The sequence below is a fragment of the Phocoena sinus genome, chromosome 3 (assembly GCF_008692025.1).
Source record: "Phocoena sinus isolate mPhoSin1 chromosome 3, mPhoSin1.pri, whole genome shotgun sequence".
Lineage (NCBI taxonomy): Eukaryota > Metazoa > Chordata > Mammalia > Artiodactyla > Phocoenidae > Phocoena > Phocoena sinus.
In genome coordinates this window covers 10,199,227-10,343,405 of record NC_045765.1, presented here as the reverse complement: position 1 = coordinate 10,343,405, position 144,179 = coordinate 10,199,227, and the positions used below count along the sequence as shown (strand labels likewise).

Below are 144,179 nucleotides of genomic sequence, written 5' to 3'. Positions count from 1 at the left end.
CTTAAATGTCATGCCTGCCTAGGCCCCACCCTGCCTAAGCTTCGCCCCCCACAGCCAAGGTCTTTTCCAGCTTTTTTTTTTTAAGGTTGTGATTCTGTTTTACCTTGTTATTGTTGATTCATTTGTATTTTTATTTTTTCTAATAAATTTTTTATTTTTCTAATTTTATTTTATTCTTTATACTTTGTTATTGTTCTGCTCCTTTTGGCTTGTTCCTTTTTTTTTCTTCCTTCTGTTGTGGTTCTGTTTTACCTTGCTGTAGTTGTTCCATTTATATTTTTATTTTTCCTAATATATTATTTATTTTTTAAATTTAATTTTATTTTTTATTCTTTGCTATTGTACTGCTCCTTTTTTTCTCTCTTTTCTTTTGCCACGCCATGCAGCTTCTAGGATCTTGGTTCCCAGGCCGGGAGTTGGGCCTGAGCTCTTGTGGTGGGAGTTCCAACTCCAAACCACTGGACTAACAGAGAACCTCAGACCTCAAGGAATATTAATCGGAGTGAGGTCTCTCAGAGGTCCTCATCTCGGCACCAAGACCCGCTCTACCCAACTGCCTGCAAACTCCAGTGCTGGAAACCTCAGGCCAAACAACCAGGAAGAAAGGAATACAGCCCCTCCCATCACAAAAAAATGAGATGACAAAAAAATATGTTACAGACAAAGGAGCAAGGTAAAAACCTACAAGACCAAATAAATGAAAAGAAAATAAGCAACCTACCTAAAAAAAGAATTCAGAGTAATGATAGTAAAGATGATCCAAAATCTCGGAAAGAGAATGGAGGCATGGGTCAAGAAAATACGAGAAATGTTTGACAAAAACCTGGAAGAACTAAAGAACAAACGAAACAGTGATGAACAACACAATAACTAAAATGAAAAATACACTAGAAGGAGAACATCTGAGGCAGAACAACTCAGCAGAACAACTGAGGCAGAAGAGCGAATAAGTGAGCTGGAACATAGAATGGTGGAAACAACTTCCAAGGAGCAGAATAAAGAAGAAAGAATGAAAAGAATTGAGGACAGTCTCAGAGACCTCTGGGACAACATTAAATGCACCAATATTTGAATTATAGGGGTCCCAGAGGAAGAAGAGAAAGAGAAAAGGTCTGAGAAAATATTTGAAGATATTATAGTTGAAAACTTCCCTAATATGGGAAAGGAAATAGCCACCCAAGTCCAGAAAGCACAGAGTCCCATACAGGATAAACCCTAAGAGAAACATACCAAGACACATATTAATCAAAGTAACAAAAATTAAATTCAAAGAAAAAATATTAAAAGCAGCAAATAACATACAAGGGAATCCCCATAAGTTTATCAGCTGATTTTTCAGCAGAAACTCTGCAGGCCAGAATGGAGTGGCAGGATATATTTAAAGTGATGAAAGGGAAAAACCTACAACCAAGATTACTCTACCCAGAAAGGATCTCATTCAGATTTGACGGAGAAATCAAAAACTTTACAGACAAGTAAAACTAAGAGAATACAGCACCACCAAACCAGCTTTACAACGAATGCTAAAGGAACTTCTCTAGGCAGGAAACACACGAGAAGGAAAAGACCACAAAAACAAACCCAAATCAATAAGAAAATGGTAATAGGAACATAACATATCAATTATCATGTTGAACATAAATGAATTAAATGCTCCAACCAAAGACACAGATGGACCGAATGGATACAGAACCAAGACCCGAATACATGCTGTCTACAAGAGACCCAGTTCAGACCTAGGGACACATACAGACTGAAAGTGAGGGGATGGAAAAAGATATTCCATGAAAATGGAAATCACAAGAAAGCTGGAGTAGCAATACTCATATCTGATAAAATAGAGTTTAAAATAAAGACTGTTACAAGAGATAGGGAAGGACACTACATAACAATCAAGGGATCAATCCAAGAAGAAAACATAACAATTATAAATATTTATGCACCCAACATAGGAGCTCCTCAATACATAAGGCAAATGCTAACAGCCATAAAAGGGTAAATCGACAGTAACACAATAATAGTGGGAGTCTTGAACACCTTACTTACACCAATAGACAGATCATCCAGACAGAAAATAAATAAGGAAACACAAGCTTTAAAAGACACAATAGACCAGATAGACTTAATTAATATTTATAAGACATTCCATCTGACAGCAGAAGAATACACTTTCTTCTCAAGTGCACACAGAACGTTCTCCAGGATAGGTCACATCTTGGGTCACAAATCAAACCTTGAAAAATTTAAGGAAATTGAAATCGTGTCAAGTATCTTTTCTCACAACAAAGCTATGAGATTAGAAATCAATTACAGGAAAAAAACTGTAAAAAACACAAACACATGGAGGCTAAACAGTGTGCTGCTAAATAACCAAGAGATCACTGAAGAAATCAAAGAAGAAATGAAAAAAATACCGAGAAACAAATAACGAAAACATGACAATCCAAAACCTACGGGACGCAGCAAAAGCATTTCTAAGAGGGGAGTTTATAGCAATTCAAGCTCACCTCAAGAAACAAGAAAAATCTCAAATAAACAATGTAACCTTACACCTAAAGCAACTATAAAAAGAAGAACAAAGAAAATCCAAACTTAGTAGAAGGAAAGAAACCATAAAGATCAGAGCAGAAATAAATGAAATAGAAATGAAGAAAACAATAGCAAAGATCAATAAAACTAAAAGTTGGTTCTTTGAGAAGATAAACAAAATTGATAAACCTTTAGCCAGAATAATCAAGAAAAAAAGGGAGAGGACTCAAATCAATAAAATTAGAAATGAAAAGGAGAAATTACAACTGACACCGCAGAAATACAAAGGATCATAAGAGACTACTACAAGCAACTATATGCCAATAAATAGGACAACCTGGAAGAAATGGACAAATTCTTGGAAAGGTACAACTTTCCAAGACTGAACCAGGAACAGTTAGAAAATATAAACATATGAATCACACATAATGAAATTGAAACTGTAATTTAAAATCTTCCAACAAACAAAAGTCCAGGACCAGATGGCTTCACAGGCAAACTTTATCAAACATTTAGAGAAGAGTTAACACCTATCCTTCTCAAACTCTTCCAAAAAATTGCAGAGGGAGGAACACTCCAAACCTCATTCTACAAGGCCACCATCACCCTGATAACAAAACCAGGCAAAGATATCACAAAAAAAGAAAATTACAGACCAATATCACTGATGAACATAGATGCAAAAATCCTCAACAGAATACTAGCAAACAGAGTCCAACAACACATTAAAAAGATCATACACCATGATCAAGTGGGATTTACCCCAAGGATGCAAGGATTCTTCGATATACGCAAATCAATCAATGTGTTACACTGTATTAACAAACTAAAGAATAAAAACCATATGATCATCTCAATAGACACAGAAAAAGATTCAACACCCATTTATGATAAAAACTCTCCAGAAAGTGGGCAGAGAGGGAACATACCTATGTATGAACATACCGTACATAATAAAGGTCATATATGACAAACCCACAGCAAACATCATTCTCAAAGGTGAAAAACTGAAAGCATTTCCTCTAAGATCAGGAACAAGACAAGGATGTCCACTCTTGCCACTATTATTCAACACAGTATTGGAAGTCCTAGCCACAGCAATCAGAGAAGAAAAAGAAATAAAAGGAATACAAATTGGAAAAGAAGTAAAACTGTCACTGTTTGCAGATGACATGATACTATACATAGAAAATCCTAAAGATGCCACCAGAAAACCACTAGAACTCATCAATGAATTTGGTAAGGTTGCAGGATACAAAATTAATACACAGAAATCTCTTGCATTCTTATACACTAACAACGAAAGATCAGAAAAAGAAATTAAGGAAACAATCCCATTTACCATCGCAACAAAAAGAATAAAATACCTTGGAATAAACCTACCTAAGGAGGCAAAAGACCTGTATTCAGAAAACTATAAAACACTGATGAAAGAAATAAAAGATTACACAGATGGAGAGATACACCATGCTCCTGGATTCAAAGAATCAATATTGTGAAAATGACTATACTTCCCAAAGCAATCTACAGGTTCAATGCAATCCCTATCAAAGTACCAATGGCATTTTTCACAGAACTACAACAAAAAATTTTACAATTTGTATGGAAACACAAAAGACCCCTAATAGCCAAAGCAACCTTGAGAAAGAAAAACGGAGCTGGAGGAATCAGCCTCCCCAACTTCAGACTATACTACATAGGTACAGTAATCAAGACAGTATGGTATTGGCACAAAAACAGAAATACAGATCAGTGGTACAGGATAGAAAGCCCAGAGATAAACCTACTCACCTACGGTTACCTAATCTATGACAAAGGAGGCAAGAGTATACAATGGAGAAAAGACAGCCTCTTCAATAAATGGTGCTGGGAAAACTGGACAACTACATGCAAAAGAATGAAATTAGAACACTACCTAAAACCAGACACAAAAATAACCTCATAATGGATTAAAGACCTAAATGTAAGACTGGACACTATAAAACTCTTAAAGAGAAAACATAGGAAAAACACTCTGAAATAAATCACAGCAAGATCTTTTATGACACACCTCCTAGAGAAATGGAAATAAAGACAAAAATAAGCAAGTGGGACCTAAACTTAAAAGCTTTTTCACAGCAAAGGAAACCATAAACAAGATGAAAAGACAACTCATAGAATGGGAGAACATATTTGCAAATGAAGCAGCAGAGAAGGGATTAATCTCCAAAACATATAAACAGCTCATGCAGATCAATATCAAAAAAACAAACAACACAATCAAAAAATGGGCGGAAGACCTAAACAGACATTTCACCAAAGAAGACACACAGATGGCCAAGAGGCACATGAAAAGATGCTCAACATCACTAATTTTTAGAGAAATGCAACTCAAAACTACAATGAGAAAAAAAAAAACTACAATGTGGTATCACCTCACACCAGTCAAAACAATCATCATCAAAAAATCTACAATAAAAAAAAAAAAATCTACAATAAATGCTGGAAAGCGTGTGGAGAAAAGGGATCCCTCTTGCACTGTTGGTGGGAATGTAAATTGATACAGCCACTGTGGAGAACAGTATGGAGGTTCCTTAAAAAACTAAAAACAGAACTATCATATGACCCAGCAATCCCACTACTGGGCATATACCTTGAGAAAAACATAATCCAAAATGACACATGTACCCCAATGTTCATTGCAGCACTATTTCAATAGCCAGCCAGGACATGGAAACAACCTAAATATCCATCGATAGATGAATGGATAAAGAAGATGTGGTGTGTGTGTGCATGCACGCATGTGTATATATGCACACACACACACACACACACTATATATATATATATATATATATATATATATATATATATATATATATAAAATGGAATATTACTCAGCCATAAAAATAAATGAAATTGGGGCTTCCATGGTGGCACAGTGGTTAAGAATCTGCCTGCGAATGCTGGGGACACGGGTTAGGGCCCTGGTCTGGGAAGATTCCACATGCTGTGGAGCAACTAAGCCTGTGTGCCACAACTACTGAGCCTGTGCTCTAGAGCCCGCGAACCACAACTACTGAAGCCCGCGTGCCACAACTACTGAGCCTGCGAACCACAACTACTGAGCCTGCGTGCCACAACTACTGAAGCCTGCACACCTAGAGCCCATGCTCCACAACAAGAGAAGCCACTGCAATGAGAAGCTTGTGCACCACAATGAAGAGTAGCCCCCGCTCGCCACAACTAGAGAAAGCCCATGTGCAGCAACTAAGACCCAACGCAGCCAAAAATAAATAAATTAAAAGGATAAAGAAAATAAGCCTTAAAAAAAAAAAAGAAATGAAATTGGGTCATTTGTAGAGATGTAGATGGATGTAGAGTCTGTCACACAGAGTGAAATAAGTCAGAAGGAGAAAAACAAATATTGTATATTAACACATATATGTGGAATCTAGAAAAGTGGTACAGATGAACATATTTGCAGGCCAGGAATAGAAACGCAGAAGTAGAGAACAGACGTGTGGACACAGAGGGGGAAGGGGAGTGTGGGATGAATTGGGAGATTAGGTTTGACATAAATACAGTACCATGTATAAAATAGATAGCTAGTGGGAACATGCTGTAGAGCACAGGGAGCTCAGCTTGGTGCTCTGTATTAACCTAGATGGGTGGGATGGGTGGGGAGGGAGGTCCAAGAGGGTGGGGATATATGTATACATATAGCAGATTCACTTCACTGCACAGAAGAAACTAACACAACATTGTAAAGCAATTATACTCCAATAAAAAATAAAATTAGTTTCTAACATTACCCACAGGCTCAGATATTTGTCCCATCACAGGTCTCTCTTCTTAAAATCTATTCACCAAATAACAGTCATTGGAAGAACAACAAGCAAAGGCCCAAATATAAAAACAATTATTCACATGAAACTCCAAAAAAGGAGCTCTGTCATTAAGAAAGGTAGAATACATAAAACAGACTATAAAGATATCCAGGAACTGTCCAGTATCCAGATATCCAGTAGGAAAATCCCAACAAATACCACATTTTCCAATTGTCCCTTAACACAGAATAAAACTATAAAAAATTAAACCTGACTATGCACATATCAGAAATACAGTTTAATTCACCCATGGATCCAACAGACTTCAAAATGGGGAGAGAAAATATTAACTGATTCAAGGAAAAAGCACTGCCTTTTAATGTTATGTACTACTGTTGAAAGATGACTTGCAGAATTATATCACCCCAATATTCATTTTTGAAACTAGTAGAAACCCACACTCCAGTGATATACTTTAAGAAAGAGGCTTGATAAACAATATATTTACAACTTGTAAAAAACAATTCTTTTGTGTTGAAAGTTTTTTGGAACGTTATACATGGATTAATTTTCATCAAGCTTTCTCACGTTACTTACATTTATAATTTATTTCTGGTGGGAGTTTTAACATGTAACAATGAAGGCCAACTGAAGTCTTTCCCACGCTGTTTACATTCAAAAGGTTCTACCCTGTGAGTCTTTTTATGCCTTCGGAAGGAAGTGGGATGGCTGAAGGCCTTCCCACATTCTTTACATTCATAGGGTTTCTCTCCAGTGTGAGTTCTTTCATGTCTTCGAAAACTCTGATACCACCTGAAAGCTTTTCCACATTCCTTACATGCATAGGGTTTCTCTCCTGTGTGAGTCCTTTCATGTGTTTGCAAGGAACTGTAACCTCTGTAGGCTTTACCACATTGTTTACATTCATAGGGTTTTTCTCTAGTGTGAGTTCTTTCATGTGTTCTAAGATAACTTGGACACCTGAATGCTTTACTACATTTTTTACATTCATAGGGTTTTTCTCCAGTGTGATTTCTTTCATGTCTTCGAAAACTTTGATAACACCTGAAGGCCTTTCCACATTGTTTACATTCATAGGGTTTCTCTCCAGTATGAATTCTTATGTGTGTTTCTAAGGAAGTGTAATCTCTGCAGGCTTTTCCACACTGCTTACATTCATAGAGTTTCTCTCCAGTGTGTGTTCTTTCATGTAGTCGTAGCAAAGTTGAACAACTAAAGGCTCTTCCACACTCCTTACATTCATAGGGTTTCTCTCCAGTGTGAGTTCTTTCATGTTTTTGAAAGGAAGGGTAATACCTGAAGGTTTTACCACACTGTTTACATTCATAGGGTTTCTCTCCAGTGTGACTCCTTTGATGTATTCGAAATGAACTGGGAGAAATAAATGCTTTCTCACACTGCTTACATTTATAAGGTCCCACTCCAGTGTGAGTGATCATGTGCACTCGAAGGCTTGCAAGAGCTCTAAGGGCTTTCCCACATTCCTTGCATTCATAAGGTTTTTCCCCAGTATGAGTTCTTTCATGTTTTCGAAAAGAACTGGGACAACTGAAGGCTTTACTACATTTTTGGCATTCATAGGGTTTTTCTCCAGTGTGATTTCTTTCATGTATTTGGAAACCTATATTAGAACTGAAAGTTTTACCACATGGCTTACATTCATAGGGTTTCTCTCCAGTATGAACTCTTTCATGTGTTTGGAAGGAAGGGTAATACCTGAAGGTTTTACCACATTGTTTACATTCATAAGGTTTCTTTCCATTGTGAGTTCTTTCGTGTATTCTGAGGGAACTGGGACAACTGAATGCTTTACTACATTTTTTACATTCATAGGATTTCTCTCCTGTGTGAGTCCTCTCATGTATTTGTAAAGTTTGATGATATCTATAGGCTTTTCCACAATGTTTACATTTATAAGGTTTCTCTCCAGTGTGGGCTTTTTCATGTATCTGAAGTGAAGCTGAAGAACTAAAAGTTTTCCCACAATCCTTACACTTATAAGAGGCACCTCCAGTATGTGTTACCATGTGTCTCTGAAAAGTTTCGAGCTGCACGAAGGCTTTCCCACACTCCTTACATTTATAGGTTTTCCCTCCAGTGTGATTTCCTTTATGTTTTTCAAAACACTGCAGATAACTAAAGGCTTTCCCACATACATTACATTTATATGGCTTCTCTCCATTTTTCTGATAATCATATGGCTTGTGTCCAACGTGACTTCTGGTGTACCTATTATGGGATGAATGATGCATGAGGACTTTTCCACATACTTTGTGTTCCCATGGTTTTACTCTGATAAGAGTTTTCTTGTTCAGATTGAGATTTGGAATAAGGCTGAGGTTTTCTCTGCATGGACTATCCTCTTTCCCTTCACATATTCTCCCTACCTTACGACTCCTGCAAAAAACAAGGAGGAATTATTAATGATCTCTTTATTAATGATTTCATGCTTATTACAATATTTCAGCTACAATTTTATTATTTGTAGCAAAACTATAGGTATTTTTCTATTTCGGGTGAATTGTTCAAAACTGAATATACTGAATGCTCCGCGAGAGGACTCACCCTTGCTCACCAAAACGGTGATATTTATACATAGGGATTATTAATGCTATTTCCAAGTGAACTATTTTGCAAACACTGAACATTATGTCATATGTAAGAAAGTAATTTGGTGAAAATTTTCTGAAAAGCAATAAATTTGAAGCATGGATTGTCTTGTTTCTTTTTAAGATCTGGTACAATAATATAATTCTCATGTGAAACACTGCTTTCTGCTGGGAGTGCCACTCACCTTAGTTTTGTCCCCTGGTTTTTGCACTTATCTTCAATGTCATGATCTTTCCATGTTTCTCCTAAAATGCAGACACAGAAAAATGATTCCAAAGTATTAGAAGTTATAGAAAAATTATTAGATTCTAGTGCTACAGTGAGCTGTGACCATACCTAGTTTATTTACCAATGTCCTCCCTGTACACATTCCACCTCTTAGAATAATATTGTAGGGCAGAAAAACTTGACCTTTGACTGACAAGGTGAAGGTAAGTTGTCATCCTTACCTACTGAGGCCAGGTTCCTGAAGGTTTCCCCCATCACATCTCTGTAGAGTTTCTTCTGTGAAAAATCCAGTAAAGCCCACTCTTCCAGGGTGAAGTTCACAGCAACATCCTCAAAGACCACTGCGTCCTACAACATCCCATATATATGTATGGTAGGATGAGTAAGACTGACAGCACTGGACATCTATACTCCATTTATAAGGAAGGTTACATATGATTCTGCTATCTCCCAACATTTATTCTCTGACTTGATCATCAGAAACTAATTCTCTGTCCATACTTACTTCCTCATAAATTTAACAGCATCAGGAACACATGAACATTATTTACATAGTTTTACTGTGATCACATTACAAATCCTATTGCTGTCTAATGGCAGGGTCCAAAGCATGTTGGGAAATGTCAGAAATGCTATAAAAATGAAATAAATATTATCAATTTAAGACCATCCATTGGTGAGAAAAACTCTTTCCTCCCGTTTCTTATTATCCACCATTTACACACTCCATGACGCAGAGTGTGTAATATCCTGTAATAAACCATAATGGAAAAGAATATGAAAAAGAATATGTATATATATGCATAACTGAATCACTCTGCTGTATAGCAGAAACTAACACAACATTGTAAATCAACTATACTTCAATACAATAAATTTAAAAAGAGGGACTTTATCTTAATGACAAAGGTGTCAATTCTCCATGAAGGCATAACAATCATTCATGTGTACATGCATCACAACAGATTGGCAAAATATATGAGGCCAAAACTGATAGAATGCAAGAAAGTAAGTGAATCCACTACTAGTTGTAGACTTCAACACCTCCTTACCATGAATTATCAATTGCAGCAGGCAGAAAATTAGGAAGGACAGAACTGAAATCAATAGCACCATGGAACAACTGGATTTAATTGTAATCCATGGAAATCATTCTTCTCAAGTTCATAAGGAACATTCACCAAGACAGAACACATTCTGGGACATAAAACATACTTTAACAAATTTGAAAGGACAACAGTCATTCAAAATATGCTCTCACACCACACAGGCACTAGTCTAGAAATCAGTAACATGAAGATAGTTAGAAACTCCCCAAAATACGTGGAGATTCAACAATACACTTCTAAATAATACGTGGGATCAAAAAAGAAGTCCCAAGAGAAATGAAAAATTATTTTGAAGTAAATGAAAATACAACTAATCAAGGGTTGTGGGATGCAGCAAAACAATGCTTAGAGGGAAATTTATGCCACTGAACAAATACACTAGAAAAAAAAGAAAAATCTATAATCAACAATGTAAATATCTACCTTTGGAAGGAAAAGAACAATTTAAACCCAAAGTAAGCAGAATAAAAGAAATAATAAAAATTGGGGGGAAAAATCAGTGGAGTATATTAAAAGAAAAAAGCTGGTTCTTTGACAAGATCAATGAAACTGATAAACATCTTGTAATCATAACTAAGAAAAAGAGAGAAATTACAACACAAGACCATCAGGGGTGACCAGAAGGTATGGGAGGTGGGTGCTGAAGCCTCTTCACTATAGTGAAGGAGTCTCTGAGGACACTACCAGGTGTGCCTGTTGTATGGCAACAGTCTTGAGCCTTCTATGGTAGGGCTGTCCATTCAAGGTGGCCCAATTTCCAAGTAACCGCATAAATGGGCTCCGGTAAATTTATAAACAAGGGATATGTTGCCTCCCAAACATCACAAGAATCTAGACAATGTTGTGAGTGCTGAGATGGACTATTGGTATTTCTTCATGGTGCCAGGAAGGGGTGGGCTTCTGTTTATTAATTTTTTTTTAATGTATTCATTAAAGGTATCCGGGCCTCATATGTTTGGAGCAATGCCCATCCACTTTTTACAAGCCCACCTTTTTCAATACTGTATGTCCTGAATATCAAATGAACTTCCTCAGAAGAGATGTCATTAATGTCATATCTCTGCTCGTGGCACAAGGTGGATGCAGTTCAGATCCTGCCTGCAGAGACTGTGTGTGTTCACAGTGGTGTTGAGGTTCCCTGACGGTAACCAGTTAAAGGTGTATCATGTCCTTTCAGAGGTGAAGGCCAAGTGCAGCTGAGAGGCTGTTGAAACAGGAACTGAACAGAACAGACGTAGCCAAATCTGTGAGAGTAGAATGTTGAGCAGAATGTTTAGCAGTTGCTGAGTAGATGGAGTCAGTAATTTCCATAATGCTGGGGACTAGGAATAAGGGGTTTCTGTGATGGGACAACAGCCTCAAGGTAGTAGCATTCCACTGTGAGGTGTTTTTCACTCTTTCCAGGTTTAATAACAGGTCAAATTAGGCTGTTCAAGGCAGAAGCCCTGGGGATAATCACTTCTTCCCAAAATAACAGGTTTCTTAAAGTTTTCAATCCTCATAGGCCCTGTTTAACTTACACTGGATCATATAACTAATTTAACTAAGGGGTAAGGACCATGGAGTCTCATTTTGTGAAGCCAATTTGGAAGTGGCAAGAACTTAATTTAACTTAATTTTAATTTATGGTTTATCGGTTCAGAGCTTTCCTGCTCACTATGAGACATTTTGTGACAATGGGTGCTATGATCGTAAGGAGAGGCAAAGAGTTCTGATGGTTATGGTGAACTATACCAATCTGCCCTCTATATTATATTCCGTACTTCCTCTAAGATCATGCAGTACACCTTGCTTAAATCTACTGAGATTCTAGGTGTAACTAACTTGAGATCTCTCACTCAATAATTGTAGGAAGGTTTGTGAATTACGGCGTTACAGGAGACTGTAACATTAATTCAAAACCTATGTTCTGAAGAGGTTCCAAAAGCAAGGACTTTTTGCCGAAAGCTTTCTCTGCATCTCTTCAGATGATCATATGGTTTTTCTCCTTCTATTTGTTAACATGGTGTATCACGTTGATAGATTTGCGTATATTGAAGGATCCTTGCATTTCTGGAATAAACCCCAATTGACCATGGTGTATGATCCTTTTAATGTGCTGTCGGATTCTGTTTGCTGGTATTTTGTTGAGGACTTTTGCATCTATGTTCGTCAGTGATATTGGCCTGTAGTTTTCTTTCTTTGTGACATCTTTGTCTGATTTTGGTATCAAGGTGATGGTGGCCTCATAGAAAGAATTTGGGAGTGTTCTTCCCTCTGCTATATTTTGGAAGAGTTTGAGAAGGATAGGTGTTAGCTCTTCTCTAAATGTTTGATAGAATTCGCCTGTGAAGCCATCTGGTCCTGGGCTTTTGTTTGTTGGAAGATTTTTAATCACAGTTTCAATTTCAGTGCTTGGGATTGGTCTGTTCATACTTTCTATTTCTTCCTGATTCAGTCTTGGCAGGTTGTGCATTTCTAAGAATTTGTCCATTTCTTCGAGGTTGTCCATTTTATTGGCATAGAGCTGCTTGTAGTAATCTCTCATGATCTTTTGTATTTCTGCAGTGTCAGTTGTTACTTCTCCTTTTTCATTTCTAATTCTATTGATTTGAGTCTTCTCCCTTTTTTTCTTGATGAGTCTGGCTAATGGTTTATCAATTTTGTTTATCCTTTCAAAGAACCAGCTTTTAGTTTTATTGATCTTTGCTATTGTTTCCTTCATTTCTTTTCCATTTATTTCTGATCCGATTTTTACGATTTCTTTCCTTCTGCTAACTTTGGGGGTTTTTTGTTCTTCTTTCTCTAATTGCTTTAGGTGCAAGGTTAGGTTGTTTATTCGAGATGTTTCCTGTTTCTTAAGGTAGGATTGTATTGCTATAAACTTCCCTATTAGAACTGCTTTTGCTGTATCCCATAGGTTTTGGGTCGTCATCTCTCCATTGTCATTTGTTTCTAGGTATTTTTTAATTTCCTCTTTGATTTCTTCAGTAATCACTTCGTTATTACGTAGTGTATTGTTTAGCCTCCATGTGTTCGTATTTTTTACAGATCTTTTCCAGTAATTGATATCTAGTCTCATAGCATTGTGGTCGGAAAAGATGCTTGATACAAATTCAATTTTCTTAAATTTACCAAGGCTTGATTTGTGACCCAAGATATGATCTACCCTGGAGAATGTTCCATGAGCACTTGAGAAAAATGTGTATTCTGTTGTTTTTGGATGGAATGTCCTATAAACATCAATTAAGTCCATCTTGTTTAATATATCATTTAAAGCTTGTGTTTCCTTATTTATTTTCATTTTGGATGATCTGTCCATTGGTGAAAGTGGGGTGTTAAAGTCCCCTACTATGAATGTGTTACTGTCGATTTCCCCTTTTATGTCTGTTAGTATTTGCCTTATGTATTGAGGTGCTCCTATAGCTACAGTAATCAAGACAGTATGGTACTGGCACAAAAACAGAAAGATAGATCAATGGAACAGGATAGAAAGCCCAGAGATAAACCCACGCACATATGGTCACCTTATCTTTGATAAAGGAGGCAGGAATGTACAGTGGAGAAAGGACAGCCTCTTCAATAAGCTGTGCTGGGAAAACTGGACAGGTACATGTAAAAGTATGAGATTAGATCACTCCCTAACACCATACACAAAAATAAGCTCAAAATGGATTAAAGACCTAAACGTAAGGCTAGAAACTATCAAACTCTTAGAGGAAAACATAGGCAGAACACTCTATGACATAAATCACAGCAAGATCCTTTTTGACCCACCTCCTAGAGAAATGGAAATAAAAACAAAAATAAACAAATGGGACCTAATGAAACTTAAAAGCTTTTGCACAGCAATGAAACCATAAACAAGACCAAAAGACAACCCTCAGAATGGGAGAAAATGTTTGCAAATGACGCAACTGACAAAGGATTAATCTCCAAAATTTATAAGCAGTTCATGCAGCTCAATAACAAAAAAACAAACAACCCAATCCAAAAATGGGCAGAAGACCTAAATAGACATTTCTCCAAAGAAGATATACAGACTGCCAAACACATGAAAGAATGCTCAACATCATTAATCATTAGAGAAATGCAAATCAAAACTACAATGAGATATCATCTCACACCAGTCAGAATGGCCATCATCAAAAAATCTAGAAACAATAAATGCTGGAGAGGGTGTGGAGAAAAGGGAACCCTCTTGCACTGCTGGTGGGAATGTGAATTGGTACAGCCACTATGGAGAACAGTATGGAGGTTCCTTAAGAAACTACAAATAGAACTACCATATGACCCAGCAATCCCACTACTGGGCATATACCCTGAGAAAACCATAATTCAAAGAGTCATGTACCAAAATGTTCATTGCAGCTCTATTTACAATAGCCCGAGATGGAAACAACCTAAATGTCCATCATCGGATGAATGCATAAAGAAGATGTGGCACATATATACAATGGAATATTACTCAGCCATAAAAAGAAACAAAATTGAGCTATTTGTAATGAGGTGGATGGACCTAGAGTCTGTCATACAGAGTGAAGTAAATCAGAAACAGAAAGACAAATACCGTATGCTAACACATATATATGGAATTTAAGAAAAAAAAATGTCATGAAGAACCTAGGGGTAAAACAGGAGTAAAGACACAGACCTACTAGAGAATGGACTTGAGGATATGGGGAGGGGGAAGGGTAAGCTGTGACAAAGCGAGAGAGTGGCATGGACATATATACACTACCAAACGTAAGGTAGATAGCTAGTGGGAAGCAGCCACATAGCACAGGGAGATCAGCTCGGTGCTTTGTGACCACCTAGAGGGGTGGAATAGGGAGGGTGGGAGGGAGGGAGACGCAAGAGGGAAGAGATATGGGAACATATGTATATGTATAACTGATTCACTTTGTTATAAAGCAGAAACTAACACACCATTGTAAAGCAATTATACTCAAATAAAGATGTAAAATAAAATAAAATAAAATAAACTACACTTTCTCATAATTCAAAAAAAAAAGCAAGGACTGCCCGTTTTATCCTTTTGGTTATGTAAATTTTTTAGTATAATTTGGATTTCCAACTGGAAAGTTGTGAGCCTTTTTTCTATACATTTTTCCTTTTGTTCCTTCTTTCCGGTCCTTCCCTATATTATATATACTTTGGAAAAGAGGGTGTCCTCTCTACCCTGGGACTCGTAAAATTTTTCCCTCAGGGGTGCACACTAGTGCCATACGGATCAGAGGTCTCCTCCACGACTACCGGGTATTTTAGAGTTTTTAGTTTAAGTTTGAACTAATCCCTTTGCTGTACCACAGTGAGGCTATCGGTGTTGTCCCCCGTAACTCAGAGGGTCAGGATCTTCATTGCAGTAGAGGCAGGGGCAGCAGCAGCAGAGGTGAGCCCTCATATTAGGAGAGTGGACTCAGCTCACCACCTACTGGCTGCCTTTCCCAGTCTCCTTCTCTCTCTGAAATACCTGATCTTTAAGGAGTGGCCATCTCATGGGCTCACCTCATTCACAGGGTATATAATCAGCCCTTTACTCCCCAAAGACAAGGCAATCCCAGCCTCAGTTACACTTTTACTTAAAGACACTGATAGGTTTCAGCCAACACATCGACTGAGGACCACTTTAACAAAGGAGCCTTTCTCATACTCCTGCTCAGAGAGGACAACGAGTTACCAAAACTTCCAACTCGGTGTCCTCTGTATATAGAACCCAGGGTTGGTGGGGTCAGCAATGCCACACAGGGCAGCTCAGCGCAGAGGAGGAGCTCCTCAGCAAAGAGCAGCTCACAGGGCAGGAGCCTCCAGGCTTTCTTATCAGCCTGTCCAGGTAAGAACTAGGGGAAGAGGGAGGGGTGAGGCTTAACTTTCAGTGGTCAAACATCAAATATGTGAACCCCCGACAGCTCATTATAAGAACAAATCCAGAAAGCATTAGCACTGGTTTGTTCTTATACAAAGAAACACTAACAAAATGATCAAGAAGTAATCAAAACTGGTTATTTCAAGGTGGCTGGAATAAGAGCAGAGAAGTAGAACAGGACATGTAAGTTAGTTTCCTATCTTAGGAATTTTTAAGAAAATCAACCTTTCCATGCATTAGTTACTGAAAATAAGAAAAGAAATTTACATACACTGCCTTTTCCTATGATTAATCATTATTTTAAATCATTATTTTAAATTTTAATCATTATTTTAAATTCAACTTACAATTTTTCGACTTTCAACAGATACACTTACAACCATCCTGTGCCCATACAACCATTCTATTTTTCACATTCAGTACAGTACTCAATAAAGTACATCAGACAGTCAACACTTTATTATAAAATAGGCTTCATGTTAGATGATTCTATCCAAATGTAGGCTAATGTAAGTGTTCTGAGCATGTTTAAGGCAGACTAGGCTAAGCTATGATGTTCAGTAAGTAAGGTGTATTAAATGCATTTTCAACTATCAATATTTTAAATTTATGATGGGATTATTGGGATGTAAGCCCATCATAAATTGAGTAAGATCTGTAATAGTTCCTCCCTCCACTATATTTAACATAAAATATTTTATAGTATGAGTAGCATATTATAATACATTAGGGGTTTCAATTAAGCCCTGAAATGTACTAGAAATTTCAAAGATTTCCATAGGCTTTGAGGTGTTTTCCTCATATCAATGAAAAAGAAATTCAACTGCTTTTTCCTCGCATGTATTAAAATAGGAATTCATTTGCCTTAGGAATAGTATAGCCTCTTAAAAGTCAAAGTTCTCTAGAGACATGGACAGACACTGACCTAAAAAATGAAAGAAGCAGGGCTTCCCTGGTGGCACAGTGGTTGAGAGTCTGCCTGCCGATGCAGGGGACGCGGGTTCGTGCCCCGGTCCGGGAAGATCCCACATGCCGCGGAGCGGCTGGGCCCGTGAGCCATGGCCGCTGAGCCTGTGCGTCCGGAGCCTGTGCTCCGCGGCAGGAGAGGCCACTACAGTGAGAGGCCTGCGTACCCCGCAATGGGAGAGGCCACAACGGTGAGAGGCCCGCATACCGCAAAAAAAAAAAGAAAAAAGAAAGAAGCACCTGAGAACTTAAAAACACCCATATCTCACATCTTGAGGGTCTCCTGCCTAAATGGAACCAAAATTCTACCTGGTTCCACAATTTTCTTATCTTACACTGTATGTGTCAACCAACTTACATAGTATAACCCCGAATGCCAATGAGAACCAGAATCAACACAGATATGCAGCATGCTTCGCTACAATTCAGAAAACAAAAACACCACCACGTTCACAAAGTTGAACATAATCGCAACTTGGGTTCTAAACACTCCTGGTTGAGATGTAACCCCCTACAGTGTGTCAGCCTCTAGTGAAGGAGGGTAGGGACACCTGAGCAGCCACAAGAAAGAACACTGGGAGCTCCATACGTCCTCCCCCCTGTAAGCATGGATGCTCTCCCTCCTCCAGGCTTCTACTCTCACAAGTGAGGAAACTCTCAGCCTGATTCTGTTTAAGGGTCTGACCCAAATGAACTCCCAAATTCATCAACCCTTTGTCCATGAGACAGAACACCTGACCTTAAGACTTTCTCAATGTGCACCAATTACATTCTGAATGCAAAACGTCAGCATAAGGCCTAAAAATGTCTAGACCTAAGGAACCACAACTACAAACTCAGAAATACCATCACGACACACCTCCCACCCCCGTGTGCACATGCATCCCCAGTGTTCCAGGGGGTTGGTAGCTTTTCTCAGTATAAAGGACTCCCTCTGTGGTGGGTGTGACCAGGAAGAACACCAGCAGAAGGAGGTTCTCCAGGAAGAATCCAATAGGTCTTTAAGTATTTCCCTTTGCAGACAAAATGGGAGCCATAGCTTGGGCCAGGCCGCTGCTCCACTCTGCAGTTGCTCTGGAACAATGTTGATACTTTAAATGACACAAAGCCAGTGTGTGAACAATCCCAAAAGTCACTCAAACCCAGCATTTACATAGAAAGGAGGGAAGAAAACTGTAAGGCACTTTGACTAGTTCAAAGAGAAAACCCCAAGTATCTATTCAGGTGTCAGGTAATTACTATTTCCAGGGAAAGAAACTGGTTTGTAAACAACTGATCATACTGGAACACTTCTACTCTGCAATTCTAAGCCCTGGAAATTTACTTGAAGACACCCAAAAGTAAAGAATAGACCTCAGGAACTTCCTATACATGCTCAGGGGAATAAAGAGTGAAAGAATCCTATACAAATGGAACGTGTAATACTGGAACATATCATTTTCTTCTAAAATTCACCTCTTTCTTGCCTGTTTAGAACTATTTTATACTCTCTTTGAAGCTCTATTGATTAAATACATTTTACCTCTATTGAAAAACTCAGACTTAAATAAGTGAAAAAAATCTTTCTGAGGTGACAAACCCAGAGAGGGGCTGTTCTGACAAAACACCCAGGAAAATTTCCAAAGAAGAACCTCCACCCAAAGCACTTCCCATAGGATGTGTGTGTGCAGGACAGATTAGGGGGAGAGGCAAGAGGATTTGATGCAACCTAGTTCTAAGTGGTTATTCTTGGCTTTCCTCTCACGAAAACAGCCACAGGCAAATATAAATCTTTTAAAAACAGCATTCCATGGCTCTGGAGAAAAAAGATAAAATATTGGATCTGTGTGACATGCAGCCGGAAGACAAACAGTTAGCTGATTATAATGTGAATTAGAGGGGAAGTTGGCTCTGGGAAGGAGGTGAGGGATCTGAACATTTAGGGATTTATTATCAGTCCTAGGAAGAGCTACGGCGGGGGGACGGGAGCATGGATTTGAGACTCCGCTTCCCAAATATGTGGAAAACTCAGGAGAAAACAGGTGACCCCTGGGAGAAAGGGACCGGGAACACCGCGGACTACAGCTCCTCCCACGCACGAACCCCAGGGACCGAGGCCTGATTGTCACTAATGACCCTCCCCGTGGTTACCGCACAGTCTGGGGAGACGCGGGGACGTAGGCACAGCGCTGCCCAGCGAAGCTCTGGGGGCGGGCTGAGCTAAATAACGGGACAGGGCGCCCGGCGTCCGGCTGCCGTCCCAGCGTCCACGCTGCGGGCGGGAGGAGACTGAGGTCCGAGCCCCGCCACAGCCGGTTCCCACAAGACGCTCCGCCCCGACTCCACACTCAGGGGCAGCACACTCACCATTTCTAGGTTTCCTGGGTCTCCGTGAGTCCTTCCTACGGCTCCCACGACCAGTGCAGGTCACAGCGCAACACAGACCACGGCCCGCTCACCAGGAACCGTGAACCACAGGCTATACCCGATCTCCGGCGAGGCCGGCGCCGGTAGGGACGTCCACTCCGGTGCGGTACGTCGCCCCCACCCACCTGCTCCAGCGGCGCCCCTGATTGGATAGCTCGGAGGGCCACGCCCCTCAGCTTGAGCTACAACAGGAGGGAGGATGCGCTGCTCACCCGAACCACCTTCTGCCAGTGGGTGGGAACCTGACCCAGCCACGATCGTTTGTATGGAGAAAAAACTTTCTCCTGGCCTGGGGCTGCCTCTACAGTTTTTTTCTCCCAGCTCTTCGTGAACATGTGGTCACAATTTACAGGGAATTCTTGAGTTTTCGTGAAACAAGCACACAGCATGAGGGTGGGCCAGGCCACACTGGAACAAGAGGGTCTTCTGTCTCTAGGGATCAAGGGCTTGGCATAGGGCTGTCAGGCCACTCAGGGAACTGCAACCGTTGTTCAGAAACACAAGACACTAAATGTGACCTCACCACTGATAATAAAGAACCCGGCTGCATTTGATCTCACCACTGATAATAAAGAACCCGGCTGCATTTGATCTTTGATCCTTGCAAGGATTGAGCCTTCCACCCATCCCTTTCCCACACCCACTTATTTGGCACTTAAGTGAAAGAAACCCAGGACACTTGGATCTGTGGGAAGTTTGAACCCAACAGCCCCAGCCTGGGCACAAGGACTCAGTCTAACCACAGGGTGTGAGATGTACGCATTAAACTATTAGGTCATGAAATAAAAATTCATATTCTAAGGCAAGTCAAGGAAAATTTAAACATAAAAATTTTTCTCTGCCCTTTGGCCTCCTCCTTCCCCTCTACTGTGCATTGTGTATCAGCATTATGCATCAACCAAACCTCCCCACCGGCAGAAATACCTGCTCAACCATAAAGAGCAACATTCTCCCAGTATCAAGAAGATAACTCCTTAGGAGATAGCCTTCCTGCTTAATCTTGTAAGGGGCCACGAATACCCATGACCCACTATTCATACTTACTTTGTACATGTAGCCCTGGATTGTGTAAACTGTCAGTAATACATCATTTAATGTGCAGCCCTCTGCCTCAAAATCTTATATAAATGTGCTTCAACATCTAGTGGGCAGAATAGTTCTTGGAGCTTTCTGAGGGTATATTTCCAGGTTATAATCCTCAATTTGGCTCGAATAAAATTTTCCATTTCTTTCTTAGATCGACTAATTAATTTTTTTGTCAACACAGGTTTCATTAAATTCACATTTTACATTGGAAGGAAATTTATTTTAGATCAGATTTTGCCAGTGTTTCTCGAGAACTTCAAAATGTAACTGACTACAATGTCCCTAAGGCAACTGATTCCGATTTTCACTGATAGAAGAAAAATAGTAAGTCTTTATCTAAACAGGGAAGTATCTGGAAATCCGCACCCCGCTCCCACCAGCTTTACTGAGGTATGACTAATAAAACTGCCTGTATTTAAAGATTACAATGTGATGATTTAATATACGGTATCCCGGGGCTTCCCTGGTGGCGCAGTGGTTGGGAGTCCGCCTGCCAATGCGGGGGACACGGGTTCGTGCCCCGGTCTGGGAGGATCCCACATGCCGCGGAGTGGCTGGGCCCGTGAGCCATGGCCGCTGGGCCTGCGCGTCCGGAGCCTGTGCTCCGCGGCAGGAGAGGCCACTACAGTGAGAGGCCTGCGTACCGCAAAACAAACAAACAAACAAAACAAGAAAAATATACGGTATCCTACACTGTATACTTGAAATCAGCCAAGACAGTGGATTAAGTAATCTCACCACCCACACAAAAAGTAACCATGTGGGGTGATGGATGTGTTAATCAATCTGGAAACTCTTATATGCCTACAAGATTGAATTGCACAACTCTTAATGTATTTAATTTATATGAACACCTTTATTGAGACAATGTAGATACCATACAATGCATCACATTAAAGAGTACAATTCAAAGGTTTTCAGTATATTCCCAGATATATACAATCATTCCCACAGTTGATCTTTTTTTTTTTTTTTTAAATTAATTAATTTATTTATTTTTGGCTGTGTTGGGTCTTCGTTTCTGTGCGAGGGCTTTCCCTAGCTGCGGCCAGCGGGGGCCACTCCTCATTGCGGTGCGTGGGCCTCTCACTATTGCGGCCTCTCTTGTTGCGGAGCACAGGCTCCAGACGCGCAGGCTCAGCAGTTGTGGCACACGGGCTTAGTTGCTCCGCAGCATGTGGGATCCTCCCAGACCAGGGCTCAAACCCGTGTCCCCTGCATTGGCAGGCAGACTCTCAACCACTGCACCACCAGGGAAGCCCCCCACAGTTGATCTTTGAAGATATTCATCATCTCAAAAAGAAATTCCTCTTCACTTTTTCACTCCCAATATCCCATCTTCCTCCTCCAATATCCAGCCTTAGGAAACCTTAATCTACTATCTGTCTCTACAGATTTCCCTATTCAGGGCTCTCAAATGGATGGAATTATGTAATATATGGTTTCTGTGATTGACTTCATTCATTCGGGCATAGCTTTTTCAAGGTACACCCATGCTGTAGCATTGATCAATATTTCATTAATTTTTATGGCCAAATAATATTCCACTAGATGGATAAAATGTTTTGTTTACCCTTTCATCTGTTAATAGACATTCAGATTATTTCCACTTTTTGGCTACTATGAGTAACATTGCTATAAATTTCATGTACAAATTTTGTTTGACCGCATGTTTTCATTTTCCATAGGCATATAGCTGGGAAAGGAACTGGGGGGTCATATGATAATTATAGATTTAATTTTTGAGAAACTGCCTGACTGTTGATCAAGTGGCTGCACCATTTGTGAATAAAATATTTCAAGTGTTGATAGAAAAAAAGGATCTAACTAGAATTCATTGTTGAGCAAAATTATCCTTCAAAGGTAAAGGGGAAATAAAGACTTTGAGACAGGGTTTCCCTAGTGGCGCAGTGGTTGGCAATCCGCCTGCCAAAGCAGGGGCCCACCTACCAAAACAAGGGAGGAAGGTTCGAGACCTGGTCCGGGAGGATCCCACATGCCGTGGAGCAACTGAGCCTGTGAGCCACAAATGCTGAGCCTGTGCTATGGAGGCTGCGAGCCACAACTACTGAGGCCCGTGCGCCTGGAGCCCATGCTCTGCAACAAGAGAAGCCACCACAATGAGAAGCCCGTGCGTCGCAACGAGGAGTGGCGCCCGCTCACTGCAACTAGAGAAAGCCTGCGCGCAGCAACGAAGACCCAACGCAGCCTAAAATAAATAAATTTATTCAAAAAAAGAATTTATAAAGACTTTGAGACAAACATATTAGGGAATTTGTCACCAGTACACCTGCTTTGCAAGAGATGTTAAAGGAAATTCTTCAAAAGGAAGGAAAGTGATAAAGGGAGAGCTTTTGAGAAAAAAATAAATGAGGGGAAAATATCACTTTAAAAAGTTCTTAATTAATCTGATAGATAACAATTATTGAAAATAATACCAGAAACAATTTATTTGGTAATTATAGCTTATGGATAAGCAAAATGAATGACAGCAATGTTGAAAGGGACAGGAAGAGAGGAATTGGGAATATGAGGAATTTATACAACCAGTGAAGTGGTTTAGTGATACTTAAAGGTCGACTTGGGTTAACTGTAAATATATACTACAATTCAAGAGCCACCAGTAATAAAGTAAGTAAAGTATAATTGATATGCTAGGAGAAGAAAAAATAGAATCAAGTAAAATGCTCAAAGCCGAGAAGACAGAAAAAAGGCAGAAGACAAAAGGGGAAAAAAAACAACAAGGGCAACAACTGGAAACCACAAAAATTATTGTAGATATTAATGCAACTGTATCAATAATCACTTTAAAAGTCAGTGGTCTAAATACAACAATCGAAGGACAGATACTGTCAGAATGGATAAAAAAACAACACCCGGGCTTCCCTGGTGGCACAGTGGTTGAGAGTCCGCCTGCCGATGCAGGGGACACGGGTTCGTGTCCCGGTCCGGGAAGATCCCACATGCTGCGGAGCGGCTGGGCCCGTGAGCCATGGCCGCTGGGCCTGCGCATCCGGAGCCTGTGCTCCGCAATGGGAGAGGCCACAGCAGTGAGAGGCCCGCGTACGGCAAAAAAAAAAAAAAAAAAAACAACACCCAATTATGTATTGTCTGTAACAAACTGACATTAACATTAGAGACAGATGGAGTAAGACTAAGATATGTAAAGATGTATCATGTTAACAAAAGAAATAGTTGAGGGGACTTCCTTGGCAGTCCAGTGGTTAAGACTCTGATCCAGTGGTTAAGACTCCATGATTCCAATGTAGGGGGAGCAGGTTCAATCCCCGGTTGGGGAATTAAGATCCCACATGCTGTGCGGTATGGACAAAACATTAAAAAAAATTTTTTTAAATAGTTGAAATATCTAATTTCAGGTAAAGCACAGGGATAAAATGGGGCATTACATAATGATAAAGGGGTCAAGTCTCTAAGGAGACACAGCAATCCTTGTGCTTATGCACACAATAAAGTGGCAAAATACACCAGGGAAAAATGGATAGAACTGCAAGGAGAAATAGATGACTCCACTATTATTACTGGAGACTTCAACACTCCTCCATTAATAATTATGAGAACCAGCAGCAACTGGATTTAATTGAAAACTGTGAAATAACTCCATCAAGCAACAGCAGAATATATATTCTTCTCAAGTGCATATGGAAAATTCATGAAGATAAAACACATTGTATAACATAAAACACACCTTAACAAATCTGAAAGAAGAGAAATCATATAAAATATGCTTTCAGACCACAAAGGCATTAGTCTAGAAATCAATAACAGAAAGATATTGGGAACTCCTCAAATACTTGGAGATTAAACAACACACTTCTAAATAACTCATGGATCAAAGGAGACTCAAGAGCAATTAAAAATTATTTTGAATTAAACAAAAATGAAAGTACAATTGATTAAAATTGTGGGATCTAGCAAAAAGTGCTTAAAGGAAATTTATAGCATTGAAGGCATACACTTGAAAAAAGAGATCTGTGTAATAAGTGATCTAAACCTCAACCTTACACAACTAGAAAAAGATGAGCAAATTAAATGAAAATTAAGCACGAGAAGATAAATAATAAAAGTTGGAGAAGAAATCAATGAAATTATGGGAAGCCAATGGAGAAAACCCAACAAAACCAAAAGCTGGCTCTTTGAGAATATTAAGAAAATTAAGATACGTGTACACAAGCTGAGGAAAAAAAGAGGGAAAAAAGAAATTATTAGTATCAGGAACAAAAAGGGAGAAAATAAAACTGTAAAAGCATTTGACAAAATACATGACGGCGAACAACAAATAGAAGGGAAGTTCCTCTTCCTGAGAAAGACCATCTACAAGAAATCTGTGGTTAACATGATACTTATGGTGAGAAACCAGATGCTTTCCTGGTAAGATCAAGAAGGCAATGGACGGCCCCTCTCTCACCAGTCCTAGTCAACACTGTACCAGAAGTCTAAGCTAATCCAATGAAAGAAAATACAAGGAAAGGAAATAAAAGGTATACAGAATGGGAAGTAGGAAATAAAACTGTCTTTTGTCACATATGACATGATTATGGAGAAAAACTCAAAGAATCAACAATAACGAAGAAAACCTCTTGAACTAAAATAAGAGAGTAGATTAAGGTTGAAGGATAAATGGTTATACAAAAGTCAACGCCTTCCTATAGATCATAAATGGTTAATATACAAAAGTCAGTGCTTTCCTATCGTTCCAAACAAATATAGTCAATTGATCTTTGACGAAGACCCAAAAGCAATATAATGGAAAAAAAGTCTTTTCAACACATAGTGCCAGGGAAACTAGATAGCCACCTGCCAAAAACAAAAACAACATCAAAAAATCCCTACCACGTAATCAATCAATCAATGTACCTAGACACAAATCATAAACCTTCCATAGGAATTAACTGAAAATGGATTATAGATCTTATGTAAAATGCAAAACTACAAAACTCCTAGAAGATAACACAGGAGAAAACCTAGGTGATCTTGGCTTTGGTGATACATTTTTAGAAACAACACCAAAAGCAAGATCAATGAAAGAAAAAAATAGTAAGTCTGACTTCACTAAAATGAAAACTTGTTCTGTGAAATGCAGTGTTAAGAGATTAAAAACACAAGCTGAGGTCTGGGAGAAAATCTTTGTAAAACACTTCTCTTGTAAAGGACTGGTATTCAACATGTCCATTTATAAGAACTCTTATAAATCAATATATCAAACAATTAAAAATGGACAAAATATCTGAACACATACCTCACCAAAGAAGATATATGAATGGTAAATAAGCATAAGAAAAGAAGCTCAACATCATATGTCAACAGGAGTTGTAAATAAAAGAAGAATGAGATACTACTAGACACTATTATGGCTCAAATCAAAACATCAAGAACAAACACCAAATGATGGAGAAGATGTGCAGCAACATGAACCCTCACTCACTGCTGGTGGTAATGTGAAATGATATGCCTACTTTGGCAGTTTCTTGAAACGAAACCTATTCTTACCAGGTTCCTCCTAGCAAGCAGGTTCCTTCCTATTTCCCCCAATGAGTTGAAACTTTCGTTCATAAAAAAACCTACATACAAATTTTTATAAGAGCTTTATTCATGATTGCCAAGACGTACAGGTAACCAAGATATCCTCCAATAAATAACAGAAAAAATAACCATGGGACCATCCATTCGATGAAATATTATTAAATATTTTTAATATTAAGATATTAATATTTAATATTATTAAAGGATATGAGGTGGAACTTCGCTGGTGCTCCAGTGGTTAAGACTCTGTGCTTCCACTGAAAGAGGTGCGGGTTTGATCCCTGGTCCGGGATCCCACATGCCACGCGGTGCAGCAACAACAACAAAAAAAACAACCTCATGAAAGTGATAAGATATAAACTTAGTATTAAAAATAAAATAAAGATTATTTTTAAAAAAGGATATGAGGTATCAGGCCAAAAAGATATGGAGAAACCTTAAAATAAGACTGCTAAGTGATTGTATAGTTCTGGAAAGGCCAAAACTATGAGAAAGTGAAAGATCTTTGGTTGCCAGTGATTTTGGGGTGGGAGGGAGGAATAAAGAGGTGGAGCACAAGAGATTTTTAGAGCAGTGAAAGTACATGATACAGAAACGATAGACACATGTCATTTCACAATGTCAAAGCCCAGAGATTGTATAACACAGAATCAAAGCAATCTTACATGTAGATTTTAATGCATCAATATTGGTTCATCGAATGTAACAAATACACCACAGTAATACAAAATATTAAAAACAGGACAAACTACGTGGAGGCACAGGGGTTATGTGGGAACTCTTTACTTTCTGATCAAGCTTTCTGTAAACCAAAAACTGCTGTAAATAAAAGTCTGTTAGGAAAAAAAAAGATAAAGACAGATACATTAACATTCATCTCAGATGACTGATAACTGAAAAGGGCCATCTTTCATTCAACTGATTTGAATTTATTTCAATGAGTCATTATGATGCTCTTATGAGGCCTGGACCCTGAGACTTGGAAGAGAGGTTAAAACTACATTGAATGCTGTGTTCCACAGCCCAGCCCTGGATATTCTGAGAAGTGAAATGAGTACCTTGGTTACTATCAGTAGTGCCTGGGACTCTGACGTGGATAAGAGTGTCCTGGCGAGGCCTTAGTATATATACAGACAAGTGTTACCTTGATTTATATTGTGCCTGTTAGGCAAGAGATTCCCAGAATTCTTTTACCACAAACTCTTAGACAATCATCCAGGGGTCTGTAAACGCACGCTGTCCAAGCCAGTTGCTGATCAGGGCTCAGACGACAGCCTGATTTTTGGTCAGTTGTGCACCCTTGAGTCCCATCCTTCAACAGGATGTCCCAAATAAGGGATGAAAAGCAGCAACTCTGCCTGAGCTGGATCATGTATGAATGTGGAGATGTTGTCTCTAATGTCTGAAACTCCCATCGCTTTTCACTCAGGGAATCCTAAGGAGCTCACGGGGAGCCTAGGGGTCTGGGGAGGGGGTGACCTTCTTCAGCACCTGGCAAGGGACCAAGGAGAGGGGAGGCCACCGCTCCTGCAGGTAGGTTACGACAGGGGGCCCAGGTTTAGCTGTATCTTGCCTGAAGGGGGTCTCCATAGCTGAGCTGAGCTGAGCTCCTGGGGTGCTGTTCACAGGTCCCAAATCATAATGGGAATCTGGGTGAAGGGTCACATGCTCAGGGCTATCTGTGTTTAGCACAGCTCTGTCAGAAGGGATAACTGCAGCTCGAATGGCATATAGCGTGGAGTCTAGGGCAGTTACTGATGGCAACTCCAGGGGCAGGAGACGAGGTCACTGAAGCCTCTACTGTGAATCAGCGTCTGATGGCACTAAGGGAAGTGCCTGTCATCTGGCAGTTCGACCTGAGTCCAGAGCCTTTTTGTTTTTTTTTTGTAGGGGGAATATTCAAGGTGGGCCGATGTACAAGTAATAGTATAAATGGGCTCAAGTAAAATTCATAAACAAGGAATAACATGCCTCCAGAACACCAGAAGAATCTAGACAAGGTTGTGGGCACAGAGAGGGACAACAGTTATTTCTTCACTGTGTCAGGGAGAGCGGGCCCCAGGTTACCAAATAATTTTTTTTTTTTTTTTTTGGCGGTACGCGGGCCTCTCACTGCCGCGGCCTCCCCCGCCGCAGAGCCCAGGCTCCGGACGCGCAGGCCTAGCGGCCATGGCCCACGGGCGCAGCCGCTCTGCGACACGCGGGATCCTCCCGTACCGGGGCACGAACCCGCGTCCCCTGCATCGGCAGGCGGACTCCCAACCACTGCGCCACCAGAGAAGCCCTTTGTCAGTATTTTTATGTTCTGATGTCCTCAGAAAAGGATGTCATTGGTGTAATGTCACACCTGTGCTTCTGGAGCAAGGTGGCTACAGTTCAGATCCTGCCTGCCGAGACTGTGTGTGTTCACAGTGGTGTTGAGGTTCCCTGAGGGTAAATAGGTAAAGGTGTATCATATCCTTTCAGAGGTGAAGGCAACTGCACCAGGTGAAGGTGTATCATATCCTTTCAGAAGTGAAGGCAAACTGCAGCTGAGAGGCTGTTGAAATAGAGAACAGAACAGACTTAGCCAAATCTGGGAGAGCAGGATATTCACATTGCTGAATGGGTAGAGCCAGTACTTTCCATAATCCTGGGGACAGGGAGTAGGGGTTTTTTGTGTAACCACAGCCTCACAGTTACAGTAATCCAGTGTGAAGTGTCATTCATTCCTTCCAGATTTAAGAACAGGTTAAGGGAATTCCCTGGAAGTCCAGTGGTTAGAACTCAGCGTTTTTCCCCTGCCGGGGCCCAGGTTTGATCCCTGGTCAGGGAACTAAGATCCCACATGCTAAAAAAAAAAAAAGAACAGGGTAAATGAGGCTGTTAAAAGGAGAAGCAGAAGGAATAATCACTTCTTCATTTAAAGGTGTTACACAATGGTTTTCAATCCTTCAAGGCCCAAGATTAAGGTTTAATTTATAGTGGGACAGACTAAATAATTTAACTGGGAGGTAAGGCCTGTGGTGTTCCATTTTCCCTATATAATTTGAAAGTGTCAAAGACTAAATTAAAATTTCATTTATAACTCAATGGTTCAGACCTTCCTCTGCTCAGTGTGGGACATCTTAAGACAATGGGTGCTATGACCAAGAGGAATTTAGTCCTCATGGTCAAGGTGAAACATATCCATTTGTCTTCTCTATGATATTTAGTTAACTCCCCTAAAATTATCCAGGATACCCTGCTTAAATTTTGTGGGATTCCCAGGTATCCCACATTTGAGCCCTAGTATTGATTATTTGCATGAAGGTTTGTGAATGAGTGCATTACAGCAAAAGGTAAAATTAATTCAGAACCTGTGATGTAGAGGCCCCAAAGCAGAATAGTGTCCTTTCATATCTTTTTTCTTAATTTGTCTTTCCTTTCAACCTTTGTTGTGTAAATTCTTTTAGGATATTTTGAATTTCCAATTGGGTCAAAGTGTAGACATTTGTTTCCGTATTCTTTTTCCTTTGTTCTCTTCCTCCTATCTTTCCAGGGATTTTTTGGTCACTGGATATACTACCGGGGAGGTGGTATGCTCTCTACCCTGATATTTGTAAATTTTTTCATCTAGAGAGCCACAAAAAAGTGCCATCCCCCATGACAACTGTTACCTTGTAAATGTTAAAAACAAGATAACACACTCAAAATGAGATCACTTATACTAAGGAGCATGTCACCAAACCAAGTTAATTATAGTTTCAGCTGTCCCCAAAATGGAATCTTAAACCATCAATCAGGAATTGCCCGTTCAGCACTAGTTAAGTAATCTGCCACACAGACCGCTACTATCCCCTAAAGGAATAGTATTGATACCTTGCCAGACCAATCCACTTTTCCATAGTATTAAAGTTCTTTGTCCCCACTCCCTTCTGCCTACCTGAGCCTTCCATTTTGTGCAGCTCTTCGAAGTTCTTTTCTGCTAGATGAGATGCTGACTGATGCATGAATCACTGAATAAAGCCAATAAGATATTTTAAATTTATCAGTTGAATTTTGTTTAGTATAAAGCTTAAGGATTGCTTAAGCTTTGCTGTGCCACAGTGAGACCATGGTTGTTGTCCCCCATAAACCTGATGGTGGGGATCTTTGTTACCACAGAGGCAGCAGCAGCAGAGGTACTAAAGCGTCCTGGGAAGTCCTCTGGTATTAGGAGTGTGGATTCAGCCCACCATCTAAATGGCTGCCTTTCCCCCATGTTTTCTTTCTTTCTTTCTTTTTTTAAATAATTGTTCTTTCAGAGCAATTATCCAATGTGCTCATCTCTTGCACAGGGTATAGTTTCCCTCTCTCATCAATGATATGATGGGTTAGGGCCAACCTATTCTCTGTCACAGATTCACTCTAACACACCGATAATTCGGGCCAAGAAACTGATTTAGGATTAACTTAAGGATGACTAAATCCCATACTCCTGCTCCCAGATGCCTAGGAATTCTCGACTGTCAATTCTGGTCCACTTAACCTAGAACTGAGGCTTGGTATGGTCAATAATGCAACACAGGGCAGTACAGCTCACAACTTGAGCTCCCCAGCAAGAAGCAGCCCACAATACCCGCCCCCATCAAGCAGCAGGGCAGGTTAGAGAGTCGGAGCAGGAGAAGACAGACCCACGGGTGGTGGTCATGTCTGGACATGCTGCTGCTCACTGCACCAACTGTATGGTCACCTGCAGAGGGGTGGTTCGCATGTTGAGTGATGCCATTGTGGCATAAATACACACACACACACACACACACACACACACACGGAGGGTAGGAAAAGGCTTATGAATCACAGAATTGAAGTTTCAGGTGAGGGCAGGGCAGGCCTCTCAAGCAGCACAGGGTGGGGTTCGGGGAGGGGGCGGTTGGGGAATGAGGCTTAAGCTGAGAGCAGTCAAATATCAAAAAGTGTGGGCTCATTACAAGGACAAAGATGGGTAAGAAAAATATGCATTCGCAAATGCTTCTTTTTAGATAAAGAAACACAGGATACTCAGGAAATGATCACCACTAGTTTTTTCGGGGTGGCTGAAGCAACAAAACTGGAGGAAAACAAAATGTTCAGACACTGAGTCTAATTTACACCTTCTTATCTTACAGAATTTTGCTAACTGTTGCACGATTATTTAAAATAAGCGGAGTAATTTATATAAACCGTATTTGTCTATTCAATAGACTTTGTTTTTAATTAACTTGCTTTTGCTTTTTAAAACAATTTTTAATTCATTTAATTTTTACTTTTCTATAAGGACACCATTCTAAGATTTAATCCTTTAAACACTAACTCTTATAAAAGTTTTAACCATAAAAAAGAGAAAAATTTCAAATCTCTTTCTAACTAAGAAGCACTATAAACTACAAACTCTATAAACATTATAAACCATAAGAAGCTTTATAGTTTCTCCTTATATCTTACTCTGGGGGATTATTATTATGCATTATTATTATGAATAATATAATGTACTAAGGATTGAGACAGGCTGGAACCTGGGACCCTTTGCTGCAGTGCTTGCATCTGGACAAACCTCTAGCAACAAAATACAAACTGTAAGGGACAAGCAACAAAATACAAAGAAACTTAAGGGACTAACATAAATGCATGTATGTGAAGTTGGGGCAAATTCTGAACAATAAGATACAAAAAGACCAAAACCCACACAGTACCACCAAAGGGGAAGGCAGACCACCTAAGCCATCCATCCAGAATGACCCCATATAAGGTACCAGCTGCCCACTCCCCCAACCCCCAGGGAGCGAGCAAGGGAAGCTGTTACTTGTTTTCGCTCCCTCCTGCTACAGCAGAGGCCCCAATAAAGCTTTGCCTGAATTTTCTGTCTGGCCTCTTATCAATTTCTATTGGTTAAGGAGGCTAAGAACCCTGGTTGGTAACAGGATTTGGGACTAATCCATAAAATGTATTAGACCTCTCAAAGATTTATATAAGTTTTAAGTAGTTTTTCTCCTAGCAATTAAAATAAAAATAAAATTCTGTTTGGTTCCAGAATTTCTTGCCTTACCTCCATTGTATCTCTCAGTCAGCCTACATTTTCAAAGCCCAACAAAGAAAAATCTCATACATTCACAGGAAATAATATCACAAATTACCAAAGGAAAACAAAGTTAAGAGCTGCAATATTCAATATATAAAGGTATACAAGGAAAGAAATGCAAATGTTTGAATCAGGTGTTTCCCTATAGTTCAGAAGAAAACCCAGATTCCCAAGCTTGCAGTCCAGTCTCTGCCTGCTGGAATACAACCTCTAGAGTCAATCCCTGGTGATGGAGGATGGGGGGACACCTGACCAACCACAGGAACGAACTCTGGGAGCTCTGCACACCCTCTTCTCAGGGCATAATGAAAATACTCCCTCTCTAAGGCTTCAGTTCTCACAAGTGAGAAAACTCTTGGCCGGATTCAATTTAATGTTGTGATTCAAATGAACTCCCCACCTCATAAACCCTTTGTCTAGAAGACAGAACTCCTGACCTTCACAGACTTTCTCAATGTACTCAGATTACTAAGTGCACCTACACTGTGGATGCAAAGCTCAAGCCTACCTCTACAGCCACAGTTAGAACCTCAGAAAGGGCATCACCTCCCCATCCCCCTACCCACTATCCCATGCTCATCCCCAGCTTTCCAGGTCTCTGTAGCTTCTCTTGGTAGAAAAGTTCCTTCTGTGCTGAGTGTGAGCAGGTAGGACACGTGCAGAGGGGGGCTCCCCAGGAAGAAACTGGGCCTTGAAGTACTTCCCTTTGCAGGCTCAAGGGGGCCTTAGCTTAGAGAAACTGACCTTGAGCTTCTCTTCATACATAGTTGATCTGGACCACCACTGATACTTTAAATACAGAAACCCAGGGTTTGAACAATACAGAAAAATCATTCAATCCAGTGTTTATGTGTAAAGCATGGAAGGAAATTTTTAGGCAATTTTCTAGTTCAAAAACACCCCACAAATATCTATTCCTTTCAGAAAGTAAATGTCAGTTAATAGTTATTTCTATGCTAAGAAATTGTTTGGAAACATCATATGATTTCAATTATATGTGGGATGTAAAAAACAAAACAAACAAAACAGAAACAGATCCATGGATACAGAGAGCAAACTAGTGGTTGCCAGAGGGGAAGGGGGTGGGAAATGAGTGAAGTAGGTGAGGGAGATGAAGAGGTACAAACTTACAGTTATAAAATAAATAAGTCACGGGAATGTAATGTACAGCAGAGGGAATATAGTCGATAATGCTAGAATGATGACAGATGGTAATTAGACTTACCCTAATCATTTTGTAATGTATAAAAGTATCAAATCTCGGGGCTTCCCTGGTGGCGCAGTGGTTGAGAGTCCACCTGCCGATGCAGGGGACATGGGTTCGTGCCCCGGTCCAGGAAGATCCCACATGCCGCGGAGCGGCTAGGCCCGTGAGCCATGACTGCTGAGCCTGCGCGTCCGGAGCCTGTGCTCCGTAACGGGAGAGGCCACAACAGTGAGAGGCCCGCGTACCGCAAAAAAAAAAAAAAAGCATCAAATCTCTATGTTGTAAACCTGAAACCAATATAACATTGTAAGTCAATTATACTTCAATTAGAAAAAGAAAAAGGTGAAAAAAATTGTTCGGAAAACAATCACATTGAACACACTTCTAGGTGTTGCAAGTCTAAGCCCTGATACTGTAATTTGAAATCACCCAAAAGAAATGGGCAGAATTCAGAATGTTCCTACACTGCTAAAGGGGGAAAAAAAAAAGAAACAAAAGTGTAAACAAATGGAATGTAATAATAAAATATTTATTTTTTCTTATCTTCACGACTCTCTTCCTTCTTTGGAAACATTTTCTATCAAGATCTATGATTAAATATTTAAATGTTTACTTCAAAACAGAGTTTAAAAAGTGAATAAGGGGCAAACTCACGCAGGGGCAGTTCTGACCTGGAACTGTGAGGAAAGGACAGATCACCCAGGAAAGTCACCAAAGAGGAAACTCTACCCAAAGGATTCCCATAGAATGTCTGTGCCCAGGGAGATTCTGGGGACATAGACACTAGGCTTTTAAGCAACATAGTTCCAGGTGGTTAATCTCTGATTTCCTCTCATGTAAAAACATCCACAGGCAAAAAATATATCTTTAAAAAGAACCATCCACGGCTCTGTGGAGGAATGATAAACCATACTGCGTACTTCAAAATGCACCACGGAGGACAAATATTGGTAATGAAGCTATGAACTGGAGAGGGGAAGATGGCATTTGGGAACGTGGGGAAAGATCTGGAAATTTAGGCATTTACTGCCTGCTCTGGGAAGAGCTGGGGTGCAAGAACAGGGTCGTGGATTTGTGACCCTGTTCCTCAAACATTCGGAAAAGTGAGGGGAAGAAGAGTCCCCACCCCCGCCAAGGAGAAAGGAGGGACTGCGGACCCCACAGATCACAGCTCCACCTATGCATGAAGCCCTGACACCGAATCCCCGGTTGTCCAGTGATCACCCTCCCCGTGGACACCACACAATCTGGAGTAGACACGGTCGCAGCAGTGAGCGGAGAGGCCGCCCTGGGTCCCGACTGCCGGCCGCGCCCCGGGTGGACTCTGGTCTGCAGACTCCGGAGTTGACCGTGGGGAGGCCCGGGTCCCACCACGGCCAGTTCCAACTGGTCCTTCCGCCCCCGTCTTCCAACACCCGTCTTCCCAACTCACCATTTCCCATTTTCTCTGGTTCTGTGCTGTCCACCGCACGACTCTCATGGCAAGTGCAGGTCACAGCAACAGAGGCTGCCGCTGAGCCACTTGAGGACTTTAAGGGCAGAAATCACGCACCCAGGTCGAGGCCCGACTGAAGAGCAACAGAGCACGCAGACCACTCGCCCCACGTAGTCATTGGAGCGTTGCCCACATGTCTGTAACCAGTGACTCCCCTGATTGGACAGTTTGCAAGGCCCCGCCCTCCCGTGCCTGAGTGACAGCAAGCGGGAGGTCACGTCTCAGAGCGGAGCTGGTACTGGCCGTGGGCGGGAAATGTCCCCTCCACCGACACTGCATTGAACCATGAGGCCAAGAGGCCCTCACGGAACTGTGCCACTTCTTCACAAACACGGACACTTACAGGTGATCTCCCCATATGTAATAATGAGTCTGGCTCCATTTTGATCTTTGATCATTTCCTGTGGGACCTCAGGGGCACTTGGTTCTGGTGGGAGGATGAACCCCACAGTCTAGACCAGGCCCCTGGGCCTCTCAGATGCTAGGTAACATCATAGTGAATGGCGAAGAGACCTCTTCCAGAACTGTGGCATCTAGAAAGGGACTGAGGGGGAGGGTGCCCCCTCCTGCAGGTAGGCTATGCCAGAGGGCTCGGGTTGCACTCTGCTGTCATGTCTCAAATCTCAGTAGACATGCTGAGCTCATGGGGGGCTGTTTCCAGGACCCAAGCCACAATGAGCAGCTGCGTGGAGGGTCAGATGGTCACGTCCTAGGACAACTTATATTTCCAGGAGAGCCTAGTACCTGGTGGGAATTACAGCTTCAATGGCATAAAGTGTGGGCTAAGACGGGGCAGTTTCTTGAATAGAAACAAAATTGGTAAACAAGGAATATGTTGCCTTCAAACATCATAACAACCTAGGAGATGCTGTGGGTGCTGAGAAGGACGATCTTTCTTCATGGTGTCAGGGAGGGAATTTACCAAATAATTTTTAGAAACTTAACCATGGTGTCAGGGCCTCACAGTATGTGTGAGCTAATGGCCCATCCACTTTTCATGAGTTCCCTTTTTCAATATCTGTATGTCCCGAATGAATGTTCAATAAACTTCCTCAAAGAGATGTCATTAATGTAATGTTATACCTCTGCTCACGGAGCCTGGTGGATGCAGGTCAGACTATGCCTGCAGAGACTGTGTGGAGTGGCAATGGTACTGAGGTTACTGGAGGGTAACCAGTAAAGGTGTTCATGTCCCTTTAGAGGTGAAGGCTATCTGCAGCTGACAGGCTGTGGAAACAGGCACTGAACAGAAAAGACTTAGCCAACTCCATCCAATCCTATGACAGCAGGATATTTACCACTTGCTGATTGGATGGAGTTCGTACTTTCCATAATGTTGGAAACTAAAAAATAGGTGCGTATTTGATGTAACCACAGCCTCAAGTTTGCAGTAATCCATTGTGAGGTGTCATTCATTTTTCCAGGTTTAAGAATAGGTGAAGTTGGCTGTTAAAAGGAGAAGTACCTTTACTTCTCCTTTTAAGAGGGGATAATCACCTCTTCACTAAATAACTTTTGTATAATGTTTTCCAATCCTTCAAGTCTCTGTTTAATTAACCTTAGGCCATGTTACATAATTTACTTGGAGGATAAGGTCTGTGGGGTCCCATTCTGTGAAGCCAATTTGGAAGTGGCAAAGATTTAATTTTAATTTTTGAATCATTGGTTCAGAGTTTTCCTATACTTTAGGACAATGCTTGCTATGACCATGAGGAATTTAGGCAAGAACAGTACCCCTTTATCCTTTTTGTTGTATAAATTCTTTTAGTATATTTTGGATTTCCAATGGGTCAAATTGCAGGCCTTTCCTTTTTTTTTTTTTTTTTTGATTCCCTCTCTCTTGCTTGTTTTTTGTGTCACTGGGTATACCTTGGGGGAGGGGTGTCCTCTCTACCCTGGTATTTATATATTTTTCTCCTCTAGAGGGCCTCATATCAACACCACCGGGATTAGAAGCTTTCCCCATGACAACTGGTTGCTTTATAGAATTTAAGGACCCCAGGCTTAAGTCAGGTTTGAACTAATCCCTTTGCTGTTCCACAGGGGTGCCATGAGTGTTGTCCCCAATATAACTTGGACTGTCAGGATCTTAGCTGCAGTAGAGGCAGGGGCAGTAGCAACAGAAGAACTTGGTCCTGGTGAGAAGGGTCCTGGTGAGTCTCTGTATGAGTATGGACTTGGTCTGCCATCTAATGGCTGCCGTTCCCCTCCCTTCTCTTTCTCATTTATTTTTTTTAAATTTATTTATTTTATTTATTTTTGGCTGTGTTGGGTCTTCATTGCTGTGCACGGGCTTTCTCTAGCTGCGGCAAGTGGGGGCTACTCTTTGTTGCAGTGCGCAGGCTTCTCATTGCAGTGGTTTCTCTTGTTGTGGAGCATGGGCTCTAGGCGCTCGGGCTTCAGTAGTTGTGGCGCGCGGGCTCAGTAGTTGTGGCTCGCAGGCTTTAGAGCACAGGCTCAGTAGTTGTGGTGCACGGGCTTAGTTGCTCTGCGGCACGTGGGATCTTCCCAGACCAGAGCTCAAACCCGTGTCCCCTGCATTGGCAGGCAGATTCTTAACCACTGCACCACCAGGGAAGCCCCTCTTTCTCATTTTAAATGACAGCTGTTTCGGGAACAAGGACCTGATGGGCTCACCTCTTGCACAGGGTATAGTCCCTCTCTCCCACCACCTCCAGGGTATGCTGGGACTAACCCAGCCTCTGTCACAGTTTCTCTCTAACACACAGATATACACTGGCACAGACATCAACCCAGGATTCCTTCAAGAGCCCCAACCCCATATTCCTGCTCCCAAAGGCTTAGGAATTCTTGAAACTTTCAACACTGGTCAGCTGATCATAGAACTGAGTCCTGGTGGGGTTAACAATGGAACAGGGCAGCACAGCTCACAGCACAAGCTCCCTAGCACCCAGCAGCCCACAGTGCCGGCTGCCATCAGACAGCAGAGCAGGTGAGCGAGTCACAGCAAGAGAAGACAGACAGACCCATGAGTGGTGGTCATGTCTGAACATGCCGCTTACGGCACCAACTGTTATGGTTATCTGCAGAGGTGTGGTTCCCATGTTGAGACTGATGCTGGTATATCATACACATACACATACACACACACACACACACACACACACACACACAGGGTAGGATGAGGCTTATGACACAATTGGAGTCTCAGAAGAGAGCAGGAACCGCCTCTCAAGCAGCTCTGAAATGGCTTCAGCAAGCAAGGAAAGGATCCTGGCCTGGGTTTTTATCATGGCTAGGGGGTGTTAAAGAAAAAATATTCAATGACACTTGCCAAAGAGGGTAAAGCAAATTTTACCCAGAACCACTGTGACAGGTATAGAGACCACTGCAATGGGATTTCACAGGGGGTGAAAAATGAGTTTGGGCTCAACACTGAATACAGTATGGGCGAGTGGGAATTCATGGCCAGAGGTCAAGGTGAGGACGGAATATTAAAAGAAACAGTCAGGAGTTAGGGGGTTCTGACTAAACGGACCTAACAGGATTGTACTGAAGACACGCCAGGGTGATCACACATCACTTGAGGGGTGATGAAAGTGGGGAAATGCGATCAGATAGGGGGGGTAGGGGGATTCTGGTTCAACTGACAAAGCAGGGTTCTTACTAAAAATGGACTTACAAAGAACTACACAAATAGGCCTAGGAGGTTCAGGAGCCTGTTAATCAGGCTCAAACTTTAATAGTTTGAGCAAGGAAAAAATCTTTGAGGGGGGGCGAGGGCAGGGAAAGAGTTCTGCTTGTGCAGTTGGTATCTGAAGCCAGTGCCAGAGGAGGGAGCCCCAGGACTTTCTTAACAGCTTGTCCAGGTGGGGACACAAGGGGAAGAGGGAGAGACGGGTGGGGGGGGGGATTAGGGTGGTAAGCTGTCAGCGAACATCAACTCTGCAGATTCCAACTACTCATTACAAAGACAAAGGTGGGCAACAAATATATGCATTCCCAATTGCCTGTTCTTATATAAAAAAACACAGGAGGCTCAATAAATAATCAAAAGTGTATGTTGGAGGTGGCTGGAGTAACAGTGCTGAACAAAACCAGGGTATGTTGGTGGTGAGTTACAATTTAGAAATAGAATTTCCTATCTTACAGAGTTACTTTGAAATAAACAGAAAAATTTATATATACAATGATTTACTATTTACTAATATTTCTCACCCTTTTGTATATAAAAACCATTCTAGGATTTAATTCCTTTAAACACAATTACTAAAGTATAAACCATAAATTTTTCAGGAAAGGAAAAATTTCAAATCTCTGCTAACAAAAACAACAAGGTACATCCTGGCTTATCCTTCCACTCTTATCTTTCATGGGGGTTATTTTCAGGAATAAGTAGAATATTATAATGCAGTAGAGGCTTGGGTTTAGCTCCTTAAACGTAGCAGGATTTTCAAAGATTTACATAAGCTTTGAATAGTTTCCCTCACATCAATTAAAAAAGGAAATCAATTGCTTTAGCCTTTTAAATTTCAGTGTTCTCTAGGGACATGCATATACAAACATTGATCTGAAAATCAAACATGTACCTGAAAACTTAAACATTCATCTCACATCTTGAGGTTCTCTTGCCTAAAAGGAACAAAAATTCTATTTAGTTCCACAATTTTCTTGCCTTGCTGACATCATTTCTCTCAATCAACCTAGATTTTTAAGCCCCCCCAAACCAAAAATGTTATTTCTCACACTGGGAATTAATTATATAGTACTAAGGGAAACTAGAGCCAAATGGCTGCACTATTCAATGGATAAAAGAATCCAAAGAAGGAAACACAAATATTGGAATCAGTACAGATAAGTAACCAGCAACCCACAGGACAAAAGGAGCCACGTTCAGAAAGTTTAACACACACTAGGCTCTCCTGGTTGAGACAGAACCGCTGGACCAGGTCAGTCCCTGGTGGAGGAGGGTAGGGCCCAGCAGAGCAGCAACAGGAATAAACTCTCTCCCTCCTCTCTCTGGGTAATAATGGAACCACTCCCTTTCTCAGAATTCCATTCCCACAGTGAGAAAACTCAGCAGGACTCAGTTTAAGGCTTTGACTAAAATAAGCTCCCAAATGCATAAGCTCTAACCCAGGACACAGTACTTGGAGACACTGACCTCAGGCCTCTGCTCCCAGGCACACTGCTACTGACCACCAGTGATTTTTTTTTTAATTTATTATTATTATTATTTTTTTTTTTTTTGCGGTACGCGGGCCTCTCACTGTTGTGGCCTCTCCCGCTGCGGAGCACAGGCTCCAGGCGTGCAGGCTCAGCAGCCATGGCTCACGGGCCCAGCCGCTCCGCGGCATGTGGGATCTTCCCGGACCGGGGCATGAACCCGTGTCCCCTGCATCGGCAGGCGGACTCTCAACCACTGTGCCACCAGGGAAGCCCCTGTTTTGTTTTTTTAAACTAGATTCTTTACATTTATCTGAATAGAAGATAGCCAATCTAGAAGTAGAAATAATTTTACATCTTCCTAACCAATCTTTAGGTGTTTTATTGCCTTTTCTTGTATAACGGTTTTGGCTAAAATCTCCAGTACATTCTCAAGTAGAAGTGGCAAGACCAGATATCCTTGTTGTGTTCCTTATCTTCAGGTGAAAGCATCCAACCTTCCATCATTAAAAATATTAGCTTTAGGGCTTCCCTGGTGGCGCAGTGGTTGAGAGTCCGCCTGCCGATGCAGGGGACGCGGGTTCGTGCCCCGGTCTGGGAGGATCCCACGTGCCGCGGAGCCACTGGGCCCGTGAGCCGTGGCCGCTGAGCCTGTGTGTCCAGAGCCTGTGCTCCACAACGGGAGAGGCCACAGCAGTGAGAGGCCCACGTACCGCAAAAAAAAAAAAAAAATATTAGCTTTAGGGACTTGCCTGGTGGCGCAGTGGTTAAGAATCTTCCTGCCAATGCAGGGGACACGGGTTCGAGCCCTGGTCTGGGAAGATCCCACATGCTGCAGAGTAACTAAGCCCATGTGCCACAACTACTGAGCCTGTGCTCTAGAGCCCGCACGCCACAACTACTGAAGCCCACGCGCCTAGCAACAGGAGAAGCCACAGCAACAAGAAGTCCGCAACCAAGAGTAGTCCCCACTGGCTTTAACTAGAGAAAGCCCGCGCACATCAACGAAGACCCAATGCAGCCAAAAATAAATAAATTAAATAAATAAATTTAAAAAAAGAAAACATGCTCATTAGCACTATTGACAGAATAAGGTGTTTCCTATGCAATTAAGACTTATGTGAATATAAAGTAGAAGAGAATCGGAGAATATTCCCAAGCAGTAAAGTCTGAATAGTTTCCTGTTGGACACAAAAGGCCTTACAGAAAAATCTAAATCCCAATGGATTGTTCATATGGATCTTATAAAGACATCAGTGGAAAGCTACACCTCTATGAAAATGGAGTCAAATAAATCATTGGTGGGTTTGAGAATACTCTTTTTTTTTTTTGCGGTACGCGGGCCTCTCACTGCTGTGGCCTCTCCTGTTATGGAGCACAGGCTCCGGACACGCAGGCTCAGCGGCCATGGCTCACGGGCCCAGCTGCTCCGCGGCGTGTGGGATCTTCCCGGACCGGGGCACGAACCCGTGTTCCCTGCATCGGCAGGCAGACTCTCAACCACGCGCCACCAGGTAAGCCCCTGAGAATACTGTTAATTAGGAAAGCAAAGAATCTGAAAAATAAGCTGGAAGATGGTGTCCTTGACTCCGATGTATCTGTCTCTATCTGTATGATGGCTCAGAAATCTGACTAACGCCTTCTTCACATCAGCTTTCCAAATCTCATGCAAAAGAGGCTATTGGTGAATTCTACCATGGAACCATAAAGGGGATGAATTCTGGAATACCTAGTTCCTGATTTAACCTTCAGGGAGGATATCTCCAACTCTACATTTTATGGTCCTATCACATCCCTCTTCTTATATCAAAGTCTGCCTCAGTAAATGAAGATGTCACTACTGATCACTTGTATTTCCACCACATAATACACCTTAAACATTGTTTCAGGATCTGCTTTCTTGTGTAAGTAAATAGAGGGTAGCAATATAGAAAGTCCTGCTTTCCTTGATTATTAGTAAAGATTCACCATAAAGATAAAATATGGTTCATCTTTAGTTTTGTAACCATTACAAATTATATATATATATGATGTGGGCTTGAGTATTGACATTGTTAACTGAGATTGAGACTTCCAACTGATATGGCCTACAAATATTTGTGATGCTGTGTTTTTGTGTGTTTAATGTCATTTAAGAGGATATTCATTTTCTTAAATAAATTAAAGTCTTATATCTGGCTCCACCACGGGGGTGTCAGTGGCTGCCTCACTGTCCTTGAGTTCTCAATGTTAGGAGGTGGCCGGTGGAGAGAAGCATGATGTTTGAGGCAGAGACCCTGAGGCAGCCTCGCAAGTGGCCTCCTTCATTGCTGTTAACAATGCCATCACCCTGTGGCAGTTCCCCCTTCAGCTCCTAAAGGAGCCTCAGAACGATCACATGATCTGCTGGACTTCTAATGATGGGGAGTTCAAGCATTTGCAGGCAGAAGAGGTGGCTCGTCTCTGAGGGATTCAAAAGAACAAGCCTAACATGAATTATGACAAACACAGCCGATCCCTCAGATACTATTATATGAAGAATATCATTGAAAACGTGAGGGGTCAGAAGTTTGTGTACAAGTTTGTCTCGCACCCAGAGATTTTTGAATACGGTTCCTATGCCAGTGGGCAGGCTTGAGGGAGACTGAAGTTTTACGCATCAGTGAAGTCAGCAGCGAGAGATCCATAGATGAGGAGAGTGGAGGGAAAAAGAAGCCACCGCAGCCTGGTGCCAAGACCCCTAGCTGCAGTGACTACAGACACTCTGGCTTATATTCTTCATTTACCCTTAAATCTTTGAACTCCTCCAATAGGAAGCTTTTCAAATCTATAAAGGTTGAGAATCCAGCTGAGAAATTTGCAGAGAAAAAAATCCCCTCTGTTATCAAATTTGTAACACCTTCCAAAAAGCCACCAGCAGAAACTCTTGCTGCTGTCAATTCAACTGACCCAAGTATTTCTCCATCTTCCAAGGAAACAATCCAAGCGTTGGAGAGTTTATATTCCCCCAAACTGCCTTCCCTAGAAGCACCAACTTCTGCATCCAGCACAACTGCTGCTTTCACCACCACACCTCCTATTTCGTCCGTTTGCCCTTTTCAGGAACCTCCTAGAACACCTTCACTACCGCTGAGTTCCAACCCAGACACGGACCCAGACATGGATGCAGACATGGACGCAGACAGGGAATTAGTGGCTTCTCAGCCAATGGAAATTCCAGATAACTTGTCACTGGAGCCGAAAGACCAGGATTCAGCTTTGCCAGAAAAGGACAAAATAATTCATCAAGGTCCAAGAAACCCAAAGGGTTAGAGCTGGCACCAACCCTCATGATCACAAGTGATCAAAGCCCACCGATAATATTAAGCCCATCTCTCCCTAGAGCTTTTCTTAGGCCAGCACTATTTTCACAGACACCCATCTTACTGTCTTGGAGTCCCTTGCTCTCCAGTATCTACTTTTGGAGTATTCTCAGCCCTGTTGCTCCCCTAAGTCCAGCCAGACTTCAAGGTGCTAAAACACTTTTCAAGTTTCCTTCTGTGCTGAACAGTCATGGTCTGTTCACTGTTTAGCCTGGATGGACCTTCCACCCCTGGCCCATTTTCCCCAGATCTACAGAAAAAATAACCTATGCACTTGTGGAATGAGAAAACCAAGGAATAAAGAAACAGACAGACATCGAACAAGAATACTTTTAAAGTGTGCAATTGATACTTCCACAATGATAATAGTCTATTGTGATTTCTGCCATTTCCCATTAAAATGCTTATTTAGGAGTCCCTCAAAAAAATAAAAAGATTCACTCTCTTCCTACATTTCAATTATACTATACAGTATAAGTATATCAGGTCATCATGTTGTCATCTTTAAATGCAGTTTTATTAGTCAGTTATCCCTCAGTACAGCTGCAGGTGGGGGGCAGGAAGAGTTTCCAGGTACACTCCAATGTTAAGTACAACTTACTGTTTTTCTTCTATCAGTGAAAATGGGAATACAATTGCCTTATATATATTATAGCTGTTGACATTTCAAAGTTTTATAGGCACACAGGGAACACTAATCTAAAATAAATTTCCTTCTAGTGTAAAATGTACAGCTGAGAAGTTAATGCACACACCTCACAGCTTGTGGTTTGACTGAGATTTGTCCTGGCACCCAGCTAGGACTGAGTGATTCAGACCTCCTACCAAAGCCAAGTGCTCTGGGATTCTTTAGCTTAAGTACCTAAAGAGTGGGGATGGGGAGGGATGGGAGGAAGGCTCAGCGCTGTCAAGACGCAAAGATGAAACTGGAGCCAGCCTCTTTATTACAAACGGTGAGTTCACATCTAAGTGTCTGCCTTTCTTAACAAGAAGCACGGTGCCATGCCAGGGAATCCCAGGCCAGGGAAAAGTTCTGTTACAAACTTTAAGTGCCAGGCGAGGACAGATTCGATCCCAGCCGCGCTAAGTGATTCAGCTGTCAGGCTTCCTCCCGCAGGTTGTCACTCAGGCACGAGGGGGCGGGGTATTGGAAATCTGTCCAACCGGGAGGCCGCTGAGGCAGGTGGGTGGGGCGATGCTCTGCACCGGCGTGGACGTCATTTCTTTCTCCAATTGCGCCTAGAGCCGCTGGCTGTGTGCGGTTCACTACCCCTGGAGAGCCCTCCATGTCACGTATCTGCACGGGTCTTTGGAGTCGTTAGGAAGGACTCAGACTCAGGAAACCTCGAAATGGTGAGTGTGGTGCCCCAGGCTGCGGCCGCCGCGGAGGGACTGGTCGAAACCGGCCGAAGCCGGCCATCTTTTTGACACGGCCTCCTAGCGTTCCACGCCGGAGTCTACGGATACGCGGGGCTTGCGGCGCCGCTCCTACCTTTGTCTCCTCCGGCTCGCAGCGTGGGGATTGGCCCGGCAGCCGGGACCCCAGGCGTCCGGTTCTGTCACTTCGTGCAGGAACTTCCGGCCCGGCGTCTCTCCGCGCGGCTCTGCGCCCGCAGCCCCTCTTCTCTCCCGGATTGTGCGGTGAACTCGGGCGCCGTCTTCAGGTGACAATCGTGACTCGTTCTCCAGGATTCGGTCCTGGGATTATCTGTTCCCTGACGGGTCCCAGCCCCACCTTGCTGCCCAGGGGGCACCCGTTTTCCTCTGAGTTTTCCAAATGTTTGGGAAGCAAAGTCTCAAATCAAAGACCCCGGCCCAGCAGAGTAGCTCTTTGTAGGGCTTGTAGTAAATCATTACATTTCCATGTTATTCCCCGTCTTCACAACGTCAGTTTCCCCTCTCCGATTCACATCGTCTGTCAACTGTTCATCTTCCATGGTCCATTTCATACAAACCCAATATTTTAATTGTTTTTACTATTTGCGCAGAGTCGTGGATTGCATTGGGAAGGGGGGCTGTCTGTGTATATTTTACAGGAGCGGGAAGCCAAGAATAACTACTTGGAAGTAGGTGTATGAAATTCTTTCTCCTCCCCGTTTTTTTTCTGGGAAGAGACATCCTATGGGAAGTCCTTTTGTCGAGGTTTTTTTATGAAACTTTTCTGGACGATCTGTGCTGTGACCACTGCCCGTCCCTGGGTTAGTCCCCTTCAAAAGATTTATTCACTTATTTAAGTTTTTCTTTTCAATAGTGTAAAATGTATTTAATTAATAGAGCTTGAAAGACCATGTAAGATATTTCCAAAGAGGTAAGAGAGTTGAATTTCAGGGGGAAAATTTTTTTCAGTATTACATTCCAGTTGTTAAGAATTTTTGTTTCACTTTTTTAATTCCCTGAGTAAGGTGAGTTCTTTTGGAGTCTCCTTTACTGTTGGTTGATTTCAAATGAAATGTCAGGATTTAGACTTGGAGACAAAAAGTATTCAAGTGTGATTACTTACGTACTAATTAAACTTGCCTTGGAAATAATAAATGACTGACATATTTTTCCTGAAAGGAATAGATCACTTGGGGTTTTCTGGGTGAATTAATAAAAGTGGCTGAGAATTTTCTTCTCTCATTTCCACATACACACTGGGTTTGAGTGATTTTGCTGAATTGTCCAAACAGGGTTTCTGTATTTAAATGATCACTGGTGCTTACCGTATTTAAAGACTTGTTCTACTGTCACCACACTAATTTTAAGACATTTCCATCACTCCCAAAATGAACCTCATGTCCATTAGCAGTACCTCTCCCTTCTCATCCCGAGGCCTAGGAAATCACTAATCTATTTTCTGATTCTATATATTTGCCTTTCTGGGTATCTTACATAAAATATCAGTAGTGGTTGAGAGCGCCTGTAGTGGGGAGCAGAGCCTGAAGTCAGTATCTTCAAACTAAGCCCCCCTTTGAGCCTGCACAGGGAAGTGGATCTTCCTGGACATCCTCCTCCTGCCCAATCCTACCTGCTCACACCCACCAATGGTAGTCCTTATACTGTGAGAAGCTGCAGAGCCCTGAAATCTGGGGGTGCAAGTTCACAAGGGTGTAGGGATGTTGCCCTTTCAGGGTGGTACTTGTGATTTCCTTTAGCCTAGGCATTTTTTTTTTTTTTTTTTGCGATACTCGGGCCTCTCACTGTTGTGGCCTCTCTCGTTGCGGAGCACAGGCTCCGGACGCGCAGGCTCAGCGGCTATGGCTCACGGGCCCAGCTGCTCTGCAGCATGTGGCATCTTCCCGGACCGGGTCATGAACCCGTGTCCCCTGCATCGGCTGGCGGACTCTCAACCACTGCGCCACCAGGAAAAGCCCTAGCTAAGCATTTTAAATGTTATATTTGAGTGGTCCCTCCATGATAATAGGTGCACTCAGAGTGTAATTTGTGCCCATTGAGAAGTCTGTGAGGATGAGCTGTTCTGTCTCATGGACAAAGGGTTTATGAATATGGGAGTCCATTTGGATCAGAACCTTAACCTGAATCAGGCTTAGAGTTTCCTGACTTGTGATAATGGAAGCCTGGGGTAGGGAGAGCTTCCCTGCTTACAGGACTGGGGAGGGTTTTTGGAGCTCCCAGAGTTTATTCCTGTGGCTGCCCAGGTGTCCCTGCCCTCATTGAGGGACTGACCGTTTACAGTGGAGTTTTGTCTCAACCGGGCTTATCTAGACTCAAGTCTGTAAAGATGTTCAACTTTCTGAATATGGGCTTCCGAATTGTACGGACACAGTCTGCTTGTATGTTTTGATTCCAATATTTGTGTTTCTTTTCTTGGATTCCTTTATCCATTCAAGATTACAGCCCTTTGATTCTATTTTCCATTAACACTTGGGCTTTTAAAATCTATGTTGATTAACAAATACCATCTAAGGCAAGAAAATTGTGAGGTCAAGTAGGATTTTTGTTTCATTTAGACAAGAGAACCTCAAGACGTGAAATGGGTGCATTTAAGTTCTCAGGTGCTTTTCCATTTTTAGGTCAGTGTTTGTAAGTGCCTGTCCCTAAAGAACTTTAACAATTAAAAGTCCTCTAGTATTCCTAAAGCAAATGAATTTCTATTTTAATGGATGTGGGAGAAAAGAAGAAACAAATTCTATTTCAATTGATATGAGGAAAACACCTCAAAGTTTAAGTCAATCTATCAAATTCCTAGTCCATTTAAGGCTTAATTGCAAACCTAAAATACAGTGTAATATGCCACTTATTTCTGAAAATATCTCCAACGTTTACTGTAATGGAGAGAAAACCTATAATATCCTGTGTGCCTTTAGTTAGAAAGGGAGTTTTCATTTTTTTGTGGTTTACACTTTTATATCCATTACTGTTTAAAGGATCAAATCTTGCAGTGGTTTTCTATATAGAATGGTTAAAATTAAATTCCTAAGGGAAGAAATTAAGACTCCCTGCCCACATGTTGCCCCACTTCTCTGCTCTTAATGCCAGCCCCCATCAGATAACCAGTTTTGATTAAGCCTTCATCATCTTTTTAGTGTTTTTTTATATAAAACAATCCAGTACAAATGCCTGTTTTTCTTAAACTTTTTATTCTAGTAATGATTATTTGGGACCCACATATTTGTTGTTTCACTACTGAAAGTTAAGCCTCATCCCCTACCTTTCCCCTCGTGCCTCTTACTTGGACAGGCTGATAAGAAAGTGTGGAGGCTCCTGCTCTGTGAGCTGCTGTTTGCTGGGGAGATTTTCCTGTGCCCTGTGCTGCCCTGTGTTGCACTGCTGACCCCACCAAGCCTGGGCTGTATACAGGGAGGATACTGAGTTGAAAGTTTCTGGCAGTTTTTTGTACTTTGGGAGCAGGAATATGAGAATGGGGCCCTCCTTCCAGTGGTCCTGGGTTGATGTCTGAGGTGGAACCTATCTGTGTTTAGAGTGAAGGTGTGACTGAAGCTGGGTTTGCCCAGACATTAGTGTTGAGGGGAGGACTGGGGGAGTAGGAGGATGATTATACCCTGTGAATGAGGTGAGCCCAAAAGACAGTCACTACTTTCAAAAGAGCCGTTATTTCAGCGAAAGTGAAAGAGAAGAGACAGGGAAAGGCAGCCTGTAAGTGGTGAGATTCCAGAAGGCTCACCAAAACTTTTAAGTAACTCTGAGGCTGTTGCCCCTGCATCTGTTGCAACAAAGATCCTTAGCCTCTCGGTTACGGTCGACAACACTCACCGTCTCAGCTTGGCACAGCAAAGGGATTTGTTCAAACCCAACTTGAACTCGGGTTTCTTAAGCTCTATAAGGCAATCAGTGTCATGAGGAGGCCTCTAGCCCTGCGAGCATTGATGGGAGGCTCTCTGAGGAGGGCCTTAAGTTGGCCATAGGCTTCTGATGCAAGGCACTGTCCTAGGTCTCACATTAATATGCCATTAAAGCTGCAATTATCCCCCCATACTGGGATCTCTTACAAACAGAGGACTCCACTCAGGTGCCTATTATGGCTTTGGTACTGGAAACAGCACCCCAGGAGCTCAGCTCGGCCACTGACACCTACTTGTGATATGATGGAGCCAAACCTTGGCCGTTGGGCTTATGCTCCCTTGGAGAGATGACATTTCTTTCTTCAGTCCTTTGAAAGATGCTGTGGTGCTGTTGGAGCCACCCTCTCCAACACCTTGGTTCCCTGGGTAGCTGCCTGGGATTCACTGAATGCACAGCTCTGGGGAGTGAATAGACTAAAGATGACAGTATACCCTGGAACATGATGGAGCTCAGTGGAGAGCTGCTGCCCTTCATCCCTTAGTTGAGACAGCCTTGATGAAGAACCAAAACCAACTGTCGCCACACCTAACCAAACATCAGGCAGTCATCAGGATGAGTTGTAATGAGTCAGTGCTCTTTTTTTAAAATAGACTTCAGCTTATTTTAGGTTTACTAGGAAGCTGATCAGAAATTACAGAGAGTTCCCAAATAACGCCTCGGCATCCACACAGTAGTCATTATTCTTTAAATCTTGTGTGACTGGTCCATTTGTTACAATTGCTGAACCAATACTGATGCATTAAAAGTGGGCAGGTGACATTAGCGTTGACTTTTTGTGTTGCATAATGTATGGATTTTGCAAATGTATAATAACATGTATTAATCATTTCTGCACATATAGTGTAATTTTACTTTCCTAAACTTCCTCTCTGCTTCAGAGATTGATTCATCTCTTCCTCTAATCCCGAAATCCTCCAGAACCAAAGCTCATTTTCCTGTCTCATGCTTTTATCTTTTCCAAAATGTCATATACTTGGAATCATGTAGTATATAGCTTTGTCAGATTGGGTTCTTTCACTTAGCAATATACTTTTATGCTTCCTCCATGTGTTTTCATAGCTCTACCTCATTTCTTTTCATCAGTGAACAGTATTTCATCGTATGGCTATACTGCTCATTATTTGACTCTTGAAAGATATCTTGCTTACCTCTGACTTATGCCAGTTATGAATAAAGCCCCTACAGGTATTCGTGTATGGGTTTCATGTGAACCTAAGAGCTATAAGAATTGAAGTCATTTGGACAGATAGCAAGGAGTGTGATTGCTGGATCTTACTCAGTATGTAGTGTTTTGAAAGAAAGCTCCTGTCTTCCACTGTAGGGCTACCAAATTCCATTTCCCCCAGCAATGAATGAGGATTTTCTTCACCTATTCACCAATATTTGTTGTTCTGAGTGTTTTGCATTTTAGCCATTAAATAAGTGTGTAGTGATATCTCATTGTTTCATTTGCAATTTCCCATTGACATTTGACGTTGAGTACATTTTCATATTTCCTGTTTCCCTTCTGTATGTCTTCTTTGGGAAGCTGTTTGTTAGATATTCGGCCAATTTTTCATTGGTGGTTTGTCTTCTTACTTTGATAATAATACTTTAGATATTTTGAATACCAGTCATTTATCATGTATGTGTTTTGTAAGGATTTTCTCCTATTCTGTGATTTTCACTCTCTTTACACTTTCTCTTGAAAGAGGCATTTTTCATTTTAATGAAGTGAAATTATACTTTTTTTTCCTTTTATAAATCTTGTGATTGTTATTATATTTGATAATTTGTTACCAAACCCAAGGTGACCTAGATTTTGTTCTGTGATATTTTCCAAGAGTTTATGACTTTTGCATTTTACATTTTTCTCTCTAGCTTCTTACAGTGTATTCTCTTTGTTTTTTCCCTAGTTTGAATATGATATACTTTGATCTCCATTTCTGTGTTTTCATGTTTTCTGTTCACTGAGCTTCATGAACCTATAGGTATTGTCTATCATTAATTTTAGAAAACTCTTAGTTGTTACTTACATGTTCTATTTCTTTCTTTTCCTTTAGTTAATTTCATTATGTGTATCTTAAGTTTTGTGTTAAAGAAGGTCATGCCAGGCTTCATAAATATTGTGTTGTATCTTTTAGTTCTTTTTGGTCTTTTTGTTAGACTCTTGTGAAACAGATTCTTTTGGGTGTAGGCATTAAGAACTGAATATTTGGGTCATATTTAAAAAACATCTTTTCTTTTTTCCAGTTTTAGGACAGTGGTTTGCCCTTTGAAGTCAGTGCTCTTATGTCTCTGGGAGGACTTGTTTATTTCAAGCTTTTAAATTCTCTTCTTGTGAGATTAAGAATCACAGCTTCTAAATTCATAAATCCCAGAACTAGATTTTCACCTGGCAGTAGCCAGTGTGGCTGCATGCCCAACACTTGTAGCTGAAATTGCAGAATGGAGACTTTATGTTGTGTTGGAGAAAACCACTGATGAAACCTATACATATTTTCTAATCATGGGAAAATTCACCATCACACTATTATGGACCTCAGTGAACCCCCTTGCAAACTGTAGCTCTTAAACTGTTCCTTAAGGACAGTAAGGCCCAGGGTATACTGTTAGGGTGTGATGAGAAGAGTTTTTCTGGCATGTAATTGTACTGTGTGTTCTAAAATTTGGCTGGAAGCAGCCCTGAGGCACATGAGTATAGGGATTTTGTGGTCTAATATAATATTGCTTCTTCCTCATAAGTGAGCTCTAAGTTTCAAATTTTCTAGCTGCATCAAATTATATATAGAGAGAAAGGAAAAATAGAGTCTTTGATAATTGTTACACAAGTAGAAGGCAATGGTTCCCCAGAAGAATATATTCAGGCGTCTGCATCTGATTTCTTTAAAGGCCTGGAGGACTTTGGGAGAATGTGGCCAGCTGGGATTTGTTAAAAGTTCGATTTCTCCAGGCACCTGGACTCTGATGTTAGATGATGGGACTAGGAAAAAGCTTCTAGTTCTTGACAGTGTTTCTATTCATTGAAGCCTCATGAGTCTTGATCCTCTCTGCCTTATGAAATGCTGTAAATGGAGCATCATAGGAAGAAGATGAAAGAATTTTTTCACAAGAAATTGATGTTCTTAAAATGATATTTGTTTTATTTCTACAGTATTTCTGTCATTTTCCTGCATTCTCTGGGCTCTGCCATTGTGATATAAGTGATAATGTGTAAATAATTTTCATTTCTTCATGATGCTGCTAAATTATTGAGGAAGTGTGGAGAGTAAGTTTCTCATGATCAAGTCATAGAATAACTTTGTAAATAACAGAATCATACGTAAACTTCCTATAAATGAAGTGTGGATGTCTAGTTCTGTCAATCTCATGCGTCTCGGTGTACACATATTTTCGGTATTTTAGGACTCAGTGACCATAGAGGATGTGGCTGTGGACTTCACACTGGAGGAGTGGGCTTTATTGGGTCCTTCACAGAGGAAACTCTACAGAGATGTGATGCAGGAAACCTTAAGGAATCTGGCTGCAGTCGGTAAGAATGAAGAAATTCCCTAACTTTGTCAATTAGAGAAGAAGTATTTCTTACCTGTCAATATTGTTCCAAGATGTGGAACGTGGCAAGGGAAGACATTGGTAAAGAAACTAGAAATGGTCAGAGCTCATCCTGGACCTAGAATCTAATAATTTTTCTATAATTTATAGTACTTTGGGATCATTTTTCTGGGTCTGCATTTCAGGAGCAAAACGGGAATATCATGACATTGAAGATCAGTACAAAAACCAGGGGAGAAAATTAAGGTGAGTCACACTTAAAATACAAAGCACTGTCTCGTGAGAATTGCAGTAATATTATGAAAAATTTAAAAGAAGCAACATAATAAATAACCTCGCCTTCAAATTGAGGTTTTTTTTTTTTTTTTTAATTTATTTTTGGCTATGTTGGGTCTTCATTGCTATGTGCAGGCTTTCTCTAGTTGCAGCGAATAGGGGCTGCTCTTGGTTGCGCTGCGTGGGCTTCTCACTGTGGTGACTTCTCTTGTTGCAGAGCACGGGCTCTAGGCTCACGGGCTTCAGTAGTTGTGGAACCTGGGCTTAGTTGCTGCACGGCGTGTGGGATCTTCCCAGGCCAGCGCTTGAACCTGTGTCCCCTGCATTGGGAGGTGGATTCTTAACCACTGCACCACCAGGGAAGCCCCAAGTTGAGTTATTCTTAGAAAATGTTCCCCCAAAATATTTTCTTAAATGGGATATAAATATTTAGTGTTTGCAAAATAGTTCACTTGCAGTCATTAACAATAAAACCTATACTTGAATATCACTTTTTAATAGAAAGTGTGAAGTCCCATTGAGAACATTCAGTATATTCAATTTCTAACAGTTCACACATGATAGAAAACCAGTTCCTCTAATTCATAATAAATATAATAAATGTAAAATGATTAATGAAGAAGTCATTAATAATATTCTCATTTATTACAGAACTTTTGTGGTAGAGAGATTCTGTAAAAGTAAAGACATTAGTTTATGTGGAGAAAATTTCAACCTTATTCCAACTATCAATCTGAACAAGAAAACTCCTGGATTAAAACCATGTGAATGCAGTGCATGTGGAACAGTCTTCATGGATCATTCATCCCTTAATAGACACATGAGATGTCACATTGAACACAAAACACGAGAGTATCAAAAATATAGTGTAAAGCCATATAAATGTAAAGAATGTGGGAAAGCATTCATTTATCCTGGTTCTCTTCGAATGCATGAAAGGAGTCACACTGGAGAGAAACCCTATGAATGTAAGCAATGTGGAAAAGCATTTCCATATCAGAAATCCTTCCGAACACATAAAAGAATTCACAGTGGAGAGAAACCCTATGAATGCAAGCAATGTGGTAAAAGATTCAGTGCTCAAAAACGTTTCCAAATACATGAAAGTAATCACACTGGGAAAAAACCATATGAATGTAAGGAATGTGGGAAGGCCTTCACGTGGGAAACAAGCTTTCGACAACACATGGTAACACACACTGGAGATGGATTTTATAAATGTAAGAAATGTGAGAAAGCATTCATTTATCCCAGTTGTCTTCGAATGCATGAAAGAAGTCACAACGGAGAGAAACCCTATCAATGTAAACAATGTGGAAAAGCCTTTAAAAGTCCTGAAACTATTCAAATACATGAAAGAATTCACAGAGGAGAGAAACCCTATGAATGTAAGCAGTGTGGTAAAGCCTTTAATTATTTCAGTTCTTTCCAAATACACAAAAGAAATCACACAGGAGAGACACTGTATGTATGTAAAACATGTTCTAAAGTACTGAGTACTGCCAGTTCTCTTCGAAATCATGAAAGAATCCACACTGGTGAAAAGCCCTATAAGTGTAAAGAATGTGGGAAAGCCTTCACATGGCAAAAAACCTTTCGAAAACATATGATAACACACACTAGAGATGGACCTTATAAATGTAAAAAATGTGAGAGAGTATTCATTAATCCCAGTTCTCTTAAAATACATGAAAGGATTCACAGTGGAGAGAAACCGTATCAATGTAAACAATGTGGCAAAGCCTTTAGTTACTACTGTTCCTTACGAGTACACAGAAGAACTCACACTGGAGAGAAACCCTATGTATGTAAACAATGTGGAAAAGCCTTTAGTTGTAATGAAAGCCTTCAAACACATCAAAGAATTCACACAGGAGAGAAACCATATCAATGTAAACACTGTGAGAAAGCCTACAGATACCACAGTTCTCTTCGAACCCATGAAAGGAGTCACACTGGAGAGAAACCTTATCAATGTAAACAATGTGGTAAATGTTTTAGTTCAAAAAAAGGTTTCAAAGTTCATGAAAGAACCCATACTGGAGAAAAACCCTATGAATGTAAAATATGTGGGAAAACCTTCCGTTCCACTTATGTTCAACTGCATGAAAGAATTCACACTGGATAGAAAACCTATCAATGTCAGGAATGTGGGAAGGCCTTCATTTATCTCTCAATCATTTGAAGACACATGAGACTGCACACTGCATAGAAAACATATAAAGTGTGGAGAATGGGAAAGGCTTCTCTGATCACAGTAGTTTAAAAGGATGAAAGGATTCCCTAGATAAAACTGCATTTGTAAACAGCCTGGGTAACAACTTCAGTTGGCCAACATCATGTATGAGAATTCCCATGAAGAAGAAGTATAAATGTAAATAACATGAGATAACTTAATGGAAAGTACTCCATGCCTAATGTTCCAGAAAACCTTCAATATGAAAGAGTTTTTTTTAAAGTTTTATAAATATGTTGTGTTTAGTAAGGATCTTTCTTCAAGTGTATCCTTGAACAGTGGATTTCTCCTAATTTTAGAAATGAATATTAATGTGAGGTAATTGTGTACATTGTCTTTCAACAATAGTACGTAAGATTTAAAGGTAGTGATTTTTCCTTTAATCAGATAATGATTATTTTTCTTTCCATTTTAACCCTGTTGGATCCATGGGTGAACTTAAGTGTATTTCTTTTTTTTCCTTTTTTTTTTTTTTTTGGCTGTGCCATGCATCATGTGGGATCTTAGTCCCCTTACCAGTGATCAAACCTGCACCCCCTGCAGTGGGAGCACAGATTGCCAGGGAAGTCCACAAGTGCATTTCTAATATGCAGTTAGCCTTAAAATTTTATAATGTTCTATTCATTCTCAGTTAATGAGCCATTGCAAAATGGCAGTTTGGTATTTGTTGGGTTATGCCTAGTAGCTTTGTGTGGCAGTTCCTGGATATTCATAATCTATTATATATAGTACTCTTTTCACTGAGAAAGATACTTTTTGGTGGTGGTGAGTATAGGAACCTTTTTTCATTTTCCATTATACTAAACACTTGGAATAAATTTTATGTATGGGAAGGATGTCAAAAAGTATAGTTTCATGTAAATTATGCTTTGTATTTCCTTCTGACTGGTATTTGGTGAATAAACTATGAGACTTGTGATAATACAAAAAATCTATAGAGTTGGAGATATCTTGCCTGTGAGTAATATTAAGATCTAGACTTTCCATAATCCATCCCCTTTTTCGTTCCATATCAGCATTCACCAATAGCTCACCTGTGTGTGATTTAAAAGCAGGTACAAAGAAGATATTCTTCAGATACTGGAATCCCCACGCTGGGAGAGAGGCAGATTCATAGGAGCTTCAATGACACCATCTTCCAGCTTATTTTCCAGACTCTGTCCTTATAGTCAAGAGTATCGTTAACACCACCAACAAATGTTTGATTTCCATTTTTATGGATATATAGTTTCCCCTGCTGTCTTCATACCTTCCACATCAGAGATGCATCAGAGTTTGAATTTTTTCTGTAAGGCCTCTTGTGTCCACTGTCAAAGTATTCCAGTGTTTTATGGTTGGGAATATTCTCTGATTCCACTCTTCTCTGGATTATATCTTCATAATGTCTAATTTGTGTAGGAAACACTTTGTGCTGTTAATAGTGCTAGTGAGTATGTGTTCCTGACTCACCATAGCATTCACAATGGTGCCACCAAAAAGAATGACATGGGAGTTTGTTTCTCTGCTGTGTTGTACAGTGGCTTCCTTGACCCATTGTTTACATGTGAGAATAAGCACCTTCCGTCAGGAAGATGGTGGGTTTTTCCTGTTAATTGTAGCTGAATATAACCCCTCAATATGTTTTTTATTTTATTTTATATAATTAAAACTGAATTTTTTTGTAAAAGTTTTTGTAGTTTCAAATATTTTACCAACTCTTTGATGCTTTCGTTAGCTAACACATGTTGTTTTTCATTTCCTCAAAGAATATATTGAAGTACCCATTTTATAAATATTCAGAAAAACTTTCAGTTTTCTTCATTTGATCATTATACAATATGAGTCTGTGAATTTTTATCCTGTGAATAGAAGGTCAACTACTTTATCCTCAGGCCATTTTCTTATTTTTAGTTACAGTTTTGTCATGGATCTAATTTCTTACTCATCTGCAAAAGTTTAATCTTGGGTTTTTTTCAGTGCTGTCTTGCCAGTGACCACAATATCATACCTCTAGTCAAATACTGGGGCAAAATGAATTCAGTTAAGAATTATTACAGGCAGGCTTCCCTGGTGGGGCAGTGGTTAAGAATCCGCCTGCCAATTCAGGGGACATGGGTTCGAGCCCTGGCCTGGGAAGATCCAACATCCCGTGGAGCACCTAAGCCTGTGCACCACAACTACTGAGCCTGTGCTCTAGAGCCCATGAGCCACAACTACTGAGCCCACACGCCTAGAGCCCTGCTCAGCAACAAGAGAAGCCCGCACACCACAATGAAGAGTAGCCCTGCTTGCCGCAACTAGAGAAAGCCTGCACGCAGCAAGGAGGACCCAACGCAGCCAAAAATAAATTAAAAAAAAAAAAGAATATGTACATATACAACTGAATCACTTTGCTGTACAGCAGAAATTAACACAATATTGTAAATCAACTATACAATAAAAATTATAAAAAAGATATTACAAATCCTATAAGACTGTGGTGTGTAACAGTAACGGTGTTCAAAAGGACTTCTTATAGGAATTTTACTTGTGTTAGAGGATTTGATTGCTGTTCAAGGTAGCAAGAAGTATTGAATGCTTTTAGGCGGTTAACTTTATTTTATCATTGGTGATCATAAATCATTTTCTTGAAAGCAAGAACATTCTCGTGGAGCTAAACTTAATTGCTAAGAAACTTTATTCAATTATGTTAGAAGGGGGGCTGTTGGTCATATATGATTTTTTATTTTATCTTTTATCACTATTAGAGACAGGTTATAAAATACATAGATTCACTTCTTAGTATGCTAGGTAATATTTTTATAATCTCTTTTGTGATATAACCAAGGCCTATAAATTTAGGCAAATTGTGAGACAATAAAAAGCTAGCAAGAGAGAAAGATAGGACTGCTATGCCAGTGAACCCTTCTGAAGGACTATACTCTTTTCTTTAGACATTAATTTTATTGAACTACAGTTGATTTACAATGTTGTATTAACTTCTGCTGTACAGCAAAGTGATTCAGTTATATATACATATATATATTTATTTATATTTATATTTTTTTCAGTTTATTACAGTTTATAATAGGATGTTGAATACAGTACCCTGTGCTATAAAGTAAGACCTTGTTGTTTATCTGTTCTATGTATAATACTTTGCATCTGCTAATTCCAAACTCCCAGTTCATCCCTCCACCATTTCCTCTCCCCCTTGGCAACCATAAGTCTATTCTCTGTGTGAGTCTGTTTCTGTTCCATAGATAAGTTCATTTGTGTCATATTTTAGATTCCACATGTAAGTGATAGCATTTGGTATTTGTCTTTCTCTCCCTGACTTAACTTCACTTAGTGTGATAATCTCTAGGTTCATCCATGTTGTGCAAATGGCATTATTTCATTCTTTTTTATGGCCAAGTAGTAGTCCATTGTATATATTAACCACATCTTCTTTATCCATTCACCTGTCGATGGACATTTAAGCTGATTCCATCTCTTGGCTATTGTGAATAGTGCTGCTGTGAGCATAGGGATAGATGTATCTTTTTAATTTATTTATTTTTGGCTGCATTGGGTCTTTGTTGCTGAGTGCAGGCTTTCTCTAGTTGTGGCGAGTGGGGGCTACTCTTCATGGTGATGCACAGGCTTCTCATCGCAGTGGCTTCTCTTGTTGCGGAGCACGGGCTCTAGGTGCACAGGCTTCAGTAGTTGTGGCACGTGGGCTCAGTAGTTGTGGCTCATGGGCTTAGTTGCTCCGCAGCATGTGGGATCTTCCCAGACCAGGGTTTGAACCCATGTCCCCTGCATTGCCAGGCGGATTCTTAACCACTGTGCCACCAGGGAAGCCCCAGATGTATCTTTTAGAATTGTAGTTTTCTCCAGATATTAGCCTAGGAGTGGGATTGCAGGATCATATAATCTGCATGTTCTTTTTTTAAAATATATTTACTTGGTTGTGCCAGGTTTTAGTTGTGGCAGGCGGGCTCCTTAGTTGCGCTCACAGACTCCTTAGTTGTGGCATGCATGTGGGATATAGTTCCCTGACCAGGGATCGAACCTGGGCCCCCTGCATTGGGAGCATGGAGTCTTTATCCACTGCGCCACCAGGGAAGTCACTCATCTACATATTCTTAATTCAATACACCAGCTCTGGCTTCTCACTACAGGGGGAACAGGTTTTATTAAACTAATGCAAGCACTTGAGATTTCCCTGGCGGCACAATGGTTGGGACTCTGCACTTCCAATTCAATGGGCCTGAGTCCAATCCCTGGTCAGGGAACTAGATCCCACGTGCATGCCACAACTAAGAGTTCGCATGCCACAACTAAGGATCCCATGAGCTGCAACTAAGGAGCCCGCCTGCCACAACTAAGAACCAGCACAACCAAATAAATATTGAAAAAATAAAGTAATAAAATAATGCAGGCACTCACTGAACAAGCACATAACAATAAAAATCTCCAGAAGGAATGGGTCTAGTTCCCAAAGTTGCTACATTATATTTCCTAAACTATCTAGTTTATATCAAAAATATGAGACATGTAAACAAACAGGAAGGTAAACCATACAGTGAGAATAAAGAGCAATTGAAAAGTGACCCAACTCTTAATAAGGAGACCGCAGTAAAATTGCCAGGTGATGTCTCAGCAGAAAACAGGGAAGCCAGAAGGCAGAGGGAAACATTCGAAGTGCGCTAGGAAAAAAGGCTGTCAACCAACAATCCTATATTCAAAACTACCTTCTGAAAAAAGATGGCAAAATAAGGACTCTCTCAGATCAACAAAAAGTGAAAGAATATATTGATAGCCAATTGCCTCACGGGAATTACTGGAGTTCTTCAGGCTGATAGCAAGGGACTCCAGAAGATAATTCATATCAACATAAAGAAACAAAAACACCTGTACAGGTAATTCTGTAACCAGAAAAGGCAGAATCAATACATATTTTCTCTTTTAGCAGATGTCAAAAGTACTGTGTAAAATCCTATGTATGTAATGTGTTACTAGGCCATTATATATAGCAGTGTAATATCTATGTAGTATGTTTGCCATTAAGAAGCACAAAGGTGGGAGTAACTGTACTAGGCTAAGGAGATGACCACTGATTGTACATAAGTGTGAGAAAATATTTCCGGGTTATATCATAAGTTGATATAATCTGCATAACAATAATAACAAAAATGGCAAAAGGGAATAGAGCTTTATATGAGTAATGTTTCCATATATCACTGGAATTATGATAGCATAAATCTGAGTCTCATTTTTTTTTTTTTTTTTTTTTTTTTTTTTTGTGGTATGCGGGCCTCTCACTGTTGCGGCCTCTCCCGCTGCGGAGCACAGGCTCCGGTCGCGCAGGCTCAGCGGCCATGGCTCACGGTCCCAGCCGCTCTGCGGCATGTGGGATCTTCCCAGACCGGGGCACGAACCCGCGTCCCCTGCATCGGCAGGCGGACTCCCAACCACTGCGCCACCAGGGAAGCCCTGAATCTCATTTTTTAAATTAATGCATATATGTTAAATGAGCAACCTCTAAAAAAAATTTAAATGTATACTGGAGATGTCATTTAAAAATGAAAGTGGATGGGCTTTCCTGGTGGCGCAGTGGTTGAGAGTCCGCCTGCTGATGCAAGGGACACGGGTTCATGCCCCCGTCCGGGAAGATCCCACATGCGGAGGAGCGGCTGGGCTCATAAGCCATGGCCGTTGAGCCTACGCGTCCGGAGCCTGTGCTCCACAACGGGAGAGGCCGCAGCAGTGAGAGGCCCGCGTACCACAATAAAAAAAAAAAAAAAAAAAAAAAAAAAAAGAAAGTGGAAACTTGAAAATATTCAACTTAATGTAAAAGAAGTTTATAAAGGAGGCCTTAAGAACTAAAAACAACATGAGAATTGTAGGATACAGAAAGTAAAATGGCAGGTATAATTGCCACTGTGTATTAATACTAAATGTGAGTGTTTTACATAGCCCAAACAGGAGGAAGAGATTGTCATCTCAGATTAAACAAAGAAACCATGATCTAAATATGTGCTATGTAGAGGAAGCACACTTTAGATTCAAAGACACCAACAAATTGAAAATAAAAGCCTGTGATAGATATATCGATATATCTGCCAACAACACCAACATGAAGACTGGAGAGATTATACAAATATTAGGCAAAATTGACTTGAATACAAAAGATATCATTAGGCATATTGAGGGACATTACATCATTCCAACAGGGTCGAACTTTATGGCTTGTATCTAAAACAGAACCTTGAAAAAATTATTATAGCCATTAATAGCTCTACTAGCAGAGAAGGAAGACCTCAAATCAGTACCCTGTATGTACTTCAAGAGACTGAAAAGATGAGGTCTTAAACACAAGGAGAAAAGGAATTAATACAAATTAAAGTAGAAATGAGTGAAACAGGGAATAGTAAAACTGTAGAGAAAACCAATGAAACCAAAAGTGAGTTTGTTACCCAAAAGCTGGGTTTGCCTCTTGGTGGGTGTTCAGCAAAAGACATCCAAGCCAAAGGTGTGGAGAGGAAAGGATTTATTTGCAGCAAGTAAGGAGAACACAGGGATCTTTCCCAAAGCAGTGTCACTCAGAACAGCAAAACTGGAGAACTTCTAAGCTATGGGTACATGCATATTCTGAAGGGGCTTGAGAAGAGGAGAATTCAGCCAGGAATTTGAGCAAAGGTTCACAGAGTCCAAGCTTTAGTTGACTGAAGTCAGGAGGGTCAACACCATCATTCCATCCTTCACTTGGGGGCCTTAGGTCCTGCAGAACTCAAAGACAGGTATCAGATTTTTATGTGTACCCTTGAGGAACTAGGACGCTGTTTTATCCCTGACCTATGGTTACTTGATCCTTTTCTTTTGTTCTTACATTCCCTTATTTTGGTTAATTACTGAGATCTATTCAAGGGCAAGCATTCCGGCCAAGCTTAGATGACAAAATGGCTTAGGCCAGAAATGACTTCTTGTCTGTCAAGAAAGTCATGCCTGGTTCTCTTTCTCCAGGGACCCCTTACCCTGTCTTCTTACAAGTTCTTACAAATTGACAAATCTTTAGCTAGATAGATCTAGAGAGAAAGAGGGTATATTCACATTCATAGAATCACAAAGAATGAGGGGTATGACTATGGACATTACAGAAATAAAAAGGATTATAAAGGAATTCAATGAACAACTGTATGCCAAAATATAAGATAACTTAGAAGAAATGCATAAATTCCGCAGGAGAAACAAGCAACTGAGACTAACTCGAGACAAAAAGCAAAATCAGAATAGAACTATGAAGTGGTTGAGTTGGTAAACAAAAAACACCCATAAAATAAATCTAGGCTCTACTTTTGTGTAAGTGGCTTCTACACTAAGTTCTCCAAAAATTTTAAAGAAGATTTGTTACTGCATTAGACTGGAGACTCCCCTCCTGGGCCCCTAGCTGAACCAACACACCCCTGCCCCCGAACCCTCACTGGGTCAGGGAGTTCTTTCCCGCTCAGGTTTGAGCTGCCAATAAGGAAACTGAGTTTGGTGCAAGCAAGACAGGCTTTTATTCAATGGCCAGAGAAAGAGAAGGGGGGGGCTAATGCTCTAAAGACACCTTCTCTCTGATTACAAGTGAGGACGAGCTTTTTATAGAAGTGGGTGGTGACTTCCCTGGCAGCCCAGTGGTTAAGACTTCACCTCCAAGGTAGGGGATGTGGGTTCAGTCCCTGATCCAGGAGCTGAGATCCCACATGCCTCACAGCCAAAAACCAAAACATAAAACAGAAGCAATACTGTAACAAATTCAATAAAGACTTAAAAAAGAAATGGGTGAAGGTGCTTATATGAGGCAGGAATCTTTTGTCTTCCTGATTCATGGAAATGGGTGGAGATTTCCCAGGATGCAATTCATGCCTCTATTCTGACAGTCTGTGGTGCAGGGGGAGGGTGATATTATTATTACAATGATATGGTAAAGAGCTGTAAAGTGACATTTGTCCCAATTTTGAAGTTCAGTCAGATTATTCTGTCACAATATTTTTTTTGTGTATGTGTGGTACACGGGCCCCTCACTGCTGTGGCCTCTCCCGTTGCGGAGCACAGCCTCCGGACGCGCAGGCTCAGCGGCCATGGCTCACGGGCTCAGCTGCTCCGCGGCATGTGGGATCTTCCCGGACCGGGGCACGAACCCATGTCCCCTGCATCAGCAGGCGGACTCTCAACCACTGCGCCACCAGGGAAGCCCTTGTCAGATTATTCTGGATTCTCATCATTAATGTTTCCTGGGTCTGAGTCCCTACTAACGACTCCATGACCAGCACAGATCACAGGGCGACAGATGATATGTGACAGTCTCCAGAGCAAGTGAACCATACACAGCGTTCGACCTGTGCCAGGCCTTGGGAGAAAAAAAGGACATTCACGTGGGTGCGGAGCAACGCCCCACCAACCTGCCTCAGGGGACTCCGGGTTGGACAGATCGCAATACCCCGCCCCCTTGTCCTGAGTGACAACCTGCGAGAGGAAGCCTGACTCGGCAAAACCACGCTTAGGCGCTGGGATTGAACCTACACTCGCCTGGCACAATGTGGGGAAGAAGAGGGGCTACGGGTGCAGAGCTGCGGGGAGAGGCTCCAGGGTGGAAATTCCTGTGAGAAGTAACGGGACAGGACGCCCGGGGTCTGGGCTTCGGGGGCCAACCCCCTTCCCCCAGCCGGAGGGGACAAAGGTCCGAGCGGTACCCCAAACCCACAAGTATCCACTGATTCCAACGGTGACCATGAAGAGGCCAGTTCAAAAGATGTCCAGTTCCGACCAGCCCCTCTCCGCGTCTCGGCACCCCAGGGCACCACACTCACCATTTCGAGGTTTCCTAGGTCAGAGTCCCTCCTAACGACTCCAATGACTAGTGCATATATGTGAGGGTCTCCAGAGCCTGGGAAGCTTACACAGCGTGCTACCTTATGTGTGGTGGGAGAAAGGACTTCTAAGCTGGTCTGAGGGTCGCCCCACCCACCTGCCTGAGAGGCCTCCTGGTTGGACAGATTCCAATACTGAATTAAGGATATGCAGATTACGACCTGCTGAATAAGGTGGCACACCCCGTTATTGACCTTAAAAATAAAATGGTCATCTATTTTACCAGTAAAAATAGGTTTATGGGGAAATAGAAAAGGACTGCAGCTCCTGAGTTGCAAGCAAGCTACAACAGAAGCCATAGTCAAGACCAACAAACAAAGCAGAGGAACATTATTTCACTGAGAAAAAGAAGGAAGTTGGGAAGGGTTATTTTAATGGAAACTCCATTGGAGAAAAACAAGAGTTCAGGGTGATGACAGTTTCTCACTGGGTGAGTAGTTGAAGGGGTCGATTTATTGTAGGAGATATAATGTGCATTCTTTTTCTATGTGGCGTATAATGGGTCATTCTTTTGTGATGCAGATTCTATTGCTGGGGTGTGTAATTAAACTGACAATTCCTCCTGTAACTGAGGTGGAGAAGATCTGGGTTAGAGCTCCCCTGATTAACAGATTGAAGAATAAAAACCACACGATCATTTCAATAGATGTAGGAAAAGATTTTGAAAACATTCAACATCCGTCTATGAAAAAAACTTTTCAAAATGGGTGTGCACAGGGAACGTACATCAACATAATACAGACCATACATGACAAACTCACAGCTAATATACTCAATGGTGAAAAGCTGAAAGCATATCTTCTAAGACCAGGAAAAATACAAGGATGCCCACTCTCATCACATTTATTGAAAATAGCATTGGGAGTTGTAGCCACAGCAATCAGACACAAAAAAGAAATTAAAAGAATCCAAACAGAAAAGGAAGAAGTAAAAATGTTGCTGCTTTCAGATGACATGATACTATACATACCAAATCTAAAGATGCCACCTAAACACTACCAGAGCTCAACAATGAATTCAGTAAAGTTGCAGTATAAGAAAATAATATGCAGAAATCTGTTGCATTTCTATACAGTAAAAACAAACTATCAGAAAGAGAAATGTAGGAAATAATCCAATTTACCATCCCATGAAAAAGAATAAAATACCTAGGAATAAACCTATGTTGTAGGTAAGAAGACCTGTACTTGGAAAACTGTAAGACACTGATGAAAGAAACTGAAGACAACACAAACAGATGTTAAGATATACTGTGTTCATGGACTGGAAGAATTAATACTGTTGAAATGACCATAACACACAAGGCAATGTACAGATTCAATGCAATTCCTTTCAAAATATCAATGACATTTATCACAGAACAGAAACAAATAATTCTAAAATTTGTTTGGAAACTCTGAATAGCTGAAACAATCTTGAGAAAGAAGAACAGAGCTGGAGGAATCATGCTTCATGACTTCAGACCAAACTACAAATGTACCGTAATCAAACATTATAGCATTGGCACCAAAACATCCACAAAGATCAATGGAAGAGAATAAGAGTCAGAAAAAAATCCACCCAATTATGGTCAGTTAATCTACAAAAAGGAACAAGAATATACAATGGAGAAAAGAAACTCCCTTCAATAAGTGGTGCCGGGAAAACTGGACAGCTACATGTAAAACAATGAAATTAGAACATTCTCTAACACCATGTACAAAAATAAACTCAAACTGGATTAAAGATCTAAATATAGTGCTTCCCTGGTTGCACAGTGGTTAAGAATCTGCCCACCAATGCAGGGGACACGGGATCAAGCCCTGGTCCAGGAAGATCCCACATGCCATGGAGCAACTACACTACTGAGCCTGCGCTCTAGATCCCGCCAGCCACAACTACTGAGCCTGTATGCCACAATTACTGAATCCCGTGTGCCTAGAGCGCATGCTCCACAAAAGAAGCCACCGCAATGAAAAGCCTGCGCATTACAACGAAGAGTAGCCCCCGCTTACCGCGACTAGAGAAAGCTGGCACGCAGCAATGAAGACCCAAAAGCAGCCAAGAATAAAATTAATTAATTAATTATAAAAATAAATAAATATAAGACAAGAAACCAGAAATCTTCTAGAGGAAAAGACAGGCAGACTTGCACCTAAATCATAGCAATATTTTTTTGGATATGTCTTTGAAATCAAAGGAAATAAAAGCAAAAATAAACAAATTGAACCAAATTAAACTTAAAAGGTGTGACACAGCAAAGGAAACCATGGGCAAAACACAAAGAACACCTACTGAATAGGAGAAAATATTTCCAAATCGTGTGACTGATAAGGGGTTAATAATATCCAAAACACGTAAAAAGTTCACATGACTGGACAATCGATTTAAAACTAGACAAAAGACCTGAATAGACATTTTTCCAAAGAGGGCATTCAGATGGCCAACAGGCACATGAGAAGTTGCTCAATGTCATTAATCATCAGAGAAATGCAAATTAAAACCACAATTAGATGTCACCTCACATCTGTCAGGATGGTTATCACCAAAAAGAAAACAAATAACAAGTGTTGGTGAGGAAGTGGAGAAAGTGAACCCTCCTACACTGTTGGTGGAAATGTAAAGTGTTGCAGGCACTCTGAAAAACAGTATGGAGAGTTCTCAGAAAACTAAGAATAAAACTGCCATATGACCCAGCAATTCCACTCCTGGGTATGTATATCCAGAAAAAACTGGAAACACTAATTCAAAAACATACATGCACCCCAATGTTCACAGCAGCATTATTTACAACTGCCAAGATATGGAAGCAACCTAAGTGTCCATTAACAGGAGAATGGACAAAGAAGATGGGGTATATATATGCAATGAAATACTACTCAGCCATAAAGAAAGAATGTATTTTGTGATTTGAAACAACATAGATGGACTTAGAAGGTATTAAGTGAAATAAGTCACACAGAGAAAGACAAATACTGTATGATATCACTTATATGTGGAATCTAAAAAATAAAAAAAAAAACCAAGAGGATATAACAAAAAAGACAAAGACTCATAGATACAGAAAGCAAACTAGTGCATCCTTGTAGGGACAGGGTAAGGGGGCGAGGCAAGACAGGGGTAGGGAATTAAGAGGTACAAACTATTATGTATAAGATAAATAAGCTACAAGCATATATTGTCCAACATAGGGAATATATTCAGTATTTTATGACTGTAAAATTGTGAATCACTATGTTGTACACCTGTAACTTACATAATACTATATATCAAGTATACTTCAGTAAAATAAACTTCAAGTAAATAAATAAAAATAATGTCAAACACCACCCAGTTCTACAAAAAGTAAACCATTAGTTGATACAGTTGCTGACTTCCAACACACTATGAAATGAATTCAGGGATGAGATCAGAAATGAGGCACCCTGTGCTCTGGGAAAAGTGGAAAAACCGGACGTTAGATAGTTAGACATTGTCAGTAAAAACTTTATGAACCCCAATTTTGCATTTTCCTATACTTAGAAAAGCGCTGAAATCATCAATGAAGGTATCTCTTCCTCATGACTAAAAGTAACCTTCTATTACAAAAATGTGTGCTTGAGTGCACATACCCCTTCTCTAAATCACTGGTATATGGAACTTCAAACTTACTGTTTGGAGCAGTTCCTCAAAGCTACCTGAGAAGCTGTCTCCTGGGCTACAGTCCTCAGTAAGTCCATAAATAAAACAAAGTCACAGATCTCACATCATGTGTTTTTCTTTCAGTTAACACATGTAATCTCCAATCTGTCATGGATCTAAGAAGAGATATTCCTCTTCTGGTTGTTCAGTTTTTTTCCGGTTGTGAGAATGAGAATAATCACTCAGAGCTGTTTACATACTGGAAGAAAAACCATCCATTTGGTTTTTTTTTTCTTTCTATTTTTCCTTTCTAAGACTATACCACTTTCAATTGATTCGACTGCTAGTGCCCATGGAGTTGGTTTCAGAGTTTTTCTTTTGTGACCAATGTACCTAAATACATCATACTGGGATTTCTACTTTTGAATTTCTTATCCTCATCTTCTAAAAATTTCCTATGCTGAATACCTGTCCAATACCCAAAAGGTATTTTCCATGGGTTATCTTCCATTTTATCATTGCCCTTTGAAGACAGGATTAACACCCAACCTAAAATAAATATGATCAGGTGTTAAGACTGTTGTTGACACATGCATTAAGTTAATAGAAGTAGTATTATACCACAAAAATACTTTTGAAGGAGAGTAGGGCAAGGTTAAGTGGGTTAAGCTGGCTTGTCAAAAGTTAATGTGTTGCCCCTTTAAGGTGTATAGGGGTAGAGCCTACAGGTTTTAAAGGTTTGACCCTCTTACACACTGGCACAGAAAAAGGAACATGAGTAAACCTTCCTAACTTGTTTACCCATTGTGGGCCAGGAAGGGTGACTAGGTATGTAAAGCCAATTAAAAGTCAAATATCAAACTCCCATGTAATTCTTTTTGGCTGCACCATTGTAAATATCATGGTGAATCAGGAAAACATACTCACTAGCACTGTGAACAGCATCAAGTGTTTCCCACACAAATTAGACATTATAAAGGTATAATCTAGAGAACAGTGGAATCAGAAAATACTCCCAATCGTAAAACTCTGAAATACTTTCTCGGTGGAGACATGAAGCCTTCCAGAAAAAAATCAGACTCTCATGGATCTTCATGTGGGACACCAGGGGAAAATCACTTCTATGAAAATGAAAATCAAAAAATCAAACCACCATCAGGTGGTTTGGGGGATGCTCTTGACTTCAAGGGCACCGAATCTGGAAAATAAGCTGGAAGATGGTGTCCTTGAAGTTTCTATGTATCTGTCTCTCTCCCAGTGTGGTGGCTCCAAAATCGGAAGAATGCCTTCTCTGCATCTGCTTTAAAATCACACACAGATGAGCTGTTGGTAAATTCTAACAAGGAACCACAAAGAGGATTGATTCTGGAAAATCTAGGCCCTAACGTTACCCACAGGCAAGGTATCTCCAACTCTAGATTTTTTTTGTCCTATCGCAAGTCTCTCTTCTTTTTTTTTTTTTTTTTTTTGTTTTTTGTTTTTTGTTTTTTTTTTGTTTTTGTGGTACGCGGGCCTCTCACTGTTGTGGCCTCTCCCGTTGCGGAGCACAGGCTCCGGACGCGCAGGCTCAGCAGCCATGGCTCACGGGCCCAGCCGCCCCGCGGCATGTGGGATCTTCCCGGACCGGGGCACGAACCCGTGTCCCCTGCATCAGCAGGCGGACTCTCAACCACTGCGCCACCAGGGAAGCCCCAAGTCTCTCTTCTTAATTCAAATTCTATTCAACAAATACCAGTCAGAAGGAAAGACAAAAAGCAAACAGGAAAATCATAATTTACATAAAAGTGTAGTCTTTGACAACCTTGCCATGCATTAAAATTTATTCCAAGTGTTTAATAGAATGGAAAACTGAAAAAAGCTCCTGTATCCACAAGCCCCCCAGAAAGGACATTTCTCAGTATTTATTTATTTATTTTGGCTGCGTTGGGTCTTCGTGACTGCGCACGGGCTTTCTCTAGTTGCGGCGAGCAGGGGCTACTCTTCGTTGCAGTGCACAGGCTTCTTATTGCGGTGGCTTCTCTTGCTGCGGAGCCCGGGCTCTAGGTGTGCAGGCTTCAGTAATTGTGGCACGCGGGCTCAGTAGTTGTGCTCGTGGGCTCTAGAGCACAGGCTCAGTAGTTGTGGTGCACGGGCTTCGTTGCCCCGCGGCATGTGGGATTTTCCTGGACCAGGGCTTGAACCCATGTCCCCTGCATTGGCAGATGGATTCTTAACCACTACGCCACCACGGAAGCCTGTGAAATAAAAATTCTTAACAACTGGAATGTAACACTGGATTTTTGTTTTCCCCTGAAATTTACCCCTCTTGCCTCTTTGAAAATATTTTATACGGTCTTTCAAGCTCTATTAATTAAGTACATTTTACACTATTGAAAAAAGAAATTTAAATAAGTGAGTAAATCTTTTGAAGGGCACTAACCCAGAGATGGGCAGTTGTTACAGGTTAGCTCGTCCAGAAAAGTTTGAAAAAAAAAAAACCCTCCACAAAATGATTCCCCATAGGATGTCTCTTCCAAGAAAAAAAATTGGGAGAAGGGATTTCATACACCTACTTCCAAGTGGTTATTCTCGGCTTTCCCCTCGTGTAAAACATCCACAGACCGCCCCCCTCCCCAGTGCAATCCACGACTCTGCGCAAATAGGATACATAATTAAAATACTGGGTGTGTTTAAAATACACCACGGGAGACGAATAGTTGATAGATGATGTGAATCGGAGAGGGGAAATATACTTTGGGAAGGCGGGGAGCGCTCTGGAAATTTCATGAGTTCTTGCCAGCCCTACTAAGAGCTATTCTGCAGGTCGGTTCCATGCCTGGCCACACAGCCTTACACCAAGCCCTTGACCCCTGGAGGACATAAGACCCTCTTGTTCCAGGCAGGACTGGCCTGGGCCACCCTCTTATCTGTACTTGCTGCATCTTGAAACAGAATCAGGAATCCCAGTGCAGGAGGAGCTGCGGAAGACAACTGAGACAATCCCAGGCCAGGAAATGTTGTTTTACCAAGCAAACGTGCCAGGCGGGGACAGGTCCCATCCCACCTCCCACAGGTTGTCACTCAGGCACTAGGGGGCGGGGTATTGAGATCTGTCCAACCAGGCGGCCGCTGAGGCAGGTGGGCGGAGCGGTTCCCCACTCAGGCGTGGACTTCCTTACCTTCTACAGTGGAGGGGTCGCGTGTCTTTCTCGGTTCACTAACCTGTTAACTCTCGCGTACCTTCTGTTGCCCTGTGTTCTGCACTAGTCCTTGCAGTCGTTAGGAGGGACTCAGACAGACCCAGGAAACCTCGAAATGGTGAGTGTGCTAAGCCGGGCTGTGGACGCTGCGAAGGGACTGGTCGCAACCGGCCGAAACCGGCCATCTTTCTTGACCCGGTCACTTCGCGGTCAACTCCGGAGTCAACTCCGGAGTCTGCGGATACGCGGGGGGCGCTGCTCGGACCTCAGTCCCCTCCGGGTCTCAGTGGCGGGGTTGGCCCGGCAGCTCGGACCCCGGGCGTCCTGTCCGGTCACTTCGCTGCAGGAACTTTTGCCCCGGAGCCTCACCCGGCTGCTCTGCAGCCGCTCTTCTCCCCCCAGATTGTGTGGTGACCTCAGGCACAGTCTTCAGGTGACAATTGGGACTCGTTCTCCAGGGTTCGGTCGTGGGATTAGCTGTGGTCTGAGGGGTCTCAGCCTTTCCTTTCTGCCCCAGGGGGCACCCGTTTTGATAGGGATAGAATAGAATAGTTACACTGGTAGTTGTAGAAGTCCCAGTAGGGGATTGTAAATAGAGAGGGAAACCTAGGGAACTTTGGGAGACCACTGTAACTTATTGATCGCTCAAGAAAGCTATCGGAAATGTGGAACCAAGCAGGCCTCCTTAAGTATAAAGCCATAAATAAAAGCATGAGATATGCCCCAGATCATTAAGTGAAAGAAAAAATGAGGCCTGCATTCCGCTGGTCGAGTTCAGCAAGGTAATGATCCTTAACACCAAGGACAGGAATTTTAAGAGAAATGTGACATTCCAAAGTAGGAGACCCTCATTATATGGAGACTTGAGATGATACAACATACTTTAGTGTATGTTACCACCTTTCTCCTGATTTGAATAAGCTCTATGACAGTCCTAGTTTGACTTCATAGGGTCAGACACTCTCCTATGTCATAGGAAGGAGGAGCTAGTGACCTAAGCCTGACTTCTACCCGAAGAATGAGGAAGAAGGCACTCTTTTTCCCCTTCCCCACTTTCCTTTGACTATAAAAATATAGCCCGGTTAATCCTCAGGGCAGAGCCCCCCTGCCTGCTTGCGTCTCTTGCAAGCGTCCTATATTAATAAATCTACCTCTTGCCTATCTCTTTGCCTCTTGCTGAATTCCTTCTGCACTGTGACACAAAGAACTCGAGCCTCAGTAAGTCCAACACCAGGTGAGTGATTCTAATTAAAAGACCATAGGTTCAAGTCCCAATCTGGGTTTAGGCAGGGTTCGAGTCCCGGCACGTGGGTTCAAGTCCCCTCTGACTTACACGGTTTCATTTTTTCTCTGAGTTTTCCAAACGTTTGGGAAGCAGAATTTCAAAGACCTTAGCCCCCCAGAGGAGCTCTTTGTAGGGCTGGCGATAAATCATTAAATTTCCAGATCGCTTCCCTCATTCCCAAAGTCAGTTTCGCCTCTCCGATTCAAATTACCTATCATCTATTCGTCTCCGCAGTGCATTTCAAACACATATTTTAATTGTTTATCCTATTTCCTTAGTGACGTGGATGGTATTTTTTGGGGGGGCGGGGGGTGGTCTGTGGATATTTTACAAGAGCAGAAGCCGACAATGACCATTTGGAAGTGGGTTGTATGAAGTCCTTTCTTCTGATTTTTTTACTGGAAACAGATATCCTATAGGAAGTCCTTTCGTGGAGGTTTTTTTTGAACTTTTATGGACGATCTACCCTGCCCATTCCTAGGTTAATCCCCTTCAAAAGATTTACTCGCTTATTTAAGTTTCTTTCTTCAATAGTGTAAAGTAGAGCTTCAAGGTCCATATAAAATATTTCCAAAGAGGTAAATGAGGTGAATTTCAGGGGGAAAAATATTCCAGTATTACATTCCATTTGTTAAGAATTTTTTGCTTTTATTCAGTCCCTGAGGAAGTGTGGTTAAGTTTTTGTGGCCTCTCCTTTACTTTTGGTGGATTTCAAATGAAGTTCCAAGATTTAGACTTGTAGAGAAGAAGTATTCAAGCGTGATTAATTATGTAGTAAATGAAATTGCCTTGGGAGTAATTGACTGACATTTTTTTTCTGAAAAGGAATAGATATTTGGGGTTTCCTGGTGAACTAGTAGAAGTGGCTTATAATTTTCTTCTCTCATTTCCACATAAACACTGGATTTGAGTGATTTTGCTGAATTGTTCAAACAGGGTTTGTGTATTTAAAGTATCAGTGGTGGTGGAGAGCACCTGTAGCTGGGAGCAGAGCCTGAGGTCAGTGTCTTCAGGCCAAGGCCCCCTTTGAGCCTGCGAGGGGAAGTACTTGAAGGCCCTCCTATACTTGGAATCATACAGTATATAGCTCTGCCAGATTGGCTTCTTTCCGGTAGCAATATACTTTTGAGCTTTGCTTCATGTGTTTTCATAGCTTGATACTTTATTCCTTTTTATTCATCATATGGATATACCACTGACTATTTGACTCTTGCAAGATATCTTGCTTACCTGTTGACTCATGCCAGTTATGAATAAAGCCCCTACAGGTATTTGTGTATGAGTTTTGTGTGAATATGAGTTGATCTCATTTGGACAAATAACAAGGAGTGTGATTGCTGGGTCTTAATATACATACTAAGAGTATATTTTGTTTTGAAAGAGAGCTCCTGTCTTCCTTTGTAGGGGTACCAAGTTCCATTCCCCCCAGCAATGAATGAGGATTACCTTCACATCCATTTGGTGTTTTGCATTTTAGTTATTAAATAGGTGTGTAGTGATAGCCCGTTTTATTTGCAATTTCCCACTGACATTTGACATTGAGCATGTTTTCATATTTCCAGTTTCCCTTCTATATATCTTTTTTGGGGAGCTGTTTGTTCAGATCTTTTGCCCATTTTCAATTGGATTATTTATCTTCTTACTATTGAGTTTTAATAGTTCCTGGATATTTTGAATACCAGTTATTTATCACATAAGTGGTTTGCAAATTTTAATATTTTTTCATATCCTGTGACTTGGCTTTTCATTCCCTTAACACTGCCTTTCTGAGAGGAGACGTTTTTTATTTTAATGAAGTGAAATTATTCTTTTTCTCTTTTACAGACCTTGTGTTTGTTGTTATATTTGAAAATTCATCACCAAACCCAAAGTGACCTAGATTTCCTTCCATGATATTTTCGAGGAGTTTATTACTTTTGCATTTTACATTTAGATCTGTGATGTGTTTTGAGGCTTTTTTTGTAAAACGTGTAAGTGTTTACATTTGCTTTGTGTGTGTGTGTTTGTGAATATCCATTATTTACAGCACTGTTTGTTTAAAAGATATTCTTTTCATTTGAATTGCCTTTCCTTCTTTGTCCAAGTTCATTGTGGGTCTACAGGAAAACAGTTGATTATCTTTCAATCTTGAGATATGTCTTCTATTTTTTTAATAAATTTATTTATGTTATTTATTTATTTGGCTGCTTTGGGTTTTCGTTGCTGCGCGTGGGCTTCTCCCTAGTTGTGGCGAGCGAGGGCTACTCTGCGTTGCGGTGCGTGGTCTTCTCATTGCGGTGACTTCTCTTGTTGTGGAGCACGGGCTCTAGACGTGCAGGTTTCAGTAGTTGTGGCACGTTGGCTCAGTAGTTGTGGCTCACAGGCTCTAGAGCGCAGGCTCAGTAGTTGTGGCACACGGGCTTAGCTGCTCCACGACATGTGGGATCTTCCCAGACCTGGGCTCAAACCCGTGTCCCCTGCACTGGCAGGTACCTTCTTAACCACTGCGCCACCAGGGAAGCCCAGGATATGCCCTCTTAATTCCAAGAGTTATCTGTTGTTGGAGAATCTTTAAGATGTTTCACAGAGATAATTATGTCCTAGAGACCAAATATTTGAATTTACCTACAGGATACATGAATATGTTCTTTTTCAGGAAGTAGAAGTTCCCTCTATTACTTGTTTGTGATTAAAAATGGATGCTGTATTTTACCAAATCCTTTGAAATTTTCATTTCCCCCTTTGTTCTTTTCTGATATTTCCTTTTACCCTCTGTCTTCCCTTATAGGCATATTGATTAGATGTTTATCAGTGTTATTAATCTTGTCAAAGAACTAGCTTAAAAGTTTTTTTCTCCTTCAATTACCCACAATTACATTAATTTCCTTTCTGATTTTTATAACTTTATTTTGCTTATTTTGTGATTATATCGTCTTCTCTTTATTGTTTTTTTTTTTTTTTTTGTGGTACGCGGGCCTCTCACTGTTGTGGCCTCTCCCGTTGCGGAGCACAGGCTCCGGACGCGCAGGCTCAGTGGCCATGGCTCACGGGCCCAGCCACTCCACGGCATGTGGGATCTTCCCGGACTGGGGCATGAACCCATGTCCCCTGCATTGGCAGGTGGATTCTCAACCATTGCGCCACCAGGGAAGCCCTCTTTATTGTTTCTTAAGGTAGATGCTTGTGTTGTTGTTTACACACCTTTTTTCCCAGTTGATGATGACATAAATTTCTCTGTAGGCACTGCTTTTGCTGCATGCCACAATTTAGCTCAAAACAAATCTTAATTTCTCTTGAGACTTCTTCTTTGATCCCATGTATTACTTAGAAATATGTTGTTGAACCTTTGTGTGTTAGGGGTTTTTCCAAATCTCTTGCTTGTATTGATTGCTAGATGAATGCCTTTGAGTTCTAGGAGCATGGTTTGTATGATTTTTCTTCTTTCAGATTTGTTAAGGTATGCTTTATGTCCCAGAAAGTGTTCGGTCTGGTTGAATGTTTCATATGAATTTTAGAAGAATGCGTTTTCAGCTCTTGTTGCATGAAGTGCAATTACATTTAGTTATTTCATAGTATTCTTCAAAGCAAGTCTGTCCTTCCTGATTTTCTGCCTGCTGTTGTATACAGCTTATGAGAAGGGGGTGTTGATGTATGACTATAATAATGGATTTATGTATTCCTCCCTGCATTCTTCATGTCTTGCCTTATGTATTTTGCCGCTTTGTTGCTATGTATGTACACATGAAGGACTGTTATGCCTTCTTGCAGAATGGACCTTTTTGTCATTATGTAAAGTCCTTTCTACCTCTGAGTTTTCCTTGGTCTGAAATCTGCATTCTCTAAAGTTCATATACGAGTGCCAGCATTCTTTTGGTTAGTTTTGGCATGGTGTATTTATCCCCATTGCTTTATTTCTCATCTACCAGTGCCTTCATATTTAAAATGAGTTTTTGGTAGACTACATATAATTGTAATTTTAAAAATCACATATTACGATATCAGAAAGGGAAAGTAAAAAAAAACAGTATGCACTGAAAAAAATAAAATACTTTGGAATAAACCTGACCAAGGAGGTGAAAGAGATATGTTGAGCACCATAAAACATTGATAAAGGAAATTGAACTGAATCAAAAAATAGAAAGCTGGGCTTCCCTGGTGGTACAATGGTTAAGAATCCGCCTGCTGATGCAGGGGACACGGGTTTGAGCCCTGGTCTGGGAAGATCCCACATGCCATGGAGCAACTTAGTCCATGTGCCACAACTACTGAGCCTGCAGTCTACAGCCTGCACGCCTAGAGCCCGTGCTCCTCAACAAGAGAAGCAACCACACTGAGAAGCCTGCACACCACAACAAAGAGTAGCCCCCGCTCGACACAACTAAAGAAAGCTCGCGTGCAGCAATGAAGACCCAATACAGCCAAAAATAAATAAATAAGTTTATTTTTAAAAAAATGGAAAGCTAACCCATACTCTTGGATTGGAGGAATTATTTTTGTTAAAATGGACATAGTACCCAAAGTAATCTACAGATTTAATGTGATCCCTATCAAATTACTCATGACATTTTTCACAGAACTAGAACAAATAATCCTAAAAGGTATATGGAACTGTAAAAGACCCAGAATTGCCAAAGCAATTCTGAGGAAAAAGAAAAAAGCTAAAGGCATAACCCTCCCAGATTTCAGACAATAATACAAAGTTAAAGTTGTCAAAACAGTGTGATACTGCCACAAAACCAGAAATATAGACTCAATGGAACAGAATAGAGAGGCCAGAAATAGACCCACACACCAATGGTCAATTAATCTTTGACAAAGGAGACAAGAATATACAATGGGGAAAAGAAGGTCTCTTCAGCAAGTGGTGTTGGGAAAGTTGGACTGCCTCATGTAAATCAATGAAGTTAGAACACACCCTCACACCATATACAAAAATATACTCGAAATGGCTTAAAGACTTAAATGTAGGGCATGACATCATAAAATTCATAGAAGAGAACATAGACAAAACATTCTCTGATATAAATTATACCAATGTTTTCTCAGGTCGGTCTCTCAAGACAATAGAAATAAAAGTAAAAATAAACAAATGGGTCCCAAACAACGTATAAGCTTTTGTACAGCAAAGGAAACCATAAACAAAATGAAAACACAACCTACGTACTAGGAGAAAATATTTGTCAATGATGCCACCAACAGGGGCTTAATTTCTAAAATATACAAATAGCACATACTATCCAATAACAAAAAAGACAACCCAATAAAAAATGGGCAGAAGACCTAAATAGACATATCTCCAAAGAAGACATACATATGGCCAATAGGCACATGAAAAGATGTTCAGCATTGCTAATTGTTAGAGAAATGCAAATCAAAACTGCAGTGAGGTGCCCACCTCACATTGGTCAGAATGGCCATCATTAAAAGTCTGCAAATAACAAATGCTAGAGAGGGAGTGGAGAAAACGGAGCCCTTTTGTACTGTTGGAAGGAATGTAGATTGGTGCATCTTCTTTGGAAAACAGTATGGAGGTTCCCCAAAACACTAGAGTTGCCATATCATCCAGAAATCCCAGTCCTGGGTATATATGCAGAGAAAACGAATTCAAAATGATACAGGCACCCAAATGTTCATAGCAGCACTATTTACAGCAACCAAGACATGGAAACAACCTACATGTCCATTGGCAGATGAATGGATAAAGAAGATGTAGTATATATATTCAGTGGAATACTACTCAGCCATTAAAGGTGAAATAATGCCATTTGCAGCAACATGGATAGATGTACAGATTATCATACTACATGAAGTAAGTCAGATGGAGAAAGAGAAATACCATATGATATCACTTATATGTGATATCTAAAATATGTCACAAATGAACTTATTTTCAAAACAAAAACAGACAGACATCAAAATGAAAGTTATGGTTACCAAAGGGGAAAGGGGGTAGGTGGGAGATAAATTAGGAGTTTGGAATTAGCAGAAACAAGCTATTATATATAAAATAGATAAACAACAAGGTCCTATTGTATAGCACAAGGTACTGTAAAATCCTGTAGAAAACCTTAATGGAAAAGAATATGAAAAAGAATATATATATATGAATATATATATATATCTGAATCACTTTTCTGTACACCAGAACCTAACACAACTTTGTAAATCATCTATACTTCAATAAAAGTGAATAAGTAAATCTGATATTACTGTAATTTTCTTTCATTTGTATTGAGACCATTGTTGACTGAAATGGTGACTAATATGGTTGGATTAATATCTAACACTTTTTACTCTATTTGTTGCCCTTATTTTTTCATTTGTCTTTTCTCTTTTTTCTACCTTCTCTGGATTTAACTGAGCATTTTGTCTGATTCTTCCTTTTTTCCATTCTTAACCTATACCTTTGTAAAGAACTTTTTTAGTGGTTGCCCTTGAGTTTTCAGTATACATTTAGAACTAACCCACATCAGTCTGCAACTTAATGCAGTACCTCTTCAGTGGTTGTTCAGGTACCTCATACCACACTATTCCCATTTCCCCTCCTCTGTCCCTATTGATATGGCTGTCATTTATTTCACTTATCCACAAGGTTATCATTATCAATGTCATTCTTGCTAATATGATTTTAGACAAAGTGTCATCTATTATAAAAGAAATATAAAAGATGTTTACCTTTATTTATTCCTCTTTTAATTCCCCTACGTAATTTACATTCTTTCTGATGAATTTTAATGTCTTTCAAAATTGGCATACTACTGACAAGTTCCATCAATTTTTGTCTCAAAATGGCCTTCTATTTTTTAAGGATAATTGTGCTTCCTAACAGAATTCTAGGACACTGTTTTTTTTTTTAATTTCAAAACTTTAAATGTTTCAATCCACTTAGTTCTTTCATATATACGTATGTATATAATTATTATTATTGGTTTTTTTTCCTGAAAAGAAGTCCAGTTTGATTCTAATCTTTATTTCTCTATACCTAAAGTGTACCTCTGGCTTCTTACAATATATATTCTCTTTGCCTTTGTTTTTCTCTCTACTTTAAATATAATATACTTTGGTCTCCATTTTAGGTGTTTTCATTTTTATTGTTCACTGAGCCTCATGGATCTATGGGTGTTGTCTATCATTAATATTAGGAACATCTCAGTGGTCGTTACTTATTTCTGTCTCTCTTTTCCTTCAATTATTTTCATTATATGTATCTTAAATCTTCTGTTAAAGAAGGTCATGCCAGAGTTCATGGATACTGTGTTCTATCTTTTTTGATCCTTTTTGTCTTTGTGTTAGACTACAGTGAAACAGTTTTTTTGGGTACCGGCCTTAAGAACAGAATCTTTGGGGCATATTTAAAAAATGTCTTTCTGGGCTTCCGTGGTGGCGCAGTCGTTGAAAGTCCGCCTGCCGATGCAGGGGACGCGGGTTTGTGCCCTGGTCAGGGAGGATCCCACATGCTGCGGAGTGGCTGGGCCTGTGAGCCATGGCCGCTGAGCCTGCGCGTCCGGAGCCTGTGCTCCGCAACGGGAGAGGCCACAAAAGTGAGAGGCCTGCGTACCGCAAAAAAAAAAAAAAAAAAAAGTCTTTTCTCTTTCTCAGTTTTAGGGCACCAGTTTACCCTTTGAAGTCAGTGCTCTCATGGCTCTGGGAGGACTTCTTTATTTCAAGCTTTTTCATTCTCTTCTTGTGAGATGGAGAATCACAACTTCTAATTTCATAAATCCCAGACTAGATTTTCACTTAGCAGTTGCAATACTGGCTGCTTGGAAAACTCCTGTTCCTGAAATATCAGGATGGAGACTTTATGTTCTTTTGGAGGAAGCCAATGATGAAACCCGTACATAATTTATAATCATGGGAAAATTCACCATCAAAGTGTTACAGACTTTGGTGAGCTCCCTTGTAAACTGTAGCTCTTAACATGTTCCTTGAGGGCAGTAAGACCCAGAGTATACTGTTATGGTGTGAAGAGAAAGAGTTTTTTTGGGCATGTAATTGCACTGTGTGTTCTAAAATTTGGCTGGAAGCGCCTTGAGGCACCTGAGTATAGGGATTTTGTGATCTAACATTAATGCTTCTTCCCCATGTCTGAGCTCTAAATTTGAAGTAACTTTCTACCTGCATCAAATTATATGTAGAGAGGAAGGAAAAACAGTCTGTGCTAATCATTATACAACTTAAAAGCAGTGCATCTGCAGAAGAATATTTATATTCAGGCAACTGTGTGTGATTGTGATTTCTTCTAAAGGCCTGGAGGACTTTGGGGCAGTGTGGCCAGCTGGGCTTTGTTAAAAGTTTGATTTCTACAGGTCACCTGGCCTCTGATGATAGGTGATAGGATTAGAAAAAAGCTTCCAGTTCTTCACTGTGTGCCTATTTATTAAAACCTCATGCAATCTTGATCCTCTGCCTCATGGAGTACTGTAACTTGTGGATCATAAGAAGAAGACGAAAGAATTTTTTCAGCAGAAATCGTTGTTCTTAAAATGATGTTTCTTTCATTTGTAAAGTATTTCTCATTCTCTGGGCTCTGCCATTATTGTGATATAAGCGATACTGTGACCCCAGAAGTTATGTGTAAATAATTTCCATTTGTTCATGATGCTGTTAAATTATTGAGGAAGTGTGGAGAATAAGTTTATCATGATCAAGTCATAGAATAACTCTTTGTAAACAACAGAATTGTATGTAACCTTCCTATAAATCGAGTGTGGGTGTCTAGTTCTGTCAGTCTCATGCATCTCAGTGTGCCCCTATTTTGGGTGTTTTAGGACTCATTGGCCTTTGAGGATGTGGCTGTGAACTTCACCCTGGAGGAGTGGGTTTTACTGGATTCCTCACAGAGGAAACTCTACAGAGATGTGATGTGGGAAAACTTCCAGAACCTGGTCTCAGTAGGTAAGAATGAAAAATTCCCTCCCTTTGTCAATTAGAGAACAAGTGTTTCTTACCTGTCAATATTGTTCAAGGATGTGGAATGTGGAAAGGGAAAACTTTGGTAAAGAAGCTAGGGGAGGTGGGGATCAAAGGGAAATCCCCAGCGGTGCAGTGGTTAGGACTCGGCACTTTCACCACTGCTGTGGCCTCAGTTCAGTCTCTAGTCAGGAAACTAAGATCCTGTAGGACATACTGCACAGCACCCGCTCCCCCAAAATAAAGAGAAGAAGAAAGAAAGGAAACTAGACATGGTCAGAGCTCATCATGGGCCTAAAGTCCAATAATTTTTCTATCATTTTTAGTACTTTGGGATCATTTTTCTGGTTCTGCATTTCAGAAACAAAACAGGAAGATCATGACATTGAAGATCAGTACAAAAACCAGGGGAGAAAATTAAGGTGAGTCACACCCGCAATTCAAAGCATTGTCTTGTGAGAATCATGGTATATTCTGAAAATTTTAAAGAAGTCAACAAAAACAAATAGCCCAGTCTTCAAATTTAGTTATTCTATTCTCAGAAAATGTCTCCGAAAAAGTATTTTCTTAAATGTGATATAAATGTTCTTTGCTTCCAATATAGTTCATGTGCAGTCAATAAACCCTATATTTGAATATCACTTTTTAATAGAAGAGGTGAAGTCCTGTTGCAGAGCATTCAGTTTATTCAACTTCTAACAATTCACACAAGATAGAAAACCTCACTGTTCCTATAAATCATAATAAATACAATAAATAAATGATTTCTTAATAAAGAAATCATTAATAATCTTCTCATTGTTTACAGAAGTTCTATGGTAGAGAGACTCTATGAAAGTAAAGGCAGTAGTTTCTGTGGAGAAAACTTCACCCTTATTCCAACTCTCAATCTGAAGAAGAAAATTCCTGGTTTAAAATCATGGGAATGCAGTGCATGTGCAAAGGTCTTCATGCATCATTCATCCTTTAATAGACACATGAAATGTCACATTGAAAACAAACGAAGAGAGTATCAAAAGTACCATGAGAAGGTATATAAATGTAAAGAATGTGGGAAAGCATTCATTTCTCCTAGTTCTCTTAGAACACATGAAAGGAGTCACACTGGAGAGAAGCCCTATGAATGTGAACAATGTGGAAAAGTCTTTCGATATCAAAAATCCTTCCGAATACACAAAAGAACTCACACAGGAGAGAAGCCCTATGAATGTAAGGAATGTGGGAAAGCCTTCATGTGGGAAACAACTTTTCGAAAACACATGGTAACTCACGCTGGGGATTTACCTTATAAATGTCAGAAATGTGAGAAAGCATTCATTTATCCCAGTTGTCTTCGAATGCATGAAAGCAGTCACAACGGAGAGAAACCCTATCAATGTAAACAATGTGGAAAAGCCTTTAAAAGTCCTGAAACTATTCAAATCCATGAAAGAATTCACAGGGGAGAGAAACTCTATGAATGTAAGCAGTGTGGTAAAGCCTTCAATCATTTCAGTTCCTTACAGCTACACAAAAGACATCACACAGGAGAGACACCATATGTGTGTAAAACATGTTCTAAAGTATTGAATACTGCCCGGTCTCTTCGAAATCATGAAAGAATCCACACTGGAGAAAAACCCTATGAATGTAAGGAATGTGGGAAAGCCTTCACATGGAAAATAACCCTTCAGAAACACATGATAACACACACTGGGGATGGACCTTATAAATGTAAAGAATGTGAGAGAGTATTCATTAATCCCAGTTCTCTTAAAACACATGAAAGGAGTCACACTGGAGAGAAACCATATCAATGTGAACAATGTGGTAAAAGTTATAGATATCTAGCGGTTTTGAAAATACATCGAAGGACCCATACTTGAGAAAAACCCTATGAATGTAAAAATGAAGGGAAAACCTTCACTTCTGCATATGTTCAAGTGCATGAAAGAATTCACACTGGACAGAAACCCTACCAATGACAGGAATGTGGGAAATCCTTCATTTGCCTCTCAGTCGTTCAAAGACCTGAGACTGCACACTGGACAGAAATCATATAAAATATGACTAATGTGGGAATAGCTTTTCTGATCTTTGTAGTTTATGAAACCATAAAAGGATTTACTAGATAAAACCTTATTTGTAAACAGCCTGGGAAGCACTTCAATTGATCGATATCATTACATGTAAAAACTCCCATGGAAAAGAAGTATAAATGTAAGTAACATGAGATAACTTGATGGAAAGTAATCTATGCCTAATGTTCCAAAAAACCTTCAATATGAAAGTTTTTTAAATTTTTGTTTATTATTATTTTTTTTTTTGCCAGGCTGTGCAGCATGTGGGGCATCTTAGTTCCCCAATCAGGGATCAAACCTGTGCCCCGTGCAATGGAAGTGTGGAGTCTTAACCACTGGACTGCCAGTGAAGTCCAGAAAGAGTTGTTTTAAAAGTTTATAGGACTTCCCTGGTGGTGCAGTGGTTAAGAATCTGCCTGCCAATACAGGGTACATGGGTTCGAGCCCTAGTCCTGGAAGATCCCACATGCCACAGAGCAACTAAGCCCATGTGCCACAACTACTGAGCCTGGGCTCTAGAGCCCATGAGCCACAACTACTGAGCCCATGTGCCACAACTACTGAAGCCTATGCACCTAGAGCCCATTCTCCACAACAAGGGAAGCTGCCACAATGAGAAGCCCGTGCACTGCAATGAAAAGCAGCCCCTGCTCGCCACAACTAGAGAAAGCCCATGTACAGCAGCGAAGACCCAATGCAGCCAAACAAACAAACAAACAAAAATTTATAAATATGTTGTGTTTACTCAGGATCTTTCTTCAAGTGTATCCTTCAATGGTGGATTTCTACTAATTTCACAAACAAATATTAATGTGAATTCATTCTGTAATTCGTCTTTCAACAATAGTACATAACGTTAAAAGGTAGTGATTTTTCCTTTATTTGGATAGTTACTTTGTTCTATTTACTTCTGAAGCCTGTTGGATTCATGGATGAATTTAAGTGTATTTCTAGTATGCAGTGAGACTTAAATTTTTATAATGTTCTATTCATCCTCTGTTAATGGGCCATTGAAAAATGGCAGTTAGATATTTGTTGGGATTTCCTAGTAGTTTTGTGTGGCAGTTCCTAGGTATATAATATATTGTATATATTGTATCCTTTTTACTGAGAAAGATCCTTTCTGGTGGTGGTGTGTATAGGAGACTTTTCCCATTTTCCATTCCATTAAATACTTGGAATAAATTTTATGTATGACTGATATGTCAAAGAGTATACTGTTATGTAAATTATGATTTTTCCTATTTGCTTTTTGTGTTTCCTTCTGACTGGTATTTGTTGAATAGACTGTGAGACTTGTGATAATACAGAAAATCTGGAGTTGGAGTTATCTTGCCTGTGAGTCATATTAGGACCTAGACTTTCCAGAATCTATCCCTTTTGTGGTTCCATGTTAGCATTCACCAACAGCTCACCTGTGTGCGATTTTAAAGCAGATGCGGAGAAGACATTCTTCAGATAGTGGATTCCCCACACTGGGAGAGAGGCAGATACGTAGGAGCTTCAAGGACACCATCTCCCAGCTTATTTTCCAGATTCTGTGTCCTTGTAGTCAAGAGTGTCCTCAACACCATCAAAAAATGTTTGATTTCCATTTTTATAGACATGTAGGTTCCCCTGATATCTTCACAGCTTACACATCAAAGATCCATCAGAGTTTGAATTTTTTCTGTAAGGCCTCTTGTGTCCACTTTGAAAGTTATTTCAGTATTTTATGGTTGGTAATAGTCTCTGATTACACTCCTCTCTGGATTATATCTTTATAGTGTCTAATATGTGTAGGAAACATTTTATGTTGTTAATAATACTAGTAATACTAGTATGTGTTCCTGACCCACCACAACATTCACAATGGTGCCACCAAAACGAATGACATGGGAGTTTGTTTCTCTACTGCATTGCACAGGGGCATTGGTGACCCATTGTTTCCATGTGAGAATAAGCACCTCCTTCTGTCAAGATGGCTATGGGTGTTTCCTGTTACTTGTAGCTGAATATAATCCCCCAAAATGTTTTTTATTGCCTTTTATTTTACATGATTGAAACTGTTTGAATTTTTTGTGAAACAGTAGTTTTTGTAGTCTTTTCAAATATTTTACCAACTCTTTTTGAAGCTTTCATTAGCTAATAAATGTTACTTTTCATTTCCTCAAAGAATATATTAAAGTACCCTTTTTATGTATGAATATTCAGAAAAACCTTGCATCTTTCTTCATTTAATCATTATGCAATGTGAGTAAGTTTTTAAAAAATATTAGGTTGGCCAAAAGGTTTGTTCGTTTTTTTCTGTAAGATGGTCTAGCAGAGCTTCCCTGGTGGCACAGTGGGTAAGAATCTGCCTGCCAATGCAGGGGACAAGGGTTCAATCCCTGGTCTGGGAAGATCCCACATGCCGTGGAGCAACTAAGCCCATGTGTCACAACTACTGAGCTTGCGCTCTAGAGTCTGCAAGCCACAACTACTGAGCCCACATGCCTAGAGCTTGTGCTCTGCAACAAAAGAAGCCACTGCAATGAGAAGACCACGCACCACAATGAAGAGTAACCCCTGCTGGCTGCAACTAGAGAAAGCCTGTGTGCAGCAACAAATACCTAATGCAGCCAAAAATAAATAAATTAAAAAAAAATTTTTTTAATTAAAAAAATGGTCTAGTAGCACTAAGTTGTCTTTAACTTCATTTGAAACAATTTTGTTAGATTGTATTGTGGCAGTTCTCATATCAGTAAGCATTAAAAAAAATCAAAATTGGTGAATTTTTGTGTAGCCATTTTAGTATTGGTGATGTAAGAAAAAAAGTAACATTTTCGGCATATTATGCTTTATTATTTCAAGAAAGGCAAAAACGCAACTGAAAAACAAATTGTGCAGTTTATGGAGAAGGTGCTGTAACTGACCAAACGTGTCAAAATTCATTTACCAAGTTTCATGCTAGAGATTTCTTGCTGGACGATGCTCCACATTGGGGTAGACCAGTTGAAGTTGATAGTGATCAAATGGAGACATTAATTGAGAGCAATCGACATTATACCACTTGGGAGATAGCCTACATACTCAAAATATCCAAATCAAATGCTGAAAATCATTTGCACCAGCTTGGTTATGTCAATCGCTTTGATGTTTGAGTTCCACATAAGTTAAGCGAAAAAAACCTTCTTGATCGTACTTCTGCGTGCGATTCTCTACTGAAATGTAATGAAAACGTTCCGTTTTTAAAACAAATTGTGATGGGTGATGAAAAGTGGATACTGTACAATAATGTGGAACAGAAAAAATCGTGGGGCAAGTGAAACAAGCCACCACAAACCACACCAAAGGCTGGTCTTCATCCAAAAAAGGTGATGTTGTGTATATGGTGGGATTGGAAGGGAGTTCTCTATTATGAGCTCCTTCTGGAAAACCAAACAATCAATTCCAACAAGTACTGCTCACAGTTAGACCAACTGAAAGCAGCACTCAACATAAAGCATCCGGAATTAGTCAACAGAAAATGCATAATCTTCCATCAGGATGACGCAAGACCACATATTTCTTTGATGACCAGGCAAAAACTGTTACAGCTTGGCTGGGAAGTTCTGATTCATCTGCCGTATTCACCAGACATTGCACCTTCGGATTTCCATTTATTTTGGTCTTTACAAAATTCTCTTACTGGAAAAAATTTCAATTCCCTGGAAGACTGTAAAAGGAAGACTGTAAAATTTCAATTCCCTGGAAGACTGGAAAAAATTTCAATTCCCTGGAAGACTGTAAAAGAACAGTTCTTTACTCAAAAAGATAAAAAGTTTTGGAAAGATGGAATTATGAAGTTGCCAGAAAAATGGCAGAAGGTAATGGAACAAAATGGTGAATATGCTGTTCAATAAAGTTTTTGGTGAAAATGAAAAATGTGTCTTTCAGTTTTACTTAAAAACCAAAGGAACTTTTTGGCCAACCCAATATTTATTTATTTATTTTGCTATGCTGGGTCTTAGTTGCGGCATGCAGGATCTTCGATCTTCATTGCGGCATGCTGGATCTTTGGTTGCAGTATGCGAACTCATAGTTGCCACATCTCATAGTTCCCTGACCAGAGAGAATGGACTTGAGGACACGGGGAGGGGGAAGGGTAAGCTGAGACGAAGTGAGAGAGTGACATTAACATATATACACTACCAAATATAAAATAAATAGCTAGTGGGAAGCAGCCGCATAGTACAGGGAGGTCAGCTTGGTGCTCTGTGACCACTTAGAGGCGTGGGATACAAAGGGTGGGAGGGAGACGCAAGAGGGAGGGGATATGGAGATATATGTATACGTATAGCTGATTCACGTTGTTATATAGCAGCAACTAACACACAATGTAAAGCAATTATACCTCAATAAATATGTTAATTAAAAAAAACCCTGAGAAACACTTTGACCCATATCATTACATGTGAAAACTCCCATGGAAAAGAAGTATAAATAGTAGTAACATGAGATAAGTAGATAGAAAGTACTCCGTGCCTAATGTTCCAGAAAACCTTCAATATGAAAGAGTTGTTTTAAAAGTTTATAAATATTTTGTTTTTACTAAGGGTATTTCTTCATGTGTATCCTTGAACGATTGATTTATACTAATTTCAGAAATGAATATTAATGTGAGTTAATTCCATAAGTTGTCTTTCAACAATAATACATAAGGTTCAAAGGTACTTATTTTTCCTTTAATCAGACAATGATTTTTTTCTCTTTACATTTGAAGCCTGTTGGATCCATGGGTGAATTTACGTGTATTTCTAATATGCAATTAGGCTTAAATTTTTATAATGTTCTATTCATTCTCTGTTAATGGGACACTGAAAAATGGCAGTTTGGTATTTGTTGGAATTTTCCTAGTAGTATTGTGTGGCAGTTCCTGGATATTCATAATCCATTATATATGTTTCACCCTTTTTAGAAATATTTATTTATTTATTTTTGGCTGCGTTGGGTCTTTGTTGCTGCACGTGGGCTTTCTCTAGTTGTGGCGAGTGGGGGCTACTCTTCATTGAGGTGCGCAGGCTTCTCGTTGCAGTGGCTTCTCTTTGTTGCAGAGCACGGGCTCTAGGCACGTGGGCTTCAGTAGTTGTGGCTCGCGGGCTCTAGAGCGCAGGCTCAGTAGTTGTGGTGCACGGGTTTAGTTGCTCTGCGGCATGTGGGATCTTTCCAGACCAGGGCTCGAACCTGTGCTCCCTGCTTTGGCAGGTGGATTCTTAACCACTGCACCAGCTGCACCACCAGGGAAATCCCTATTTCACCCTTTTTACTGAGAAAGATCCTTTTTTGTGGTGGTGCATATAGGAGCCTTTTTCTATTTTCCATTCTGTTGAACACTTGGAATAAATTTTATGTATGGCTAGGATGTCAAAGAGCATACTGTTATGTAAATTATGATTTTTCCTATTTGCTTTTTGTGTTTCCTTCTCACTCATATTAGTTGAATAGACTATGAGACTTGTGATAATACAAAAAATCTGGAGTTGGAGATATCTTGCCTGTGAGTAATATTAAGACCTAGACTTTCCAGAATCCATCCTCTTTTTGGTTCCATATCATCATTCACCAATAATTCACCTGTGTGTGATTTTAAAGCAGGTGCAAAGAAGACATTCTTTAGATGTTGGAGTCCCCAGACTGGGAGAGAGGCAGACACATAGGAGCTTCAAGGACACCATCTTCCAGCTTATTTTCCAGATTCTGTGTCTTTATAGTCAAGGGTATTGTCAACACCACCAACAAGTGTTTGATTACCATTTTTATAGATGTGTAGTTTCCCCTGATGTCTTCACACCTTCCACATAAAAGATCCATCAGAGTTTGAATTTTTTCTGTAAGTCTTCTTATATCCACTGTGAAAGTATTTCAGTGTTTTATGGTTGGGAATATTCTCTGATTCCACTCTTCTCTGAGTTATATCTTTATAATGTCTAATTTGTGTTGAAAACAGTTTATGCTGTTAACAGTGCTAGTGAGTATGTGTTCCTGACTCACCACGGCATTCACAATGGTGCCGCCAGAAACAATGACATGGGAGTTTGTTTCTCTGCTTCATTGTGCAGTGGCTTCCTTGACCCATTGTTTCCATGTGAGAATAAGCACCTTCCTTCTGTCAGGATGGCTATGCATGTTTCGTATTACTTTTAGCTCAATATAATACCTCAATGTGTTTATTTTATTGTATGTGATTAAAACTATTCTATTCAGAATGATTATAGACAAACAACAAGGTCCCAGTGTATAGCACAGGGAACTGTATTCAGTATCCTTTAATAAACTATAATGGAAAAAATACTAAAAGGAATATCTATGTGTATAACTGAATCACTTTGCTGTACAGCAGAAGTTAACACAAAATTGTAAAGCAACTATACTTCAATTTAAAAAAATGATTACAAACCCTATACGACTGTGGTGTATAATAGTAACAGTGTGCTTTAGAGGACTTCTTATAGCATTTTCACTTGTGTTAGAGGATTTGATTGCTATTCAAGATAGCAAGACATTTTTCTTTATTGAATGCTTTCAGGCAGTTTATTTTATCGTTGGTGTTCATAATCATTTTCCTGAAGGCAAAAACAGTGTTGTGGAGCTAAACTTAATTAGTAAGAAGCTTCGTTCAATTATATTAGTAAGAAGAGGGGACTATTGGTCATTTTTATGGTTTTGCATTTTATCTTTTATCATTGTTAGAGATAGGGTTATAAAATACATAAATTCACTTCTTAGTATACTAGGTAATATTTTTTAAATCATTTTAATGACTTAACTGAGGTCTATAAATTTAGGTAAATTGTGAGGCAATACAAAGCTGGCAAGGGAGAAAGATAGGACTACTTTGCCAGTGATCCCTTTCTGAAAGACTATACTCTTTTTTTTTTATGTTTATCTTATTGAAGTATAGTTGATTTACAATGTTGTGTTAATTTCTGCTGTGCAGCAGGGTGGTTCAGTTATACATATACACATTCTTTTTCATATTGTTTTCCATTATTGTTTATCACAGATATTGAATATAGTTCCCTTTGCTATACAGTAGGACCTTGTTGTTTATCTAATCTATGTATAATGGTTGGCCTCCGCTAATCCCAATCTCCCAATCTGTCCCTCCCCCCACCCCCTCTCCCCCTTGGCAACCACAAGTCTGTTCTCTATGTCTGTAAGTCTATTTCTGTTTCCTAAATACATTCAGTTGTGTCATTTTTTTTACACGTTCTCCATTCCTTTAATGTGCATAGAGTAACCAGTGTATGTAAATAGGCATAGCGCCTTGTCCCCTATTCCTGTTTTTTTTTTAATTTTAAAAAAATTTTATTGAATAGTTGATTTACAATGTTTTGTTAATTTCTGCCATATAGCAAAGTGACGCAGTTATATATATGTATATATTCTTTTCCATATTGTTTTCCATTATGGTTTATCACAGGATATTGAATATAGTTCCCTGTGCTATACAGTAGGACTTTTTTTATCCGTCCTATATATATAATATTTTGTAGATATGTTGATTTGTGTGATATTTTAGATTTCACATATAAGTGATATCATATAGTATTTGTCTCTCTCTTTCTGACTTACTCCACTTAGTATGATAATCTCTAGGTCCATCCATGTTGCTGCAAATGGCATCATTTCCGTCTTTTTTCTGGCTGAGTAGTATTCCCTTGTTTATATGTACCACATTTTCTTTGTCCATTCATCTGTCGATGGACATTTAGGTTGTTTCCATGTCTTGGCTATTGTAAATAGCACTGCTCTGAATATAGGGATGCATGTATCTATTGAATTATAGTTTTGTCTGGATATACGCCCAGGAGTAGAATTGCTGGATCATATGGCAACTTTATTTTTAGTTTTTTGAGGAACCTCCATACTGTGGAGGTTCCTCAAAACCTCCTGCACCAATTTACATTCCTACCAACAATGTAGGAAGGTTCCGTTTTCTCCACACCTTCTCCAGCATTTGTTATTTGTAGACTTTTTAATGATGGACAATCTGACTGCTGTGAGGTGGTACCTTATTGCAGTTTTGATTTGCATTTCCCTGATAATTAGCAATTTTTTTTTCTGTTTCTTCCTGATTAAATCTTGGGTGTTTGTACATTTCTAAGAATTTGTTCATTTCTTCCAGGTTGTCCATTTTATGGGCATGTAATTGTTCATACTAGTATCTTATGTTATTTTGTATTTCTGTGGTATTGGTTGTAACTTTCTTCCATTCTGATTTTATTGATTTAGGCCCTCTTTTTTTCTTGATGAGTCTGGCTAAAGGTTTATCGAAGAACCAGCTCTTAGTTTCATTGATCTTTTGTTTTTTTAGTCCCTATTTCTGCTCTGATTTTCACTTATTTCTGCTCTGATTTTTTTTTTTTTTTTTTTTTTTGGCTGCATTGGGTCTTCGTTGCTGTGAGCGGGCCTTCTATAGTTGTGGCAAGCAGGGGCTACTCTTTTTTTTTTTTGTGGTATGCAGGCCTCTCACTGTTGTGACCTCTCCCATTGCAGAGCACAGGCTCCAGACACGCAGGCTCAGCGGCCATGGCTCACGGGCCTAGCCACTCCACGGCATGTGGGATCTTCCCAGACCGGGGCACGAACCCATGTTCCCTGCATCGGCAGGCGGACTCTCAACCACTGCGCCACCAGGGAAGCCCGAAGGGGTTACTCTTCATTGCTGTGCGCAGACTTCTCATCGTGGTGGCTTCTCTTGCCGTGGAGCATGGGCTCTAGGCACGCGGGCTTCAGTAGTTGTGGCACGCAGGCTCAGTAGTTGTTGCTCGTGGGCTCTAGAGTGGAGGCTCAGTAGTTGTGGTGCACAGGCTTAGTTGCTCTGCCACATGTGGGATCTTCCCGGACCAGGGCTCGAACCCGTGTCCCCTGCATTGGCAGGCAGATTCTTAACCACTGCACCACCAGGGAAGCCCCTGTAGTTCTTAATAGAACAAAAACTGATCTTCCCTGAACCAGAAGTATTCTGCCACTATACTGCGTTTGGACTTCAACTACAATTCTTCCCTTAGGTTTCCAACGTGCCCATTTAGATTGATTTTTTTTTTTTTTTTTTTTTGGCTGCGCCACATGGCTTGTGGGAACTTAGTTCCCTGACCAGTGTTTGAATCTGGGCCCTCAACTGTGAAAGTGCAGAGTCCTAATCACTGGACTTCCAGGGAATTCCCTCGATTGCATATTTTTTATTTAGCCAATCCTCCATAAGAACATGAGCCACTTTCTTAAAGAGGAAAAAAAAGGAAAAGGAAAATTAATATATGTGTATAAACACATACACTTACACACATCATGATGGTTCTGTTTATGTGAAGGATCATGACTAACATTGTATTTTAATTTTTATCTATTAGAAATCAAATTGTGCCTTATAATTGAGGAGTCATTTTTTTCTGTGTAATCTCCTAAACAGTAAATTTTGTGAAGTGTTCAGTATCGTTTTGGAAATCATAAAAAATAAAATTTCTCAATTTTGATCACATATAAAATGACAAGTGATTTTAGAGCTATCACTTTCATTCTCTATTGACTGGAATGGGCTTCATACTAAATGTATTAGGATGTCCTTACAGTATGAGGAGGTCTTCAGACTCACTCCTCAATAAAACTGGTGAAAATTATTTTAATAACAAGTATTTCAAGCTGCCGGAAATAGTCTTAAAGGCAAACAGCAGATGAAGAACAATTTGTTCAAGTAAATCTAGGAAGAGTCAATAACCATGTAGTATCTTTGTAAGGTGGCATATTGTAACTAGATTTATCACAGTGATCATTTTGAAATGTATAGAAATATTGAATCACAGTGTTGTGTAAGAGGAACTAACATAGTGTTGTAGGTCAATTATATTTCAAAAGCAAACAAACTCATAGGAATAGAGAGCAGATTTGTGGTTACCAGAGGTGGGGGAGGGGAATTCAATAAATGCAGTCAAAAGGTCAAAACTTCCAGTTCAAAGATAAATAAGTACTAGGGATGTAATGTACAACATGGTAAATATAATTTGCACTGCTGTATGTGGTATATGGAAGTAGCTGAGAGAGTAAATTCTAAGAGTTCTCACCACAAGGAAAATTATTTTCTATTTCTTATTTTTGTATCTATAGATGACGGATGCTCACTAAATTTAGTGTGATAAGTTTGCATTGCATTGATGTATGTGGGTCAAATTATTATGTGGTACACCTTAAATGTATACAGTGATGTATGCAATTATATCTCAATGAAACTTGAAGAAGAGAAAAACTCATAAAGATTTGTATGAAATATGAGTCTGTATTATTTGAACCAAGAGCACTCCCTGTCAATGAAAAATTAATCAGTCAATCTAAGAAAGAATTGGAAAATTTCATTTGAGCCAAATTTGAGGATTGTAACCTGGGAAGAGCATCTCAGAAAGCTCTGAGAACTGTTTCGCTCGTTAGAAGTCACGGCACAGGCCGGAGGGCTGTGAGGATGCTTGGTGCCCAGACCAAGTATCTGAAAGACCTGGTTGAAGAGGAAGCCGAGGAGGCTGGGGTGGCCCTGAAAAGCACCCAGACCACACTCCAAGCAGGTCTGGCTGCAGGTGCCTGGGCGGCCCCGATCTCCACCCAGATCTACAAGAAACACCTGGACCCCAGGCCCGGGCCAGGCCCACCAGAGCTGGGCCTGGCCCTGGGCCATCTGGCTTGCTGCTGCCTGCACCACCGGACCAAGAGGAGACCGCCCCACCCCCTCACCCCACCACGAGCCAGGTGTACCAGAGGCTGGAGAAGCTGCAGGCAGCAGTGGCAGGGCCGTCTCTGGAGCCAGAGGCCACCAACCGCCGACCCCTTCCCTGCAGGAGAACTCCTACGTGTCCACCACCAGCAGTGCCCTGAGCGGTGCCAGCCCATGGCAGCCCCTGGCAGCGCCCTCGGGAGCCCTGGCCCAGGCTACAGAGTGGCTGGAGAAAGGTGCCAGCCAGCCCGTGGAGAGAGACAAGAGCATGTCCAGCCTATCTGCTGCCCTGCATTGCTGACCCCAAGCTGCCCCCTGGGCCCAGCCCAGCCAGACAGCCCTGGCCCAGGGACCGCGTGTGTGCACCAGCACCCCTCAGGCAGGCTGGCTGTACTCAAGGGGGTGCCACCCGAGAGTCGAGCTGGAGGAGCGGCCCGGGGCTCTAGCCCACAGCTATGGAAGGACCACTCCTGGGCGGCTCGATGTCGTCACAGCCCCCGCAGATCGTCATCACGCCGGCACAACAGAAGATGCTGCAGAAGCTGGCCTTGCACGAGGATGGGGTCCTAGACAGCCTGCAGCTGCTGTCGTCCAGCTCCCTCCCAGACTTGGGCCTGGAACACCAGAACAGGCAGGGCCCCGAAGAGAGTGATGAGTTTCAGAGCTGAACTGTCCACCTGGTCAGATCCCTAAACCCGGAGGTCAAAATTCTCATGGTTGGAAGTTCTCACAGCTCGCGAGCCCTCTGCAGTCTGCGGGCAGGGAGGTGGGGGCTCCGTCCTCACGGAGGAGGGCAGGTAGTGGCCCTGCTGCTCTTGGGATGTGGGCACAGGCAGGGCTCAGAGCCCCCTGGGCTGACTGCTGCTGGCTGTCAGTAGGGCAGGACTTCTCAACAGCCCGCCTTGAGGCCAGCATTCACGGGAGAGGAAAGCCGATGTCGTTGGAGGGGCCGGTGGCGGGGAGGAGGGCAGGTCTGAAGGCTGCTGGCTACACAGGCCAAGGAGGAGAGGTGAGTGGTCCAGTGGGACTAGCGGGGTGCCAGCTCCCCTGAGAGTTGGGCAGGGTTTCTGCAGCCCAGGCCTACAGCAGCAGCCCTTAGCCCTTCTTTTCAGACTTTGCTGAAGCCCTGGGGAAAAGCAGCCACTCTGATGACAGAGCTGATGAGGCCAGGGGCCCTCCCAGCTGCTTGTAATTGGGAAAAGGAAAAGTGAGGTGTGGCTGTCCCGTGTTTCGGTCCACTAACTAGAAGTGGGAGTTCTGAGAGGCCCCAGGGAGTGCAGTGGCGCCTCCCATCAGGCCAGTGTCCTCAGGCTTCCCCAGGGAGCCGGGAGCTAGCCTAACAGGCAACCCCTTGGTGCTGCACCAAGCCAGGTTGGGCTCCAGAGGCCACAGGCTCAGCCTCAGGCCCAGGCACTGCTTGTGACAGAGGGGTCTCACTACCCCAGGTTTGGCTAGGCCCAAGCTTTGTTACCCAGACAGTGAGAAGCCCCAAGAAGGTGGGAAGTAGGGAGCAAGACAGAGAGGAAGGAAAATGAAAATGGGACTCACATTTTTAGAAGCAAGTCACGGTGCGTGTAACTGAATGTCTTTGAAAGTAGCCCAGAGCTGTAGCACAGGCTTCAAATGATTTTGTGTCTGCAATCATGAGTCACACTACATGCCCCACGAAGGTAGGCATTGGTGAAGTCCAAGCTGTGCTGGAGTAGTAAAAGCTTACACTTCGAAAAAAACAGAAATCAAGGCACCGTTATATAAGGTTTTTGAGGTAGAGGGCTATACATCAAATGACATATTATTGACAGTTTACATAATCCAGATCTAAGCAGGATCATGGTGGGTCATGTGACCCCTTACAAGATCAAGAAGAAATGTTATCTTTTAAGGAGTTGTCTTGTTGATGCTAGAAAAATGTTACTCTTTATGGTTGAGCAGACATTCCTGCTGATGGGGGAGGTCTAGCTGAGGCATAATGCAGATATACAATGCACAGTGGGAGGAGGGAGGAAGCCAAAGGGCAGAGAAGAATTTATGTTTAAATTTTTCTTGACTTGCCATAAAATACGCATCTTATTTCACTCCCTCTCTAGGTCCTCTCAGCGTAAGTTGCTGAAGATTCCACTTTAGACTACTGTGACCTAGAAAACATGGCACACCGTTACCCCAGCTCCCACTCAAGAGGACTGTTTTCCTAGAAAGGACAGACTTCAACTTTTCAAACCGGCCCCCACTGCCTGTTGCTGGGGGTTAATACTTGCTGGATGACTCTTCTTACAAACTTGGGACACGATTCTTTTATTCCCTACACATGGAACAGAGGTGATGCCTTTGTGTGCACTGACAGTACAGGGTGTTGATTGCCCTTTTCCCAGCAGGTGAGGTGGCTGTATCATAAGTCATTCCTGAGGTGCCTGAAGATACAATCAAGAGGACCACTGGCTGCTGTCTCCCCTCCACTGAGTGCTCAGCTCTTAGGATGGGATTGTCATTCAGAGAGGCTTCCTATTACCCCCAAACAGCTCCAGGATTGGCACAGAGGTTTTTTTCCTGAGTACGGGGTGGTGGGGTGTAGGTGGGTGGGTGGGAAGCGAGCTCTGACTACCTTTCCAAAGAATTAAAGTGCCTGGCAAAAGATTATGAAAAGTGGAAGTCAAAGGACCCTAGCAAAAAAGTGGAAAATGAGGTGAAAATCAGTTAGGAGTAGATTCTGTATTTAATGAAAGTAGCCTACCTGTACACTGCCTAGTTTTCTGGGTAGAGTTGGGAACTTAAGAGTGCTGAGAGGAGGATTCCAAGGGTTAAACAAATATCACGTACTGATTTTGGGAGATATTTCTACAAAGGAACCAGAATTGCATTGAATAAATTGGAGAGTAAATTATGCCCTTTCCTGCTCTCCTCCCCCTCTCTGCTCCGTGTCGGTGAAAACAGTCAAGCCATCAGCCACAGCTTGATTTAATTTCACCACTGGGTGAGGTCTGTGAAAGAGCAAGAGAGCCTCACCAATGGTCCTGTCATCCCAGGATACAGCGGGTTTACCCAAAGCTGCGTCCAACCTGAGGACCTGTGTTAGAGGTTTCACTCTGTCTGGGGTGTGGTGAGAAAAACCACTTTTCAGAAAAACTGCTTTTGTCTTTCCTAGTTACTGCCTAGGCATTTTGCAGTATGATAACCCTGCTCACACCCAGAATCTGGACATTTAGATAAAGACTTGAGTTTAGGATTCCACTCTTGGTTCCTGCTAAGGTTTTCTCAGGACATTTATTAAAATAACCACTTAGGGGGACTTCCCTGGCGGTCCAGTGGTTGAGACTCCTCGCTTCCAATGCAGGGGGCGCAGGTTCCATCCCTGGTTGTGAAAGTAAGATCCCACATGCTGCCAGGCGTGGCCAAAAACAAACAAACAAACAACATAAACAAACAAACAATAAAACCACTTAGAGTTATGCTTGTGAAAAGTTAGTGACTTTTGCACTGTGGATGAAGACTGTTATCTGCCATATCAGTAAACAAAGGATGTTGGGGCCATCTAGCCAGCAAGCGCTGCTGCCACCCCCACGGGTGCTCCCTGAGGGGATTCAGGATGGAGAAGAGCAGGATACTGGTCCTAGATAGTAAGGACCATCAAGGATAGTAAGTTAAGGTGCATATCAAAGGAACGATTTCAGTGAGCCCAGACTATTGCATCTTCCTGGACATGGAAAAGTGCTAAATTAGTTAACCTGAGATATCTGGTTTTCTTTAATTAACCAGACTACCTGATTTTCATGTTCCAACTACCTGGTTTTTATTGTAAAAATTCCTATGTATTCTGTCTCCTCCCTAACCTCTTCAGAGCAGTCCCTCAGAGTTATCTGAGAGGCTGTCTCCAGGGCTTGAATCCTCAGAAGTTCTGCCAAATAAAACATATTTCTCGGGCTTCCCTGGTGGCGCAGTGGTTAAGAATCCGCCTGCCAATGCAGGGGACATAGGTTCGAGCACTGGTCTGGGAAGATCCCACATGCTGTGGAGCAACTAAGCCCGTTCGCCACAACTACCGAGCCTGCGCTCTAGAGCCCGCAAGCCACAACTACTGAAGCCCATGTGCCTCGAGCCCATGCTCCACAACAAGAGAAGCCACCACAATGAGAAGCCCACGTACTGCAACGAAGAGTAACCCCCACTCGCCACAACTAGAGAAAGCCTGTGCGCAGCAACGAAGACCCAATGCAGCCAAAAATATAATTAATTAATTAATTAATTTTTAAAAACATATTTGTCAACTTTTAGATTGTGCACTGTTTTTTTTTTTTTTTTTTGCGGGACGCGGGCCTCTCACTGTTGTGGCCTCTCCTGTTGCAGAGCACAGGCTCCGGACGCGCAGGCTCAGTGGCCATGACTCACGGGCCCAGCCGCTCCGCGGCATGTGGGATCTTCCCGGACTGGGGCACGAACCCGTGTCCCCTGCATTGGCAGGCGGACTCTCAACCACTGTGCCACCAGGGAAGCCCTATGCACTGTTTTTTTACTTGACAGCGCCATCCGTCTTATAATTGGTAGGTGCCTACTCTCTCTCCTGCTTGCTCCTGACCTGGGACTGAGGACTGCCCTTTTCCCAGGGTCATTGTAAACCCCCCCTCAGCCCCCAACTTCTGGGATGTGTAAGTAATAGATCTCCTGGCTGTACTTGCTTTCTCTGGGTTTATTGAAACTGCACCTTCAATCAAAACAACCCCATGGGTTTCACTTACCCAAAGTGGGAACTCATTTGCTGAGGGAGATACCCGCCCACCCCATGTGGATGGTTATGAGGACTTATAAAAGAGAACCTCACTAAAATGGAGTTGGGAGCCTATGATGGGGACCTGTAGCCCAGTACCTCTCCATATCAGTTGTAGGAGGAATTGTCATTTACACACCTCAACAGTAGAATCTTCATCAGGAAAGAATCATCCTTTATAGGTCACAAAGAGAAGAATGTACATTGCATTTCCTACAAAAAATTGAGTTGCCCAGCAGTTCAGCCAATGAGAAACTGTCATCACCCTGAACTCTCACTTTTCTCCAGTGGACTTTCCATCAAAGCAACTTCTCCCGACTTCCCTGGTGGTCCAGTGGTTAAGACTCTGTGCTTCCGATGCAGGGGGTGCAGGTTTGATCCCTGGTCAGGGAACTGGGATCCCGCATGCTGTGCGGCACAGCCAAAAAAAAAAAAAGCTCCTCCCAACTTCCCCCTTTATCTCAATAAAACAACATTCCTCTCCTTTCTTTGTTGGTCTTGACTATGGCTTTTGTTATAGCTTGCTTGTCCAGAGTCGCAATCCTTTGCTGTTTCTGCATAAACTCATTTTTACTGGTAAAATAACTTTTATTTTTAAGGTCAAGAACAGGATGTGCCCGTTATTCAGCAGGTCATAATCTGCATATTCTTAATTCAATACACCAGCTCCGACTTCTCAGTACAGTGGGAACGGGCTTCATTCATATAATCCAGGCAGTCACTGAACAAATAAATAGGCACATAACCATAAGAATCCCCAGAAGGAATGGGTCCAGAACCCAGAGTTGCTGCAATATATTACCTAAAATGTCTAGTTTACAACAAAATATGAGACATGTAAAGAAATAGGAAGGTAGGAACCAGATGGTGGGAATAAAGAGCAATTGAAAAATGACCCAACTCTTACAAGGAGACCCCAGTAAAACCAGGTGATGTCTGAGCAAAAAACAGGGAGGCCAGAGGCAGAGGGAAACATTCAAAGCACACTAGGAAAAAAAAACCTGTCAACCAACAATCCTATATTCACCAAAACTGCCTTCTGAAAAAAATGAAGGCTGCCCCTCATTTTTCAGATCAACAAAAGCTAAAAGAATATATTGACTGTCAATTGCCCCACAGGAATTACTGGAGGAGTTCTTCAGGCTGATAGCAAGGGACTCCAGAAGGTAATTCATATCAACATAAAGAAACAAAAACACCCATACAGGTAATTCTGTAAGTAGAAGAGGCAGAATCAATACCTATTTTCTCTTTTCTTCTTTTAACTGACGTCAGAGGAACTGTATAAATCCTATGTATGTAATGTGTTACTAGACCGTGTGTAGTAACACACGGTCTAGTAACTGTAACAGTAACAGTCTAATGCGTAACATAGAGCGAATATCTGTGTAGTGAGTGCGTTTGCCATTAACGAGCACAAAGATGGGAGTAAAGCTGTACTGGGCTAAGGAGATGACTACAGATGGTAGATAAGTGTAAGAAAATACTCTGGGGGTTATTTCATAAGTTGAAGTAATCTGCGTAACAATAATAACACAAAAATGGCAAAAGGGAATAGAGCTTTATATGAGCAACGTTTCCATGTATCACTGGAATTAAGCTAGTATAAATCTGAGTCTCATTTTAGTAATTTAATACATCTATGTTAAAACGGCAACCTCTGAAATGTTTCTAAATATATAATGGAGAAGTCATTTGAAAATGAAAGTGTTACACTTGAAAATATTCACTTAATGCAAAAGAAACTTGTAAAGGAGGACTAAGAACTAAAAACAACATGAGAATTGTAGAAAACAAAAATGGCAGGTATAATTGCAACTATGTCAAAAATACTAAATGTGAATGGATTACATGATCCAGACAGGAGGAAGAGATTGTCACCCCAGATTAAACAAACAAACTATGATCTAAATTTATATTCTGTGTAGAGGTGATCTCAGAGAGACAACAGCAAGTGGTCTTGAAGCTAGGTTTTAGTTCCCTGCCCGGGAATTGAACCTGGGTAGCCTGGATGAAAAACCAGGAATCCTAGCTGCTAGACCACCAGGCTAGAAGCAAAGTTCCCCTGGCTCTTGCCCCATTTGAAAAATGGATTTCTCAAAGAGGCAAAAACTGTAAAAACAGGTACAGAGTTTATTATCTGAGACACAGCGTAGCACGTGGGAGAGCACACAGAGAAACAGTTTGTTTAAGACAGAAGCAAGGCAGAAATACACACCTGGAGAGAAGGGGTGTGGGGTCCTCCCTAATGAGGAGCACAGTAAAGAGGTGGTTACATCATTTATACAGGGCAGTTCTTCTGGATCTCCGTTTACGTTTGGCCAGTTATCTCATTTGTTTTCCACACTTGACCTGTCCTAGAGCTCTCCCCAATACGCGTGCGCAACTTTTTGCCAAAATGGATTCCAACACAGAGGACTTCAGGAGTATGTCCACACTTTTTGTGGGGTGGTGCCCCCTCCCTTTTTGACCTCCAAGGAGCCTTCCTGTGTGCAGATAGGGAGGTTTCCTTGACCTCAGGATTGATAGATGTGGTCCTCTTATCTCGTTACTCCAGCAGAGCTCAGCTCCTGCCATTAACTTTGTCCTTGGTGTGTCTAAGGAAAACAAAGCTCCAATCTACTCTGCTTGACACACTCCCAGCTGCTCAGCCCAGGGACTCAACTACCTTCTACCTGAGAGGAAGCACACATTAGATGCAAAGATACCAACAGATTGAAAGTAAAAGCGTATGATAGGTACATCTGTGAACTGCACCAACATGAAAACGGGAGAGATTATATAAACACCAGGCAAAATAGACTAGAAAACAAAACACATTAGTAGAGAATTAGCAGATGCAAACTATTATATATAGAATGGATAAACAATAAGGTCCTACTGTATAGCACAGGGAACTAGATTCAATATCGTGTGATAAATCATAAAGGAAAAGAATATAAAAAAGAATGTATATGTATAACTGAATCACTTTGCTGTACAGCAGAAACTAACACAACCGTGTAAATCAGCTATATTTCAATAATAAGTCTAAAAAATACATATTAGTAAAAAGAAATAAATAACGGAAAAAGAAAAAACCCCAGAAAATCAGAATAGAACTATAAAAAGTGAAGTGGTTGAGTTAGTAAACAAAATCCACCTGTAAAATAAACCTAGACTCTACCTTTGTGTAGATGGCTTCTACACAAAGTTCTCCAAAAATTTTAAAGATCTGTCACTGAATTAGACTGGAGACTGTCATGTAAACACAACTAGTAGATACAGTTAGTTCTGGTTTTCTGCAAGTTTGCCAGGAGGGAGGTTTTTATTAGAATGGGAGGGTGGGGCGGTTGGCTTCCTTGCCTCCTTGCCTAAGACAGGTGTACTTGTTTATAGAGACAATTTAGGCATGGTGGGTTAGGGACGGTCGGGTTGCTCCCCTGGGTGACAGGTTTATTGCTGATTTTCACAAAGTCTTGTAAATAATAGAATGAAGACAATACTTCACACTCATTTTGTGAGGCCAGAACTACTCTAATACCAAAGCCAACACATGAAGTACCAAAAAAAAAAAAAAAGACACACCTATTTCTTTTGTGAATATGGATGGAAAAACACCCAACAAATACTAGCAAACCCAATACAGCCACAGATAAAAAGAATTATACATCATGATCAAGTGGGATTTGTTCCTGGGATGAAAGTTTGGATTAACATCTAAAAATCATTAATGTAATGAGTGAGGTCAATAGATGCAAGGTCTTCTAAATAGACTCAAAGAAATAATTGACAAGAGAAATAATACCCCTTCATGATTAAAACACTCACCAAAAATAGGAGGGCTTCCCTGGTGGCGCAGTGGTTAAGAATCTGCCTGCCAACGCAGGGGACACATGTTCCAGCCCTGGTCCGGGAAGATCCCACATGCTGCGGAGCAGCTAAGCCCGTGCACCACAACTACTGAGCCTGTGCTCTAGAGCCTGGGAGCCACAACTACTGAGCCCACATACCATAACTACTGAAGCCCAGGTGCCTAGAGCCCGTGCTCCACAACAAGAGAAGCCACGGCAATGAGAAGCCTGTGCACCGCAACGAAGAGTAACCCCTGCTCACGGCAACTAGAGAAAGCCCTCACGCAGCAATGAAGACCCAACGCGGCCAAAAATAAAAAAATAAAATAAAATAGAAGGAAATGTCCTAACCTCATATTGAGCATCTATGGAAAACCCACAGCTAATATTATATTTAATTGTGAAACAGTGAATGCTTACCTCCAGCCATAACTAACCAAAGATGTCTACTCTTGTCACTTCTGTTTGACAGTTTATTGGAGATTTTAGCCAAGAACTCATTAGGCAAGAAAAGGATTAAAATGCGTGCATATTGGTTAGGAAGATGTCAAACTGTCTCTACTTCCAGTCAGGTATCTTATATATAATAAACTCTAGGGTCTGCTAAAAAAAACTATAGGAACTAGTAATTGAATTTAACAAGGTTAAAATCAAAATAAAATAAAAATAAAAACAACTGCATTTTTATACACTTGCAATGAACATTCTGATAATGCAATTCAGAAAAGAAATGTATTTACAATAGAATCAAAGGCAATAAAACAGAATAAATATAACAAAAGAAGTATAAAACAAATACTCTGAAAACTACAAACATGTTTGAAAGAAATTAATTAATGTATAAACAAATGGGAAAACATCCCAGTTTCATGGATCGGAAGACTTAACATTGTTGAAATGGCCCTTCTCTGCAAAATGATCTAAGATTCAATAATCATAATCTGAACAGTAATTTGATTGGCAATCTGTTTCATAAATTTATAGGGAATTGTAAGGAAACCAGAATAGTCACAGCATTCTTGAAAAAGAAAAAAAAATTGTAGGATTAACATTTCTTGATTTCAAAACTTTGTACTAAACAAAGGTAATCAAGATATTGTGGTAGTAACAGAAGGATAGACAATTTTGTTAGTCAATGATACCTCAAGAAAGCTGTGGGGGAAGAGTTTCCAGGATGATTTATTGTTTTTCTTGTAACAGAGATAATAGGAATCAATTGCCTTAGGGATGTCATAGTCGTTTACATTTCAAAGTTCACTAGGGTTTGAAGCAAAAACTGATGTAAAATAAATTTCCTTTCAGTGTAAATGTAGACATGAGAACTTAATGAACACATCTCACACCCTATGGTTAGACTGAGCAGAGTCCTTGCACCCAGCTAGGACTGCGGGCTTCAAATTTCTCACCAGGGCCAAGTGTTCTGGGATTCTTTACCTTAAGTACCAAAAGAGTGGGGGTGGAAAAGGGATGAGGGAAATCTCAGTGCTCGCTGAGATCAAAGACTAAAATGGACCAGCCTCTGTTACAGACGGTGAGGTCACACTTAAGTGTGTTCCTTATGAAAAGAACTGTGTCAGGAACGAGTGAGATGTGACCAAAGGACCCCCATCTTTGCTTCCCGCGTTGGAATTTTGCTGAGCTCTCTAAATAAAATGGCTGAATAGTTGCTGAGTTGCCAAATAATGATGTTGATGATGATAACTGGACTTACTCTGGACTAAAGAAAACATACCTTTCCCTAGAAACGGATGAGATGTGTTCCGTAACCCAATGGTATGTATAGACGAATTTTACCCTCCAATCCAAATTCTTGGTAAAGAAGTTTTTAAGCCTGAATGAACAACCCCTTTTTCCTAGAAAAACTTTTACCCATTTTCCTCGGGTCGGACACCATTCTGGGTCTCTCCAGAATCTGTGACCCCCTTGAATTGCAATTCTAAGATCCCTCAATAGACTGCCATTTTGCCTCTTTATAATTGGTGGTCCTTATGGTTGACATTCTAAACAAGGGTCATAGTTCCATGAGTGGTTCGCCGCAGCCTTACGCCAAGCTCTTGACCTGCAGAGGACAGATGGCCCATTTGTTACAAGCAGACCTGGCCTGGGCCATCCTCTTGCTCTGTATTTCTCCAACCTGAGACTGAATCGGGAATTCCCGGCGCACATCTGAGCCCACACTTTCACAAAAAGCTGGGTGAAAACACCATAGGCAGCCTCAGGCCAGGAAAACTTTCTGTTTAAATGCAAATGGAGCTGGCTGGTGAGGTTACCACCTAGAGGAGAAGATGTTTGGGCGGAGCCCAGCCCTCCTGCTCTGCAGTCACTCAGGCACGAAGTGGCGGGACTTTCGAACTGTCCAATCAGGGGCGCCGCTGGCGGAGGTGGGCGGGGCGACGCACAGCACCCGCAAGAAAGTCGCCACGGACTCCGATGTCCCAGGGAGGATATCTGGCGCTCCCCGCCCTTAATGGTCCCAGTCGTTTCTGCAGTGGTCGTAGGAGGCGTAGGAGGGACTCGAGGAGACCCGGAAAAGCTGGATATGGTGAGTGTGCCTCCCCGGCGTGTGGAGTCGGAGCGGAGAAATTGGTAGCAACCGGCGGGAACAGGCCGAGGCGGGACCCGGGCCTCCCTGCGTTCAACTCCGGCGTCTGCGAACCCGTGTCCACTTGGACAGCCACTGGGACCTCATTCCCTCCGGCTCGCAGCGTGGGGACGGGGCCTGCAGTCGGGACCCCGGGCGTCCTGTCCGGTCACTGCGCGCCACGACTTCGGCCCCGCCTCCTAGCCTCTCTGGGCAGCTCTGCGCCCGCAGCCCGCGTCTCCCCAGGGTGTGCGGTAACCGCGAGGAGGATCATCAGGGAACAATACTGACTCGGTCCCCGGGGTACCTGTGTATGAGGAGCTGTGTGGGGTCCCCAGTCCCTCCTTTCTCCCCAGGGCGGGACCTGTTTTCTCCTGAGTTTTCCAAATGGTTGGGGAGCAGGGTCTCAAATCCACGACCCTGTCCCTCTAGCCTAGCTCTTCCTAGAGTGGCAATAAATGCCTCAATTTCCAGATTCCTTCCCGAATTCTAAAACTCCAGCTTCTCCTCTTCGATTCACAGCATCATTATCAACTATTTGTCTTTCGTGGTGCATTTCAAGCAGACCCAATTCTTTTTTGTTTTAATTTTTTCCCCCACAGAGTCATGGATGACTCCTTTTTATAGATTTATATTCGTTGTGGATATTTGACATGAGAGGACAGCCATGAATAACTACGTGGAACTACTGTTTGAATCCTCATGCCTCTCCCTCAGAATCTTTTCTGGGCACAGACATCCTATCCGAAATCCTGCCAGTGGTGGTCCTCTTTGGAAGATTTCCTGGTTGATCTGTCAGCCTTGCCCCTCTCTGGCTTTGTCATAGGACATTTTTCTTCATCCTTTTAACATTCGTCTGTCTGTGTCTTTAGGTTTAAAGTGGATTTCTTGTGGACAACATACGATTAAGTGTGATTTTTAAAATCTGTCATTACTGTTATTTGTCTTTCAGTTGTATTGGGACCTTGATTAAAGTGGTGGCTAATACAGTTAGATTAATACCTACCACACCTTTTATTGCTTTTATTTGTTACCCTTGTACTTCGTTTCTTTTTGTCTTCCCACTTTTTCTGCCGTCTCTGGCTTTAACTGAGCATTTTACCTGATTGTTTTTCTTTTTTTTTTTTTTTTTCTGATTGTTTTTCTTAATCCTCTGTTAGTATATCAATTACACATATGTTTTCACTTTTTTAGTGCTTGCCCTTGAGTTTTCAGTATACATTTACAACTAAGCCACATTTGTCAAGTGCCACTATACCACTTCATTGGGCATGCAGGTACCTCATATGAAGTTATTCCCATTTCCCCCATTTCTGGTCCCTTGTCACATGGCTCTCATTTATTTCACTTATCCATAAGTTTATAATTGCCATACATTCTTGTTCATATTTGAAACAAAGTGGTTATCTGCCATATTAATTATAAGAACTACAGTAGATATTTTACCTTCATATATTGTTCTTCTAATCCTGCATCTTCATCATTTACATTCTTTCTAATGAGTTTCTGAATGTTTCTTTCAAAGTAGGTCTATTAAGACAAAGTCTCAATTTTTTTCTGAGAAAGTCTTTATTCCTCCTTTATTCTTGGAAGATAATTTCGCTTGACACAAAATTCTAGGAGAGTTGTTTTTTGTTTCAAAACGTTAAATATTTCACTCCACTCTTGTTTCTTGCGTGGTTTCTGAAAAGAAGTCTGATTTAATTCTAATCTTTGTTTCTGTATAACTAAGGTGTTTTCCCCTCTGGCTTCTTTCCATATATATTCACGTTGTCTTTGGTTTTTGTGTAGTTTGAATACGAGCTACTTGGTTGTGCATTTTTATTGTTTATGTGTTTAGTGTCCTCTGAGCTTCCTGGATCTACAGTGTGTCGTGTATCATTAATTTTAGGAAAATCTCAATGATTGTTACTACACTAATTTCTTCTGCTCTTTTCTGTCTTTTCCTTTCGTAATCCCATGATGGTTATAAATCTTCTATTTAAGACAGTTTATATTAGGGTTCATAGATATTGTTCTGTCTTTTTTGTGTTTCCATTAAACTCTGCTGAAATAGAATTTTTTGACAGGCCATGGTAAGAACAGAATATTTGGGGAATATTAATAATGTTGTATTTATTTTCTCTTTCCCAATTTTAAAGATCGTGGGTTGCCCTGTGACCTAAATGCTGTGAAGAATCTAAGAAGAGAAGTTTATTTCAAGTTATTTTGCTTTTCTCTTGCGAGGTTGGGAATGATAGCTTCTAAGTTATTAAATGCCAGAGCCGGAAGTAGAAGCTTCTGACTCCAGTTTTTTTTTAGAGAATATGTTGGGTGTAGGAGTTTATTAATTAATTAATTTATTTTTGGCTGTGTTGGGTCTTCGTTTCTGTGCGAGGGCTTTCTCTAGTTGTGGCAAGCGGGGGCCACTCTTCATCGCGGTGCGCGGGCCTCTCACTGTCACGGCCTCTCTCGTTGCAGAGCACAGGCTCCAGACAGGATCCTCCCAGACCAGGGCTCGAACCCGTGTCCCCTGCATTAGCAGGCAGATTCCTGTGCCACCAAGGAAGCCCTGACTCCAATTTTTTGACAGTTGGCTGTGGACAGCTTTAGAGCCTCATCCCTCCTTCTTCCCCTTGTGACCCACATGTATCCAAGGCAGTGAGAAAGGTTTTCCTCCTACCTTTGGCTTAGGAAAAGATTGAATCCACACATGCTCTGCCCTTGTGTATAAACTCTCACTTTATCCCACCACAAAACCAAAATAAAAAAGTCCACACACGTTTCCTTGCTCTCTCAAGCTGTTTCACGCCTGCTTGAGAGGCCTGCCTTACACTCGCCAGAGATCTCAGTTATGGAGGAATATACCCTTTTATAGCCTACTGGCAGTGTGTGCTGTCTTCAGCTAAGGGATTCTTATGCTTAGGGGTTAAACTGCATGTTCCTTTTCTCCCTAGATGAGCTTGACAATGGCAGAGGAAGGAAGGACACCTCTACAGTGGCTGGTCACAGAGGACTTCCTTCTGATTAGAGGATGGTGATTTTATGTTCTTTGGGAGGAAAGCACTGTGAACAGATTTATGTATTCTATAATCATGGGAATATCCACCATGAAAACATCATGGACTTCAGTGAGCTCCCTTACAATCTGCAGCTCTTAAATTTTTTTTTTCAGTTTATAAATTCCTTATACTATACGCAAATCCTTGTTGTTTATCTATTTAATATGTAGTAAACTGCATGTGTTAATCCCATACTCCCCATTTATCCCTTTTCCCCCCTTCCCTTTTGGTAACCATAAGCTTGTTTTCTATGTCTGGGAGCCTGTCTGTTTTGTAAATAAGTTCATTTGTACTCTTTTTTAGATTCCACATATAGGAGATATCATATATTTGTCTATCAATATCTGATTTACTTAGTCTAATAATCTCTAGGTGCATCCATGTTGCTGCAAATGGCATTATTTCCTTCTCTTTTATGGCCGAGTAATAATACATTGCATATATAAACCACATCTTTGGAATCCGTTCATTTGTTGATGGACACATAGGTTGTTTCCATGTCTTGGCTATTGTAAATTGTGCCGCTGTGAACATTGGGATGCATGTATCTTTTCAAATTAGAGCTTTCCTCTTTTCTTGATAAAAGCCCAGGAGTGGGATTGCTGGATCATATGGTAACTCTTTTTAGTTTTTTAAGGAACCTGCATACTGTACCAATTTACATTCCTACCAACAGTGTAGGAGGGTTCCCTTTTCTCCACATCTTTTCCAGCATTTATTATTTGTAGACTGATGATGCCCATTCTGACTGGTGTGAGGTGTTACCTCAATGTAGTTTTGATTTGCATTTCACTAATAATTTGTGATGTTGAGCATCTTTTCCTGTGCTTATTGGTCATCTGTATGTCTTCTTTGGAGGAATGTCTATTTAGGTCCCTTTTTAAAAAATAATTAATTAATTAATTTATGGCTGCGTCGGGTCTTCGTTGCTGTGCGTGGGCTTTTTTCTAGTTGCGGTGAGCGGGGGCTACTCTTCATTGCAGTGCGCGGGCGTATTGCGGTGGCTTCTCTTTGTTGCAGAGCACGGGCTCTACGTGCACGGGCTTCAGTAGTTGTGGCACACGGACTCAGTAATTGTGGCTCGCCGGCTGTAGAGCGCAGGCTCAGTAGTTGTGGCCCACAGGCTTAATTGCTCCATGGCATGTGGGATCTTCCTGGACCAGGGCTCAAACCTGTGTCCCCTGCATTGTTGGGCAGATTCTTAACCACTGTGCCACCAGGGAAGCCCTGTTTGTATATTTTAGAAATTAAGCCCTTGTCACTCACATCATTTGCAAATATTTTCTCCCAGTCCATAGGTTGTCATCTTGTTTTGTGTATGGTTTCCTTTGCTGTGCAAAAGCTCATAAGTTTGATTAGGTCCCATTTGTTTATTTTTGCTTTTATTTCTATTGCCTCGGTAGGTTGACCTGAGAAAACACTGCTACAATTTATGCAAAAGAATGTTTTGCCTATATTTTCTTCTAGGGGTTTTATGGTATTAGGTGTTATATTTAAGTCTTTAAGCCATTTTGAGTTTATTTTTGTGTATAGTATTTGGGAATGTTGTAACTTCATTGATTTATATGCGGCTCTCCTGTTTTCCCAACACCAGTTGCTGAGGAGAATATTTCTCCATTGTTTATTCTTGCCTCCTTTGTCAAAGATTAATTGATCATAGGGTTTATTTCTGGGCTCTCTATTCTGTTGCATTGATCTCTATGTCTGTTTTTGTTCAGTACCACACTGTTTTAATTACTGTAGCTTTGTAGTATTGTCCAAAGGCTGGGAGGGTTATTCCTCCAACTTTGTTCTTTTTCCTCAGAATTGCTTTGACAATTCTGGGTCTTTTATGGTTCCATATAAATTTTAGGATTATTTGTTCTAGTTCTTTGAAAAATGTCATGAGTAATTTGATGGGGATTGCATTAAATCTGTAGATTGCTTTGGGTAGTGTGGCCATTTTAACAATATAATTCTTTCAATCCTAGAACATAGGATATCTTTCCATTTCCTTGAATCATCTTTGGTTTCCTTTATCAATATTTTATAGTTCTCAGCATACAAGTCTTTCACCTCCTTGGTTAGGCATATTCCTAGGTATTTCATTTTTTGGTGATTTTATTTTATTTATTTTTTAAAATTAATTAATTTTTGGCTGCATTGGGTCTCTGTTGCTGTGCACGGGCTTTCTCTAGTTGCGGTGAGCAGGGGCTGCTCTTCGTTACAGTGCATGGACTTCTCATTGCAGTGGCTTCTCTTGTTGCGGAGCACAGGTTCTAGGTGAGTGGGCTTCAGTATTTGTGGCAAGCAGGCTTCAGTAGTTGTGGCTTGTAGGCTCTAGAGTGCAGGCTTAGTAGTTCTGGTGCACGGACTTAGTTGCTCTGTGGCATGTGAGGTCTTCCCAGGCCAGGGATCGAACCTGTGTCCCCTGCATTGGCAGGTGGACTCTTAACCACAGCACCACCAAGGATGTCCTGATGTAATTTTTTTTAAATAAATTTATTTATTTATTTTTGGCTGCATTGGGTCTTCATTGCTGCGCAGGCTTTCTCTAGTTGTGGCGAGTGAGGGCTACTCTTCGTTGCAATGCGTGGGCTTCTCATTGCGGTGGCTTCTCTTGTTGTGGAGCCCAGGCTCTAGGCACATGGGCTTCAGTAGTTGTGGCATGTGGGCTCAGTAGTTTTGGCTTGCAGGCTCTAGAGTGCAGGCTCAGTAGTTGTGGCACACAGGCTTAGTTGCTCTGCAACATGTGGGATCTTCCTGGACCAGAGTTTGAACATGTGTGCCCTGCGTTGGCAGACGGATTCTTAACCACTGCACCACCAGGGAAGTCCCTGATGTGATTTTAAATGGGATTGTCTTTTTACTTTCTCTTTTTTATATTTCTTTTTTGGTGTAAAGAAATGCAACAGATTTCTGTATGTTTATCTCATATTCTGCTGCCTTGCTGAATTCATTTGTCAGTTCTAGTAGTTTTTGTGTGGAGTCTTTAGGGTTTTTATGTAGAGTATCATGTCGTCTTCATATAATGACAATTTTACCTTTTCCCTTCTGATTTGGATTTCATTTCTTTTTCTTCTGTGATTCCTGTGGCTAAGACTTCCAATACTCTGTTGAGTAGAAGTAATGGAAGTGGGCATCCTTGTCTCATTCCAGAATTTACTGGGAATGCTTTCAGCTTTTCACCATTGAGTGTTATGTTGGCTGTGGGTTTGCCAAAAATGGCTTTTATTATGTTGAGATATGTTCTTTCTGTAACCACTTTGGTGAGAGTTTTTATCATGAATGTGTGTTAAATTTTATCAGACACTTTGTCTTCACCTGTTGAGATGATCATGTGGTTTTTGTCTTTTCTTTTGTTGATGTCATGTATCACATTGATTGATTTGTGTGTGTTGAACCATCCTTGTGAGCCTGGGATGAATCCAGCTTGATCATGTTGTATGGTCCTTTTTGTGTATAGTTGGATTTGATTTGATCACATTTTGTTGAGAATTTTTGCATCTGTATTCATCAAAGGTATTGGCCAGTAATTTTCTTGTTTATGTAGTGTCTTTGGTTTTGGCATCAGGGTGATGGTTGCTTCATAGAATGACTTTGGGAGTGTACCCGCCTCTTCAGTCTTTTGGAATAATTTGATAAGGATCAGTATAAGTTCTTCTTTGTATGTTTGGTAGAATTCCCCAGGGAAGGTCTCTGGTCCTGGACTTCTGTTTGCAGGGAATTTTTTGTTTTTGTTTTTATATTGCAGCTTCAATTTTTTTAAAATTAAATTTATTTATTTATTTTTGGCCACACCACATGGCTTGTGGGATCTTAGTTCCCCGACCAGAGGTTGAACCCAGACCACAGCAGTGAAAGTGTTGAGCCCTAACCACTGGACCACCAGGGGATTCGCACAGTTTCCATTTAACTCCTAGTGCTTGGTCTGTTCAAATTATCTCTTTCTTCTTGACTCAATTTGGGTAGGCTGTATATTTCTAGGAACTTGTACATTTCTTCTAGGTTGTCCATTTTGTGGGCATATACTTGTTTATAGTATTCTCTTATGATTTTTTTGTATTGCTGTGGTATTGGTTGTTGTTTTTCCTCTTTCATTTCTCATTTTGTTTCTTTGGGTCCTCTCTCTTTTCTTTTTGATGAGCTTGGCTAGAGGTTTGTTGATTTTTTTTTTTATCTTTTCAAAAAAACCAGGTCTCAGTTTTATTGATCTTTTCTAATTTTTTTTTAAATCTCTATTTACTTCCTCTCTGATCTTTATTATTTTCCTCTTTCTGTGACTTTAGGTTTTGTTTGTTCTTTTTCTAATCTTTGTAATGGTAGGTTAGGTTATTTATTTGGGATTTGTTGTTTTTTTTTAAAGAAGCCGTGTATCACTATGAAATTCCCTCGTAGAACTGCTTTTGCTTCATCTCATAGATTATGTATGACTGTGTTTTCATTTTCATTTTTTTGAGGTATTCTTTAATTTCCTCTTGGATTTCATTGTTGACCCATTGGTTTTTTTAGGGACATGTTGTTTTTAGTCTCCATGTAATCATTTTTTTCTCGTTTTTCTTTTTGTGCTTCATTTCTGGTTTCATGCTGTTGTGGTCAGAAAAGATGCTTGAAATAATTTCTGTCCTCTTAAATTTGTTGAGACTTGTTTTTTGTTCTACTATGTGGTTTATCCTAGAGAATGTTCCATGTGCACTTGAAAAGAATGTGTATTCTGGTTTCTTTGGATGTAGTGTCCTATATATAGCTATTAAGTCTAACTATTGTGTCATTCAGAATCTCTGTTGCCTTACTGATTTTCTGTCTGGAAGATCTGTCCATTGATGCCACTGGGGTGTTAAACTCTCCTACTATTACTGTATTCCCATCAATTTATCCTTTTATGTCTGCTCATATTTGTTTTATGTATTTAGATGCTCCTACATTGGGTGCATGTATGTTAATGAGTGCAATATCCTCTTCTTGTATTGATCCTTTTATCATCCAGTGTCCTTCTTTGTCTTTCTTTATTGCCTTTGTTTTAAAGTCTATTTTGTCTGATATGAGTATTGCTACCCCTACTTTCTTGTAATTTCCATTTGTATGAAATATCTTTTTCCATTCCCTTACTTTCAACGTTTATGTTTCTTTTGCCATAAATCGGGTCTCTTGTAGGCAGCATATTGAATGTTCTTGTTTTATTGTCCAATTTACCACTCTGTCTTTTGATCGGAGCATTTATTCCATTGACACATAAAGTAGTTATTGATAAGTATGTACTTATTGACATTTAAAACCTTGTTTTCCAGTTGGTTTTATATTTCTTATTTGTTCCTTTCTTCTTTTTGTTTTTCCCTTTGTAGTTTGATGGTTTTCTTTGTATTATGCTTGAGTTTCTTTCATTTTGGGTTTTGTGAATCTATTGTATGTTTTTGGTTAGCCTGATTTTTAAGTTTGTTAACCTGTAAATGTATGTACTTGCTTTAGACTGGTAGTCATATAAGCTCAAACACATTGTAAAAGATCTACATTCTTACTCCCCTCCACACGTTTTGTGATTTTGATGTCTTATTTTACATCTTCGTGTTTATTACCCTTTTGCTGTTCCTTATAGTTATAATTGCTTTCACAGTATTCTTTTGATTCTTTCTTAATCTATGTACTGGCTTATTTAAGTGATCTTCAGTCCTCTTATATATTTACCTTTACTATTTTGGTTTTCCCATTCATATAGATTCTTGCTTTTCCATTTAGAGGGGACCTTTCTATATTTCTTGTAAGATAGGCTTAGTACTGCTATATTCTTTTAGTTTTTGCTTTTCTGAGAAATTCTATATCTCTCCTTCTAGTTTAAATGATAATCTTGCTGGGTGGAGTATCCTAGGTTGCAGGTTTTTCCCTTTCAGGACTTTCAGTGTATCTTGCCACTCCTTCTGCCCTGCAAAGCTTCTGTAGAGAAATCAGCTGATAGCCTTATGTGGATTCCCTTGTGATTGACTCTTTGGTTTTCTCTTGTTGCCTTTAGAATCCTCTCTTTATCTTTACTTCTTCCCATTTTAATTATGATATATCTTACAGCAGGTCTGTTTGGGTTCATCTTGTTTGGGACCCTCTGTGCTTCCTGTACCTGGATCTCTGTTTCCTTCTTTAGGTTTGGGATGTTTTCAGCCATAATTTATTCAATACTTTTCCAATCCCCTTTTCTCTTTCTTCTCCTTCTTGGATTTTATTATGCATAAATTGGCATGCTTTATATTGTTCCATACATCTGATATGTTGCTTTCATATTTTTCATTTGTTTTTCTGTCTGCTGTTCTGATTGGGTGATTTCCATTATTCTTTCTTCCAGGTCACTTGTTCATTGTTCTGCATTATTAAGTTTGCTATTTATTATGTTTAACTCAGTATTCATATTGGCAATGGAGTTGTCTAATGTTGATTGGCTCATCTTTATAGTTTCTAGTTCCTTGTTGCAGTGATCCATATTTTTATTGGTAGCCTTTCTTAATACCTTCAGCATTTTTATTACCTCCTTTTTGAACTTGGGGTTTGGTAGACTGGAGAGGTCTGTTTTATTGTTTGTTCTTTAAGGGGATTTCTCTTGTTCTTTTAATTGGGAGTAGTTCCTCTGCTATTTCATTTTTCTTATATTTCTCTGACTCTGTCAGTTTAGGAGAAACAGTTATCTACTGTGGTCTTGCAGTGCTGATGTTTTGTGGGAGTGTCACTGTGTAGACTGCTTGAGTCCAATATTCATGGTGCAAGGGCTGTCTTTAGTATGTATGCTTGCCATGTGTCTCATCAGGTTCTGCTGGCCCTTGTTGGTGTGTTTGGCCTTGTGGTGACCAGAGACTGCACTGGATGTTTGGCGGGGCCTCCTCTTTGCTCTGTGGTTATCACAGGTCTGTTGGGGGCAGGGTCTGCTCTCTAGTTGTTGGAATAGAAGCTCCTAGATCCGGTTCTAAGCTGTGGTGTGAGGTAGGTGACACTGGAGGCCTCCCACTGGGAGAGGAGCTGCTTCATCTTCATCCCCAGGAGATGTCTGTGGGGTGTGTGATTCTGTGGTGCTACTTGCCACCTGGTGTGCGTACCCACAAAGATCACTGCTGCTGGCACTGCCCTTGATGGCCACCTTCCCTTGGGGGCTCTGGTAATCAGGTTAGAGATTCCTTAGATGTGTATGTGTGCCCAAAGGGCCACCAGTGTTTAAACCCACAGAGTCATGTCCCCTTGAGCCAGCAGATAGTCGGCTCAGGTGGTTCTCAGGCAAGCACAAGCAGTCCCGGTCCCAAAATCTGTTGGAACAAGAACCCGCTGGAGCTGCATCCCAGCACCCGCAGTAGGACTGCCTGCAATTGGCTCAGATTTCAGCCCTGCCTCTGCTTGTGCAGGCCCAGAAAGTTCAAAGAACCCACTGCAGCTAGATCCCTTCTATGAGCATGCTGACAATGATGCTGCTATGGCAGACCTGTTCCCCTCCTGCCCGTGTTGACAATGGGGCTCCTATGGCAGACCCACTCTCCGTCCTGCTCATGCCCCCAGTTGCGACCCAGACCACAGTCCAGGCCCTGTGGGCTGTCTCTGTGCAGGCAAGCTGAGTCCTCTCCCTGGGTCTGTCCGTTGAAGCCACGTTTCTGCACCCAGTCATTGCACACACCAGCAGGCACGTGTCTTGGGCTGAGAAGTGCGGGCACGTTACCAGGTCCTTCAGTTCCGATCTCTCTCTACCCTGCCAGGCTACAGGCCAGCTGCCACACTCTCCTTTTCAGCCTTTGAAACTCCCTATCTATCCTGGTGGACCTCCCAGCTGGTGAAGGAGGTTCCCTGGCTTAGGGGACCTTGCCTTTTTTACAGCTCCCTCCCAGGGGCACAGGTCCCATCTCAGTTCCTCTTCTCTCTTCTCCCTTCATCCTACCCAGTTATGTAGGGATCTTTCTTGCAGCTTTGGTTATATGAGATCTTCTGCAAGCTTTAAATAGGTATTCTAAAAAAATTGTTCCACATGTAGATGTACTGGCGGGAGGAGGTGAGTTCCATGTCCCTCCATTCCTCCATCTTGTTCTCCTCTCCTTAAATTGATTTTTAATGTCAGCAGGGATGAGGGTCGACTGTCATGGTGTGCCACACGGGCTCTTCTGACATTATTATCTCAGTGTGTATGCCTGTGTGTTCCCAGAATTGGCAGGAAGCTGCCCTGAGGTGCAGGAATGTAGGGATTTTGTGGTTTAAGTTGTCATGCCTTCTTTGTCATGTCTGAATTCTGTTCCAAATAACTTTCTAGTCCATTAAATTGGACAGAGAGACAAAGGAGGTACTGAATCTGTAATACATATGACACAGGGCAAAAGCAGTGCTTCTCCCCAAGAATATTTTCATTCAGCCAGTTGTATCTTGTCACTTTTAATGTCCTAGAGGACTGTAGGATCTGTGACTAGCTGGACCTTGTTAAATGTTACATGCCAGAGGCCTCCTGGACTCTCATGCCTGGTAATGGGAAGAGAAGAAAAAGCTTGTAGTTATTCACAGTGGTTTATGCATTGAAACCTCACACAGATTTGACCCCTTGTCTCTTGGAGTGCTGGAATTGGTGGGTAATAAGGAAGGAAATGAAATAATTTTTCTCATAAGGAATTGATGGTCTTAATATGATAATATTGGTTTCATTTGTATAGCATTTCTGTCATTTCCCAGTATTCTCTGAGCCCTGCCATTAGAGAGAAATAAAATGTAATGTGATCACAGTAAAAATGTGTAAATAATTTTCATGTCTTTATGGTACTGATAAATTAATGAGGAAGAAGGTATGGACAGAGGGTGAGTAAATGTTTGGAAAGGACAGAATCACACATAACCTTCCCATAAATGGAATATAGGTGTCCAGTGCTGTCACTCATCCTACTGTACACATACTTGGGATGTTTTAGGACTCAGTGACCTGTGAGGATGTGGCTGTGAACTTCACCCTGGAGGAGTGGGCTCTACTGAATCCTACACAGAAGAAACTCTACAGAGATGTGATGCAGGAAACCTTTAGGAATCTGGCCTCAGTAGGTAAGGATGGGGACTTTCCATCAGTTACTCAGATAGAGATCAAATGCTTCTTGCTCATTGATGTTCTAAGTTGTGTAATGTGAGAAGGGAGGATGTTGGTATATAAACCAGGCATGATCACAGCTAACAGTGTACATAGAGTCAAATAATATTTCTTTAATTTCCAATCTTTGGAATCATTTTACTGGGTCTGCATTTTAGGAACAAAATGGGATGATGATGACATTGAAGAGCAGTACAAAAACCAGGGGGGAAAACCAAGGTAAGTCACACTGACAATAGAAAGCTTTGACTCACGTGAGAATCCTGGTATATTATGAAATTTTAAAAACGTGCAGGGCTTCCCTGGTGGCGCAGTGGTTGGGAGTCTGCCTGCCGATGCAGGGGACACGGGTTCGTGCCCCGGTCTGGGAAGATCCCACATGCCGCGGAGCGGCTGGGCCCGTGAGCCATGGCCGCTGAGCCTGCGCGTCCGGAGCCTGTCCTCCGCAACGGGAGAGGCCACAACAGTGAGAGGCCCGCGTAACGCATAAAAAAAAAAAAAAAAAAAAAACAAAAAAAAACGTGCAAACGAAACAAATAGCCCTTTCTTCTAATTTAATTATTCTTAGAAAGTTTCTTTCAAAAATATTTTCTTAAATGTTATATAAATGTCCAGTATTTGCAAAATAATTCACTTGCAAGCAGTATTAATAAACCCTGTATTTGAATATTACTTTTCAATAGAAAGGGTGCAGTCCGTTGCGGAGCATTCAGTATATTCAATTCCTAACAATTCACACAAATTAGAAAACCACACTATTCCTATCAATTGTAATAAATGCAATACATATAAAATGATTAATAAATCATTAATAATGTGCTTCTCACATTTTCAGAAATCATACGGTAGTGAGATTCTCTGAGCGTAAAGACCATAATCCATGTGGAGGAAATTTCAGCCTTATTCCACCTCTTGATCAGAACAAGAAAACTCCTGGATTAAAACCATGTGAATGCAGTGAATGTGGACAAGTCTTCATGCATCATTCATCTCTTAATAGGCACATGAAATGTCACATTGAACACAAACCTCAAGATTTTAAAAAATATGATCAGGGACTGTATAATACATATAAATGTAAGGAATGTGGGAAAGTTTACAAATATTACAGTTCCTTACAGAGGCACAAAAGAACTCACACAGGAGAGAAACTGTATGAATTCCAGCAATGTGGAAAAAGCTTCAGTAATCATCAAGGTTTCCAAACACATGAAAGAATTCACTCTGGAGAGAAGACCTATGAATGTAAGCAATGGGGTAAAGGTTTACGTTCTCAAAAAGGTTTCCAAAAACATGGAAGAGATCACACTGGAGAAAAACCCTGTGAATGTAAGGCATGTGAGGAAGCATTGATTAAGCCCAGTTCTCTTGAAATACATGAAAGGAGTCACAGTGGAGAGAAACCATATGTGTGTAAAACATGTTGTAAAGCATTTAGTATTCCCAGATACCTTCGAGAACGTGAAAGAACCCATACTGGAGAAAAACCCTATGAATGTAAAGTATGTGGGAAATCCTTCGCTTCCACTTACGTTCAAGTGCATGAAAGAGCTCACACTGGACAGAAACCCTATCAATGTCAGGAATGTGGGAAAGCCTTCGTTTGTCCGTCAGGCATTCGAAGGCACATGAGACTGCACACTGGAGAGAAACTATATAAATGTGAAGAATGTGGGAAAGCATTCAATAATCCCAGTTCTCTTCACATACACAAAAGGACTCACACTGGAGAGAAACCGTATATGTGTAAAACGTGTTCTAAAGCATTTAGTATTCCCAGATATCTTCGAAAACATGAGAAAACCCATACTGGAGAAAAACCCTATGAATGTAAAATATGTGGGAAAACCTTCAGTTCCACCTATGTTCAAGTGCATGAAAGAATTCACACTGGAGAGAGACCCTATAAATGTAAGGAATGTGGGAAAGCCTACATATCTCTCTCAGGCATTCAAAGACACATGAGCCTGCACACTGGAGAGAAACCATATAAATGTGTAGAATGTGGGAAAGCATTTATTATTCCCAGTTTTCTTCAAACACATGAAAGGACTCACTGGCGAGAAACCATGTGTGTGTAAAATATGTTCTAAAGCATTTCGTTTTTCCAGTTCTCTTCAAAAACATGAAAGAACTCATACTAGAAAAACCCTATGACTGTAAAATATGTGGGAAAACTTTGCTTCCACTAATGTTCAAGTGCATGAAAGAACTCACCCTGGAGAGAAGCCTTATGAACGTAGGAATGTGGGAAAGCCTACATTTCTGTCTTAGGCATTCAGAGACACATGCATACTACAGAGAAACCATGTAAATATGAAGAATATGGGAAAACCTTTTTTGATCTCTCTACTTTGCAAAAGCATGAAAGGGTTCACTAGATAATAAATATAGTTTTTAAAGAGCCTAGGAAAGACTTCAGTGGGCCCACATACTTATATGTGAAAACTCCCATGAAAAACAAATATAAATGTCAGTAACATGAGGTAACTTGTTGGAAAGTAATCCAAGAATAATGTTTCAGAAAATCTTCAATATAAAAGACTTGTTATAAAAATTTATAAATATATGTGTTTACTAAGGATCTTTATGAAAGTGCCTTTCTTGATGTTGGATTTGTACAAGTTACCCTCAGAAATGAATATTTAGGTGAGGTAATTCTGGAAGTCATCTTTTAATAATAATTCATAAGGTTACAAGGTAGTGATTTTTCCTTTAATCAGGTAATGATATTTTCTTTTTCCATTTTTAAGTCTGTTGGACCTATGGGTGATTAAAGTGTAGTTGTGTTTTTTTTAACATCTTTATTGGAGTATAATTGCTTTACAATGGTGTGATAGTTTCTGCTTTATAACAAAGTGAATCAGCTATACGTATACATATACCCCATAAGGTGTAGTTCTAATAGGCAATTAGGCTTGGTATTTGTTGAGATTTTCCTACTGGCCTTGGGTGGAAGTTCTTGGATATCCTTGATCTGTTATATATACTGTACCTTTATTACAGGAAGATCTTTTCTGGGTGGTGGTGAGTATAGGAGCCTTTTTCCATTTTCTATACTGTTAAACACTTGGAATAATTTTTTCTGTATGGCAAGGTTGTCAAAGGGTGTACATTCACGTAAATTATGTTTTTCCATTTGCTTCTTCATTCCTTCTGACTGGTATTTGGTGAATAGACTTTGAAGAAGAGAGACTTGTGATAGGGCAAAAAATCTAGAGTTGGAGATATCCTGCCTGTGAGTAATATTAGGACCTAGATTTTCCACAATCTATCCCCTTTGTGGTTCAATGTTAGAATTAACCAATAGCGTCACCTGTGTACAATTTAAAGGCAGATGAGAAGAAGGCATACTTCAGATTTTGGAGCCACCATGCTGGGAGAGAGACAGATACCTAGGAGGTTTGAGGACACCACCTTTCATCCTGTTTTCCAGATTCTGTGCCTTTGTATTCAAGAGTATCCTCAAAACCACCACCAACTGTTTGATTTCTATTATCAGAAGTGTAGTTTTCCTCTGATGTTTTCACAATTCTACATCAAAATCTGTTAGAGTTTGAATTTTTCTGTGAAGCCTTCTGTGTCCACTTGGAAAATAATTCAGAATTTCATGGTTTGGAGTATTGTTTGATTACCCTCTTCTGTAGATTATAGCTTCATCGTGTCTAACTTGTGTAGGAAACACCTTATGCTGTTAACATTGCTGGTGAGTATGTTTTCCTGATTCACCATGACATTCACAATGGTGCAGCGATGAAAAATGACATGGGAGTTTGCTGCATTTGTGCAGTGGCTGCCTTGACCCACTCCTTCTATATGAGAATAAGCCCCTTCCTCATATCAAGAAAAGTATGGGTGTTTTCTGTTACTTGTAGCTGAATATAATCCCTCTTTGTTTTCAGTTATGTTTGATTGTACATGATTAAAAGTATGTTCATTTTTTGGTGAAAGAAATGATTCTGTAGTTGTTTCGGAGAGATGTTTTATCAACTCTTTCCTAAGGTTTCGTATGCTAACAAATACTATAGTTTATCTTTTCTCAGAATATATTTTAAAATACCCATTATAATTATGGATATTCAGATAAATTTGCATTTTTCTTCATTTAATCATTATATTTTTGCATTAGTATTATCATGTTCAAGTATTTTTTTCTCAGAGAAATTTTACTTTTTTGTAGTTGAAATTTTTGATTTGAAATTCATTTCTCATTCACTCTTAATACCAAAAATGTAAAAATTTTTCAGTGCCCTCTGCCACTGACCCATAGGATCACACCTGTAGTCAAAGAGGGGAGTAGAGGGGGCTTCCCTGGTGGCGCAATGGTTGAGAGTAGGCCTGCCAATGCAGGGGACACGGGTTCATGCTCCGGTCCGGGAAGATCCCACATGCCGTGGAGCATCTGGGCCCGTGAGCCATGGTTGCTGAGCCTGCGTGTCCGGAGCCTGTGCTCCTCAACGGGAGAGGCCACAGCAGTGAGAGGCCCGCGTACCACACACAAAAAAAAGGGAGTATAATGAATTTTAATAAGAATGAACACAGACCGCAAAGGACTGTGAAGTATAATAGCAACAGGATGCTGAAATGGACTTCTTATAGGATTTTGACTCTTGTTAGAGGATATGATTGCTATTTAACCAAGCAAGATGTTTTTCTGTATTGAATGCTGTGAGGAGGTAAACTTCTCTCATTGGTGATCGTAATTGTTGTTTTCTAGAAGGTAAAAACGAGAATTAGAGCGAAAGTTTTTTCATAAGACATTCCAGTCAGTCATATTAGTAAGAAAAGGAAAGTACTGGTCATTTCTATGATTTGGAACTTTTATCTTTTACCATTTTTAGAGATAGTGTTACAAAATATCCATATAAATGTCTTGGTCCTTCATGGCCACTGAGTGCCTTGATGAAGGAGGTGTATGACATTTTTCTTTTCAACAGGAAAAGACTTGGCCTTACAAAGAATACAGGCCAGCTCCTGGTCCTTTGGAACAGCTTTTGCCTTTCCTACTTGTTATCTAAACACTGATGTATTTCCTGAGATACCAAGCAGTACCTCAGTTATAATATATAAATTTACTGTTTAGTATACTATGTAATATTTTTAATATCTCCTTTATGACTCAAGTGAGGCCTATAAGTTTTGGTGATTTGTGTCATTTCATGTAATATCATAATTGAGTATAAAAGGAGATATGGGAAATTTTTAATGTTTTTTCCTTTAAGCAGGACGCCTCTCGTTTCGATGATCCACAAAGCCCACAGCACATTTTGCTGTTCACAGGTTTCATTTCCATATGCTTAGACTTCCAGCACATTTTCTGGAAACCTGGAAAATAAAAGTAACAACTTCAATTTTTATTAAAGAGCAGAAGAAATTAAATATTTTCCATGGTGTTTAGTATTAAGTAAAAACCAGGAGAGAAATATACAAGGACAGTTGTATGCAGCATAAGGAGTAGAAAAAGGGAAGGTTGTAGTGATATACACCATGATTAAAACACTCAGAATAGAAAGAAATTTCTTACCCTCATAATGAACATCTGTGGAAAACCCAAAGCTAATATTTTTAATGATGAAAGATTGGATGCTTTCATCTGAAGACATGGAACAAAACAAGGATATCTGGTCTTGCCACTTCTATTTGAGAATGTACTAGAGATTTTAGCCAAAACTATTATACAAGAAAAGGCAATAAAATGCTTAAAGATTGGTTAGGAAGATGAAAAACTATTTCCATTTCCAGATGAGATATCGTCTATTCAGAAAAGACTAAAGAATTTTTTTTTAACGTATTAGAGCTCATTATTGAGTTCAGCAGAGTGATAATATACAAGATCAAAATATAATAATTATTTTTAGTGTATTTCTATACACTTGGAATGATATAATGAAGCTAAGACATACACTTCTAATAAGATGAAAAGGAATAAAATAATTAGGAATAAATTTAGCAAAAGGAATACAAAATGAATATTCAGAAAACTACAAAGCATGGTTAACATAAATAAATGAATGTAAGATAAATGTGAAAACATCCTAATTTCTTGGATCAGAATATTTAACACTTGAAATGGCACTGTGTGGTTTCATTGGTATGAGGTACCTAGAGTTGTTGAATTCCTAGAGACAAAAAGTAGAATAGTTTTTGCCAGGGGCTGGGCAATGGGAGAATGAGGACTTGTTGTCTTACGGATGTAAAAAATTAATAAACAGAAACCTAAATTAAATAGGAGACCAGAAGGGAAGCTATCACACCCTATGAGGATAGCTGAGCCCAACAGAAAGAAGGAGGGCTTTTTCTTCTTGCCTCAAGATCTTGGCCAGTGAGAAACTGTCATAACTCAGCCAATGAAAAGCCACTGTACTTTGAACCCTCAGTTGCTCAGATCATTCTTTGTTTACGATAGCCCTCCCAACATCCTTTTCCCTTCTTTAAAAGAGTCGTCTCCTTGCTCCAGGGATCTCGCATGCCAAGGTTGCAGATCCCAAATTACAATTCTTTGCTCGTCCTGGATAAACCCATATTTTGCTGGAGAAATAACTGGCAGTCTATTTGTTTATCTCAACATGTTTGTGGAAGATGAAAATTGGAGATTGGTTTCACAATGGCAGTGTATTACATAGTACTGAACTATACACTTAAAAGTGGTGAACATGTACATTTTATGGTATATGTATATTACTACAATTATAAGTAAAATTTTTAGGGCAAGAGAGTGAAAACACAGCCCACAGAATGGAAGAAAATTTTGCCAATCTTATATCTGAAAAGGAACTTGTAATGAAAATATCTAGACATAACAATTTATAAAAATCAAATAATTCAATTTAAATATGACAAAGGATCTGAATACACATTTTTCCAAGTAAACTACACAAATGTTCAAGGTCATATGAAAAGATTCTGGATATCATTAGTCATCAAGGACATGCAAATCAAAACCACAGTGAGATTCCACTTGACAACAATTAGGATGGCTAAAATTAAAAAATGAGGCAATAAGTTTTATCGAGGATACATGGAGAAATTTGAACTCTCATATGGGGTGGAATGAAGATAAAATGGCGAAGCTGCTCTGGATAAAGGTCTGGGAGATCCTTAAATATTAAACCTAGAATTATCATATGACCCATCAATCCCACCTAGGTACATGCTCAAGGAAATGAAAACACATATTTGATCAAAACTTATATATGAATTTTGTAGTAATGTGATTCATAGTGAGCAAAAGGGAGAAACATCCAAATGTCAATTAACCGGTGAATAGATAAACACAACATGTTTTATCCAATCAGTAGAATATTATTCTGACATAAAACGAAGGCAATATTCACGCATAGTTGTCTCTTGAAGAAATTATGCTGAGTGAATGAAGTCCTTCAAAAGGCCATATATAATTCTTTTAATATGAAAGAGCAGAATATGGAAATAGAAAGTAGAGTAGTGGTTTTCTAGGCTGGGGGATTGGAATAGGAGGATAAGAAGATTAGCAGTGATAGCTAAAGGGCAGAAGAGTTTCTTTTTGAAGTAACAAAAATCCTCAAAAATTGTGATAATTGTGTGTATCTGCAAATATACTGAAACCATTAAAATGTACACTTAATAGATGCCTTCTAAAGTATGTGCATTATGTCTCCATAAAGCTGTTCAAATAAATCAATGCATGAAGTATTTTGCAATGTAAAGGAGTTTGCAGTTCAATCTCTTGGGAATATAAGACTTTCCAGGTTAAACACATGCATCACCTCAGTTAGTCCCCTTTATTTTTGTTTGCATGGTGAGTATGCTTAAGATCCACTCTCTCAGCAAATATCTATTATACAATACAGTGTAAGTATCAGAATCATCATGTTTTCATCTTTAGATGCAATTTTATTTGTCAGTTATATTTCAATAAAGATGGGGGCAGGAAGAGTTTCTAGGTGCATTCCAATTTTAAGTACAATTTATAGTTTTTCTTCTGTCAGTGGAAATAGGAATACAATTGCCATATATATATATATATATATATATATATATATATATATATATATAATAGCTGTTGACATTTCAAGGTTTTCTAGGCACACAGGGAACACTGATCTAAAATAAATTTCCTTCCAGTGTAAAATGTACGCCTGAGAAGTTAATGCACACACCTCACAGCCTGTGGTTTGACTGAGATTTGTCCTGGCACCCAGCTGACTGATTCAGACCTCCTACCAGAGCCAAGAGAGCTGGGATTAGGTACCTTAAATACTTAATGAGTGGGGATGGGGCAGGGATGGGTGGAAGGTTCAGCGCTGTCAAGGACCAAAGATGAAAATGGAGCTGGCCCTTTACTACAGATGGTGAGTTCACATTTAAATGTCTGCGTTTCTTAACAAGAAGCACAGCTCCATGAATGGCCATACAGCCAGCCTTACACCAAGCCCTTGAGCCCTGGAGGACATAAAACCTTGTTCCAGGCAGGGCAGGCCTGAGCCATCCTCTTATCTGTACTTGCTCCGTCTTAAAATTGAGTCAGGAATCCCAGTGCACGAGGAGCTGCGAAAGACAGCAGAGACAATCCCGGGGCAGGAACATTTACTGTCACAAACCAAAAGTGCCAGGCGGGGACAGGTCCCATCCCAACCGCGGAAAGTGGTTCCGCTGACTCAGGATTCCTCTCCCAGGCTGTCACTCAGGCATGAGGGGGTGGGGCACTGGGACCTGTCCAATCAGGAGGCCGGTGAGGTGAGTGGGCGGGGTGACGCGGCGCACCGGCGTGGACGTCGGTTCTTCCCACCGCGTTGGGCTGGCGGCTTACTTACCCTTCAGGGTCTCTGGTAGAGCTTCCGTCTCTTCTGTTCCGCTCTGACCTGGTCTGGTGGTTGGAGTCGAGGGAAGGACGCAGGAAGACCTAGGAAACCTCGCAATGGTGAGTGTGCTGCCCCGGGGAGCGGAGACGGGGCGGAGGGACTGGTCGGAAGCGTCCGGAACCGGCCTCTTCGCGGTCAACTCCGGAGTCTGCGGACCCGAATCCACCGGGAGCGCCGCGCGGACCTCAGTCCCCTCCGATTTGCAGCGTGCGGGCTGAGCCGGCAGCCGGGACCCGGTCCATGCGGGTGGCGTCTTCAGCCCGACCCCGGAGCCCCTCTGGGCAACTCTGCACCCGCAGCCCCGTGTCTCTTCCAGATTGTGCGTTGACCACGGGGAGGGTCATTAAGGGACCATTCTGTTTACTATAGTGGAGGGACCAACTATAATGTCCCTTGTCCTTTTAGTTTGAAAGGAGGTTTTCATTTTTTATGGATTACAAGTTTATAGCCATTACTGTTTAAAGGATCAGATCTTGCAGTAGTTTCCATTGTAGAAAACTCCTAAGGGAGGAAAGTATCTAAGGACTCCCTGCCCGCATATCCTCCTACACTCTTCCACTGTTAACTCCAGTCACCCTCAGATAACTAGTTTTGATTACTACTTCATCATCCTTTTAGCGTTTCTTTATACACAAACAATCCAGTGCGAATGCCTGTTTTCCTTACAGTTTTTGCTCTTGGAATGATTACTTGGGATCCGCATATTTGATATTTGACTACTTAAAGTTAAGCCTCACCCCTCCCTTTTCCCCTAGTGCTTCTTACCTGGACGGGCTGATAAGAAAGCCTGGAGGCTCCTGCCCTGTGAGCTGCTGTTTGCTGGGGTCTCCTCCTGTGCACTGTGCTGCCCTGTATTGCATTGTTGACCCCACCAAGCCTGGGTTGTATACACTTAGAACTCCGAGTTGGCAGTTTCTGTTAATCCCTTGTTACCGAGGTCCAGCCTCAGCAGGACAGGATTGCCTGAGGGGAGACGGAGTCGGCGAGGACAGAAGACACAACACCCCTTAGGATGCAGGAATTCTGACAAACTTTATTGCACACACTATACCTTTTTATACTTTCAAAACAATAAACTGATTTTAATTTATTACTTTATCAATCATCACCATCATTTTCTCAGACCAAAAAGAACCTTTTACATAAGCATTTCACATACGCAGTTTACATAATTTTCTTATTATGTCTGTAATTGTCCCTTGTGATTGAAAGCAATTGTCCCTTGTGGCTAAAAAACGTCCTTTGTGGTTTCCTCAAAATTCTCAAAAGTCGTCATGTCCTTTTCCTTGGTTCGCTTTGCTTCAGTGCTTTACTCCCACATACTCTGCGTCAGCGCCCTTTTCTTTGTAAGTTTCGCCTCAGTGGTGCAGGTAAGAAGCCTTGTCACGTCTCACTCTTGGCTTAACCTAAAGACTCTTAAAGCTTTTTAATGTTTAATCATCATTAAATCAAAAGCATTTCATCAAAGCATTCTTAAAACTTCTTAATTTTATTTATATACATTTTCATAAAACACAAAAATATATACTAACAGGTGGACACAATTTATGTGGCCACTCACTACACGTACGGGGAAGCCAAAGCGGTGGGTTTGGGGGCCATGGTGGTAAACATTGAATCTTTAATCTAGACTTTAGATCTTCCTAAAAATATTTACAATAGATCTATTGTCCCTTATACTTATTAATATACAACCCAGGTTTACAGTTTAACTTTAACGTTGCAGCTGTATGTTCCATTAAAAAGTGTTTCATCATAACTTTATTTCTTATTAAACTTCCCTTGTGCCAATGTACTCCAAATATATCTTGCACTCCCCATTTTGGTCATATATCATCTAACTTTTCCATTAACGTAGGCTGTTGCAATATAAACATTCCTATAGCATTACTTTTAATCCAATATGCAGGTCAATAAGTAGGAACAGCTGGTGTAGTTGGAGGGGGATTTTTAGGTTTTTCCCACTTTATATAGAAGCCTTTCTTAAAATCCCCCATGAGTAATGGGAATATTAGTACTAATACAAGCAAATACTCAGAGCTTTTATTATATACATGGGAAATTGAGAGAATCCACGCTGTGGGAAGCTTTGCTTTCCCATGACGTACATACCCGTGCCTGCCATGCAGGCACTATTGTTCTCAGCCTTGCTGAGGCACAGCAGCACTTTTCAGGGTCTCAGCCTTGCTGAGGCCCAGCAGTACTTTTCAGGGGTCTCAGCTTTGCTGAGACCCAGCAATACTCTTCAGGTGGCTCTCCACACCTTGTACCTTGGGAGCAGGAATATGAGAATGGGGCCCTCCTTCCAGTGGTCCTGGGTTGATGTCTGAGTTGGAACCTATCTGTGTTTAGAGTGAAGGTGTGACTGAAGCTGGGTTTGCCCAGACATTAGTGTTGAGGGAAGGACTGGGGGAGTAGGAGGATGATTATACCCTGTGAATGAGGTGAGCCCAAAAGACAGTCACTACTTAGAGAGCAGTTTCTTCAAAGAAAGTGAAAGAAAAGAGACAGGGAAAAGCAGCTAGTAGGTGGTGAGATTCCAGAAGGCTCACCAAAACTTTTTAAGTAACTTTTAAGAGGCTGTTGCCCGTTCATCTATTACAAAGCTCCTTACCCTCTGGGTTATGATGGACAACACCCACTGTCTCAGTCTGGCACAGCAAAGAGATTAGTTCAAACCCAACATAAGTGAGTTCCTTAAATTCTATAAAGCAGTCAGTGTCATGAGGAGGCCTCTAAACCCGCTGGCAGTGATGGGAGGCTCTCTGGAGGAGGGCCTTAAGTTGTCCATAGGCTTCTGATGCAAGGCACTGCCCAGGTCCCATCTTAATATGCCATTAAAGCTGTAATTGTCTCCAGGTACTGGGATCTCTTAAAAATAGAGGGCTCCACTGAGGTGCCTGTTATGGCTTTGGTATTGGAAAGAGCATGCCAGTCAGTTCAGACTGACTACTCACACCTACTTGTTATATGATGGAGCTGAACCTTGGCCCTCTGGCTTATGCCTCCCGGTGGAGAGATGACATTTCTTTCAACAGTCCTTTGAAACATACTGTGGTGGTGGAAGAGCCATTGTCTCCAACACCTTCTTTCCCTGGGTAGTTGCTTGGGATTAACTGAATGCACAGGTCTGGGGAAGTGCATAGACTAAGGATGACAGTACACCCTGAGATATTGTCAGGGTGTACTGGAACTCCGTGGAGAGTTGCTGCCCTTCATCCCTCAATTGGGACAGCCTTGGTAGATAAGCACACCCATGGTTCACCACACCTAAGGAAAAATCAGAAAGTCCTCAGGGGTGAGCTGTACAGATCTGTCATCGTCTTCTTCTTCTTTTGGTGTAGACTTCAGCGTTTTTAGATCGGTTTTAGGTTTAGAGAAGAACTGAACAGAAATTATAGAGAGTTCTCACACAACCCTTCTCCATCCGTACAGTATTCACTGTTTTTTAAATCTTGTAGGACTGCTACATTTGTTAGAATTGCTGAACCAATACTGATGCATTAAAAATGCACAGGTTGGGCTTCCCTGGTGGCGCAGTGGTTGAGTGTCCACCTGCCGATGCAGGGGACGTGGGTTCGTGCCCCGGTCTGGGAGGATCCCACATGCCGCGGAGCGGCTGGGCCCGTGAGCCATGGCCGCTGAGCCTGCGCATCCGGAGCCTGTGCTCCGCGACGGGAGAGGCCACAACAGTGAGAGGCCCGCGTACCGCAAAAAAAAAAAGTGCACAGGTTGTATTAGTGTGGACTTTTGTATTGTGTTATGTAATGTATGGATTTGACAAATACACAATATGTGTCCATCATTTATGCACATGTAGTGTAATTTTACTTACGTAAAAATACTCTGTGCTCAACCTGTTGATTCATCTCTTTCTCTAACCCTCAAATCCTTTAAAACAAAAGCCAAAAATCTTCACAGCCAAAGATATTTTTATGGTCTCATGCTTTTGTTTTTTCCAGAACCTCATATACTTGGCACCATACAGTATATAACCTTGTTAGATTGGCTTCTTTCACTTAGCAATATACTTTTAAGCTTCCTCCATGTATTTTCAAAGCTTGATACCTCATTTCTTTTTATCACCAAAGAGTATTTCATTGCACTGATCATTTATTTATTAGACTCTTGAAGTATATCTTGCTTAACTCTAACTCTTGCCAATTATGAATAAAACCTCTACAGATTTTTGTATACAGGTTTTCTGTGAACATAAGATTTCAATTCATTTGGACAAATAGCAAGGAGTGTAATTGCTGAATCTTACTATACATAATAAGAGTATATTTTTTGAAAGAAAGCTCCTGTCTTTCATCGTTAGGGTACCAATTTCCTTCCACCTCAGCAATGACTGAGGATTATCTTCCCATCTTCACCAATATTTGGCATTCTGAGTATTTTGAATTATAGCCATTTATAAGTGTGTCGTGATACCTTATTGTTGTTTACTCAATTTCCCATTGACATTTGATGTGGAGTATGTTTTCATGTAGCATATTTCTTTTTGGTGTATCTTCTTTGGGGAGCTGTTTGTTCAGATCTTTTGCCCATTTTTAATTAGGTTGTTTTTCTTCTTACTGTTGAGCTTTAAGAGTTCTTTGCATCTGTTGGATACCAGTCATTTATCAGATAAATGTTTTGCAAAGATTTTCTCCTACTCTCTGACTTGTCTTTTCATTTTCTTAACACTTTTCTTTCTCAGAGCAGGAATGTTTTCATTTCAGTGAAGTGAAATTATACCTTTTTCTTTTACAGACCTTGCATTTGGTGTTATATTTCAAAATTCATCACTAAGCCCAGAGTCACCTACATTTCCTTCTGTATTATTTTCTAGGCGTTTATTACTTTTGCATTTCACATTGAGATCTATGATGTGTTTTGAGTTATTTTTTGTGAAATGTGTAAGGCCTGTGTCTACATTCATTGTTGTGTGTCTGTGTGTGTGCATGTGTTTTATGTGGATATCCGTTATTTCCAGTGCTATTTGTTTAAAAGTTTCCCTTTTCATTTGAATTTCCTTGCCATCTTTCTCCAAGTTCAGTTGAATGCATTTGTGTGGGTCTATAGGAAAGCAACTGATTAACCCTCAATCTCAGTCTCTTATTGATTCCAGGAGCTATCTCTTTCATTGTTTATTCTTTCAGACTTTGCACAGGGATAATCATGTTATACAAACAAATGTTATAGATTTAGCTACAGGATTCATGAAGATGTTCATTCTCAGGAGGTGAAAGTTCCCTCTGTTAGTAGTTTGTTTTCATAAATGGATGTTGGATTTTATCAAATTCTTTTTCATTTTCATTTCGCCCTCTGTCCCTTTCTGATATTTGTACTTTTTCTCTTCCCTATTTTCTTAGTTATCTTGACTAGATGTTTATTAATGTCATTAATCTTGGTAAAGAACTAGAGTTAGGGACTTCCCTGGTGGTCCAGTGGTTAAGGCTTCTCGCTCCCAATGCAGGAGGCCTGGGTTCCATCCCTGGTCAGGGAACTAGATCCCACATGCATGCTGCAGCTAAGAGTCCGTATGCTGCAATGAAGACCCCATGAACCGCAACTAAGACTGGGTGCAGCCAAATAAATAAATAAATATTAAAAAAAAAAAAAAGAACAAGAGTTAAAAATTCTTTTTCTCCATCGATATCCCACAGTTACCTTACTTTTTTTCTAATTTTTATTATTTCTTTTATTCTGTTTGCTTTGCGTTTCATATGCTCTTCTTTTTATCGTTTCCTAAGGTACATGCTTTTACGTTATTGTTTACACATCTTGGTGTTTTTCCAGTGTATTTGTTTTATGGCATAAATTTCCCTCTAGGCACTTCTTCTGCTGCATCCCACATCCTTTGACACATTATGTTTTCATTTCATTTAGTTCAAAATAAAATTTATATTTCTTGAGACTTCTTTGATCTTCTGTATTATTTCTAAGGGTGTTGTTGAATCTCCAGGTATTCTCCAACTCTTGCTGTTATTGATATCTAGATTAATTGCCTTTGAGGTCTAAGAGCATAGTTTGTATGATTTTTCTTCTTTCAGATTTGTTAAGGTATGTTACCTATCCCCGAATGTGTTCTGTCTTAGTGAATGTTCCATGTAAAGTTGAGAAGAATGTGTATTCTGCCCTTGTTGCATAAAGCATTCCATAGGTTACAGTTAAGTTGAGTTGTTTCATGGTGCTTGTTCAGTTCAACTCTGTCCTTCCTGATTTTCTGCCTGCTGAAATTTATAGCTTGTGATAAGGGGGTGTTCATGTACAATTATAATGGATTCATGTATTCCTCCCTGCATTCTTCACATCTTTCCTTAAGTACTTTGCCCCTTTGTTGCTATGTATGTACACATGAAGGATTGTTATACCTTCTTGGAGAATGGACCTTTTTGTCCCTATGTAAAGCCCCTTTTTATCGCTGAGTTTTCCTTGGGCTGAAATCTCCATTATCTGAAATTATATACCAATGCCAGCTTTTTTAAAAATTAGTTTTGGCATAGTGCATTTTTCTCCATCCCTTTACCTTTCATCTACCTGTGTCTCCATATTTAAAATGGGTTTTTTGTAGACAACATACAATTACAGTTTTTAAAATCTGATATTACTGTATTTGTCTTTCACTTGTATTGAGACCATTGATGATTGAAATGGTGATTAATACAGTTGGATTAATATCTACTGCACATTCTCCTGTTTCTATTTGTTGCCTTTGTTCTTTCTTTCATTTGCCTTCCCCCTTTTTTCTACCTTCTCTGGCTTTAACTGAGCATTTTACCTGATTCTCCATTTTAATCCTCTCTTAGCCTATCAGTTACACATTTAAAAACATTTTTTTGGTGGTTGCCCTTGAGTTTTCAGTATATATTTAGAATTAGCCTACGTCTTCTGTCAAGTAATACTATACCTCTTCATTGGTTGTACAGGTATCTCATACCACACTAGTCTCAATTCCCTCCTGTCTTACCTTACTTATCCACAAGGCTTTCATTACCAGTGTCATTGTTGTTAATATTATTTTACACAAAGTCTTATCTGTTATATATGATAATATTAAAGATGTTTATTTATTCCCCTCCTAATCCACCTTCATCATTTGTATTCTTTCTTATGAATTTTGAACACTTGTTTCAAAGTAGATGTAGTAATGACAAAGTCCCTCAATTTTTGTCTCAGAAAGTCCTCAGTTCTTCCTTGTTTTTTAAGGATAATTGTCCTTGATGTAGTATTCTTAGAGTGGTTTTAATTTCAGAACTTTAAGCATTTCAATCCACTCTGTTCTTGCTTGTTTGTTTTCTGAAAAGGTGTCAAGTTTAATTCTAATTTCTCTATACCTGAGGTCTGTTTTCCCCTCTGGCTTCTTAAAATATGTTCTTTTTGCATTTGATTTTTCTCTAGTTAGAGTATGATATACTTTAGTCTTCTTTTTAGGTGTTTTCATGTTTAGTGTTCACTGAGATTCATGGATCTACAGTTGTTGTCTATCATTAATTTTAGAAAAATCTCAGTGATTGTTACTTACATCTTCTGTTTCTTTCTGTCTCTCTTTTCCTTCAGTTATTTTCATTATGTGTGTTTTTAATCTTCTGTTAGAAAAAGTTATGCTAGGATTTATGGATAGCATGTTCTATCTGTTTTGTTCCTTTTGTCTTTGCATTACACTCTGGTGAAACATTTTTTTTCAGTACAGTGCTTAAGAACAGAATATTTGTGGCATATTTTAAAACGTCTTTATTTTCTCTTTCCCAGTTCCAGAGACACCAGTTTGTCTTTTGAAGTCATTTGTCTCATGGCTCTAGGAAGACTTTCAAATGTTTTCATTCTCTTCTAGTAAGATTGAAAATCACAACTTTTAGGTTCATAAACTCCAGAGCGTAAGTTAGCCAGGCAGCAGCTAGCATGGCTGCTCAGGAAACATTAGGTCCTGCAATTGCAGAATGGAGACCTTATGTTGTTTTGGAGGAAACCACTGATGAAACCTTTACATAGTTTATAATCATGGACAAATTCACCATCAAACCATATGAACTTAAGTGAACTCACTCGCAATCTGTAGCTCTTAACCTTTTCCTCAAGGGAACAGGGTTTGATCAGAAGGAGCTATTCTGGTTATTATCTCCGTATGTATTCTACAGTTTGGCTGGAACAATCCCTGAGGCACATGAGTGGAGGGATTTTGCAGTCTAAGTTGTTATTCCTTTTTCCTCAGATCTGAGCTCTAAGTTTAGAATAACTTTCTAGCTGCATGAAATTATACATAGAGAGAAGGGAAGAACACAGTCTGTGATCATTATTACACAACTTAAAAACAGTGCTTCCCCACAAGAAGATTTACATTCAGTCAGGTGCATCTAATTACTAATAAAGGGCTGGAGGACTTTGGAACAGTGGGGCCAGCTGGGCTTTGGTAAAAGTTTGATTTCTACAGGCCCCCTGGACTCTCATGTTTGGTGATAGAACTAGGAGGAAAAGCTTCCAGGTCTCCTCAGGAGACTCATTCATTGAAAACTCATGCAGATTTGACCCTCTACCTCATGGAGTGCTATAAATGGTGGATAATAAGGGAGAAGATGAGTATGAGATTAGATCACTCCCTAACACCATACACAAAAATAAGCTCAACATGGATTAAAGACCTAAATGTAAGGCCAGAAACTATCAAACTCTTAGAGGAAAACATAGGCAGAACACTCTATGACATAAATCACAGCAAGATCCTTTTTGACCCACCTCCTAGAGAAATGGAAATAAAAACAAAAATAAACAAATGGGAGCTAATGAAACTTCAAAGCTTTTGCACAGCAAAGGAAACCATAAACAAGAACAAAAAACAGCCCTCAGAATGGGAGAAAATATTTGCAAATGAAGCAACTGACAAAGGATTAATCTCCAAAATTTATAAGCAGCTCATGCAGCTCAATAACAAAAATACAAACAACCCAATCCAAAAATGGGCAGAAGACCTAAATAGACATTTCTCCAAAGAAGATATACAGACTGCCAACAAACACATGAAAGAATGCTCAACATCATTATTCATTAGAGAAATGCAAATCAAAACTACAATGAGATATCATCTCACACCAGTCAGAATGGCCATCATCAAAAAAATCTAGAAACAATAAATGCTGGAGAGGGTGTGGAGAAAAGGGAACCCTCTTGCACTGCTGGTGAGAATGTGAATTGGTACAGCCACTATGGAGAACAGTATGGAGGTTCCTTAAAAAACTACAAATAGAACTACCATATGACCCAGCAATCCCAATACTGGGCATATACCCTGAGAAAACCATAATTCAAAAAGAGTCATGTACCAAAATGTTCATTGCAGCTCTATTTACAATAGCCTGGAGATGGAAACAACCTAAGTGTCCATCATCTGATGAATGGATAAAGAAGATGTGGCACATATATACAATGGAATATTACTCAGCCATAAAAAGAAACGAAATTGAGCTATTTGTAATGATGTGGATAGACCTAGAGTCTGTCATACAGAGTGAAGTAAGTTAGAAGCAGAAAGACAAATACTGTATGCTAACATATATATGGAATTTAAGAAAAAAAAATGTCATGAAGAACCTAGGGGTAAGACAGGAATAAAGACACAGACCTACTAGAGAAAGGACTTGAGGATATGGGGAGGGGGAAGGGTAAGCTGTGACAAAGCAAGAGAGAGGCATGGACATACATACACTACCAAATGTAAGGTAGATAGCTAGTGGGAAGCAGCTGCATAGCACAGAGAGATCAGCTCGGTGCTTTGTGACTGCCTGGAGGGGTGGGATAAGGAGGGTGGGAGGGAAGGAGACACAAGAGGGAAGAGATATGGGAACATATGTATATATATAACTGATTCACTTTGTTATAAAGCAGAAACTAACACACCATTGTAAAGCAATTATACTCTGATAAAGATATAAAAAAAAAATAAGGGAGAAGATGAAAGAATTTTGTCACACGAAATCAATGTCTTTAAAATGATATTTGTTTCACTTGTATAGCATTTCTGTCGTTTCCCAGCAATCTCTGGGCACTACCATTAATGAGGTATAAGTTATCATGTGATCACAGAAATAATGTGTAAATAATTTCCGTGCATTCATGATGCCATTAAATTTACAAGGAAGCATGGAGAGAATAAGTTTTTCTCATGATCAAGTCATAGAATAACTCTTTGGAAACAACAGGTTCATAAGTAACCTTACTATAAATGGAATATAGATGCCTAGTGCTGTCAGTCTCATGCATCTTACTGTACACATATTTTGGGTGTTTTAGGACTCATTGGCTATTGAGGATGTGGTTGTGAACTTCACCCTGGAGGAGTGGGCTTTGCTGGATCCTTCACAAAAGAAACTCTACAGAGATGTGATGCAGGAAATCTTCTGGAACCTGGCCTCAGTAGGTAAGGATGGTGACGTTCTTTCACCTAGTCAATTAGAGAACAAATGCTTTGTGCTACTTGACATTGTTCTAAGATGTGGAATTAGGGAAGGGAGGATATTGGGATATCAGCTGGGCTTGGTCACCCTAAACAATGGACATAGAATCAAATAATTCTTATTAATTTCTAATATTTTGGAATAATTTTTCTGGGTCTGCATTTTAGGAAAAAAATGGGAATATCATGACATTGGAGATTAGTATAAAAACCAGGGGGGAAACCTAAGGTAAGTCACACTCACAATACAAAGAATTGTCTCAAGTGAGAATCCTGGTAAATTATGAAAATTTTAAAACAAGCAAACAAAACAAATAGCCCCTTCTTCAAATTTAGTTCTTAGAAAATTTCTACCAAAAACATTTTCTTAAATGTGACATAAATGTTAGGTGTTTGCAAAATAGATCACTTGCAAATATTATTAATAAACCCTATATTTGAATATCACTTTTAATAGTAGGAAGGGTGAAGTCCCATTGCAGTACATTCAGTATATTCAATTTCTAACAATTCACACAAGGTGGAAAACCTATACTATTCCTATAAATCATAAGAAATACAAGAAATATAAGATCAATAAAGAAATCATTAGAAATGTGCTTTTCATTTTTCCCAGAAGTCCTATGGTAGAGAGACTCTTTGAACGTAAAGACAGTAGTTCCTGTGGAGAACACTTCAGCCTTATTCCATCTCTCAATCTGAAGAAGAAAACTACTGGACTAAAACCATGTGAATGCAGTGCATGTGGAAAAGTCTTCATGGATCATTCATCCCTTACTAGACACATGAAATGTCACATTGAACGTGAACTGGGAAAGTTTCAAAAATATGGTGACAAGCTATATAAATGTAAGCACTGTGGTAAAGCCTTTAATCATTTCACTTCCTAATACACAAAAGAAGTCACACTGGAGAGAAACTGTATGAATATAAAATATGTTCTAAAGCATTGAGTACTCTCAGTTGTCTTCGAAAACATGAAAGAACTCATACTGGAGAAAAACCCTATAAGTGTAAGGCATGTGGGAAAGCCTTCACATGGCTCATAACCTTTCAAAAACACATGATAACACACAATGGAGATGGACCTTATAAATGTAAAGAATGTGAGAAGGTATTTGTTAATCCCAGTTCTCTTAAAATACATGAAAGGAGTCACACTGGGGAGAAACCCTATCAATGTAAACAATGTGGCAAAGCCTTCAGTTATTACTGTTCCTTACGAGTACATGGAAGAACTCACACTGGAGAGAAACCCTATGAATGTAAACAGTGTGGAAAAGCCTTTAGTTGTCATGAAAGCATTCAAACACATGAAAGAATTCACACAGGAGAGAAACCCTATCAATGTAAACACTGTGAGAAAGCCTACAGATACCACAGTTCTCTTCGAACCCATGAAAGGAGTCACACTGGAGAGAAACCTTACCAGTGTAAACAGTGTGGAAAAGCCTTTCAATGTAAACAAACCTTTCGAGCACATGAAAGGAGTCACGGAGGAGAGAAACCCTATGAATGTAAGCAGTGTGGTAAAGGCTTCAGTTATTTCAGTTCCTTCCAAATACACAAATGGCATCACACTGGAGAGAAACCGTATGTGTGTAAAACATGTTCTAAAGCATTGAGTAGTGCCACTTCTCTTCGAAATCATGCAAGAACCCACACTGCTGAAAAGCCCTATGAGTGTAAGGAATGTGGGAAAGCCTACACCTGGCACAAAACCTTCCAATATCACATGATAACACATACTAGAGATGGACCTTATAAATGTGAAGAGTGTGAGAAAGTATTCCTTAATCCTAGTTCTCTAAAAATACATGAAAAGAGTCACACTGGGGAGAAACCCTATCAATGTAAACAATGTGGTAAAAGTTTTAGTTCTCAAAAAGGTTTCCAAATGCATGAAAGAACCCATACTGGAGAAAAACCCTATGAGTGTAAAATGTGTGGGAAAACCTGTACATGGTACAAAACCTTCCAATATCACATGATAACACACACTAGAGATGGACCTTATAAATGTAAAGAATGTGAGAAAGTGTTCATTAATCCCAGTTCTCTTAAAATCCATGAATGGAGTCACACTGGAGAGAAACCCTATCAATGTAAACAATGTGGTTTAAGTTTTAGTTCTCAAAAAGGTTTACAAAATCATGAAAGAAATCACACTGGAGAAAAACCCTATGAATGTAAGGAATATGGGAAAGCATTGTTTTTTACCAGTTCTTCTCAAAGACATGAAAAGACTCACACTAGAGAGAAACGGTATGTGTGTAAAACATGTTCTAAAGCATTTAGTACTCACAGTTCTCTTCGAAATCATGCAAGAACCCACATTGGAGAAAACCCCTATGAATGTAAAATATGTGGGAAAACGTTCAGTTCCACCTATGTTCAAGTGCATGAAAGAACTCATACTGGAGAGAAACCCTATCAATGTCAGGAATGTGGGAAAGCCTACATTTCTCTGTCAAGCATTCGATGGTACATGAGACTGCACACTGGAGAGAAACCATATAAATGTGAAGAATGTGGGAAAGCCTTCTTTTATCACAGTAATTTACGAAGGCATGAAAAGGTTCACTAGATAAAACCTCTTGTTTGTAAACAGCTTGGGAAACACTTCAGTTGGCCCACATCCTTAGACGTGAAAACTCCTATGAAGAGGTATAAATGTAACATGAGATAACTTGATGGAAAGTAATCCATGCCTAATGTTCCAGAAAACCTTCAGTATGAAAGAGTTGTTTTAAAAGTTTTTAAATATGCTGTGTTTAGCAAGGATCTTTCTTAAAGTGTATCCTTGGACATAGGATCTCTACGAATTTCAAAAATAAATATTAATGTGAGTTCTGTAAGTTGTCTTTCAACAATAGTACATAAGGTTTAAAGGTAGTGATTTTGAGTTTAATCAGATGGTTTTTATCTCTTTCTGTTTTGAAGTCTGTTGGATCCATGGATGAATTAAAATGTATTTCTAATATGCAGGTAGGCTTAAATTTTTATAATATTCTGTTCATTCTCTGTTAAAGGGTCATTGAAAATGGCAGTTTGGTATTTGTTGGGATTTTTCTACTGGCCTTGGGTCGCAGTTCCTGTATACCCCTAATCTATTATATATATTACACCTTTTTTACTGAGAAAGATCCTTTTTGGGGGGTGGTGGGTATAGGAGCCTTTTTCAGTTTTCCATTCTATTAAAGACTTGGAATAAATTTTTATGTATGGAAAGGTTGTCAGAGTATACTCTTACGTAAATTATGATTTTCCTCTTTGCTTTTTGTCTTTCCTTCTGACTGGTAGTTGGTGAATAGAATTTGAATTAAGAAGAGAGACTTATGGGACTTTCCTGGTGGTCCAGTGGTTAAGACTCTGTGCTCCCAATGAAGAGGGCCCGGGTTCAATCCCTGGTCAGGGAACTAGGTCCCGTGTGCTGCAACTAAGACCCAGCACAGCCAAATGAATAAATAAATACTGAAAATAAGGGGAGGGGGCTTCCCTAGTGGCGCAGTGGTTGAGAATCCGCCTGCCAATGCAGGGGACATGGGTTCAATCCCTGGTCCAGGAAGATCCCATATGCTGTGTAGCAACTAAGCCTGTGCGCCACAACTACTAAGCCTGCGTGCTAGAGCCTGTGAGTCACAACTACTGGGCCCATGTGCCGCAACTACTGAAGCCCACACACCCAGAGCCCATGCTCTGCAACAAGAGAAGCCACCACAATGAGAAGCCCGCGCACCACAACGAAGAGTAGCCCCTGCTTGCTGCAACTAGAGAAAGCCTGTGTGCAGCAATGAAGACCCAACCAAGCCAAAAATAAACAAATAAAATTAAATTTTAAAAAAAAGACGAGAGACTTGTGATAGGACAAAAAATCTATAGAGTTGGAGATACATTGCCTGTAATGTTAGGAGCTAGATTTACCAGAATTCATCTCCTTTGTGACTCTGTGTTAGAAGTCATCAGTTGCATTACCTGAGTTGGATTGAAAGGCAGATGCAAAGAGGGTATTATTCAGATTTTGGAGCCACCACACTGGGAAAGAGACAGATGAATAGGAGGTTTGAGGACAATGTCTTGCAGCTTATTTCCCAGATTCTGTGCCCCTGTAGTTAAGAGTATCTCCAACACCACCAACAAATATTTGATTTCCATTTTATTAGAAGTCTAGTTTTCCCCTGATGTCTTGACTAGTTCCACATCAAAATCCATCAGAGTTTGAATTTTTCTGTAAGGCCTCATGTCCACTTGGAAAGTAATTCATGTTTCATCATTGGGAGTATTGTCTGATTACCACCTTCTGTAGCTTATATCTTTATAATGTCTAATTTGTATAGGAAACACCTTATGCCATTAATAGTGCTAGTGAGTATGTTTTCCTGATTCACCATGACATTCAGAAGGGTGCAGCCAAAGAGGTCAACATGGGGGTTTGTTTCCCTGCTGCACTGGGTAGTGTCTGCCTTGACCCATTGTTTCCATGTGAGAATAAGCTCCTTCCTCATATCAGGAATACTGTGATTCTGAAACCTAATGGTGTATCCCAAGTGGGATCTACCTGGAGACATCCTCGTTTGTATAAATCACATCATTTCCTCCCATCACCATCTGTAGACTATTTCCAGCTCTCAAGCCTACTCTGTGCCTGCTTATGTGGAAACATCTTTAGAAATCCATGTATATCCCACTCTGGAAAATTTCCTGAGGCAACACCAGTGACTGTGAGTTGAGAGGGTAATAGAAACAGTTGGCAGAACCTATGTTATGGGCACATTCCATCGGCCACAGTAATCCTGGCTGTCTCATATTTGTAAAATATGTTTGCTTGCTTGTTCACACAGTACTTCAATTTTTACTGAGTTTGAATGGGGAATCATACACTCTGGAATTTGTCTACGTAACAGTTACTCCATGATTGTCTCCCTCCCCACACCCATTTACCATAAAGGCTTTAGCAGCCTCTGTTTATGCATCCAGCTGTCTCTAAACCACCCATGGTGGACACAAGTTATCCAAGGCATTCTTGTACCAGAAACTATTCTCCTCAGCTGTTAACTGCACACAATTAGAACAGCTCTGCTGGCAGCTGACAGAGTTGTTCTGTAAATGGAGGCCCTCCCATGGCCAGAGTTGAGCCTCCACAGCCAATTTCCCATTTTGCCTTGGGTCATGAATGTAGGACCCCTCAGTTTTGCTAATCAGAGTCTTCCTTGTTAAAAAGGCATTGGTACTTGCAGCGTAAAGCAAAAATTGGCCCCTCTGTCACATCCCACTTGCTGAACGAACTGTGTTCCCCCCCAGTTAATGTCTTTTGTTCTAGAGTAGGTCACTTCTTTCTGGACACATGGCCACTTGAGGAGTCACTTGGGATCCCAGGAGAGACCAGGGAGTCCACATACTTTATATACAGTGTGCTGCCACCACACCTGATGGGGTCCACTGCAGAGATGCTGTGTTCTCTCCCTAAATCAAACAGGCCATCTGAGATGAGAGATTGGACCCAAGCATTAGATGGATTAGTCAAATTCCAGGCAATCGTGCTAGCAATAGAGAATTCCCCAGCCAAGAATGGAACTCATCTGTACATTGTTACAGATCCTTTGGCCACTGCCAATGATCTAGGTGCCTCAAGCACCAATCACAGCTCCTTATCCAAAGTTACCCCCTTTGGCATTAAGAAGTCTGAGAGTAACGCCTCACAATATCCAAGTCCAAATCAATGACAGTCCTTACTCTGTGCATATATTAAACCTTAGTCTGCAGAGGCTGTGTTCAGAGCGATACATTGACTTGTGGGCACACTCTCACCTGGGATCTGATGGTATTAACCTTGGTCCTGTGAGCCCCCGCAATCCGTAACCACTTAGAGGCCTCTAACCTCAATGTTAGGCAATATTCATGGGACATCCCTTCTCTGCCATGGCTGCCTTAGTGACTGACCAAGGCATCTGATGTGAACAAACACACCATTGGTAATAAACTCAATAGACATAGTTTCCTGACCAAGGAAGGGGTCCCTACAGCTGATGGCAAACAGACTTTGTAGGGCCCTTCACCCCCTCTACTGGCTACTTGCTATGCTCTAAACTTGGTAGATACTTATATACAAAAATTACTTATCCTATCACACATAACCCTTCTGAAACCAAAATGCAATCACTCACCGACACACAGTAGAAATTATTGATATCCACTCAATTCTGAAAAACCAGGCTGTTGAAAAAGGCGTTCAGTGGCAGTCTCAGGACCCCAGTCTACAACACTCATAGGATGTTCTAATGGCTTACTTAAAGCTTGCTTTCTTCTATACATAGGTCTTCTTGCTGTTCAGGGCATTATTCAGATTTAATCCACAGTCTTTGGGGCCAGTTACTTTGTTCTGGTCATCAGACTTACTGTTATCTTACGAGTAGAGCCTTTCTATACTAGACATTCTGTCAGTGACATTTCTGGTCACTCCTACAAGTCTTTGGTTTATTGTCATAGTAGATCCTGGCCACCACATGTATATCCCACTCCCAATTCTTCCTCCTAACATCATCCATAGACTGGGTAACCTACATGTCAGTATTTCATTTGGGGCACCCTCCTTCAAACCCCTCTGGCCCAACCAAGACAAATGTGCTCTTTTCCTACAGTTTACAATCACAGACTCATTGTCGTTGGAGCCCCTGGCACTGACCTGGGCACACATAATGTCATTCAACAAACATATCATTAATGCCAATCAAGAAATGTCAAAAACTTTCAAAATACCTGTAGTAGTCAGCTAATGCCTCAGGTGTTTTCCATGAAGAACAACTCTCTAGTGGACATGGTAGCTGATGACCACTTGGCTTTGCACTATTTATGAGCCAGGGAGGGGGAGAGTTCTGTTCCCCTAGGAGGGCTGCTTGCTGCATGTGGGTGGAATACACTGGCAAGGTGCCACCAGTAACACAAATGAGACAGCAAATTAAAATAAACAACAACAACGTTATTGAAATATTTGAACAGAATTCCAGAACCATACTGACACACTTTCCTGGATCCCTCAAAATACCCGGGGATGACAGGATTCCAATGTTGTTTCAAAGCTTCATCATCTTAATTATGTTGCTTGTGTCACATGGCTTTTCAAGTAATATTCAAATTCATTTCAATGAGATGTGGCAGCATTCAGTCTGTAAACTTAAGGAGTGAAAGAACTGACCTCATTTTTGATATCTGACTCTTAAGGCTTCGGGTATCTGCTCACCTGTCTGGCCTACAGTGCATAACTAAGTTAGGAAGGGTGACACCTGCTCCTTTTCTTTTTGTATCAGCAGGTGGGAGGGTCAAAACTTGAAAACCTGCAGCCTCCACTTATACACACATTAAATAGCCAAGCCATTCTTTACACAAGGCGCCTGAAGTAGCTTACCCTTGCCCAACTCTCCTTAGAAAATACCTTTGAGTAATAAACATCTTTCTATTTTTTTAAATAAATTTATTTATTTTTGGCTGCATTGGGTCTTCATTGCGGCACACAGGCTTTCTCTAGTTGCAGCAAACGGGGTTAGTCTTCTTTGAGGTGAGCGGGCTGCTCCTTGCAGTGGCTTCTTTTGTTGCGGAGCACGGGCTCTAGGTGTGCGGGCTTCAGTAGTTGCGGCATGCAGCCTCAGTAGTTGTGGCTCGCAGGCTCTAGAGCGCAGTCTCAGTTGTTGTAGCACATGGGCTTAGTTGCTCCGTGACATGTGGGATCTTCCTGCACCAGGGCTTGAACCCATGTCCCCTGCATTGGCAGGTGGATTCTTAACCACTGCGCCACCAGGGAAGTCCAACATCTTTCTTTTGATGCACTTGAGAACATCAGTGTTGACATCTGATCCCATTTTGGGTAAGGTGTTAATTCTGCCCCCAAAGGGCAATGATAAAACAGAAGGTAACGCGTGGAAAATGTCTTTAGGGTGACAAACATGTATTCAGGGTAAGATATTTTAGAACATGAGGAAAGAAATTCAAATACAGAGATCCAAATATGATCACAGAAGAAAAACTTTGAAACCACCTACATGGTCACTAGCAGAGGAATGAATAAGTGAAATGATAAACAGTCTTATAAAGGAAAAATACAGAACAGCACAACTGAATGGATGGTTTCTGCTCGGATATGTAAAGATCTCTGAGAAATCATTGTTATCTTCACAACAAGAAAGAAAAACTAAACAACCTGAAAGGCAACACCTGTTCTTAGATTCATGAAAGATTTGAGTACATGGCAATCAATGCTCCCCAAATCAGAGACAGATAAATAGAACTGTCAGTTACCTGGAGGTGAAGCAACTGGAGCTAGTAACCTCTAGGAACATTTAAACTGGTAACTT

At 40.6% G+C, this 144,179-nt stretch overlaps 4 protein-coding genes and 3 pseudogenes across 4 annotated transcripts; 6 read left to right on the top strand and 1 right to left on the bottom strand.

Annotated features, from left to right (window-relative positions):
* Window positions 1-6,937: 6,937 nt before the first annotated feature.
* LOC116750663 (zinc finger protein 709-like) lies at window positions 6,938-20,576 on the bottom strand. Its single transcript, XM_032625599.1, has 6 exons — window positions 20,568-20,576; window positions 19,582-19,705; window positions 19,253-19,368; window positions 9,419-9,545; window positions 9,154-9,214; window positions 6,938-8,756 (listed from the first exon to the last, which is right to left on the bottom strand). Exons 1-6 carry the CDS (start codon window positions 20,574-20,576, stop codon window positions 6,938-6,940), a joined length of 2,256 nt encoding a protein of 751 aa, XP_032481490.1.
* A 14,018-nt stretch (window positions 20,577-34,594) lies between these two features.
* LOC116750662 lies at window positions 34,595-43,643 on the top strand (annotated as a pseudogene).
* A 303-nt stretch (window positions 43,644-43,946) lies between these two features.
* On the top strand, window positions 43,947-56,387 carry LOC116752274 (zinc finger protein 564-like). Its single transcript, XM_032629122.1, has 4 exons — window positions 43,947-44,731; window positions 52,067-52,193; window positions 52,399-52,459; window positions 53,141-56,387. Exons 1-4 carry the CDS (start codon window positions 44,381-44,383, stop codon window positions 54,615-54,617), a joined length of 2,016 nt encoding a protein of 671 aa, XP_032485013.1. The 5' UTR covers window positions 43,947-44,380; the 3' UTR covers window positions 54,618-56,387.
* Window positions 56,388-70,343: 13,956 nt separating this feature from the next.
* Window positions 70,344-86,468, top strand: LOC116752065 (zinc finger protein 709-like). The gene is made up of 4 exons (XM_032628676.1): window positions 70,344-70,481; window positions 80,399-80,525; window positions 80,902-80,962; window positions 81,349-86,468. The coding sequence occupies exons 1-4, from the start codon at window positions 70,479-70,481 to the stop codon at window positions 82,403-82,405; spliced, it is 1,248 nt and encodes a 415-aa protein (XP_032484567.1). The 5' UTR covers window positions 70,344-70,478; the 3' UTR covers window positions 82,406-86,468.
* A 4,993-nt stretch (window positions 86,469-91,461) lies between these two features.
* Window positions 91,462-95,848, top strand: LOC116752066 (interleukin-1 receptor-associated kinase 1-like). The gene is made up of 2 exons (XM_032628677.1): window positions 91,462-94,308; window positions 95,387-95,848. Exon 1 carries the CDS (start codon window positions 93,054-93,056, stop codon window positions 93,867-93,869), a length of 816 nt encoding a protein of 271 aa, XP_032484568.1. The 5' UTR covers window positions 91,462-93,053; the 3' UTR covers window positions 93,870-94,308; window positions 95,387-95,848.
* Window positions 95,849-104,305: 8,457 nt separating this feature from the next.
* On the top strand, window positions 104,306-120,545 carry LOC116750494 (annotated as a pseudogene).
* A 4,790-nt stretch (window positions 120,546-125,335) lies between these two features.
* LOC116750497 lies at window positions 125,336-138,768 on the top strand (annotated as a pseudogene).
* The last annotated feature ends 5,411 nt before the right edge of the window (window positions 138,769-144,179 follow it).

Bases quoted from the DNA above. Each gene is read 5' to 3' on its own strand.
- LOC116750663 (XM_032625599.1), bottom strand. The intron at 19,369-19,581 runs GTATAGCCTGTG...TCCCGCCCGCAG, and splicing joins CCGGCCTCGCCGGAGATCGG to CGTGGACGCTGGGACGGCAG. The intron at 9,215-9,418 runs GTAAGGATGACA...TCTGCATTTTAG, and splicing joins CAGGAACCTGGCCTCAGTAG to GAGAAACATGGAAAGATCAT.
- LOC116752274 (XM_032629122.1), top strand. From the start codon at position 44,381: ATGCCAGGGAATCCCAGGCCAGGGAAAAGTTCTGTTACAAACTTTAAG. The intron at 44,732-52,066 runs GTGAGTGTGGTG...TCGGTATTTTAG, and splicing joins ACTCAGGAAACCTCGAAATG to GACTCAGTGACCATAGAGGA. The intron at 52,194-52,398 runs GTAAGAATGAAG...TCTGCATTTCAG, and splicing joins AAGGAATCTGGCTGCAGTCG to GAGCAAAACGGGAATATCAT.
- LOC116752065 (XM_032628676.1), top strand. The intron at 80,526-80,901 runs GTAAGAATGAAA...TCTGCATTTCAG, and splicing joins CCAGAACCTGGTCTCAGTAG to AAACAAAACAGGAAGATCAT. The intron at 80,963-81,348 runs GTGAGTCACACC...CATTGTTTACAG, and splicing joins AACCAGGGGAGAAAATTAAG to AAGTTCTATGGTAGAGAGAC.
- LOC116752066 (XM_032628677.1), top strand. From the start codon at position 93,054: ATGCTTGGTGCCCAGACCAAGTATCTGAAAGACCTGGTTGAAGAGGAA.